Source organism: Lathyrus oleraceus, chromosome 7 (assembly GCF_024323335.1).
Source record: "Lathyrus oleraceus cultivar Zhongwan6 chromosome 7, CAAS_Psat_ZW6_1.0, whole genome shotgun sequence".
Lineage (NCBI taxonomy): Eukaryota > Viridiplantae > Streptophyta > Magnoliopsida > Fabales > Fabaceae > Lathyrus > Lathyrus oleraceus.
Window position 1 is genome coordinate 405,267,623 of NC_066585.1, and position 144,179 is coordinate 405,411,801.

The 144,179-nt window shown below is 38.4% G+C and overlaps 1 protein-coding gene across 2 annotated transcripts; it reads right to left on the reverse strand.

The window, feature by feature from the left end:
* Positions 1-39,003: 39,003 nt before the first annotated feature.
* On the reverse strand, positions 39,004-41,849 carry LOC127106745 (equilibrative nucleotide transporter 3). 2 transcript variants are annotated; one of them, XM_051044051.1, is made up of 10 exons: positions 41,739-41,849; positions 41,379-41,454; positions 41,193-41,297; positions 40,653-40,808; positions 40,420-40,563; positions 40,237-40,342; positions 39,939-40,111; positions 39,699-39,859; positions 39,344-39,602; positions 39,004-39,258 (listed from the first exon to the last, which is right to left on the reverse strand). In XM_051044051.1, the coding sequence occupies exons 2-10, from the start codon at positions 41,412-41,414 to the stop codon at positions 39,151-39,153; spliced, it is 1,248 nt and encodes a 415-aa protein (XP_050900008.1). In that variant the 5' UTR covers positions 41,415-41,454; positions 41,739-41,849; the 3' UTR covers positions 39,004-39,150. The 2 variants fall into 2 exon arrangements, with proteins under 2 accessions (XP_050900008.1, XP_050900007.1); XM_051044050.1 differs by having other exon boundaries at positions 41,651-41,806.
* Between the last annotated feature and the right edge of the window lie 102,330 nt (positions 41,850-144,179).

Genomic DNA, 144,179 nt, shown 5'->3' on the forward strand with positions numbered 1-144,179 from the left:
CAACCATTGGGTTAAGTGACCGGGTGAGGGTCATCAAACTTAGAAGGTGCATTCCTTTATTTTTTTCTCTTTTTTTTTCGGAACACTCACTTATATTCATCGGCTTCCCTGCGTAGAGTGTGGGTGAGATGGTGCTGACTGCTGAAATAAACTACTCAAGAGTTGTCAGAGGATGAGAATGTAAGGCTAAAACATAATAAAAATTCAACTCAATTTCCATATGCAGGAGACTTACGGTGTTAAAACAATACCGATCTTGTGAATTTTTCCCAAGTCTCCGCAAACTCGACTCAAAGTAACCTATAGCCTAAAACTTTCAAGAAGATGCATTTTTTTATTTTTTTAATGACTAAAAACAAACAAAACACTAACAAAAACAAAGAAAACACACGATTCCCTCCCCCATACTTAAACTAAGCATTGCCCTCAATGAAAGGACTTTACTAATAAAGTAGAGAGAAGGAAAGAAAGACTCCCTGATCAAGTTGCAGTGTAGTCGGGCGCTTCCAAAGAAAGCTCCTCTATGCTGAAATCTTCAGGCACCGAACTTGCATGGAATAACTTTAGACGCTGCCCGTTAACCTTGAAGACTTTGTCAGTACCTGCACTTTTTATTTCTACTGCACCATGAGGGAAAACATTAGTAACAACAAAGGGGCCAATCCATTTGGATCGAAGTTTCCCAGCCATAAGCTTAAGGCGGGAGTTAAACAATAAAACTTGTTGGCCCACGGAAAATTCCTTCCTAGAAATCATCTTATCATGGAAGTGCTTAGTTTTCTCTTTATAAATCCTATAGCTTTCATAAGCCTCTAATCTAAGCTCTTCCAACTATTGTAATTGGAGTTTTCTTTCAATACCTTCTTGTTGCATCTCCAAATTACAACTTTTCACCGCCCAATAAGCACGGTGTTCTATCTCAACAGGAAGATGACATGCCTTACCAAAAACAAGTCGATAAGGAGACATCCCAATGGGTGTCTTGAAAGCGGTTCTTTGAGCCCAAAGTGCGTCTTCTAGACGACGGCTCCAGTTCTTCCTGTTTGGCTGCACCATTTTCTCTAAAACCTGTTTGATCTCCCTGTTTGAGATGTCAGCTTGCCCATTAGTTTGTGGGTGATAAGCAGTAGAGACTCTGTGCACAACTCCATACTTCCGGAGTAAAGCTTCCATGGTGCGGTTACAGAAATGAGTGTCTTGGTCATTGATGATAGCTCGCGGTATTCCAAACCTGCAAAAAATATTAGACCTGACAAAATCTGTAACAACTCTAGAATCATTAGTCCTAGTGGGGATAGCTTCCACCCACTTTGAAACATAATCAACAACAAGCAAAATGTAAAGAAAACCAAATGATACAGGAAATGGACCCATGAAGTCAATTCCCCATACATCAAATGCCTCACAGAAAAGCATAGGCTGCTGAGGCATTTCACTCTTGCGAGTGATGTTTGTACCTGTTATCTGACATTCTTTACAAGTGCGGTAAGTCTCATAAGCATCCTTAAAAACAGTTGGCCAATAGAAACCTGAATCAAGGACCTTTCTTGTTGTCCTTTGAGGACCAAAGTGTCCGCCGACTTGAGATGCATGAGAAAAATTCAAAATAGATTCAATCTCATTGTCGGGGACACATCTCCTGATTACCTGATCACTACCAAACTTCCATAGATATGGATCATCCCAAACATAATATTTGGCATCACTCTTGAGTTTATGAACCTGTGATCTCGATGCACCTGTAGGAAAAACACCAAAAACAAGAAAATTAACAATGTCAACAAACCAAGGTGTAATCCCATGCAAAAGAAACAACTGTTCATCAGGAAAGTCATCCTGAATAGGAAAAGAATCTTCATTTCTCTCTATCCTGCTCAAGTGATCAGTCACTAAGTTCTCAACTCCACTTTTGTCTTTAATCTCAACATTAAACTCTTGGAGCAACAACATCCCCCGAATCAATCTCAGTTTTGCATCCGGCTTCTTCAGCAAGTACTTTAAAGCTGCATGGTCAGTAAAAACAACAACCTTGGAACCTAGCAAATAAGATCTGAATTTATCAAGAGAAAAAACAATAGCTAGCAGTACTTTTTCAGTGGTAGTGTAATTTGACTGTGCAAAATCTAAAGTCCTAGAAGCATAGTAAATAACATGGGCAGCCTTGTCAACTCTTTGTGCAAGGACAGCCCCAACAGCATAATTAGAAGCATCACACATAAGCTCAAACGGGAGGGTCCAGTCAGAGGGCTGGATTATGGGAGCGAAAGTCAATGCTTTCTTCAAGAAGTCAAACGCTTGTTTGCACTTGTCATCGAAGCTGAAAGTGACGTCATTCTTCAACAAGTTTGACAGCAGAAGAGTTGTCTTGCTGAAATCCTTGATGAAACGCCTGTAAAAACCTGCATGACCAAGAAAAGAACGAATCTCGCGAACGCAAGAAGGGTAAGGCAGTGTAGAAATTACATCAATCTTAGCAGGGTCAACAGAAATTCCTTTTTCATAAATAATGTGACCAAGAACAATTCCCTGCTCAACCATAAAATGACATTTTTCATAATTCAAAACAAGGTTAGTCTCGATGCATCTTTCTAAAATCAAGGTTAAACTGTTCAAGCATGCATCAAAAGAGGAACCATAGACAGTGAAATCATCAATAAAAACCTCCATGTAATTTTCGATAAAATCAGAAAAAATGTTAATCATGCATCGCTGGAAAGTGCCAGGAGCATTGCAAAGACCAAAAGGCATCCTCCTGTAAGCAAAAGTACCGAAAGGACAAGTAAAAGTCGTCTTCTCTTGATCCTCCGGTGCAATATGAATCTGAAAATAACCTGAAAAACCATCAAGAAAACAATAGTGTGATTTACCAGCTAACCGTTCAAGCATTTGGTCAATGAACGGTAAAGGAAAATGATCCTTTCTCGTAGCCTGGTTCAATCTCCTGTAATCAATACAAACTCTCAAGTTGTTCTGAACTCTAGTGGGAACAAGTTCATTCTTTTCATTTTTCACCACTGTAAGTCTAGATTTCTTAGGTACAACCTGCACTGGGCTTACCCACTTACTGTCAGAGATAGGATAAATTATACCTGCTTGCAAGAGTTTGGTTACCTCTTTCTTCACAACATCAAGAATCAAAGGATTAAGCCTCCTTTGGGGCTGCCTTACTGTTTTGGATCCATCCTCAAGTAGAATCTTGTGCATGCACATCGATGGACTAATACCTGGAAGGTCGGCTAATGTCCACCCGATTGCCTTCTTATGCTTCTTCAAAACCTGCAAAAGTTTGTGTTCTTGATCATAATCAAGGTTAGAAGAGATAATAACAAGGAGTTTCTCATTACTCTCCAAGTAAGCATATTTCAGGTTCTCAGGGAGCTCTTTTAGCTCTAAGGACGGGGGTTGCTCGGTGGATGGAATGCTTGGGGCAGCCGGGATGTCAAGAGCATCAATTGCAAAAACAGGTTTATTGGTAACAACTTCACCTGTAGGAAATGTATCAGCCTGCAAGGCAGCATCAATCTCAGCACAGACAACACAAACGTTAGTGTCAGTATAATCAGAACATGAATAAATATCATCAAAACGAGAGAGAGATGGAAAATCAAGCGCAAATAGTTCAGAACTAGCGTCATCAACTAATTCAGAAATCAGCTCAATATGAAAAACAGAATGCTCCTCCACAAGGTGTTTCATGGCATCAAAAATGTTAAATTTTGCGACAATGTCATCAAATTCCATGGACATGGTTCCATCGTCAACATCAATTTTTGTCTTCGCCATTTTCATGAACGGTCTGCCTAAAATGATGGGAGCTCTGTTTGTCTTGGTTTCTCCTTCCATGTCTAGAATATAGAAATCTGCAGGAAAAATCAAATCGTTAACTTGAACAAGAACATCTTCGACTACCCCGGCGGGTCGAGCGTTGCTCCTGTTTGCCAATTGAATGATTAAACTTGTATGCTGCAAAGGACCAAGACAAAGGTTATTATAAACAGAAGTAGGCATAACATTAATGCCCGCTCCCAAATCAAGCATGCAATTCTCAAATTTACTATCCCCGATGGTACAAGGAATAGCAAATGTTCCCGGATCCTTCTGCTTTTGTGGCAGAACTTGAGTAGTGAGGGCTGAAACATTTTGCTCGCCTACAATCTATTTGGATGATTGTTTAGGCTGAATAAAGGCAAAAATATTTCGTCCTAAGTTTACTCTTTCACTTCCCTTAATCCTCCTCTTGTTGGTACACAAATCTTTCAGAAACTTTGCATACTTAGGAACCTGCTTAATAATATCAAGTAGCGGAATGTTTACCGCAACCTTTTAGAAAACATCCAGTATCTCTCTTTCTTTGTCTCCCTCCTCAATTCTTTTATTTTTCAGAACTCTATGTGGGAAGGGGACTGGTGGCCCATACTCCTTTTCTATAATTTTTTCAGTTTCGACCACAACAGAAGAAGGAGAAGAAAGTTCAGCTGGGTGAGGCTCAGAAGGAAAAAGTTCAGAAGTTACCTCAATAATTTTTTTATTTTTTTCAGGGGTTGGTTCTGTAACTTTTCCGGATCTCAAAGAAATTGCGCTCACATTAGCATTAGGACCATTCGGATTGACAACTGTCTGGGCTGGAAGTTGGTTTGAACCTTGAGCTTGCATGTTATTTATTTGAGTAGCAAGTTGTCCCATCTGTGTGTTCAAGGTCTGAATGCTAGCATCGGTCCTTTTTTGGAACTGGAGGTTGTTCACGGCCATTTGCTTAACAAGATCCTCCAAGGATGGTCCGGAAGGTGCAGGGGCAGCCACTTGAGGTGAGTTCTGTTGTTGGATGGTTTGCGGGTTTCCATATCGAAGGTTGGGATGGTTCCTCCAATTGGGATGGTATTTGTTGGTGGACAGGTCAGGAGTGTTGTTGTACCTGTTTTGATTGTAAAGGTTGGCTGCATAAACTTGTGGCAGCTTAGTAATGGACTCGTCTCTCAGAATAGGACAAGTATTGGTCGGGTGCTCAGGAGAAGTACAAATGCCACACAAAGTTGTTGTTTGAGGTTTTGCTACTGCCAGCTATTTGACTAAGGCAGTGAGTTCGTCAATTCTGGTCTCTAAAGCTTTGTTGGAAGAAACTTGAATTTGACTCACGCCTTTGCTTTGCACAGAATTGTCTCTAGTGGTGAACTGTTGAGAATTAAGAGACATATTTTCAATAAGGGCTTTGGTAGCAGCTGGAGTTTTATCGACTAATGCTCCACCACTAGCAGCATCAAGAATGTTCTTGTCCATCAGGTAACAACCCCTCATAAAAGTATTGGACGAGGAGTTACTCAGTGATCTGGTGTTGAGGGCAGCTAGATACCAAGTGCTTGAATCTCTCCCAATACTCGGTCAGCGACTCATTTCCTTGTCTAATACCACAAATCTCCTTTCTTATTGAGGCAGCTCTGGAGGCAGGAAAATATCTTTCCAAGAACACTTTTTTCAGGGTTGTCCAACTTGCAATTGAGTTTGGCTCGAGATAATAAATTCAATCCTTTGCTGCACCCTGCAATGAAAAAGGAAAAGCTCGAAGTTTGATGTGATCTTCGGTGATCCCTTCAGACTTCAATGGTGTAGAACACACCACCTGGAACTCTTTGAAATGCTTGTGTGGATCTTCACCTGCAAGACCACTAAACTTTGGCAACAAGTGTATTAAACCCGATTTTAATTCAAAAGGAACAGCAGCAGCATCATATTCAATACACAAACCATTGTAATTCACATCAGGAGCAGCTAACTGCCTTAAGGTTCTATTATCAGCCATTGCAAAATCAAGTTCAGAATCCGAAGTAAACAAGTTATGCAAATAGTCAGACTCAGAATCAGACTCAATTGTGGGTGGTGAACTATTGGTAGCCTGGACTGTTCTACGTTGTGTGTGCAAAGTTCTCTTAATTTTAGGATCAAAAGCAACAATTTCAGAACAGCGAGACCTAGTAGCCAGGACTAACGGAACAGCAATGCAGCAACAGCAACAATAGTGAAAATTCCAACAATGTCCTAAAAGTCATAAAACCAAACACAAAGAAAGAAATCGATCAAAAATAATTTAAAAAAATAAATTGACACTGAAATTAATCTAATGACTTACAAATATAATTTTGAGATTTTTTTTGATTTTTTTCGAGACGGTGAAAACAGTAAATAATTGCTTAAAAATAGAAAAATGATGAATTTTGGATTTTTAAAAATTTCCACAAAACTACTTTGTAGTATGGGATAAATGACCATATAATTATTTCCCTTCGGATACACGGAGCAGATTTCGAAACAGACACAATTTCTCAAAAACCGACTTTTTTACGATTTGGACTCTAAAACGCGAGTTGGACGAAACTGCGAGGAAACTAGGACCTATACGCTTAGACACTAAACCTATGACTCTAAAAAAGATTAAAAGAAACAAGAATCCCTGGCAACTGCGAGGAAACTAGGACCTATACGCTTAGACACTAAACCTATGACTCTAAAATGTAGTTGAACGACAAATTGACTCAAATATCGTTCTCAAGGATTCTTGTTTAATTAATCTACCGATAGAACAAAAGGGGGGGGGGGGGGGTTGGTTGGTTTAGATTCGAAAAAGTGATTTTTAAAAGTGATTATAAAATAAGCTGACACGAACCAACCTACTGTATCATCTTCCGACTTATCATTGATTCTTATAAAATTCCAAATCCCTAATGGGTCTGCTCCTATTAGATTACAATTACCATTAACAAGCGTAAAGGAAATTATGCGAGTAATATTCCCAAATTCCGAATTAAGCAAACGGATTAAAAACTATTGTGAATTAAGCAGACGCAACTTGATCGTTCGTGATAAAATAAAAGCTATGTTAACACGAAATTGATTCGGGATCATCATTCATCAATCGAATTTAAGGATTCTATCCTATAGCAACAATTAGATTAAGCAAATAATTGGAATTATAAGAAGAATTCAAAGGAAACAAATTGGAATTAATAAAAACCTCAAAGCGGATTCTGAATTACAGCAGGTTGATTCAAAAGGGATTAGTTCTCCATAGTCATCTTGCTAGCTCTCAAAAAATCGTACCTCAACCGAAAAACGTCACACTGTTTTTGGCTGCCTAACCTAGGTAAAAACACTCAAACCCGTTTCACAACTCAACCGGGTCAAATGTACGATCCAGGCCCAATACAACTAACCCAAACAAAATATAAAAATAATGCAGCATCTTCAACGAAATTTCTGGCCCTGCTACAGTCTGATTCAGCTCTCGACTTCTGAACAAAAGTTGTAGATCTTTTTCTTAGCTTTCCATCGACTGGTAGCACGTCTCAATCAGATACTCCTAGCTCAAGATATGATTTTTCTCGCGAAAGCTGCTAATGCTGAAAATTAAATACGAAAATTAAATAAGTGCAAAAATAAAATAAACTACGAAAACACATTAAAACATAAAAATAATCAAAGCAAACTGAAGAAATGCTTAAGTACAAACATGGAAGAACGTGCATCAAAATGCACTGATCAGCAGTCATGTGGGAAATGAATCTGGAAATATAATTCAAGCGGCCGAGAAAACCTCTGACTTGCTTCTCAGTTTTGGGCGCAAGCATCTCTTTTATTGCTTTGACCTTGGCAGGATCAACTTCAATACCTTTCTCGCTGACAATAAAGCCCAACAATTTACCAGAACGAACATCAAAAGTACATTTATTGGGATTCAAGCGGAGTTTATACTTCCTCAAATGCTAGAATAGCTTCAACAAATGCTCAAAATGTTCCTCTTCATCAATTGATTTAGAAATCATGTGATCGACATATACTTTAATCTCTTTATGCATCATATCATGAAAAAGAGTAGTCATTGCTCTCTGGTAAGTCGCACCAGCATTCTTTAAACCGAAAGGCATCACTCTATAACAGAATATTCCCTAGGGTGTAATGAATGTGGTCTTCTCCATATCTTCGGGTGCCATCTTAATCTGGTTATATCCGGAAAATCCATCCATAAACGAAAAGACTTTGAATTTAGCAGTATTGTCTACCAACATATCAATGTGTGGCAGAGGGAAATCATCTTTCGGACTAGCTTTATTCAAATCTCTATAATCGACACACATGCGGACTTTTCCATCCTTCTTTGGCACATGCACAATATTGGCCATCCATTGTGGATATTCAGCAGTTACAAGGAAACCGACATCAATCTGCTTCTGAACTTCCTCTTTGATCTTCACGGCCATATCAGGATGCGTTCTTCTCAATTTCTGCTTGACTGGCGGGCATTATGGCTTCAACGGTAATCTATGCTCCACAATATCAGAATCCAACCCAGGCCTGTCTTGGTAGGACCAAGCAAACACATCTGAATACTCTCGCAGAAGATCAATCAACCCCTTTTTAGCATCTGGACACAATCGAGACCCAATATTGACTTCCTTCACATCATCTTCGGAACCCAAGTTGACAAGCTCAATCTGCTCTTTAAATGGATGAATAATTTTCTCATCTTGCTCAAGAAGACGAGACAATTCATCACTCACTTCTTCATCACTTTCCTCCTCGGCCTCAAACACAGGAAATTCAAAATTTGGAGAAGGAGAAGGATCATTGTATTCAATGAGGTTAGGAACCAACCTGCATAATGATTTGATATTTTGATTTTAGAGAAGTGAATTTGTGACCAAATATTATGCAGATGGACAATTATATTGTTTATTTATGTTTCTTTTGTGATTACCATTTTCAAAAATAAGCAAAAAGTAAAAATAAAACATCAAAGATGTGGATGAATAGAATTAATTTTATCGATGATCAATTTAAAATGCCCAACAATGTTCACTTCTCCCTTAGGCATAGGAGAAGGATTTTAAAATATAAAAAGAAAATTACTTAGATTGATGCAAAATAACAGGAACATCAACAGCAATCCAATTGTTGCATGTTTGTCCATGCGTCACAAAGTTGGTGCAGTCTTCCTCTTCATTGTCCTCTAGCACAGCAGCTAAGTGTTGTTCATCCCCATGAATGAACCCTCCGCTACGGAAGCTGAGTTGCATCTCTTCTGATCTAACGATCGACGAGCCCTTCTGGAACCCCAAACCAGTTCTTCCCTTCTTCTCGGCGACCTCTACCACGCGCCCCTACTGATCAACAGGACCTTCTTCAACAATCTTCTGCGCATCTTTCAGATAGGACATAGGTGCCCCAATTCTCTTCTCAGCAGCAATAGATAAGGCTTGGAACGGCGTCCCAACCTCATCCTCAACTTCCACGTATGAAAAAGATGACAGATGGCTGACCAACAGTGCTTTCTCACCTCCCATAATCACCAACTTGCCATTCTTGACAAATTTGAGCTTCTGGTGCAAAGTGGAAGTAACAGCCTCTGCTTCATGAATCCATGGCCTTCCCAATAAACAGCTATAGGTCGGGTGAATATCCATTACCTGGAAAGTAATTTGAAAATCACTCGGACCTATCTTGACTGGAAGGTCCACTTCTCCAATGACAGTCTTGCGCGAGCCATCAAAGGCTTTGACAATTACCCCACTGTATCTCATGGGAGCTCCTTGGTACGATAACTTTGACAATGTTGATTTTGGAAGCACGTTGAGTGACAACCCAGTATCAACTAGCACGTTTGACAAAGCATCTTCCTTGCAACTCATCAAAATATGCAAAGCCAGATTGTGATTTCTTCCCTCTTCAGGGAGTTCTTCATCACAAAAACTCAAATTGTCGCATGAAGTGATGTTAGCTACAATGTGTTCAAATTGAGCCACAATAACATCTTGCTCCACGTATGCTTGTTCGAGAACTCGCTGGAGTGCTTCTCTGTGCGCTTCAGAATTTAATAGCAGAGACATCACGGAAATCTTAGAGGGAGTCTGAAGCAACTACTCAACCAATTTGAATTCACTCCTCTTGATCAGTCGGAGTACCTCATCATGATCACTATTGGCTTTCAAATTGCTGGATTCACCAGACTTATCTCTTGAACAACCAACAGGATCTACCATAGGCACCTCCGCCTTCTTACCAACAATCAAATCTTCCTTATTCTCTGGGACAACTGGCCCAAAAACTCGACCACTGTGGGTCACCTTCGTAACATCTGCAATGCTTACTACTGAACTGGTCGTAGGCAACGGGACCTCTTGACCTTTCTCTATCATCGTAGCATTGTATTGATACGGTACAGCCTTATCAGATGCATACGGGACTGGGCCCGCCAACCGTATTACCAACGGCGAAACTGATCTATTGTTGACGTTCTTGCTGTTATCATACTGCATCACCAACCGCTTTAGTTGCTTGAAACGGGAACAATGACATTAACATCGTCATCTTCATGACGGGATTGACAAATCTGGATCATGCCTTCATCCATCAGACGCTGGATGTCCCTTTTCACAACAATGCACCCCCTTAGGTTCACACTACAAATATCACAACCTTTGTGATCATGTTCACATTCACTCACCATACAGATGTCCTTGTGTATCTGCACCAAGGATCCACAAATGAAACGCACATCAAAAACTTTATATTCACCTGGACAGTCGTCCACCATATTCAATGAGGTATTCCCATGAGTGGGTAAGGGATTAGCTCTCACATTAGGCGCGCGGTCTTCAAAAGCCACCATGCCACTCTTCATAAGCTTTTGCACCTCATATTTCAACGGATAGCAGTTCTCAATATCATGCCCAGGTGCACCCTGGTGAAGAGCACAGCGAAGTTCAGGTTTATACTACCATGGAAGTGGTTCTGGTATCTGCGGCGGATTCCTCGGTTGTATCAAATTCTTGAGGACTAAAGATGGGTAAAACTCCGGGTATGACATAGGAATTGGGTCGAAAGAGACCTTCTTCCTCTCAAAGTTCTGTTGTTGGTGATGATTGTTGTTGGAATTGTTGTTGTTGTAGGTGTTTGTTCTTTGTTGCGGTTGTTATTGTTGACGTTGATTTTGATACTGATGTTGTTGTTGTTGTTGAATTGGTATCGTTGACTGATTTGAAAACACTAGAATAATAGAAGGTACTTGATGATGATGATGTTGACGGGGTGGTAAATTCCTTCTTGCTTGACGCCTCCTCTGCCTCCCACTGCTTACTGCATTTGTTTCATTTTCCTTCCTCTTGCTAAAATTGCTCCCATACTTCTTGCTAGTTGACTCCTCTTCTTTCGACAATCGTCCTTCACGGACCCCTTCTTCAAGTCTCATCCCCATGTTTACCATTTCGGTAAAATCACTGGGGGCACTAGCAATCATACGTTCATAATAAATTGAACTCAGGGTTTTGAGAAAAATTTTGTCATCTCCTTCTCCTCTAAAGGAGGAGTAATCTGGGCAGCAACTCCCTCCAACGCTGGGCGTACTCTTTAAATGTCTCCTTATCTTTCTGAGACATGGACCTCAGCTGGTCCCTATCTGGCGCCATATCCACGTTGTATTTATACTGCTTCGCAAAAGCCTCTCCTAGATCATTGAAAGTGAGGATGCTTGCACTATCTAGCCCCATATACCAATGGAGTGCAGCACCTGTCAGGCTATCCTGGAAATAGTGAATCAATAGTTGATCATTATCTGTCTGGGTTGACATCTTGCGGACATACATCACAAGATGACTGAGTGGACATGAGTTTCCCTTATACTTCTCAAAGTCAGGCACTTTGAATTTGACTGGGATTTTCACGTTGGGCACTAAGCACAGCTCAGCAGCACTCTTCCCAAATAGATGTTTGCCTCTCAGCATTTTCAGTTCCTTGCGCAGCTCAAGGAATTGATCCTTCATCTCATCCATCTTCTCATAGACGTCCGGGCCCTAAGATGGCTCGAAATGATAGATGGTGTCTTCTAGTCGTGGCAAAGTATGCACAATGGGAGATGGCACAGACATGACCGGGCTAGATGCCGGCATGGAAGCAGAAGTGGGAGCGAAACCCTCTGGCACAAAATTGGGTGGCATTCCCCAAGGGAATCCAGCAGGCAGATTCAGAGCGAAGTGGGCGGTGTCAGCAGGCACTGTAGAGGTAACCACTTCAGAAATGACATTCCTCGCGGGAGGAGTTGTATGAGTTGGAGAAGCTTGGCTCTGGGCAGTAAGAACTGACTCCATCATGGCAGTCAGTCGGGCAATCTCCTCTTTCAAGTATCGGTTCTCTTGCTCAAGGTGTTCCATGATCTTTGAATGATTGGCTCGAGTGTTGTACCGGTGAGTCAGCTTGGCTAAAGCACAGAAGAACACTGATCAGACACCTGGCAAAACCCTGCTTATGCAAATGATGCATGAAATGCAATGCTTATTTTTATTTTCCAAGGAACTTACTATATCATTTGCAAATATATAAAAATTGAAATGGCAATTGCAATAATTTTGATATGACCAAAAATCTCTTTTCATTCATATAAATTGGAAGGATTACACTGAGTACAATTTTCAGAAACCAAAATAAAAGATACAAGAGAAAAGGAGACTAGTCATCCTAAGGATCCCTAACAACAGTGTCAGAAGATCTGGCTGAAGGCGCATACTTCCTTCGAATGCGACGAATCTCGGTCTCAAAAGAAGCCTTCATCTGAGTCTTCTCGAGGACAAGCTGGTCAACAATCTTCTTCCAAGCAACAGAAGGCTGAGGCATGCTAGAAGATGAAACCTCTGGCTCTCTCTGTCTCTTTGTCACTCGGTCTTCAAGTAGCTCAATCAGTGCATCTTTGTCCTTAGACTCCAATAGCAACTCTTCATGCTTCTTGCTCAAAGCATGGAAACGCTCTTCCCACACATCCTTCTCTTGCTTCATCTTGATGAGCGTGTCTTCCAACTCCTCTACATCTTGGTTAGGGAGAGTTAATGGCTCAACCACAACCATAGACATAGGTCTCTCACAAGGATAAGGCATCTTTAATTCCATAGCTCTCTTCTTCACCCAAAGAGTGTAAGCTTCCAGAGCTACACAATTGCACGGACCAAGCTCGGATCTTCCTTTCCTATGCACATTATGCCAAGCGTGTACAATCTTCTGCTTCAAATGTTGGGGATCTTTACCCTCTTGATAGAAAAGACCTTCTAACGACATGTTATTAGGTTTGTCTCTCAAGGGGATCCCGAGTTGACGACGAGCCAAAGCAGGGTTGTAGTTAATTCCTCCTTGTGTACCAATGAGAGGCACATTAGAGAATTCACCACAACTGTCAATGATCTACAAACTGCTTAAGGATGGATCATACCAAACTATATCATCATTAGTGAGAGACATAGGTCTCTGAGACCACCTTAGACATTGTTTGTTCTCTATAAAAGCAAGTGTCTGAGGCAAGTGCGAAATAAACCACTTGTACAGAAGAGGAATACAACAGACAATAGTTCCACCACCCTTATAATTCCTTAGATGCAAAGAGAAATACATATCACCCAACAAAGTAAGCACAGGATTCTCAATCAAGAAAAGTCTAATGGCGCTAACATCAACAAAACCGTCAATGTTAGGGAACAGAGCTAATCCATAAATGAGCAACACAAAGATAGCTTCAAAAGCGTCCACACTACCAGCTTGAGCAAAAGTGGTAGCTTCCTTGATGAGGAAAACAGATGGGAATCCAAATAACCCTCCTTTCTTCATCCAATGAGCCTCTATCTCATACTTCTTCAAGTGAAGAGCTTCAGCAATAATACTAGATTGGGGAATCTCCTCCAATCCACTAAAAGGCACTCTACTAGAAACAGGTATCCCAAAAGATGAGAATACTCTTACAAGGTAGGCACAAGATGAAAATTCGGGAAAGTGAAACAATGGTAGAGAGGATCATAGAACTGCACCAATACACTCAATAATCCTTCAACTACATCAGTAGACAAGATGTTCAGAAGCTTCCCATGACGTTGTTTGAAGTCCAAGGGATCTAATACAAAAGATGTTAGCTTCCTTAACTCTTTCAAGTCGGGACATCTGAAACTGTACTTCTTAGTGTTCCTTCGTCCATAATCCATGGTCTGAAAATATTTGCAAATGATACCTTAGTTCCTTTAAATTTTGTGTGATGAATGTTATGATGCGCATGAAATGCATGAATGCAACAATCACAAGTAAGGGATCACACACAAGGCAAACAAAAGTCAAGGGATGAATCAAGTCATTGTCAAGATCAATCATCCATTTTGGTGGATTATGGTTTACACCTTATCAACACCTAAGTTCCATTGATATTGACAAGACTTGATTGGATCAACCAAGAATCAAGGGTTTGTTGCAAGTCACGAGCATGGAGTCTGGGTAAGAACCATCCCAAAGGAGTGAACTCATTGACCCATAATATTCTCAAGAGAAACTCGTCTGAGTGTAGTATCGCGTAACAACTGTTATCAAGTCTACACTTGAACAGTTTCCACACTACGTCCTAAATAGGCCAAGATGGGTTAGGTGTTCTAAGGTCCTCAGCTTCTCAAACCCAATTAGAAATAGCCATGCCTAACCACAAACATTGTGTGACATTTCCAAATACAAAGGAGTCTCCACTGAGCAGATGGATCTCAAGCCAACTTGTTAAGGACTACTCCACACAAGTCGAACATGACTATACCGTCCTCCTATCTTAATTGCACTCAAGTTCGGGTTAGAACTTATCTCACCACTTAGAGATCACCTAAGCACAACAAGCAGATTATATCACACATACATATATACAAACATCACATATATACAAATATATTCACAACAAGCAGATTATCTCACCACTTCGATCTCGTGCCTACGTACCAACATATAAATGAGGGATCAAAACCTCGTAGTTCGTGCTATAAATTTCAAAGTGAGTTGGTTGGTTTTAACAAAAATTAAGCTAGAAAGGCACAAAGGCCTAAAATGGTTTGAATGAGTTAGTTCTTTTTGGCTTTTTGAAAGATTAAGTCAAGTATAGTTAACTTCATTTACAAGTTTGATTTAAGAAAATAAGTTTGAAAATGCAATGGCATAAGGCCAAAGTTTCTACCTTTTTTGCAAAAGTGGTGTAAGTTTAGAACAAAAATAGTTCACCCAAAGAAGGTTTTGAAAATGGAGGGAGAGATTTTGAAATTAAAGAAATGGGGAGAAGATGAAGAGACTACCCTAGATACAAGAAATTTAAAAGTTTAAAGTTGAAAAGATCTGACCAAATAGGAGCAATCCAATAGACAAGTATGTCAATAGAAACCCAGAATTCCCTTGGACTTTTTTTAATCAAGCAACACACAAATGCACAATTATATCAATCTTGAAGAGCAAAGGTATCAAATAAAGATGGCCTCATCCAAGCTTATCCACTTCAATGATCTTCTTCAAAATAGCCTATGTAGCATATGAATCCCACAAGTCACAGGTTCAACATGACAGCTTAGCAAGGATCAATGTTGCAGATGAATCTGGAGAGATCTGGAATGATGTATCAGATGAATTCAAACTTGCAAGTTCTTGGTCTCTCAACAAATTGGCATTGGCCAAGTCCATTAGCAAAGGAATGTTGCCTAAATTCTAAGTCCAATTGGGGAGATCAAAACAACAGTCCACTCAAATTGTCTTTTAGGATTTTTGTTATTATTATGTGCATTAATGGTCAAAGACCAATCAAACAAACAAAGCAACAAAGTATATCACACAATATGGTCCAAGTGGACAAAATGAAAATTGCATAAACATAAACAATTAGAATGATATGTACAATGACAAATGGTAATAGAACAATAAAAATAAATTGCAATAAAAGTAAAAGCTGGAAAGTAAAAGTTAATGGTTAGTAAGATAATAGTTAGTTTTGTTTTGCTTTTTGATGTCAAGACATTCTTTGGAGAACACTCAACCCACTTGCCACAAGCATGGATCCTTGAACCAAAACATCTTCCAAAGGAAGGAAAGAAGGCCAAGTTTCCACACAATACCATGGAAGATGAGAGACTTACAATCTCACTAACTAGATTGCTTATGCCTTTTGTGTCACAAATTTAGCGCTATGTTAAGCAATCGTAATTGGACTTATGTAGAAGTCACAACTATTTGAGGTCGGGCAATAAACTTTTGGTGTTAATGCATGTTGGAGACATAGTATTAAGAACTATGCTCATTAAACATACCACACACAAAAAATATGCAAAGGTGCGGCCTAATCTCATCCGTACTCATGTTAATCTTTCAATCAACTAGCATTAGGACTTTGAGATGTCATTGGCCAATTGAAATGAATGGATGAAGAAGGGGAATTAGATAAAGAGGGAAAGGGATGAATGAGATCACAAATTAGTCAAAGGAGGACTTTTAACAAATTAATATTATTCATTCATTTTGGGATATGGAATGTACATTCCATCAATCCCCTAAATCCAATAATATTAACTTGACAAATTCAAATCAACCTTGATCAAGGCCCAACAACAAATGAGAAACTCAACTAAGTCAATCCAAATGGCCAACACAATTAAAATGGCATTTATTCAATTAAAAATATTAAAATAATGCATTAAATTCAAATATGTTTTGTCCAAATCCTAAAATCACATCAAAACACCAAATAAATGGCCATGTGATTTATCATAGGTCAAACAAGGTCAAAGAACCTTGGATAAAAAAATTCATAATTTTTGGACACTTAAAAATATTTTTAAACAATTAAAAACAAGTGAAAAATCAATCAATTCATGAAAAATATTAATAATGATCCAAAAAATAATTTTAATTCAGAATATGAAAGAGAAAAAAATTTGAAATTTTTTGGTGAAAGTCCCATATTTTTTGGATCAATATTAAATTTAATATGAATTATTGAAGAAAATGAAATAAAAAGAAAAATCAGAAATTGCAAAAATATGTGGACCATCAGATCTCCCTCATTAGTTGAGGTGGCAGATCTGATGATCCACAGCGCGCGTTCCACCAACACGTGAGTCAACTGCGCTACAAACTTGTTAATAAAAAGGAACGGCTGAGATTATAACGTGGAGCAAGGATCACACGGTCTAAACCTGAGACAACTCATCACCGGAGCCAGAGCTCCAGTTATCTTCTCCGGCGAGCCTCGTCGGACTGGTCATCATCAACCATCACCAAAATTTCAAACAGGGACATGATTTTAAAGAGAAAGCATCACTGAGCACGAATATCACCTCCATTTCTTCCAATTCTAACTATATTGAGAGATATGTGGAATTGGAAAATGAGGTTCATGATCTAAGTTGCTTCGATTCATCATCAAAACAACTCAAACACCTTGCCTACATTGGTAGGACTTCAGCCAACACAATAACCAAGAGAATTGAGCAAGAAACAAGGAGAATCAAAGAGATCAAATTTTCTGCAAAATACCTTCAATGGAGGTCTGAGCTTGCTAGATCTTGATCTGAATCTTGCTTTGCTTCACTCCAATTGCTTGCAGAAGAGGAATGGAATGGCTTAGAATCAATGGACTCCTGGAGAATTGAATTCCAAAATAGTGGAGATTCAAGCTCAAATTCAACAGAATTTTTCAGGTTTATCCTCTCAATGTGAAGGGTTTTCTGTGGGGGAATCAAAGTTGGCGCAGTGTGTGTGTTGATTCTGAGCAATTGAGCTTCAATTTATAGAGAATTCAAGTGATAATTGCACACTCCTTTCAAGTTTCTAATTTTGGCAAAGTGAGGTAAGCAGCTGCATGGGCGCGCATAGGCCCATCAAATGATTGTTCAAAAGTCCATAATGAAGTTCAGATGCATTGGAGGTGGATTGAATTGTAAGGCAATCGAGCATTGTTGTTTCAAGTTTGATCCATGACACATGATACCAGCCTGTTTAAGCCATGTGCAGCCTATGCATTTCTTATCCAAAATGCATGAATTTTAGCTCTTTGGAAAGGTGTGATCAAGAGGAACAAGTTTGATGTTGAACACGTTTTCATTTGGAGCTTGTAACTTGGAGATATTTGAGGTAGAAGTTTGGAAAAATTTGACATATCAAAAATTTTCTAAGTGTCAAACCATATGTCTCAATATTCCACCTTGCTTAACTTTTAATGGGAGCTTCAAATGAGAAAAGTGTATTCATGAAAGTTGTATCTCTATTAAAGACCTTCAAAATGGTCACCAATTTCATGTCATTTGGATTTAAAATGATAGAGTTATGCATTTTTGAAGTTTGGCAAAATCACTTGATCAATGGTATAGGTCAAAAGTGACCTATAATGTAGCCTCATATCACATGTGCAAAGAAGTTGAATTTGCTCCCACTCCAAATATAAAAGTTGAAGTAGACACATTGAAGTTGATTGTGCAACTTGGAAATATTTCATCTCATAAAAATTGAGAAATTTATGGCCTTGGGAAGTTGACTTTTAAATTAGGGTTTAGACAAGATGACCTATAATGTTTCAACATAGAAAATGATTTTCCAAGCAAAACTAGATCTAGGTATCAACATGAAAGTTGTTTATAATATCATTTAGAGTGAGTTTTCTATTGGAATAATTTTCATATGATGAAAATTGTAGGAGATAGGGTCTAGGGAGACCCGGTTTTGATTAGATGAATTCATTTGGCCAACCACCATCAACCAACTTGCTAATTTCCAATTATCTTAACTTTATTGGCTCATGGTAGATCATATGTGCATAAGATGATGAAATTTGAAGTGTCCCTTGAGAAATTTGGTCAATTTGTGAGATAGCTTGTTGGAGAAGTTACTCAAGATACCCAGTCAAACTAGGGTTTCCAAGGCAAATCACCCTCAAACTCTTGAAGCAAACTTGATCAATATAATATGTAGAAGCAATTGGGACTCACAAATGATGCTCATAACCATTCTTGAATCAATTTTTGATGGTGCTATTTGTTCATGAGGGTCTCAAACCCTAGATGTGATCAATAAATCAAGGATATCATGTCCCTACCTACAAAAAGAGTTAGATAGATACAAAGACATTTTTTTGGTATTTTGGTTAGTGAAAAATGGTAAAATACAAGTATGATATAATCACAAAGTGCTTGATGATCTCTCCCCAAAACAAACCCAATGAAGGAGGGGTAAGGAGAGTACCAAGGTATGATCCCAATGCTAATGCTTATGATGGAATTGCATGAGGGATCTTAGGGTCAAAATTAGGGTCTTACATGTGTTAGCAGGGTAGCTCGCTCACCAACCAGTTGAAGATTATCAGCCATTGAAGTTTGATTTCCCCGATAAGAATATAATGCTAATAAAAGATTGTGAGATCCAAGGCCCAGATGAAGGACCAAAACCAGGATCTCGATGGAAGCTCGCGTTAGATGGTTCCTCCAATTATAGTGGTCATGGTGTGGGAGTTGTTTTGATGAATCCAAATGGTGGATTTACTCCTTTCACAACAAGGTTGTGCTTTAATTTTACTAATAATGTCGCAGAGTATGAAGCTTGTATCATTGGTATTGAAGCCGCAGTCGATCTCCGAATCAAGATCCTTGAGGTGTATGGAGACTCGACCTTGGTGGTCTATCAGGTTAAAGGTGAACGGGAGACTCGTGATGCAAAGTTGATCTCGTATTGTGCTCATGTTGTAAAATTGATTGAATACTTTGACGATATCACTTTCCATCACATCCCAAGAGTAGAAAATCAAGTGGCTAATGCTTTGGCAACATTAGCATCAATGTACCAAGTCAGGTTCCGTAATGAAGCTCTGATTATTCGAATAGAGCGAAGAGATGAGTCTGCCTACTGTCAATTGATTAAAGAAGAAACTGATGGTAAACCATGGTTTCATGACATCAAGCGTTATCTACTAAGTCAAGAGTATCCAAAAGATGCTACATTGTTGGATAAGAAAACTCTAAGGAGGTTATCGTCCAAATTCTTTTTGAGCAATGATGTGCTTTATAAGAGAAACCATGACATGGTTCTGCTCAGATGCATGGATAGACACGAAGCAGACCTGTTAATCAAGGAGATTCATAAAGGACTCTTTAGAACCCATACTAATAGGCATGCCATGGCCAAGAAAATTTTGAGAGCTGGCTATTACTGGTTGACCATGGAGTCCGATTATTTCAGCTATGCTAGGAAATGTCATAAATGTCATATTTATGCTGACAAAATGCATGTACCGCCAACACTGTTGAATGTTTTGACATCACCTTGGCCTTTCTCAATGTGGGGCATCGACATGATTGGTGCTATAGAGCTTAAGGCTTCCAATGGTCATCGCTTCATCCTGGTTGCCATCGATTACTTTACTAAATGGGTGGAGGCTGCTTCCTACACCAAGTGATGAGACATGTGGTCGCTCGCTTTATCAAGAAGAAGATCATCTGCCGCTATGGAATCCCAAGCAAGATCATTACCGACAACGGTTCAAACTTGAACAACAAGACAATGACAAAATTATGTTAGAGTTTCAAGATTGACCACCATAATTGTTTTCCATATCGTCCAAAGATGAACGGTGTTGTTGAAGCTGGAAACAAAAACATCAAGAAGATCCTGCAAAAGATGGTGAAAACTTACAAGGATTGACACGAGATGATACCATTTTCTTTGCATGGATACCGCACCTCAGTCCACACTTCAACAGGGGAAACTCCATTCTCTTTGGTCTATGGGATGGAAGCAGTTCTCCCAGTCGAAGTAGAGATACCTTTAATGAGAATATTGATGGAGGCTAAGATAGATGAAGATGAATGGATCCAGAACAGTTATGATCAACTTAACCTCATTGATGAGAAACGTATGACCGCTCTGTGCCATGGACAATTGTACCAGCAACAGCTCAAGAAAGCGTTTGACAAGAAGGTCCGCCCTCGAGAGTTCAAGGAAGGGGATCTCGTGCTCAATAAGATCTTTCCAGTACACAAAGATTCGTGTGGGAAGTGGACTCCCAAATATGAAGGCTCAGACGTTGTAAAGAGAGCATACTCTAGAGGTGCTCTATTTCTCACAACTATGGATGGCGAAGAGCTCATTCACCCTGTGAACTCTGATGCAGTCAATAGATATTATGCCTAACAAAAACCCTCTAAGTCAAAAACTTGAAAGGGCGACTTAGGCAAAAATGGGTATCCCGGTGGACTGAAACCCCGAAAGGGCGGTCCAGACAAAAGTTAGGGATAATAAAAAAAATGGTAGCTTGCTAAGTTGAAAACCTGAAAGGGAGACTTAGGCAAAAAAAAAGAGTCTTGGTGGATTGAAAACCCGAAAGGGAGATCCAGGCAAAAATTAGGGACAAAAGGCATAGACTGCATCAGTTTTCACTGATCAACACAAAAGAGCTAAAGGTGGAAGATCAATCCAGCGATTCCCTTTGGAAGCGAGTTTATGTGGAGTTATTGTTATTAGGGATAGTAGTAGTCATTGTGATTCAATGTAAACCTTTTCCCGTTGCCATTTTCTAAATTTGTAACATTCCATGGAGCTACACCATTTGTGTGTTACCATTCTTGAATAAATATAAGTTTGCCTATCAATTTCTATCATTTGCTGATTTTCTCTGATTTCCTTTGTTATCCAAAATGCCATTTATTTGTTAATAATGAAATTTTGAACTTAAAAAGAATTTTTCAACATATTGAGAAAAACAATTTTTGCTTTGACCTGTGGAAATGTTAAAAGGAAATCTTTTGTCTTTCCCTACAAGTCTCAAGTTGCAAGACTTTTCCTGGAATAATCAACATGTATCTCCAGAGAGCACAATTCACCATTCTCCGAAAGGATTGTTGCGTCAGTTGTAATTGTTCAGCTTAATAGATCCCCGTTTGATGCATTTATCATCACTCCTTTGGTTGAGTTTGCTGGTGTTGAGGATTCAGTACCTCCATAAAGCCTTCTCTAAATTTCCAGTCTGCATATTGTTAGCATTTGCATATCATGATCATGCATATAAGGAAAATCCAAATCATGCATAGCCCAAAGTATGCTCCGTGCTCATTGGCATAATCGCATGTCTTGTTGTTGATTTTTATCCCTTGACCTCTAAGACCAGTTGTTACTGACGTCGTTTGTTAATTTTGGTTGTCACCAGCGTCTTAGATCAAATCCAGTTGTAACTGGTATCTCTTTAAATCTGGTTGTCACCAACGTCTTTTGTCAAGTCCAGTTGTAACTGGCGTCTTATTTCCAAAATCCAGTTGTAACTGGTACTTTTTTAAAGTCCGGTTGTAACCAGCATTGTTTACAAGTCCAATTGTTATTAGCATTACCTCTCAAGTCCAGTTGTAACTGGCATCTTGCTTTCAAAATCCAATTGTAATTGGTATCTTAAGTCTGGTTAGCGCCAACATCTGTCAAATCCAATCGTAATTGGTATCTTAAGTCTGGTTCTCACCAGCACCATTGAAGTACAGTTGTAACTAGTACCAATCCTTTTGAAGCCATCTGTAACCTTTTCTTACTCTATAAGCCCAACTATCATTGGCACCTATAGAGAGTTTTCTATCTTGTTGGCCCTAGTGCTTCCTAGAAAGTTGTTGTTTGGACTCTTTCATTGATAGGAATTCCCAGAATTTTTAATCGGATGATTTTCTTGTGAGAAATATCCGGATTTGTCAAGAATGTTCAAGTTATCATCAGGTCATGTATGAACCTGTTGATATACTCTCTTCGAATTTTTCTAATGTTTCCACGTCATGTCTGAACTTGCTATCAGGACTTTTTGATATTCCCCAGCATTGTCAGGTCATCTATGAACCTGTTGTTGAACTTTTTATTCCAGTATTATCAGGTCATGTATGAACCTGTTGAAGAACCTTTTTCTTTGATTATTCTAGTGTCGTCAGGTCATCTACGAACCTGTTTTGGAAAATTTACTAAAGCATTCGAGTTGTTAGTAAGTCATGTGTGAACTTATTGACGAAATATTTTGTATTCTAAGTGTCGCTTGTCAACCTTCATTTTGAGTACTCCCCAGTGTGTGTCTGATTCTCCAGCAGGATTGTTATCCCCAGCGAGTTGTCTTACCCTATTTTGTCTGTTTCCCTGTGGGCCATTAGTATTCCCCCCAAATTGGTCTGTCTGGCATAACCTCTCATGTTAAGGGTTCACCATGTCCCTAAAAGATAAATTCATAAAAATATATAGAGTCCTTCACCCATGCATATCATATCATATCATTTGCATTTTTCAGGATCAAAATCTGTGTCTTCATGGTATTTAACCATCCCCCACTGCGATCCAATGAAGAGGTGTCGCTTCATATCCTCTGGTTGAAGATGTTTAAATAGGGGCAAATGTCATACCCTGATTTTGGTCCTGAAAACTTTCCCAATCGATCATTCATTTGCATTCTTTTTCTCATGACCATTTCATCTGGTCATGAGGCTATCCACCAACATTATTTGTTAGACTTGATATCACTGGTCGTTCCATGTTTTTTTGGGATTTGCCTTTTGTTTTGGTACAGGATAGTTAATTTCCATAGTCAAGCAAGATTTGGAACCTCTTTTCATTTGATGGAATCAAGTGAACCTCATGATTTTCATTCTTGTGTCCAATTTCAATCCACGTTTTGTCTCCCTCATAAAACATTATTCATCTTTTGTTCCAATTACTCATCCATGTGACCATTAACTTTTCGTTGTCATATCCTTAGTTCTCACTCACCCTTTTAATGAATTTCTATGTCAAGTACAAAACATTACATTTGGTCATCATCCATATTCACCTCCCATTCATTCATGATAAAAAAAATCCACATGTCTCCCTACCTACATTCATATTCTCCATTCCATATTCAAATTCTTCACTTTATATTGAAAAGCTCTCTATTCATTCACATTTAAGAACTCACACATACTCATTCGTATTCCAACTATTTCGTTCATGTCCAGAATTTTCTCACACTCATTTAATCATAGTCGTTCATTTACATAGCATGTGACTAGCTCATAATCCTAAAGTGTCATCACATGAATACATGAAAGTTCTAAAGTACAAAGAAATAACTTGGTTTTATTACAAAAAGCACCATTTTCTTTTCTCATTCACAACAAATGTCATGTTCATTACAAGTCCTAAGAGGTTCTAAACTTGCAACCTTCTACACACACTTCAGCGTGTCTGCTGTTGGGAAGATCATGTTCAAGTTGTTCAAAGAAGTAAAAGGGATTATCAGAAAGCAAATTTATATGGCGGTTCCTTCCAGTTTTCCAGCCATTCCAAGCGACAGCATATTCACTTGACCCAGCGTTTGCTCCGGAAATTAACCGCGAATATGCTGCACACCGCTCTATTATCTCATTTCTCTCTTGCACCATTTAGTCCACTCGTTTCTATCAAGCAGGAAGGAGGCTATGAAACGCTAAGGACTGGATATGCGAGTCAGCAACTTTGGAAATCACCCTTTGTCACAGTCAATGGTTTGTTTTTTATATGCACAACAACAAGAATATGAAGGTATTCTTCTTTGCTTGAAGTCCAAATGACGGTACCCAATGGAGATAACATATTCAAGTTGAAGTAGAGCATTTCTTGGATGTACCTGCCATGACAGTAGATACGATAGCATAATTGATCAACAAGAATAAGGTTCAAATCCTTATCAATCTTAATGTCTATACAAAGAGTGCTAAAATGAGATATTCACCGCAAAACCTGTTGGTGTAAGCCCTAGAGGCCAATACTTTTGGTACTTGTATCGAATTATATATTAATAATAAAAGGCATTTTCTTTATTATGGTTGATTAATAAAGTCCCTAGAATAGATAGTCCGTTTAATGTATTAAGTGTGACTTAATCATGAGAACCCATTAAACATAAGGGCACTATTCTTAAAGTATCCGTAGTCGAGCTTTAATGTGAAGTGGGATAACGTTAAAGCATTAAGACTATTATGTTTGTAGACTGATGATCACATCTCATGGATCATGGATAAAGAGTTATCAAGTCTTAAACATAGGTATGAATATTAGGAGTAATATTTGTACCGGATTGACCCGCTATGAGAATACTATATAGAAAGTTATGCAAAGTGTCATAAGTTATTCTCATGGTGATAATAGTGTATACCACTCTTCGACCTGAAACCACTATGGATCCTAGATGTAGAGTTGAGTGCCTTATTACTGATCCAACGTTATCCGTAACTGGATGACCATAAAGACAGTTGATGAGTACTCCACAAAGCATGCTGAGGGACATGAGTGTCCTAGATGGAATTTGCCAATCCTGCGTAACAGGATAAATGTCTATGGGCCCAATATTGAACTGGACAAGGGTGACACGGTCTATACCTTGTGTTCAATATAGACATAAGGGAAAAGGGGTAATTATACACATAATTATTATCACAGGAGGTTTTGTCAGATCACATGACATTTTCGTGACTTGGGTAGCAGTGATGTGTTGCTAGATACCGCTCACTGTTTATTATGTTAAATGCGTGATTTAATATAATTGCCAACGTCGCGAAAACCTATAGGGTCACACACAAAGGACGGATTGATGAGAGATAGAATAATTAAGGAACATCGTAAGGTACGGTGTACTTAAGCAGAATACGAAATATGGTAAGGTACCAAATACTTAAGTGATTTTGGCATATTATGATATATAGGCCAAAATGCACTTAAGTGGCCTTTTTGGCTTGAAGCCCACACAAGTGGTTCTATAAATAGAGCTCTTGTGCAGAAGCTTTGTATGGGAATACAACACAACTGAAGAGTTGGAATTTCGTATCTCTCTCTCACTCAAAGCCTTCATTCATAACAGCTAACACTGCGATTGAAGGAATCCGTTCGTGTGGACTGAGTAGAGACGTTGTCATCGTTCAACGTTCGTGATCGCCCCGTGGATCTGTATCAAAGGTTTTGATCATTATCAGAGATCTGCACCAAAGGTTTGAATCGCCACAAGAGGTAACGATTCTATCACTGATCATGCCCATTCGTAAGGATCACTAAATGGAGAAAATTTTAAATTCCGCTGCGCCTTGGATGGCAATTCTCCAACAGTGGTATCAGAGCCACTTACGAAACCATGAATCTGATGTCTATTTTTGTTATGTAATAATATGATTAAGACAGAATGAATCAAAGGTTAAATTGAGATTGATCAAGTTACATATATGTGATATATGTAACCCTGATGCAAAATACATTATATATGATATAGTGTTCTTGTTTCGTTCATTCAAACCCTCGATGATTGTTTTCCTTTGAGCGATCAATGGTCGTTTGCTTCTTGATCCGACATTAGTATGGTGAAGCAATGACGTGTTGATCAATCATACTGAATTAACGATCGAGATGTGTTTGACGGTCTGAAATTGGTGCATCAGGGTTAGTGACGACACAAGGGTTGTGTTGTCAGAGAGTTACGCGATTGGGGTATGACTGCACAAGAGTTGTGCGTTCTAAACACTTTTCCGAACAGTGTTAACCGGTTAACGCGTATGGTTAACCGGTTAACGCAATGCGAAATAAAATTTTTTGAGTTTTCAAACAGTGTTAACCGGTTAACGCTTTTGGTTAACCGGTTAACACAAGACGAAATTCAGTTTTCTGAGTTTTTCAAACAGTGTTAACCGGTTAACGCATATGGTTAACCGGTTAACCCAAGGCAGAAAAGAATTTTCTAAAAGTTTTCAAACAGTGTTAACCGGTTAACGCATATGGTTAACCGGTTAACGCAAGGAAAAATTCACCGGTTCGGCTAGAAAAAGTACTTTGAAGTATCAAGTGTTGATACGAAAGATGACGTCAATTTTAAATGAATTGTTCATTAAAATTTTCGAGCAAGGGCGCTGCCCCTTAGACCCCGCAAGGGGCGCTGCCCCCTTGACCCCTATCCGCTGAACGGTCAGCGGAACCACCGTCCGCTGACCGGGCAGCGGAACACCCGTTCCCGCTGTCCGGGCAGCGGACCCCCGGCTAACTCTGCATAGTGTGATCGGTCGTCGAAATTTAATTTGATTTTAATTAATTAAAGGAATTAATAATAATAATAATAATAATAATAAAGTGTTTATTATTGTCTTGTGGTGATCGGTTATGGCCTTAGTTTTCCTTTGTTTTGTTTTGGGTTTTTTAAAATACGACCTGCGTGTCGTGCCTCTCTCTTAATCTCCCAAATGTAACTTCTTTTCTCATCTCACTCCCTCGTATGTAAAACGAGTTTCTTTCATGTAATGTTTTGATATGAAGAAAGCAAAGAAGTCAATGCCAAAGGAGGACAACCTTGAAGATCTTGCTTGGAGAAGCTTAGATCGTTGTAGGTTAGCTTAGGTTCTCTCATTGGCTTTGGAGAACAATTGCGCTAGGGGCCATAACTGTTTCATTTTGTTTGTATGTATGTTGATGCATGTGAATGTATGTTGATGCATGTGAGAGACGGTTTATATGATAAACAAGCCGGTGAGATCAGAAAAATTGCAATTCCCTCAAAACTAAATATTAAGTTTATGCTTTCCAAGTTTTAACACTCATCAAGACTAGTAATGGATAATGTAGGTTTCGCCTACGCGAGGTGCATGATCTATATATTAGTAAGGTGCGATGGGATAATTGTAATATCCAACTGTTAAAACAATGGGTCAAACTTAAGTAAACAAATTATAATAAGATTATATATATGTTTAGAAGCAAGAGTTGGGAATAATCCATATGATGGATTGGAATAAGGAGTTATTCACCCAACTGAAATTTTTGAGAGTTGTATGAGATACAATTGGAAGGAGTTCCTACCTAAAATAACCTAGTTTTGTGTAATCCGCCTACGCGGACTTAGAACGAAGTGAAATATGGATCTCGACCCACTAGAAAATCTTCCAACGGGATTTTCCGAATCAAATGATGAGGGTCATTTGTTTTGAATAAATAGTGGGAGCATATTTAATTAAAGGCCTAATTAAATATGTCAATGATACTTATATTTTCATTAATCCTTGTGTAGATTACCATGACAACAAACACCTCTAACAACATATTGCGATCAAACCTTGACAAGGAAAAATTGTCTGGGACAAATTTTCTGGATTGGTACCGAGACATGAGGATTGTCCTCAAACATGATAAAGGGAAAGGCAAGGAAGTTGCCAAACCCAAACCCACTAGTGCTGCATTGAAGCCTAGTGGAAGCATAGAAAAGGAAGGCACCTGCTTCCATTGCGGTAAGACCGCACACTGGAAGAGGAACTGCCCAAAGTACCTGGAAGATAGGAAGAATGGAGTAGAGACTCCAACTTCAGGTATTTTTGTTATTGAAATTAATTTATCTACTTCTGCATCATGGGTATTAGATACTGGATGCGGTTCTCACATTTGTACAAATGTGCAAGAACTAAAAAGGAGTAGAAAATTGGCAAAAGGTGAAGTCGATCTACGAGTTGGTAATGGAGCAAAGGTTGCTGCCTTAGCCGTAGGAAATTATGAATTGACTTTACCTAGTGGTTTGATAATTCAGTTAGAGAACTGTTATTATGTACCAACAATTAGCAGGAATATTATTTCCGTTTCTTGTTTGGACAAGTTCGGTTTTTCATTCATAATAAAGAACAATTGTTGTTCAATTTATTTGAATGATATATTCTATGCAACTGCACAAATGAACAATGGACTATATGTCATTGATCTTGAAATGCCTATTTATAACATTAATACTAAAAGGATGAGACCTAATGAGTTAAATCCAACTTACCTTTGGCATTGTCGATTAGGCCACATAAATGAGAAACGCATTTCCAAACTCCATAAAGATGGACTATTGGACTCTTTTGATTATGAATCATATGAGACATGCAGATCTTGTTTAATTGGAAAGATGACAAAGTCTCCATTCACAGGAAAAGGTGAAAGAGCTAATGATCTTTTGGCCCTCATACATACTGATGTATGTGGTCCACTGAACATATCAGCCAGAGGAGGTTTTAAGTACTTCATCACATTCACTGATGATTTCAGTAGATATGGTTATGTGTATTTAATGAAACACAAATAAGAGTCCTTTGAAAAGTTCAAAGAATTAAAGAATGAAGTACAAAACCAACTAGGTAAGAATATTAAAGCTCTTCGATCAAATCGAGGTGGTGAATATTTAAGCCTAGAGTTTGATGACCATCTGAAAGAGTGTGGGATCCTATCCCAACTCACTCCTCCTGGAACACCCCAATGGAATGGTGTGTCTGAGAGAAGAAATCGAACCCTGTTGGACATGGTCCGATCCATGATGAGTCAAGCCGATCTTCCAAACTCCTTTTGGGGACATGCGCTGTTGACCGCAGCTTACACACTTAACCGTGTTCCATCCAAAAAGGTTGATAAGACACCATATGAGATATGGAGTGGTAAGAGACCACATATGTCTTACATGAAGATTTGGGGTTGCGAAGTTTATGTGAAACGAAAAATTTCAACTAAGCTTGAGCCCAAATCTGACCAATGCTTATTTGTGGGGTATCCTAAAGAAACAAGAGGATATTACTTCTACAATCCTTCTGAGGGCAAAGTGTTTGTCTCTCGAACTGGAGTTTTCCTAGAAAAGGATTTTATTTCCAAAGGAACCAGTGGGAGGAAAGTAGAGCTTGAAGAAATTCAAGAATCACAAAGCATCGATACACCTATGGAGGAATTAGAGCAGGAAACACAAATGGTTGTGGAAGAGCAACCTGCTCAAGTAGAACAAGACCAGCGTAGGTCAGGTAGGATACGTCACCTACCTGAGAGATATGGATATCTCATAACAGATCAAGGTGATGTATTACTCATGGATCAAGATGAGCCTGTGACCTACCAAGAGGCCATAACTGGTCCGAGTCTGAGAAGTGGCTAGAGGCCATGAAATCCGAAATAGATTCCATGTACACTAACCAAGTTTGGAACTTGGTAGAGCCTCCTGTAGGAGTTAATCCTATAGGATGCAAGTGGGTCTTCAAAAAGAAGACTGACATGGATGGTAAGGTACATACCTATAAAGCAAGACTGGTTGCAAAAGGATATAAACAAATTCATGGGGTTGACTATGATGAAACCTTTTCACCAGTTGCAATGCTTAAATCTGTTCGGATTTTACTTGCTATTGCTGCATATCATGATTATGAAATATGGCAAATGGATGTCAAAACTGCTTTCCTTAACGGGAATCTTCTTGAGGATGTGTACATGACACAGCCTGAAGGATTTGACATACCAGAAGAAGCCCATAAGATATGTAAGCTACAAAGATCAATCTATGGATTGAAGCAAGCTTCCAGAAGCTGGAATCTTCGTTTTGATGAAACGGTAAAACAATATGGATTCATCAAGAACGAAGATGAGCCTTGTGTCTACAAGAAGGTTAGTGGGAGCATGATCGTGTTCCTGGTGTTATATGTAGATGACATATTACTCATTGGAAACGATATCCCTACCCTGCAACAAGTAAAGACTTGGTTGGGGAAATGCTTTTCTATGAAGGACCTAGGTGAAGCAGCCTATATATTAGGAATCAGAATCTATAGAGATAGATCACAAAAACTGCTTGGCCTAAGTCAGAGTACATACATAGACAAAGTGTTGAGACGCTTTCATATGCATGATTCCAAGAAAGGATTCATACCTATGCAACATGGCATGTGTCTGTCAAAAACACAATCCCCTTCAACTAAGGAAGAAAGGGAACACATGAATGAGACTCCATATGCATCTGCAATAGGATCTATCATGTATGCCATGTTATGTACTCGACCAGATGTCTCGTATGCTTTAAGTGCAACAAGTAGGTACCAATCTGATCCTGGTGATGCCCATTGGGTAGCTGTTAAGAATATTCTTAAGTACTTGAGAAGGACTAAGGAATCATTCTTGATATATGGAGGTCAGGAAGAGTTGGCTGTAATTGGTTACACTGATGCTAGCTTCCAGACAGATAAGGATGACTTTAGATCGCAATCTGGTTATGTGTTTTGCTTGAACGGTGGCGCTGTGAGCTGAAAAAGTTCAAAGCAAGATACAGTTGCTGATTCTACGACCGAGGCCGAGTATATTGTTGCCTCAAGTGCAGCAAAGGAAGCTGTTTGGATCAGGAAGTTCATTAGTGAACTTGGCATAGTCCCTAGCATTGTGGATCCCATTGGTCTCTATTGTGATAACAATGGTGCTATCGCACAAGCTAAGGAGCCTAGATCTCACCAATGATCCAAACACATACTTAGGCGTTATCATCTCATTCGAGAGATAATAGATAGAGGAGATGTGAAAATATGTAAAGTACCTACATTAGACAATATAGCTGACCCACTGACAAAGCCTCTTGCGCAGCAGAAGCATAATGGCCATACTAGATCAATGGGCATACGGGGTATGTCTGATTGGCTCTAGTGCTAGTGGGAGATTGTTGGTGTAAGCCCTAGAGGCCAATAATTTTGGTACTTGTATCGAATTATATATTAATAATAAAAGGCATTTTCTTTATTATGGTTGATTAATAAAGTCCCTAGAATAGATAGTCCGTTTAATGTATTAAGTGTGACTTAATCATGAGAACCCATTAAACATAAGGGCACTATTCTTAAAGTATCCGTAGTCGAGCTTTAATGTGAAGTGGGATAACGTTAAAGCATTAAGACTATTATGTTTGTAGACTGATGATCACATCTCATGGATCATGGATAAAGAGTTATCAAGTCTTAAACATAGGTATGAATATTAGGAGTAATATTTGTACCGGATTGACCCGCTATGAGAATACTATATAGAAAGTTATGCAAAGTGTCATAAGTTATTCTCATGGTGATAATAGTGTATACCACTCTTCGACCTGAAACCACTATGGATCCTAGATGTAGAGTTGAGTGCCTTATTACTGATCCAACGTTATCCGTAACTGGATGACCATAAAGACAGTTGATGAGTACTCCACAAAGCATGTTGAGGGACATGAGTGTCCTAGATGGAATTTTTCAATCCTGCGTAACAGGATAAATGTCTATGGGCCCAATATTGAACTGGACAAGGGTGACACGGTCTATACCTTGTGTTCAATATAGACATAAGGGCAAAGGGGTAATTATACACATAATTATTATCACAGGAGGTTTTGTCAGATCACATGACATTTTCGTGACTTGGGTAGCAGTGATGTGTTGCTAGATACCGCTCACTATTTATTATGTTAAATGCGTGATTTAATATAATTGCCAACATCGCGAAAACCTATAGGGTCACACACAAAGGACGGATTGATGAGAGATAGAATAATTAAGGAACATCGTAAGGTACGGTGTACTTAAGCAGAATACGAAATATGGTAAGGTACCAAATACTTAAGTGATTTTGGCATATTATGAGATATAGGCCAAAATGCACTTAAGTGGGCTTTTTGGCTTGAAGCCCACACAAGTGGTTCTATAAATAGAGCTCTTGTGCAGAAGCTTTGTATGGGAATACAACACAACTGAAGAGTTGGAATTTCGTATCTCTCTCTCACTCAAAGCCTTCATTCATAACAGCTAGCACTGCGATTGAAGGAATCCGTTCGTGTGGACTGAGTAGAGACGTTGTCATTGTTCAACGTTCGTGATCGCCCCGTGGATCTGTATCAAAGGTTTTGATCATTATCAGAGATCTGCACCAAAGGTTTGAATCGCCACAAGAGGTAACGATTCTATCACTGATCATGCCCATTCGTAAGGATCACTAAATGGAGAAAATTTTAAATTCCGCTGCGCCTTGGATGGCAATTCTCCAACAAAACCTGCACCAATCTAAGCTTAGTAAATGAGAGTTCCTAGCACGATTAAGGCCACTTACACAAGTTACTTGGTCGTTGATGAATTTGGTTCACTTCTTCAGTATGCATAACTTTTATCTTGAGAAAATTGCCCATCCCCCTCATTGTTACCATCCCGCACCAAAGCTAGCTTAGTCCATAAAAAAACCATATTGCTTGCAAGCGTCGTCCTAAACTCAGCACGGCATAATGTATTTCCCTGCAAAAATGGTTCATTTCAAGTCAGCAAAAGCAACACAATACATAAATCAGTATGATCCCATAAAGTGCATATTCTAATCTGTTTGGGTTCATGAAGCAAATTCACATAGGTAACTCACTTATTACCAACAGTAAAAGGTTTGGGATAAGAAGAAAAGAAGGGACCATAAGGAGATACGGACAAAATATCCCCAGGGCATTTTCCGGTACGAACTCACGCCACCACTCATAAAAGGTCTTTGAAAAGGAATCCCTCAAAAGGTTTTGGAAGAAGGATTTTTTTTGGAAGAACATTTTCTTTTGAGGTCAAGCCTCCTCCTTCATACAAAGAGAGGAGATTTTCAAAACGCCAAAAAACCCTATTTTTTCTCAGAATAGCAGAAGTCGAAACGGCGCATAACCCGCGAATGATTCAGAGAATAAACAAGAGAGAACAAAGGAAAAATTTGGGAAAGATTCAGGCAACGTTACCTTTCGAATCGGCGTCGATCTCGTCGTAACTAGTGAGTTTCTCTTCTCAATTTCTGCTTGTGTTTCTCGTTTGATCGCGACCGGTATTGATTATTGACCATAGGTTGAGTGAGGAACAAATTCTTGTTTATTTTGGGTTCGTTTGCTTTTCGATTTGAACGTCGCTTGCCGTCATCTCCGTAAGTTTTTTTTGGTTGTAGTCTTTGTTGTTCATTTTTTTTTTGTTGAGTTTTTGCCTTACTGTTCAAAGAAGATGGAAATCGATTTTGTGGAAAAGGTTGGTTTTGAAGGAGGGACACGAATACCATGCGTTACTTTTATTTCTCTAGTTTTCCCTTATATTAATTTTAATGATTATTGAAAGAAGAAGCCCCTTTGTTGGAAAGGTGGATACCGTGCCATTAAAAGTTGTTATGGCTTTTCATTTCCGCAGCCTTTTTTTTACATAAATGCTGCCAGCTAGTGCTAGCAGTAACCCCCTTCGATATCCGCGCCCGACAGCCATGCGGCTAGGGTTTCCCTTTTGGATTCCTTCACTTACCTTCCATGTTTGGGCCAGTACTTGAAACGGATCTTCACTAACCCGGGCCCAAACGGTCCAAGATCTCATTTTGGGCTTTATTTAATCCAGGTCCAACGGCCCATGTTTGGCTTTTCGTTGGTTTTTCTTTGAAGGGTTTCGATTCCCGTTTATGTACGTTTGGTGGTCTTAGCTTAGAAATTGATAGCTCATGGTCGGGTGGGTGTGAAGCTAATTCGTTTCCTCCCTGGTTGTGGGTTCGATACTTGCGTGTGACATATCCAGGTTTTCGTGCATGTTTATTTTTCATTCTTTCTATTGTTTCTTCTTTGATGTAAAGGGATGAAAGTTATTCTTGGAATTTAGCTCTTTGACTTATTACTAGGTCATGGGTTCGACCCTAGTGCAACTCTTTTTCTATTTATTTTATTTCTTTTAATCTCTTTTTATACTTTATTCTCATTTCTTCGACATATATTAATTTCAATATTTATTTCATTGTTTAAACATCGATTTTTTTCAATTTATGGATTTGGCAATTCCCGTGCTATTTATCCATGACTATTTTTATCGATATATTAATAATATTTCGCCGCGTTTTGATTAATCACATATGTCATTTCGATTATTGTCAATATGCGCAAACCGACTTTGAGCACATTATCTAGGATTTTTGTTTGTTCTTCAATTTCCATCCATTTTGCAGATCTTTGCGTTATGTGACTTTGTTTGCATCCTCGCATCCCGATTTTAATCCGCGCATTGTCCCGATTTTACTCTTTTCAATTTACTTTCTGAATGACTTGTAAATATAACTTATTGTGTTATTTATGTTCTTCACATGGCTTCCTCTTGGGCCTTCTAACAATGAGACGGTTCTCTTACACCTACACTCATACATTGCATTGCTTGTTGGTTGGACCCGATTTAATTATTTCATTACTTTGAATCCCCATTCGACAAAATGTACCCCCACTCCCATGGTGTGTAATAATTTTGCTGTCTTATTTCTTTATTTGCTTGACTATTTTAGCTAGTTACTAACACAAGAATAAAATCAATCTCTTTTCAAAAAGATCAAAAATAATGACTCGATCCAACGTCGAGTATTTTCTCAATAAACAAATCCATCCATTTTTATCCATCTACTTCTACCTATTCCACTTCTTTCGAACCATGTTATTCAAATCTTTCTCAATCGCTCATCAAATGCTTGATCCAACGTCAAGCCATTTTCACAATAAAAACTCAAAATACGTAATGCTTATCAAATACTTTTCAATAAAGATGGAAATGGAACATGGTGGATACTATGCACTCCTGAGACTAGGATTGGAGATGGATATCTCTCCTATCTTAGCTCTCGCCATCATCCCAAAATTGTCAACACGGTTTCGTTAACCCTTTTTCAATCAAATTCAAAAACACTAAAATCTTATTAAATACTTTCGCAAATAAAATGGAAATGGAACGTGGTGGATACCACGCACTCCTGAGACTAGGATTCGAGATGGATAGCTCGCCCATCGAAGTTCTCACCATTACTCAAGACATATCAAACCAATCAAATCATTTTCTCACTGCCGTGCGATTGACCCTTAAACCTTTTTTTCTCAAACGAAAGGTACTTTGTTTCAAGACGATGCAAAGCAATGTTTCTCCACTTGTTTTGGGTAGTCCAACAATGTTTTCGTCGATTGACACAAAGTAGCTTTCGCTAAAATCGACCAACAAAGAAACATTTTTCTACCCAGAACTACGTAAACCTTGAGTTCTCTATGTCACCCGGAGATACGTAGGAGCAGGATTTGTAAATCTTGTCAGACCCATTAATAAAAAACTTAGGTTTAGTCCCATTCGTTGCAAAAATCCAAAAACTTTCTTCTCTTTTCTATTCTTTCTTTCCCACCTAATAACTTGAGAAGCCTAACATTTCAAACTAACACTAACGCGCACAACTAACCTAACGGTTCCCGTTGAGTACAACGGACGTAATGGATGCTAATACCTTCCCCTTGCGTAATCAAATCCCGAACCCTGATTTGGTTGCGACGACCATAATCATTGTCATTCTATCTTGGGTTTTATCGATATTTCCCCTTTCCTTTTAGGAATAAATAAAGTTCGGTGGCGACTCTGTTTAGTCCATCATTACGAGCGTACGATTGCGCTTCGCTATGTCGTGTTCTCATTTTTTCGAGGTACGACACCAATCCAAATACATACTTCAAATGTCCTAAAACTAAATCCAACATTCGAATCGCAATCGAAATCTCAAGAACCCTAAGCTATAACATCCTAAATTAAATCCGCTGGTAGAGGAATCAGAGTCCCTAGGCTTAGGGCTTTGATTCCCCAAGTGCTAATATGCATCCTGGTAACTTATTCGATACAGGATGAGGCAGAGATCAAACCTACCTCCTGATGACCAGTGTGATGACATTCACCTTGAATGTTCTATTCCTTCCATGTTCTGAGTCTGCAGTTTTAACATTCACCTTGAATGTTCTTTCCTTCCCTGTTCTAACTCCACAATTAGCTTCTAATTATAATCATATAACTTCAAAAGATTGTTCTTCATGGTAACTGAGAATCCTTTTTTAATTAATTAACTTACACTCATCAAATTGCTTTTCATGCCAGGAACATACCAGCCGTTATGAATTAACGCAAATTTTCCATTATTCAGAATCACTCTAACATTCTATATTCCTTTAGCATTCAGATACTTATCATCAGCACATCTGATCTTGGTCCTCTTCTCAGAGTCAAAATCAACCAGCCTTTTCTTATTTCCAGTAAGATGGTTTGCACAACTAGTGTTCATATACCACCAGACTTCTAAAGACACGCTATCAGAATCATATGCCATTAATAACACATGTTCTTCATTAGAACTTCTAGCTATATTCACTTATTTTGATTTCTTCTCTTTGTTTGACCAACAATCTGCAGCGAAGTGGCCAAATTTCTTACAACAGTAACATTGAACTTTTCTCTTGTCATACTTCTCTTTTCCTTTCTGACTCCTAGAAGTTGAGGTTTCTGACTTCTGAGACTTACCATATCTTTTCTTGGCTTCTGACCAAGACTACTTCTGGTATTTCTTGACAAAAGAAGCTTTCAGAGCATGCTCTACCTCTTTTCAGAGGTTCTTTCAGTCCGATGCAACTCTTGCGTCTCTAGACTGCTTTGCAGCTCTTGTATTCTCATGGTTCTCAGATCCTTAGAATGTTCAATTGCTAGACAATGTAATCAAAATGAGGAATAAGAGATCTAACTATCTTTTCAATGATACTTTCTTTAGAGAGAGTTTCTCCACACGACTTTATCTCATTTGTGATCGGAATCACTTTATAGATGTAGTCAGGTACCTTCTCATTGTTCTTCATAATAAGATTCTCATATTGCTTATGTATAGACTGAAGCTTCACCTTCTTCACTAATGTATCACCGCAGTAGCACCGCACCAGTGTGTCCCACGCAGCTTTCACCATCGTCGAATCAGCGATTTTCTCAAACACGTTCGCATCCATACATTGATGGATGTAGAATAGAGCCTTCTGATATTTCTTCCTCAGATCACACTGAGCATTTCTCTGCGCATCTGTTGCATTTTCCTGAAAGTGCAACCTGGACGTAATAGTCGTTGATGAGATTAAAAACATCTTAATCTTCAAACAACACACGCAGCTGGATCATCCAATGATTTTAGTTCTTGCCATCGAACACTAGAAGCTTGGTGCTCAAATTGTTTCCGTTCATCTTCAACCTTGTGTTATACACTCAGATCTCACTTAAACACAGTGTTTCCCAATCTCGCAGAATCAAGATATGTGATTCTGTTACAATTCTGATCAGAAATTAAACATGAATTCTACGAACAGAAATTAATCACACAACGTCTCACCGTTTCACTCGTATTTCTCGTGGTGTTTTCCTAAGGATCTGAACCGGATTTCTAGATACCAATTGTTGGTGCACAAGGTCATAAAGATGAACAAAACAAACAAGAGAGAGAAGAAAGAATAATAATAAACTTTCCCTACTCTTAAAATGGTTACAAAAAATGGTTGCACACACACACTGCAAAAGGAATAATAATGCTCACATCACTCACTTGCTTAAATACAATTGGGTCTATAAAGGAAATAGTAAAATACCCTCTAACAAGCTTTGTCAACAAGTTTGTGAAAATAAATTAATTCTAAAAGGGGAATCAACTAGACTTAAGCATTTTGATTGAATTAAAAGTTTCATCATATTTTACACTATGAAAAGCATCTATAATCAATTGCACCTTAAAGATATTCAAAATTTCATCAATATATGTACTCCCTCCGTCCCACAAGTGATTCAATTGACTATTTTTTAAAAAAGATAAATAAAAGAGATAAAATGATATTTTTAGAAAGTAAAACTGAAAAAAGTGAATTAAAAATTGAAATGGTTCATTCATTTTAAAACACTATTTTATTCTAATTGAATCGCTTATCGTGAAACGCAGAAAATATTTTATATGAATACTCAATTCCTTCTTTTAGGTATTATCCAATCGGGTGATACAACCAATTCCACCGCATTCAGCTACTTGTCATAATCTAAACTATTTTTTACCTTCTAGTAAGTCATTTGCCCATTTTTCTTTATGATTATGATATCATATAGGTCTTATGCTACAAAAACCAATGGTTCAACAACTCTTCATGGAATCGATTAATGTTCATTTCTCAAAAAAATATGTATTCTATGTTACTTGCATTTCTTTAAGTTTTACGTCACTCGGTTTTTAGTGAAAAAACAATTTTGTCCATGAATACACATTTAGATAGATTGGGATAAATTTATATAATAACTTTTACAATTTCTATTATTTTCACTCAATTCTTCTTCTTTTTTTCAAAGCCATCCTCACCCTTCCCTTTCAAAACAAAGTCCTACGGTTCTTTAAATGAATAATGTTATCACACAACAAATTGCAAAATGTATTCTTCTGTATCAATGAAATTTTAAATGAATGATGTTTTCACACAACAAATTGCAAAATGTATTCAATAACAATGAAATTTGAATGCAATCGCTTCATCCATGAAATAAACTAAACAATTCCATGAAAAAAATATGGATTTTTCTTGGAGACGAACAATACACCAACATTGACCAAGGCTTTATTAAATATTCACGGTTCAGGAGAAGTATATATATATAAGTGTTAAAAGAAACACATTTCCACCATTTGTTTGAGAACAATGACTGTACTAATAAAAATCTCTGTTTTAGCTTGGTTTAAATCTCACCATCCTTTACCTATTAACCACAACCAGTCAAGTGTTACCCCTGCAAAAAGGCCTCCAAGAAGACTCAACACCAACATATTTCCCAAAGCATTTTGTTCAGGTCCCTACAATATTAAAAACATCCAAGTCTTAACAAATTTCTATATTTCAACAATTCTAAATCTTATATAGTTAAAACACACAACCCACCTTGTAACCTTTAGGTGCAGAAGTGAAAACACAGATAGTGAGGTAACCATTGGTTAACCCCAGGAAAGATGTCAAGAATATCATCCAGCCCTGAGTACCATACTTTGCAGTGAAATAAAACCCCGGTATAAGTAAAAAACGAGAAATAACTGCTATAGTGATCAACTTTCTCGACTCCAAATTTAAGAATTTCACAAGCGGAATGTATCTTCCGATAAGATCACACACATTAAACATGGCAATTAAAACAAGAGCATACCTGAAACATATTGAAATATCAATCAGCTCTTAAATCAGCACATACACACAACATAGAAGAGGGGAAGTAAGAAAAGCAATGCTCTTATGAGCGTACCAGGTGCCTAAACTGTGTGATCCGGTATCTTCTGATAAGAAGCCAGGGAAAATAGACAGTGTTAGCACATAAATTAGGAACAAATCAAGTGCATAATCGATGTTTTCCGTAAACAATTGTTTTAGTCCTTTGCGTTCATGCTGTTTTGAATCTTCCCCGGCCTGAAAAGAAAAAGGACATTAGTCTGGCAAACTGAATCTCAACACAGCAAATAGGAATGTCCAAGAAAAGAATATGTACTTCGCCCGGTGAGGTCTGTATGCCTGCGGCAGCAAGGTCAGCTGAAACCGTTTTGGATCCTTCGGATGCTGTTTTTGAGCGGTAATGCTTTACGATTGCTAATTTAGGAAAGACATATGCGTAGAGAATAACACATAGAAGCTCAAAAAATGATGATAAGGCAAAGAACAGAACTGCAACCATTATAATTACAAATGATCAGTATGATGACAAACCACTAAAAGTTTAAAATCAATAGTCTAGCAAAACTCTGAATCATGAAATGCTTTCAAGCTAAGCAATGGTAAGTTAAACTTACTAGCTCCTTTGCGAAGACCGTTTGGAGAATTCTCAAATACTGCTTTTGTAACTAACCTCAAAACCGATATTAGAGCCCCGGACGCTGCAGAACCAGCAAGGAAAGACTGCAGAAATAAAACCATTAAAAGAATTCTCAAATATTGTTTGAATCTCAAGTAGCAATTTCATTGGCGATGTTGACCTGAATGAATTCTGGAAGCATGTAGGACAAGTCTCCAACCATTCCGCCTTGTACATGAGCATCTGCTATTCCAAATACACCACTAACTATGCAAATGCCAATGAAAGTTCCAATCCCTCCTTTACCAGATGTTGCTAAATCCAACTAGGGAAAATAAATAGGAAGAGTAAAATAAAACGCAAATCCATATTCTAGAGAAATCGAAATTTTAGAAACAAATGACCAGGATTTACAATTAACAATGACAAAATGCCAAAGAAATAGACAGTATATCCAAACAAGTTCCGCAGTCTTGTATTGATTTTAGCCTCATTGTAAGCCAGAATTGCTATTGTTCCAAATGCAAATGGCTGATATACAATGGTGAGCACCCTAGAAGGGTGGTATTTCTGCACAAGGAATAAAGGAAATTTAAAAAGTTATATTTAAATACAATCCTGTGATATATGTTTTAACAAAATGGTAAGTAAACAAGTAACAGCATATCTGATATTAAGCATGGACACTAAAAACACGACACAGATACTGTCACGTCGACACCGATAATAATTTGAAAAATTAAATAAATTAAACGTAATTACAAGTTTTAGGGTCGGTTTTAGCACATTTTTTCAGAGGTAGGTATCGGTGCTACTGAGTCTAGAAGCATAAAATGAAACATGCAAATGCATTGAAGAAAACAAACTACCACCATTCAAGATACTAGCTTGTAAACCACGCTGCTACACCAAAAAAATTAGCACGAAGATGAATTGAGAAAGTAGAGAAATTACCGGAAACAAGTAAATATAGTAGTCTACTATAGTCAGCATACTGTTCCAAGCAAAAAGACCCCCAATGCCAAGAAACCAGCAAATCACAATTGCAGCATATTTACCCTGCCAGTGCCAAAGAATTTAAAGAACAAAATTGAATGTTTAATAACTAAAGTAATAACTGAAATTAGTACTATAGATCACCTCAAGACGCGGTGGAGGCTCAGTGCTGTTGACCATGGCTATCTTAGAAGCTGAATTGTCTTCAATCAAACAAGCACTGAAGTGAATGCAAAGTTAGGATTTTATACATATGGCTAAAAAATGAGGTCTATAGTTAGGATTTGGCTTTATTGATTTATTTTATGCAATTCAATGAGATGGTAGTTAAACATGAATTTGTCTTTATGATAATCATAATAGCTGAAACATCATTCTGAATAGATGCAATGTGTGTAGAATCTGCACGTATATACCTTATCAAGTGAGATAATGACAGCACAAAAAGATTAACTTCTCCTAAGTAATGATATTTAAATGTAAACAAACAAAATGAGACTGTACTTTGGTGATGGATACGTTTGTGTGACTTGATGAGAAGGAGAGTTTGTTTTTTAGTGTAGCTAGAACGTAGTGTGGGCGTGATATAGGTCAATTTTCTGATGAAATCTTGGGGAATTAATAGTAGATGGGAAAGTGTAAGATAAGATTTGGATGGGGACGAGGTTAGTTGAGTATTTTTAAAGTTAAAATAATGTAGTGTTTAAATAAATTTTGACTTTAATAAATATTACGATCAAAAATAGTTAAAAAATTATTATTTTATTATATCATATAGTATTTTTAAAATGTATGTTTGATTTGGAAAAATATAATTAATAATTTAAAATTATTTTACATTATAAAATTTTGATAAAATATATATTGTTTCAAAAAAAATTAATATTGTAATTATTTAGTTTTAGTCAACTTAGAGTATCTCTAAAGTAATTGTTTTATTTAACAAGGACCAACTTTATTAGGTAGATGATGAAAAATATGGAAAGTTAATTAGGAGTGTGAAAATAAATTGATTATTTTTAATTAAATTAATATTTAAATTATTCGACTTTTAAAATCCAATTTAAATGTTAAAATATAAATATGAATCTATTTTATTATCCAAATATACACTATTATAATAATAATAATAATAATAATAATAATATTATAATTTAATTATTAGGAATCCAAATTTCATTATATGATACATTTATATGAGCGTCTATTTTCCATGTTTCATCCTATACACATTATAAACGAATTATATCTTTTTAATTCTTTGAAAGTTAGTCTTTTATAATTTCATACAAAAAAAAAATCAGAATTTAATTTTTAAATTAAAAAAATTGTTGATTTTGTTTTAAAAAGTTATTTTATTTTTTGAATAAAAGAATATTTTTTTTTAAAAATGTTTTATTTTTATTTTGGAATAATTCCTTTTGAAAAAAAAAATAGACCTTTTTTTTTGAAATTTTTTATTTTTTATTTTTGTTCAAAATTTGTTTTATTTTCGGAAAAATTATTTTTTTTCCAAATTTTCAGAATAAAAAAATTATTATTTTCAATTTTTTTTTTAATTTCTGATTAAAATTTGTTTTGTATTTTCAGATTTAGTTTTTCGATTTCTTGTTTGTTTTTTAGAAAAAAAACAATTTTCACTTCATTTTTATTTTCAGGATTGTTTTTTTTATATTTTTGGAATAAATTTTTGTTTTCAGTTTTTTTACTAATTTTGGAATTTTTTTTATTTTTGAAATAATTTTTATTTTCCGATCTTTTTTTAATATTTTCAAAATAAAACTGTTTTTTGAAAAAAAAAATATTTAAAAATTATTACTTTAAAGACCCGTAAGAATTGTTTTAAATACTTAAAGTTAAAAATTGATATTAATTTAAAATGAATAAAATTTAAATTTAATTAGATTCTTTGAATTAAACTCAAAACCGATTTTAAATTGATTCGAAATCGGTTGTGAATTTCAAATTAATTTTTGTGCAATTGATTTGGTTTATAAATTATAACCATAAAAATGGGTTGGTCATATTAAATTGGTATCCATGTACACCCCTAATAAAAACTAACCTTTGAATAGTTACTCTTTTGATTTTCTATTATATATGAGTTTGTTTAAAAAAATATTATAAATATAATTATTATTATCATTTAATTAAATTGGAGAATATTTTAATTTCAAAATGAAATAAAATTAGTTTTTTATTTATTAAAAAATAAATTGGGATAACTTAATCACTTTTTTTTTTAAGTTAATATTATATTATAAAAATTAAAAAAATTACGAAAGTGAAGGTTAGGCTTTACCATTCAAGAAATTTTTACTCAAATATCCCAGTTTTTCAAAAAAAATCCTAAAATAACTCAGTTTTCAAAATAATTCTCAAACTATCTCAGTTTCAAAAAAAATATGTAGGGCATAAGCGCTAGACCAATTGACGCTTACCCTTAAAAATTAAGTGGAGGCGCCAATTGGATTGGCTACAGCACATGGTGTTGTCAATCCAATTGGCGCTCATGTGTTATTTGGAAGAGGAGACGCCAATTGGTATGGCGCCTTAGTATAATGTGCAATTTTTTGTGTTATAAATAGAGGTGTTATGTGAATCATTTTTCCACATCTCATTTCATCATATTGCAAACATGTTTGGTGTTCGTCGCCGCTATGGAAAAGTGATTTATTCGAGAGATAAATCTCCGATGTTGATGTTCTTCTGGAACATCTGTAATTTCGATCAATTGAAGAGGGAGTTGGTTCGTTGGTTAGATGGAAAAATACCAGAAGGGAAAAAATTAGAAGTATTGAGAGACTCGATAGTATATTTGGTTGGGTGCGAGTCAAAACTGATAAGGATGCTAGGGAAATGATGTTTGGACGAGATGAAATCAGTTTGATTGTTGTAATCAGTTATAAATGTTTTGTTTTAACTTTGCTTATGTTGTAGTGATGTTTGTTGTTAACCTTGTTGTAACAAAAAGATAATGATACATAAAAATCCAAGGTTACAAAAATTAAAAGGAGATACTATCTTATGATGCAGATGTTGCTCCTAGTTTGGGACAATTGTTCTTATTGTGTCATGGTTGACGACATATACTACATAGTCTTATCATTTTATCATTTGTATCCATTTCTGTTCTAATATGTGTGTTGTTTGGCCTTCATTTTTTCTTTCTTCGCATCTCATCGTTGTGCCAAACTATGTCACCTTCATATGGAGGTCAGTATTCCTCCATTGGTAGCACTGAGAAGCTTTTGTTATAAACATTCATGATGGTAATAACCTTGTAAACATCAGATAGATGGTTGTAAGTGTCCTGGCGAGTATGTGCGCATGCCGCAATGACATGGGAGCAAGGAATACGGAAGGCCTGGAACTTTCCACAATCGCACCAACTTCTGTTTAGTTTGACAACATAGAGGATAAATTTGGCCTCCCCTCATTGTGGTCCATTGTTTCTTGTACACTGAAATTTTGTCTATGACGGTCAAAGACTGTAACCGCGTGTGTGCTAGCTTTGATACTTTCCTCTTTCATCACTTTCATACAACATTCACTGAATATTTGACCCGACATTAACACTGCACTCCATCTTTCACCTTTGGTTGCGAAGGTAGAAGCCAACCTATAATAGGTTGTTCTGACCAAAGCGGTTATTGGTAGATTTCTAATGTCTTTGAATACGTCGTCCATGCATTCCACAAGGTTTGTTGTCATGTGGCCCCATCGACAACCTCCATCAAATGCCCTTGTCCACTTCTCTACTAGTATGTTATCCATCCATCTTCCTGCATCTGCATTAGACAATCTAATTTCACCACGGTAATATTGAAATGACGGCTGAGTTAGAGCATACCCAGCATTCACCACTTTTTTACGAAGGTTCTTATCTTTGATTGCAGGCATGAAGTTTTGTGCGATATGTCTAATGAAATAGACATGAGTAGAAGAAGGATCATGTCATCCGTTATCATGGTTATTGTAAGCACTCTCAATGGAAGCATGTCTATCTGAAATCAAACAGAGATTGGCTTGTGGAGCGACATGTGTTCTGAGATGTCGAAGAAAGAAACCCAAACCACCAGCGGTTCCACCTTCAACCAGAGCAAAGGCAATGAGAAAGACGTCGTTGTTGTCGTCTTGTGCGATAGCCATAAGCAAAGTACCCTTGTATTTGCCGTATAACCATGTTCCATAATGCAAAACCTTTGATGCACGGTTCAAACGCCCAAAAGAGGCGGTGAAAGATTCTATTTCCAGCAACATAGGTTCCGTCTGGCATAAATGCTGACAATGTCTCCATAATTGCAATAGTTCCTGGTACGTATGTTTTTAGGGCCCATAAAAACCGTGACAGTTCTTTGTATGAATCCTCCCAGTTGTCGAATACCTGTTCAACAACCTTTGTCCTTGCAATCCAAGTTTTCTTGTAAGATGGAGTATAATTATATCTTGTGATGATATAAGATATTATTATACTCACCTTCATTGATGGGTCTTTGTTAACAAACGGCAAAATGTTTTGACATATCAATGCAGTGCTTAATTTACGGTGATCTTGTTCAACATTACTTGCAATGCAACTGTGAGGTGGGTCTATAGAAGCTATCTCCCAATAGTCGCTTCTCTTTTTGTGAGACGCAGCCAACCGAAACTTGCAAAGGATGTTATGACATCCAATGACAAACCTTCTCGAATCAGTAAGTTTCACAATGAAATCAGCAGAGTTATTCATGTGAAATTTTTTGATAGCTCGCACACATTCTTCTTTAGTGCGGAACATGTCTCCCACTTTTAACTCACCCTCTGATCGTGGATACGGGTTACAAAAAACATTGTTGGATGTTTCATCGTCATGTAGATCCATGTTTGTCATATGTTGAGGCGGATTATATACATGACTTGGAGGTAATGGCGTTGGTTGATCATCATCTTCAATGTTATTGTTCAACATATGATCGACCTGTGTCTCGGTCTCTTCTTCTTCTTCATCAACGACGTTGACTTCTTCTTCTGCTTCTGGTCGGCGTCATCTGAGTTTTCTGAATCAAATTTATCAGATTCAACTTGATTAGTTATCTGAGATTGTATACTTAGTTGAAGAGTAATATACAACTCAATAGAGTTGCAAACAGAATGTTCGTGACTAACAAACATATATTCAACATCTTCATCATCTCGTACCTTCAGGGGGAAAAATTTGCATTGACTATTCTAAAAAAATGGATTTTGATATGTGATATGTGACACAAAACCAGATCCTATGTAGGATTCAATTCGTTTTTTCAAATGTAAGAAATTTGAATTTCTCTTGATCGTAAGTCGGATAGTATCGGTGTTTCGAAACAAAACCCGTATAACTCAGACTCATATGTCTCACCATTGCAGTGAGTATTGATAGTATGTTTTGGTGCAGATGGCATTGTAATATTTCTTGTGCAGACGAAAAAGTAATTTTTTGGTGCAGATGAATTTGTGTTGATTGTTGGATGTAGATAGTAAGACACTTAAATAGGTAAGTGATGTGTCAAACATGCAAAGCTAGAGGGAAGTCATGTGTCAAACATGCAAGCAAGATGGAAGTGATGTGTCAAACATGCAAGCTAGAGGGAAACCATGTGTCAATCATGCAAGCCCTAGTTTTAGTCCAATTGGCGCTAGCTAGTAATGCTTGTACATGGGTGCCAGTCTAATTGGAACCACCTTATTTTCCATGCAGACCTCGTAACTAAGCATGCAGAGCCATGCATGCTTCGGACTATGTTAGGATGTAAAATGCATGCAAGCCTAGGGGAGGCGCCACTTTGATTGGCGCTAGCATGTGACAATTGCACATGGGCACCAAACCATTTGGCATGCACATGTAATCACCATTGTCCATGCATTCATACTTTTGCATGTCACACCTTATAAATAGCCAAGAAAGTCTCACGTTTTTTCACACCAACACTCACTTCTTCCTCAATAACAACAACTCTTTCATCTGCAACAAACACTTTTTCAGCATTTACTCCGACAAGATGTCTCTCCTTGCAATGGGTGAATCGCACAGAGGCACAGTTTCAAACATAGTAACTTATGTAAGCGTTTAATTCTTCTAGTATTTGTCTAGAATACTTTTTAATAATGATACTTAATTTGTTGTTTATCTTTTATAAAGTAACATATTTTGTTGTTTCTTTTATACGATGTTTCTAGGTTTCGAACTCGGGTCCATGAATATGTACACATGGACCCGATGATTCAACTGTATGTCAAACTCGTCGGTTTTGGACATATAAGCAAAATAATGTCTTGGTCGGTGGATAATAAATTCATTCTTGTGTTATGTGAAAGATGGTGTCCCGAGACACACACATTCTGGTTTCCAACCGATGAATGTATCGTGACGTTAGAAGATGTCTACATGTTATTGGGACTGCCTATCGAAGGTAAGGCGGTAAATAGTAAAACCAACTATCCAAATTCAATTTGCATGGACCTCTGTGATGCTGATTTTTTAGATGATAACTTGAGAGGTCAAGGTATACTCCTTTCACGCCTTAAGGCATATTATAACAGCTTATAGTTAGATGAGTATTCTACCGAAGAGGCTTGAATAATAAAAACTAGGTGTTACAGTATGCTTTTAATTGGTTCATTTTTATTTCCCGAAGATAGTGGTTCTAGTATGCATGTTATGTATTTACCTTTACTAAGACATGTAGATAGAATAGGAAGTTACAGTTGGGGGTCCGCTTGTTTGGCTTATCTTTATAGCTATTTGTGTAAAAATTCACACAAAGACACATCTACCTTTTCTGGATGTGTTGTTTTACTCTAAGCATGGGGTTAGTCCAGACTACCGTCCCTTGCGCCCGTCAACAACAACCCTTTCACATTTCCGTATGCACAAAAGTAAGTTCTTAAAAATGGACTATATTTACTTACTTTACTGATTATTATCTCTAAATAATATTTTTATCTTTATGGTGCAGATGGTCGGCACATGGTATGAGTTATAACAGATGTCTTAGACACTATATTACCCAGTATCGCAATCTCTTGGATCACCTTCGACCGATAGATGTATGGCCATTAACCTAATTATTTCGTCATAACCTAACATATGTTCACATTTCAGTTCATTTGGCGTCCATATCTAAATTTGGATCATGACCATGAAATCAACGAACAAGACGCAGTCGTTTGGACTGCATGCGCACCGATCATAAGATTCGCCACTGTGGAGATGCACAATAGTGATCGTGTTAAATTGCAGTTCGGCATGCTTCAACACATCCCAGATCCCCCGACAAACCTAGGAGAATGGAATCTACGCAAAGTTAACGACCAATGGAACTTTAACCCATGGAAAAGCTTCACTATATCTGAGTGTCGCAAATGGAAGCACTGTCATGACCATGTCTTAACTGACGTTGTGATTCCAATTGAAGAAAAACCAAGTCGTAATTATATGGCTTGGTACAGATCGGTTGGATTTGAGTTCATCGCTGAGGATATGTACCTGTACGACCCACGCCAGGCAACTTACACACTAGAAGGCTCAACATCTAACCCCCAATAACATTGTCAGCCCGTCTACTCACAACCCCCTATCCATCAAACTTTTCAATCCACAAACACAAAAACATACAACCCTAACATGCCATAGACCTAGCCACAATACCAAGAACATACCCCGTACCACCACCAACAACTAGATCATCATCAAGAGACCCTACATCGATATGCATCCAACACATCACCTTACCATAGCCTCCTTAGCCAAAACACTCAACGATCATTTAACATCAATCGTCCCTCCTCCTACCATAGCCAAGAAGTCCAGACATCTCAAAACCAAAACCTTCAACAACCATATGTCTACTAAACACCACAACAATCATTTCAACCTTTCCTCAACGCATCACTCACACCAATGTCTGCCTTCAATCGTCCCGGTCACCCTCTAACAACTCAAACACAGCCAACTACTCTAGCATGGGTCATGAACTTAGTTATGGTGGTACCCCTTTGATACATACACAAGACTATGGTGATTTGTCTGACTATCTGAGGCTATCTCCTGCAGTTGGTGGTGATGCTCCTAGGCCCTTAGATACTCAAACACCTGGGGTGAATCATCAACGTGGGTTGGGGCCACGAGTTCGGTAGCTAGGGGATGTGGGACCGGAGGTCGGTTAGGTGATCTCGGTCATCGATATTAGTCTTTTTTTGTGTAAATGGGTATTAATATTAATATGAATTGGTCTGATTTCGACTTCATCTATCATGTAGAATGTTTTTCAAAAAAAAATTACAAAACACACACAGGTACCAGATCAATTGGTGCCTCCTTTAAAGCTTAACACATAGGCGCAAATTGGATTGGTAACACAAGGAGCACTAGTCAATCCAATTGGCGCCTCCTCTCTAAGTTTAAGAGTATGCGCCTATTGGTATGACGCCTCCTCTTCAAAGTGGGGTAGATTGGGTTTTTTTTTAAACAGGGTTATTTTGGGATTCTTTTTTTAAAAACAGGGGTATTTGGGTATAAAATTTACCATTCAAAGAGAAAAGGCAAAAGAAAAAATATGATACAAATATACAACCATGAAAATAAAGTATCAACAAGAAAAAAAACAAAATAAGACAAGAAAAAATCAAAAAGACCAGAAAAAAATAAAAGTTGGGAGTGGAATTTGAGCAACTAAGCAAATCTACTGCTAGGCAAATTAAAATTAAAACAGTCTTTGAAAAAATTTCCCTAACGAACAATGGAAAATTTTTCCACTATAAGAAATTTGCTATATTATGGCCATAATTTGCTAGTTTGTCTGTGCAATTGTTTCCTTCTCTGAAGATATGTGAGTAAATCAAATTCATATGTAATTTTTTTGCAAAATATATTTCTGAGATCCCAAGAAATTAACTCCTTATGTGAAGAGTTTCGATAGCCATTTGTGAATCGTTCTCGATCCACATATTATGTCAACATTGTCAATTGCTAGTATAATAGTCATAAGCTCAACTCTCGACACGTTTATCTCTCCCACATTCATTGAGAAACCACATTGTCGTACCCTAAATTTTACCCTAGGTTTTTCACTCACATCAGCATAGCATAATCAATCCATGTTATCGTGTATTTCATCAGTTAAGAGCATTCATCATGGTTTATATGGAAATTCAGGAGTTCTGGGAGTTTGTCTAGACTTGATGACATTTATTCAGTCATCGGTTGATTAAGAAGTCAAAAGACTTGATTTCTCAATCTTAGTGCATCGTATTTTCCTATTCATCATGTTTCAGAGGTGTAGAGGGTGACAATCGAGAGTATTGTCGTCATTTGAATCTCTGTAGGGTTTAATTGTTATTGAGAATCATATGTAAATGGTCCAAGAGCGACTCATTTGCATTTGATAGTTTATTCACGATTTATTTAGTCAACAATTCAGTACATCCCCAAGACATCTGCATTTTTTACTCATCACAACATGTATTTCATTCTGCATAATGCTTAAAGTATCAACTGGAATAATTTTTCGGATCTACAAACAAACCGATCAAACTGTTTCTCAACTGTACGTTGAATTAGCAGGCAAAATATTTCAAAATTAAGTTTGCTGACATTAGTTTTCTTAATTTGTGTTTTGCGTAGTTTAACTTGACGTGCTCATTTTAATTTTTCGACTACTATTTCGGTCCCATTCGGATTATCCCGAGCCTTTTTAACCGATCATTTTTATTTTAAAATTTGATCAAAACCTATATGTTTCTGGGAAGTTTATTTTGCACTGATATTTTAATGCATTCAGTTTCTTTTTTCGAACACTTTTATATTCAATTTTTATTCATTTCGAGTCCTTTGATTTTTTTTTATCTTTTTATCAAAATGTTCATATTATTTAATTATAAATTTCCATGTTTTTATTCTAATCTTTTTTTTATTCTTTAGGATAATTTAATTTTTATTTGATTTAAATTGTTTCCAAATTTTATTTTACACTATGAAACTCATTAAGAACATTTTGGTTTTGTTTAAATTAGAAAATCCTAATTACTTTCCATTTATTGAGTTGGGAAAATGAAGGAGACTAGCAAATGAACATCCGCGACACCTTTTTTGGTTGGAGGAAAAGACAAGATGTGATGCTCTTTTGATTAGTAGAGAAAGGAAACTTTGTAAACGAAAAAAAGGGTCTCAGATTTTGGAAAAAAACGCGTTCGTCTTTCAGTTGGTCCGCTTCCTGTTTTTTTATATTTTAAATATCACTTTCTCACCAAATCATTAAATCACTCTTTTTTGCTCTCTTTCAATAGCAGAAAAAAGATGAAACCAACTCAAACCATTATCATCTTCTTCATAACTCATCATCATCAACCATCATCATCATCCATCTTTCTTCATCACCAAACATACACAACACAACATAAAACAACCATCTCAAAACCTCTTCCCTTTGTCTCGCCGGAAAACCACCAAACACCCATTCATCATACACACTCTGCCTCACACCCTCCTTTGATCTAATTCTTTCTCACCGCCCTTGTTCTTCTATTTCATTTACCATTTTGTTTGACGATAAAATCATAAAAATTCCCTTATCTCCACACTTCAACCACCATAACCCCACAAAATAACCCATCCACGCAAATTAAAGTACCACCATATACCTCCCTTCAATGTTCCTTCACCGCGAGAACATCCATTGACCGTCGCAAAAAGCAACTTCCAAACCACTCAAATTCGTCCGACTTACCCTCACCGTCCACCTCCCTTAAACGATATACCCACCACTGCGTATGTTTTTCCATCTTATCAAACCTTCACTCTAACAAAGATCATCATCATGTCGCCAACAACAAAAACCAACTCATCGTAACATTCATTCACCGGCACAATACTCTCCTTATACACCTCTAAAACATACTCCTCCGCCTTACTATTTCGGCCATTATCATGGTAAAATAACACAATCGAAACATCTTAAAACATCCACTTTGATTCAACAACCATGACCACCGTATAATCTCTATTTCTGTTTAACTCAACTAAACACCACCACACACTCGTTTTTGCCACCAAATCGACCACCATACAACACCATGAGCTCTCCTTCTGTCGTGCTCAATATCATCGTCACGCATCCACTTCATCCAAACATGATTCCGATATCACCACTTCCGCGCCGCTTAACTGAAACATACAACACCGGTATGTATCCGCCGCGTTTCCTCCATAGCCAACACCAAAGGTTCTATTTTTGTTCTCTCCATTCCGTTTTCTTTTCTTTGATTCTTTCTTCAATTGTTTTGATTTATGCTGAAAATGGAAAGGGAGTGTTGATTTTGGTATTAAAGATTTATTATTGTTTGAAGTTTTCGATTGACTGAGAATAAGAGATAGTTGAGTTTGAGAGAAGGAAGGAACATATTTTTTGGTTTGATCAAGTTGTGATCTGGTTTGTTTCTTTAAATTTTAATTATGTGTATTAACTTTTCTTTATTTTCAGTTAATAATTCTTATACCACATGTGACATAATGAGTGGTTGTGTTTAAATTTTGAAAAAATCTTTTTCCTTCCTACTTGTCTACGTGACCTTTCATTTTTGTGTTTTTTTTACTTTATTTTTATTTATTTCATTTCTTTTTTTTTTGTTTCATATTTATTTATTTTTGTTATTATTATTATTATTATTATTATTATTATTATTATTATTATTATTATTATTATTATTATTACTTATTAACTACTATCACTATCACTAATTATCATCATTATTATTATTATATTTTTTAATTATCATTGTTAATTATTATTATTATTGTCCATCATTATTAATTATTATTATTATTTGTTGATTGTTATTATTTATTATTATTATTATTATTATTAATTATCATTATTAATTAACTATTGTTACTAATTATTATTATTATTGTTAATTATTATTATTTGTTTATTATTTATTTATTGATTAATTATTTTATTTTTTAAATTCTTAAAGAAAAAATTTGATTTAAATTGTCCCATAGATTTTTCACAGATGCGTTCAATTTCAGAATTAAAATTTTATTTAACTTCAGAAATTGCTTAAATGCATAGAGTTTTGTTTATCGATCTCAGATAGGATGATTCCTACATGAATCTCCTTACGATTGTTTAACATGGCGCTAAATTATGTAGTTTAATTTAATTATTTTTTAACTTTTTAAAATATCGCTTAAATCATAATTCTTCACAGATGCGTTGTAGTTTCGGAGTTAAAAATTCAATTTAACTTCAGAAACTGCTTGAACGCATAAAGTCTTGTTGATGGGCCTCAAATTTCTTATTTATATTTTGGGTTTCTTGGCTTTCTCTTGGGCCTTCTTACAGCGAGATTTTCTCGTAATGTGTAAATAAGTTTACCGTTTTTATTTATTTTATTGTGTTAGGTTATTGTTAATTCAAAGATTAAAATCAAAACTTTCAAAAAAGAACAAAAACAAATATTCATCATGTTTCAGTTTAGACGCAAATAATAAAAACTTTCACAAAAATAGAACTATTTCCAATATACACTTCTCCATCATTTTTAAAACCTGCATTTTGTTCCATCATGTTTCAGTTTAGACGCAAATAATAAAAACCTCGATTAAACATCGAGTGTCTTTCCTCTAATCAAATCCAAAATACTTAATCATACTTGAACACTATTTTGAAAAGGGTGAAAAGGAAGATGGTCTAGAGCATTCGATTTCTCTCCTCGAATGTATGGATGCGAGTTTCCTTACTCGACCATTCAAGCAATTGTCATCCATTAAAAACTTCTAATATGATTCATCTCAAATCTCTTTCATAATTAAACCTTAAGTCAAACTCATTTTCAAAATAAACTTAGACGAAAAAGGAGGTGATCTAGAGCCTTCTATTCCCTTCCCAGAGTACTTCCATGCGAGTAACCTTACTCAGACATTCGAGTATTCAACATCTGTACAAAATAAATTAATCTTATCTAAATCCTTTTGCAATTAAGCATGCAAATGGAGATGGTCTATAGCCTTCTATTCCTCTTTGCAATTACTTGGATACGAGTAGTCTTACTCGACCATTCGAGTAATCGTCATCCAACAAAATACTCAACAAATCAAACTTGTTTTCTGCCCTTGTGCGACTCTAAAAACTTTTTTCATAAATGAATATGCTTTATCCATATCCGACGTGAAACAAACAAAGACTTCAGCCTTCAAGAGCGAGCAACAAGTAAACGTTTAATCACTAGATATGTCTAAAGGATCACTCCTTAAAATCAATCAACCCAGTAGTTCTTTCTAAGCAAAACTATGTAGCCTTGAGTTCTCCATAGCACCCGGAGAAACATAGGAGCAGGATTGAGAAATCTTGTTAGGCACCCCTTTAATAAAAAATATCTTCCTTTTTTTTCTCGCTCAGTAAGTAGAAGAAAATAAATAACATTAGCTAACATTCTATCACAAATCTAAATAAGAGGTTCTTATTGAGTACAACGGATGTGGGTGGTGCTAATACCTTCCCCTAGCGTAACTGACTCCCGAACCCGAATTTGGTTGCGACGACCATTTTATTTTTATTTTTAAGGGTTTTATCAATATTTTCCCTTTCCTCCTTTGGAATAAATAAAGTTTGATGGTGACTCTGTTCAAACATCTTTTCCACGAGCGTGCAAGCGCCTCGTGAAGGATCACATTTTTTGAGATGCAACAACTGACGACTCTGGCAAGGATTACAAGAGCTCCATGCTAGAGAGAGTCAAGCCTAGCTTACTTTAGTTTGTGTTTAGTGTTAGCTTTATTTATTTATTTTTCTATATTCTTTTGTTGTTGTTTCATTGTATTGATATTTGTGATCTGTTAATTTATTACTCATTGGCATTTGTAGGTATCTCTAATTATTGATACTCTGTGAGATAGGCTCTCTACCCGAGTATGAGAAAATATTAGGATTAAGATGGTGGTTTTGTAGTATTGAAACACGAGTAGCCTTCTTCGTTGGGACAATACGAAGACCCCGCCTAAAGTAGATATTCTTAGAGATGTTATTGTCCGACGAGCCTTCATCATGTCGATAATGTTTTCATGTTAGATCCGTGACTTTAGGGACCTTTTGGAACCTGCTCAATTTTTTGTGGTTGTGTAGTGTTGATCTGTGAGACATTAGATTCATTGGGTTTATGCGAAAAACCCACTCAGATGAGATCCCTTTAAAGTATTATTGTCTTATGATTAGTCATTATGGTGGTAATGTTTTCAACCTCGATCCATGATTATGAGAATCTTTTAGAATATGTTTCATGTTTGGTGGTTGTGTAGTACTGGATTTTTACATATCAAAAATAATTTTTTTGCATTTTACATCTAATATGCCTCACGCATGTCATTTACCAAATAAAAAAGACGCATGATGTTGAGATTCTTAAAATATATCGTATGTCATTTTGCATCTAATATGGTGGTAATGCATTTTTACATATCAAAAATAATTTTTTTGCATTTTGCATCTAATATGCCTCACGCATGTCATTTACCAAATAAAAAAGACGCATCCATCCTTTGTCCATAACCCACAGTTGATTTCTTAACACCAGTATCAGACTTGAAGCAGTTCCCAAGGATCGTGGACCCAAGGGATCAAAGCTAGTTTATGTTAAGAGAAGATATTGGCATGATGGAGAACCAACCTAACCAACTCAAAAAGACTATGTCAGCTTTGGCACAAAGACATGAAAACATTCAATGGACTTCAGTCACTGAGAATGTCATTTTAACTAAAGCAAGTGGTTTTGCTCAACCTCGGCCAATACGAATCCCACTTATGAATCCTGTTATACAAGAGCACCACACTGTCCGAGATGGGCTTACCCCACCTCATGATGGTATTGAGTATCATAGGTTTGCATTCTAGATGCCGGAAGAGAAGCAAAAGTGGGTGCAGGACCCTCAAGCATGAAATTGGGAGGCATCCCCCATGGAAGCCCGGCTGGCATGGCTGTCGGAGCAAAGTGTGCACTGGCCACAGGCACAGTTGAAGAGACAATCTCAGAGATGACTGTCCTCTGGGGAGGAGTTGAAGGTGTCGGAGAAGACTGGCTCTGGGCAGCCATAAATGACTCCATCAGGGCAGTCAATCTGGCTACTTCCTCCTTCAGCTCGTGGTTCTCTTGTTCCAGATGATCCATCAGTCTTGAAATGTTGGCTCTGGTGTAGTACCGGTGAGTCAGCTTGTCTTCAAAATAAATGAAGAACATAAAGTTAGACCATAGAACAAGAAGCCTGGAGCAAAACCTGCTTATGCACATGATGCATGCAATGCTTGTGCATATGATTTGTTTTTATTTATCAGAGGAACTTTTAGAGTTCTATTTGCAAATATTGGAAATATTAAACATTTATCACATATGGAAATATCTCATCAAATAATATCTGGAAATATTTTTACACCAAAGAAGTACAGTCTTGGTAACCAAATACAATACAAGAGAGAAGGAAAATGAACATCCTATGGAACCCTATAAGCAATCATCTAAAGCTCTGGACACAGGAAGATAAGATGCACGAAGCCTCTTCACCTCCCTCTCATAGGCTGCCTCCATGTCCGCCTTCTCCTTGGCGAGTCGATCGTACTTCCTCTTCCAAAACTTGGAAGACTGAGGAAGTAGATAAGTCCATGCATCATCAGGATCATCTATAACCTGGTGCTCGAGGAACTCTATCAAAGCATCCTTCTCCTTGATCTGTTGAAGCAAATCCTCTCGTTCACGGATCCAAGCACGTGAACAGTCTTCGTCTCTCAACTCCTCAACTCCTTGGTCAGGGAGGGTTGAAGGCCCAGCCATAGCCAAAGGTGTAGGTCTTGGATACTCGTAAGGCATGAGGTACTCGGAAGCTCTCCTCCTAACCCAAGAAGTATAAGGCTCCAAAGCGACACAGTTCTTCGGACCTAGCTCCTTCCTTCCTTTCCTATGGATCTTGCGCCAAGCACGGACCATCCTGCCCTTCAAGCCTTGGGGATCTTTACCCTCCTGAAAGAACACACCCTCTACCAGAATGTTATTGGGTTTATCCTTTAGGGGGAACCCAAGCTGACGACGTGCTAAAATAGGGTTGTAGTTAATCCCACCACATGTACCAAGAAGAGGCACATTGGAGAATTCACCATAAGAGTCGATAATCTGCACACCATCGTACACACGGTTGTACCAAAAGATATCATCATTGGTGAGAGACATAAGTCTCGTGGACCACCGTAGACATCCTTTGTTCTCCTTGAAGGCGATCGTCTGCGGCAAGTGTGAAATAAACCACTTGTACAACAGAGGCAAACAACACACAATGGTACCACCACCCTTTGCATTCCTCATATGCAAAGAAAAGTGAGTGTCACCCAACAGAGTCAGAACATGATTAAGAGTAGAGAAGATCCTAATAGCGTTCACATCCACAAACTTGTCGATGTTGGGGAATAACACTAGCCTATAGATGAGAAGTACAAATATGGCCTCAAAGGCGTCCTCACTCATGGCCTTCCCATACATAGTAGCTTGAGCAATGAGGAACTCAGAAGGGAGACCTTGAATTCCACCTTTGGTAGTCATATGAGCACCAACCAGAGATTCATCTATATGCAACATATCAGCTATCTCTTGAGAAGTAGGAACACTCTCTAAGCCACTGAATGGCAACTGGTCTAGAATAGGTATACCCACAAGGTAAGCATACTCCTCAAGCATGGGCAAAAGCTGAAAATCTGGGAATTTGAAGCAACGGTACAAGGGATCATAAAATTGCACCAATACACTCATCAATCCTTCATCCACTTGAGTAGTCAGAACAGATAGAAGCTTCCCAAAACGAGCCTTGAAACCCAAGCGATCTAATATATAGGATGCCAAATTCCTTAGCTCTTTCAAGTCGGGTTGTCTAAAACTGTACTTCTTTGTATTCCTTCTTTGTCTTTCCATGTCTGAAAATTTGCAAATAGACCTCTTAAGTTCCTTGAAAATTTTCTTATTATTGATGATATGGATGCAAATGGGTGCATGAATGCATGAATGCAACAATCACACTCAAGGATCAAGCAAAGCACACCAAACAAAGGTCATGGGATGGATTGTAACACCCCAACTAAAAATAAGCTAATTATTTAATTTAAATTAATATTTTATTTATTAATTTAATTGAATAATTGGAAGTTTGGATTAATATTATTATTTTTGGGAATAATAATTATTGGGATTATTATTATTGGATTATTATTTTATAATTGGAATAAAAGTGGAAATCAGTAAAAAGGTCCCATTGGGTAAAAAGGTTTATTGTTTTCACGTGGAAAGGAAAAAGAGGCAGAACGTGGAAAAGGGCAAAAAAAAGAGAACCAGAGAACAAGGGATTGAAGGGAGGAAAAGCTTGAAGCTGCAGAATTTGCCGGATTAACTCAGGTAAGGGGGGTTTATCGTTGATTAACGGGTATTGTATGATAATATGTCATGGGTAGTGATAGACCTTTAATTTACCTTTGAATTGGATGATTATGATGAATTTGTGGAAATAATTGATGAACGAAATTGGGTGATAATCGAAAGAAATTCGTAGGAATTGTATGTGATAATGTCAGGAGTTGTGAAATCGAATATGGAATGATTCGGGTTAGATGATATGAGTGATTTCTGTGTGAATTTGGACTGTGGAAGGTGAGATCGAATAGAACTCGTAGCAGGAAAAACCATAGCAGATCTGGAAATCTGGTTTCTGGTCATACGCGTATGGCACTAGGCAATACGCGTATGGGATGGCTGGTACGCGTATGGCGCTAGGCAATACGCGTATGGATGAGGAAGATGAAATTTTGAACGTAAAATGGTCTCTGGTGGTACGCGTATGGGGAAGTGATACGCGTAGCATACGCGTATGGAATTGGGCAATACGCGTATGGCTTGGTCAGGATTTAGGCAATACGCGTATGAGCATAGGCAATACGCGTATGGGCAGGATTGTGATTTCCTGTGCTGTTGTCGTGCAGTTTTTGACTGTTCAGGCTGAGTAGTGAGACTTAGCTGAGGTATGATGTAATAGGGATCGTTTCTCGTTGTTTTGAGTAGTATAGGTATTAGTAGAATGTGCTAATACTGTGTTTGATTTTATGGCATGTTGTGATAGGCTTTTGTGATAAATGTGTTGACAATATGTGTTGGTTGGTATGCTTTATACTGTAAATGTATCAGTTATGTATGCATTAGCGAATAGACTGTTTTATGGCTTAGAGTGTGAGCATATGTCTATTCTTGAGTTGATGTTGTTGTTGCATTGCTAGGTGATTAGCATGCATAGTTTAGCCTTTGGGGCTGTAGCTAATTCCCATTGTGAGGAATTAGTGAGTTGTGGATTGTTGTTGATGTTTGCATACTAGATGAGTAGCGTGCATAGTCTAGCCTTCGGGGCTGTAGCTAATTCCCATGGTGAGGAATTAGTGAGTGAGTCACTAGATCTCAATGAGTGGGACTAGTGAGCTCAGTAGCCGTATCCAGAGGGATCGGTGAGCTTGAACTATATGTTCGAGAATAGTCGGTACCGCATGTGTAGAGTCTCATTGCATAATGAATGCATGGCATAGCCGGTGGGGCTGTAGCTAATTCCCATTGTGAGGAATTAGTGAGTAAATCGTTGTGTTGTGTTGTTGGTATGGAGTATGGGTTGAGATTATATATAGATATATATGCTATATGTTATTGCTGAGTATGATGTTGCGTTGATACTACCGTTATGGAGTGTGTAGTCTGGTTGGGGTGATTTGATGCGTCATTTACTTAACATTACATAATGTCGTATAATGCCTGTTATATTGATTGAGGAACTCACCCTTACAACTCTTTTTCAGGTAACGAGCAGTGAGTCGAGTAGAAGCTAATGATTGGAGTCTAGTGTAGTCTCCTAGTGGGTCATGCTCTGATAGATGTAACATCGGGGTGGGATGTTTGAATATTTTATCGATTGGTTGTGAACCATTTTGCATGTAATATGTTACATGTTTGGAATAATTGAATTGATTTCTATCCGCTGCGTATTATGCAGATACTTTATGTTTTGAATTAAATAAATGAGCATGACAGGACCTATTTGATGGTTATTGTTTGATAATCGTGTGACACCCTTCGGGGCATAATTACTCTGATTATTATATGTTATTATTTTAAATTAATATTTTGGGGTATTTAGAAGGGTGTTACATTAGTGGTATCAGAGCATAGTCGGTCGTGTCGAGTCGTAGTTATTCTGTTTCCCCTGTACGGGATAGGTGTTGTGTAACCCTATCAGTACTTACTATTTTAGCTTGTTGGGTTTTCAGAATAGAGATGGCTGGAAGAGGTAGAGATGATGCTGCAATTGCTGAGGCTCTGGGTATGCTAGCTGGAGTACTTGGAGGAAATCCGAATGTGGTGGGAATGGGAGCTGCTCGTCAGTTGAGTGAGTTCCAAAAGAACAATCCTCCAATGTTCAAGGGAGCATACGATCCAGATGGTGCTCAGAAGTGGTTGAAGGAGATTGAGAGAATCTTCAGAGTAACTGAGTGTGCTGATAACCAGAAGGTCAGGTTCGGTACGCATATGCTGTCAGAAGAAGCTGACGATTGGTGGGTTGCTACCCGCACTGAGTTGGAAACTGCTGGAGATGCTGAGATTTCTTGGGCTGTGTTCAGAGAGAGATTTCTGAGGAAGTACTTTCCCGAGGATGTCAGAGGAAAGAAAGAAATTGAGTTCTTGGAATTGAAGCAGGGTAACAGGTCCGTTACGGAGTATGCTGCCAAGTTCACAGAGCTGTCGAAGTATTACACTCCCTATGCTGAGGCTGCTGGGGAATTTTCCAAGTGTGTGAAGTTTGAGAACGGGTTGCGTCCCGAGATCAAGCAAGCGATTGGATATCAGAGGATTAGAGTGTTTTCTGATCTGGTTGACTGTTGCAGGATTTTTGAACAGGATTCCAAGGCCAGAGCTGAGAGCTATCAGCAGAGGGTTGATAGGAAAGGCAAGAATCAGATTGATCGTGGAAAACCGTATACAGCTGGCAAAGGTTTTCAGAGGCAAAGTGGGATGAAAAGGCCTAGTGGGGGAGACTCTAGTGCTCCTGTTAAGTGTTACCGATGTGGTCGGGCTGGACATCGTGTTCATGAGTGTACCAGTGCTGAGATGAAGTGTTTCAAGTGTGGAAAAGGTGGTCATTTGGCTGCAGAGTGCCGGTTGAAGACTGTGACTTGTTTCAACTGTGGAGAGTTGGGTCATATCAGTCCACAGTGTCCAAAGCCAAAGAAAGAGAATCAGTCAGGAGGCAAGGTTTTTGCTTTATCGGGTTCTGAGACTTCTGCAGATGATCGTTTGATCCGAGGTACGTGTTATATTAATGGCTTTCCTCTTGTAGCTATTATTGACACAGGTGCGACTCATTCTTTTATATCTTTGGATTGTGCTGTGAAACTTAAGTTAGAGATATCTGAGATGCGTGGTAGTATGGTGATTGATACTCCTGCGAAGGGTTCAGTGACTACTACTTCTGTTTGTTTAAGTTGTCCCTTGAGTATTTTTGGTAGAGCCTTTGGGATAGATCTTGTGTGTCTTCCATTAGTGCAGATTGACGTTATTCTGGGTATGAACTGGTTGGTGTTCAACCGAGTTTCTATCAACTGTTTTGATAAGACTGTGATATTTCCTGAGATTGAAGAAGGAAAGAGTTTGTTTCTATCAGCCAGGCAGGTGAATGAGGAAGTGGCAGATGGGGCAGAGTTGTTTATGCTGTTAGCGACTTTGGAAGCTAAAGATAAACTGGTGATTGGCGATCTAGCTGTAGTGTGTGATTTTCCTGAGGTGTTTCCGGAAGAAGTGAATGAATTGCCACCAGAACGTGAAGTTGAGTTCTCGATTGATTTGGTACCTGGTACTAGACCAATATCGATGGCTCCGTACCGTATGTCTGCTGTTGAGTTAGCTGAATTGAAGAGTCAATTGGAAGATCTGTTGGATAAGAAATTTATTCGTCCGAGTGTGTCACCGTGGGGTGCACCAGTGTTGTTGGTTAAGAAGAAAGAAGGTACTATGAGGTTGTGTGTGGACTACAGGCAATTGAATAAAGTGACGATCAAGAATCGGTATCCTTTACCGAGGATTGATGATTTGATGGATCAATTGGTTGGTGCTAGTGTGTTCAGCAAGATAGACTTGAGATCTGGGTATCATCAGATACGTGTGAAAACTGAAGATATTCAGAAGACTGCTTTCAGAACGAGGTATGGACATTATGAGTATTCTGTAATGCCTTTTGGTGTGACTAATGCGCCTGGAGTATTCATGGAGTATATGAACAGGATCTTTCATCCGTACCTAGACAAGTTTGTAGTAGTGTTTATTGATGACATTTTGGTGTATTCGAAATCTGAAGAAGAGCATGCTGAGCATTTGAGAGTGGTTTTGGGAGTTCTACGAGAAAAGAAGTTATTTGCTAAACTGTCGAAGTGTGAATTTTGGTTAGAAGAAGTTAGTTTTCTTGGCCATGTGATTTCCAGAGGTGGTGTTGCCGTTGATCCTTCTAAGATAGAAGCGGTATCTAAGTGGGAAGCTCCGAAGTCAGTTTCTGAAATAAGAAGTTTTCTTGGACTGGCAGGTTACTATAGGAGGTTTATTGAGGGATTCTCTAAGTTGGCGTTACCGTTGACAATGTTGACTAGAAAGGGACAAGCGTTTGTTTGGGACTCAAAATGTGAAGAAGGGTTCCAAGAGTTAAAGAGAAGGCTAACTACTGCTCCTATTCTGATATTACCGAGTTCGTCGGAATTATTTGAGGTTTATTGTGATGCTTCATTGTTGGGTTTAGGTGGTGTGTTGATGCAGAATAAGCAGGTGATAGCTTATGCTTCGAGACAACTAAGGGTTCATGAGAGGAACTATCCGACACATGATTTAGAGTTGGCAGCTGTGGTATTTGTTCTGAAGTTGTGGAGGCATTATTTGTATGGGTCAAGATTTGAAGTTTTCAGTGACCATAAGAGTTTAAAGTATTTGTTCGATCAGAAAGAGCTGAATATGAGACAGAGAAGATGGTTAGAGTTTCTGAAGGATTATGACTTTGGTTTGAATTACCATCCGGGTAAAGCAAATGTAGTGGCTGATGCATTGAGTCGGAAATCATTGCATATGTCTATGTTAATGGTTAAAGAGTTGGACTTAATTGAGCAGTTTCGAGATTTGAGTTTGGTGTGTGAGAGTACTCACAATAGTGTTAAATTGGGAATGCTGAAGTTAACAAGTGGTATTCTGGATGAGATCAGAGAGGGTCAGAAATCCGATATGCTTTTGGTTGATAAGTTGACTTTAGTGAATCAAGGTCAAGGTGGTAAATTCAGAGTTGATGAGAATGGTGTTTTGAGATTTGGCGATCGGGTGTGTATTCCGGATGTTACTGAGCTTAAGAAGAGTATCCTGGAGGAAGGACATCGTAGTGGCTTGAGTATCCATCCTGGAGCTACGAAGATGTATCATGATTTGAAAAGGTTATTTTGGTGGCCGGGAATGAAAAGAGAAATTGCGAGTTTTGTTTATTCCTGTTTGACTTGTCAGAAGTCAAAGATTGAGCATCAGAAGCCGTCTGGGCTAATGCAACCGTTGGCTATTCCAGAGTGGAAGTGGGATAGTATCAGTATGGATTTTGTTGCTGGTTTGCCGAGGACAAATAAGAATTTTGAGGCTATTTGGGTGATTGTTGATAGATTGACGAAGTCAGCTCATTTCATTCCGATCAGAATGGATTATCCGTTAGAGAGGTTGGCTGAGTTGTATATTGAGAAGATTGTAAGTTTGCATGGTATTCCGTCGAGTATTGTTTCGGACAGAGATCCTAGATTTACATCAAAGTTTTGGGATGGGTTGCAGAGAGCTTTGGGAACTAAGCTGAGATTGAGTTCTGCATATCACCCGCAGACTGATGGTCAGACTGAGAGGACGATTCAGTCATTAGAAGATCTTTTGAGAGCTTGTGTTTTGGAAAAAGGAGGTGCTTGGGATTGTTATTTGCCTTTGATTGAATTTACCTACAACAATAGTTTTCATTCGAGCATTGGTATGGCACCGTTTGAAGCTTTGTACGGTAGGAGATGTCGGACGCCTTTATGTTGGTATGAGTCCGGTGAGAGTGCTGTGGTTGGACCGGAGATTGTTCAACAAACTACGGAAAAGATTAAGATGATTCAGGAGAAGATGAGAATTGCTCAGAGTCGTCAGAAGAGTTATCATGATAAGAGGAGGAAGTCACTTGAATTCCAAGAGGGAGATCACGTGTTTCTTCGTGTTACTCCGATAACTGGTGTTGGTCGAGCTTTGAAGTCGAAGAAGTTGACACCTCGATTTATTGGTCCTTATCAGATTTTGGAGAGGATAGGAGAGGTAGCCTATCGTATCGCCTTACCACCGTCGCTTGCGAATTTGCATGATGTTTTTCATGTGTCTCAGTTGAGGAGATACATTCATGATCCGTCGCATGTTCTCCAAGTAGATGATGTACAGGTGAGAGATAACCTGACTGTTGAAACATCACCTATGAGGATCGAGGATCGAGAGTTGAAGCAGTTGCGGGGTAAAGAGATTGCCTTGGTGAAGGTAGCTTGGGGAGGACCAGCAGGTGGCAATGTGACTTGGGAACTTGAGAGTCAGATGAAGGAGTCTTATCCTGAGTTGTTCGCTTGAGGTATGTTTTCGAGGACGAAAACTCTTTTAGTGGGGGAGAGTTGTAACACCCCAACTAAAAATAAGCTAATTATTTAATTTAAATTAATATTTTATTTATTAATTTAATTGAATAATTGGAAGTTTGGATTAATATTATTATTTTTGGGAATAATAATTATTGGGATTATTATTATTGGATTATTATTTTATAATTGGAATAAAAGTGGAAATCAGTAAAAAGGTCCCATTGGGTAAAAAGGTTTATTGTTTTCACGTGGAAAGGAAAAAGAGGCAGAACGTGGAAAAGGGCAAAAAAAGAGAACCAGAGAACAAGGGATTGAAGGGAGGAAAAGCTTGAAGCTGCAGAATTTGCCGGATTAACTCAGGTAAGGGGGGTTTATCGTTGATTAACGGGTATTGTATGATAATATGTCATGGGTAGTGATAGACCTTTAATTTACCTTTGAATTGGATGATTATGATGAATTTGTGGAAATAATTGATGAACGAAATTGGGTGATAATCGAAAGAAATTCGTAGGAATTGTATGTGATAATGTCAGGAGTTGTGAAATCGAATAGGGAATGATTCGGGTTAGATGATATGAGTGATTTCTGTGTGAATTTGGACTGTGGAAGGTGAGATCGAATAGAACTCGTAGCAGGAAAAACCATAGCAGATCTGGAAATCTGGTTTCTGGTCATACGCGTATGGCACTAGGCAATACGCGTATGGGATGGCTGGTACGCGTATGGCGCTAGGCAATACGCGTATGGATGAGGAAGATGAAATTTTGAACGTAAAATGGTCTCTGGTGGTACGCGTATGGGGAAGTGATACGCGTAGCATACGCGTATGGAATTGGGCAATACGCGTATGGCTTGGTCAGGATTTAGGCAATACGCGTATGAGCATAGGCAATACGCGTATGGGCAGGATTGTGATTTCCTGTGCTGTTGTCGTGCAGTTTTTGACTGTTCAGGCTGAGTAGTGAGACTTAGCTGAGGTATGATGTAATAGGGATCGTTTCTCGTTGTTTTGAGTAGTATAGGTATTAGTAGAATGTGCTAATACTGTGTTTGATTTTATGGCATGTTGTGATAGGCTTTTGTGATAAATGTGTTGACAATATGTGTTGGTTGGTATGCTTTATACTGTAAATGTATCAGTTATGTATGCATTAGCGAATAGACTGTTTTATGGCTTAGAGTGTGAGCATATGTCTATTCTTGAGTTGATGTTGTTGTTGCATTGCTAGGTGATTAGCATGCATAGTTTAGCCTTTGGGGCTGTAGCTAATTCCCATTGTGAGGAATTAGTGAGTTGTGGATTGTTGTTGATGTTTGCATACTAGATGAGTAGCGTGCATAGTCTAGCCTTCGGGGCTGTAGCTAATTCCCATGGTGAGGAATTAGTGAGTGAGTCACTAGATCTCAATGAGTGGGACTAGTGAGCTCAGTAGCCGTATCCAGAGGGATCGGTGAGCTTGAACTATATGTTCGAGAATAGTCGGTACCGCATGTGTAGAGTCTCATTGCATAATGAATGCATGGCATAGCCGGTGGGGCTGTAGCTAATTCCCATTGTGAGGAATTAGTGAGTAAATCGTTGTGTTGTGTTGTTGGTATGGAGTATGGGTTGAGATTATATATAGATATATATGCTATATGTTATTGCTGAGTATGATGTTGCGTTGATACTGCCGTTATGGAGTGTGTAGTCTGGTTGGGGTGATTTGATGCGTCATTTACTTAACATTACATAATGTCGTATAATGCCTGTTATATTGATTGAGGAACTCACCCTTACAACTCTTTTTCAGGTAACGAGCAGTGAGTCGAGTAGAAGCTAATGATTGGAGTCTAGTGTAGTCTCCTAGTGGGTCATGCTCTGATAGATGTAACATCGGGGTGGGATGTTTGAATATTTTATCGATTGGTTGTGAACCATTTTGCATGTAATATGTTACATGTTTGGAATAATTGAATTGATTTCTATCCGCTGCGTATTATGCAGATACTTTATGTTTTGAATTAAATAAATGAGCATGACAGGACCTATTTGATGGTTATTGTTTGATAATCGTGTGACACCCTTCGGGGCATAATTACTCTGATTATTATATGTTATTATTTTAAATTAATATTTTGGGGTATTTAGAAGGGTGTTACATTAGTGGTATCAGAGCATAGTCGGTCGTGTCGAGTCGTAGTTATTCTGTTTCCCCTGTACGGGATAGGTGTTGTGTAACCCTATCAGTACTTACTATTTTAGCTTGTTGGGTTTTCAGAATAGAGATGGCTGGAAGAGGTAGAGATGATGCTGCAATTGCTGAGGCTCTGGGTATGCTAGCTGGAGTACTTGGAGGAAATCCGAATGTGGTGGGAATGGGAGCTGCTCGTCAGTTGAGTGAGTTCCAAAAGAACAATCCTCCAATGTTCAAGGGAGCATACGATCCAGATGGTGCTCAGAAGTGGTTGAAGGAGATTGAGAGAATCTTCAGAGTAACTGAGTGTGCTGATAACCAGAAGGTCAGGTTCGGTACGCATATGCTGTCAGAAGAAGCTGACGATTGGTGGGTTGCTACCCGCACTGAGTTGGAAACTGCTGGAGATGCTGAGATTTCTTGGGCTGTGTTCAGAGAGAGATTTCTGAGGAAGTACTTTCCCGAGGATGTCAGAGGAAAGAAAGAAATTGAGTTCTTGGAATTGAAGCAGGGTAACAGGTCCGTTACGGAGTATGCTGCCAAGTTCACAGAGCTGTCAAAGTATTACACTCCCTATGCTGAGGCTGCTGGGGAATTTTCCAAGTGTGTGAAGTTTGAGAACGGGTTGCGTCCCGAGATCAAGCAAGCGATTGGATATCAGAGGATTAGAGTGTTTTCTGATCTGGTTGACTGTTGCAGGATTTTTGAACAGGATTCCAAGGCCAGAGCTGAGAGCTATCAGCAGAGGGTTGATAGGAAAGGCAAGAATCAGATTGATCGTGGAAAACCGTATACAGCTGGCAAAGGTTTTCAGAGGCAAAGTGGGATGAAAAGGCCTAGTGGGGGAGACTCTAGTGCTCCTGTTAAGTGTTACCGATGTGGTCGGGCTGGACATCGTGTTCATGAGTGTACCAGTGCTGAGATGAAGTGTTTCAAGTGTGGAAAAGGTGGTCATTTGGCTGCAGAGTGCCGGTTGAAGACTGTGACTTGTTTCAACTGTGGAGAGTTGGGTCATATCAGTCCACAGTGTCCAAAGCCAAAGAAAGAGAATCAGTCAGGAGGCAAGGTTTTTGCTTTATCGGGTTCTGAGACTTCTGCAGATGATCGTTTGATCCGAGGTACGTGTTATATTAATGGCTTTCCTCTTGTAGCTATTATTGACACAGGTGCGACTCATTCTTTTATATCTTTGGATTGTGCTGTGAAACTTAAGTTAGAGATATCTGAGATGCGTGGTAGTATGGTGATTGATACTCCTGCGAAGGGTTCAGTGACTACTACTTCTGTTTGTTTAAGTTGTCCCTTGAGTATTTTTGGTAGAGCCTTTGGGATAGATCTTGTGTGTCTTCCATTAGTGCAGATTGACGTTATTCTGGGTATGAACTGGTTGGTGTTCAACCGAGTTTCTATCAACTGTTTTGATAAGACTGTGATATTTCCTGAGATTGAAGAAGGAAAGAGTTTGTTTCTATCAGCCAGGCAGGTGAATGAGGAAGTGGCAGATGGGGCAGAGTTGTTTATGCTGTTAGCGACTTTGGAAGCTAAAGATAAACTGGTGATTGGCGATCTAGCTGTAGTGTGTGATTTTCCTGAGGTGTTTCCGGAAGAAGTGAATGAATTGCCACCAGAACGTGAAGTTGAGTTCTCGATTGATTTGGTACCTGGTACTAGACCAATATCGATGGCTCCGTACCGTATGTCTGCTGTTGAGTTAGCTGAATTGAAGAGTCAATTGGAAGATCTGTTGGATAAGAAATTTATTCGTCCGAGTGTGTCACCGTGGGGTGCACCAGTGTTGTTGGTTAAGAAGAAAGAAGGTACTATGAGGTTGTGTGTGGACTACAGGCAATTGAATAAAGTGACGATCAAGAATCGGTATCCTTTACCGAGGATTGATGATTTGATGGATCAATTGGTTGGTGCTAGTGTGTTCAGCAAGATAGACTTGAGATCTGGGTATCATCAGATACGTGTGAAAACTGAAGATATTCAGAAGACTGCTTTCAGAACGAGGTATGGACATTATGAGTATTCTGTAATGCCTTTTGGTGTGACTAATGCGCCTGGAGTATTCATGGAGTATATGAACAGGATCTTTCATCCGTACCTAGACAAGTTTGTAGTAGTGTTTATTGATGACATTTTGGTGTATTCGAAATCTGAAGAAGAGCATGCTGAGCATTTGAGAGTGGTTTTGGGAGTTCTACGAGAAAAGAAGTTATTTGCTAAACTGTCGAAGTGTGAATTTTGGTTAGAAGAAGTTAGTTTTCTTGGCCATGTGATTTCCAGAGGTGGTGTTGCCGTTGATCCTTCTAAGATAGAAGCGGTATCTAAGTGGGAAGCTCCGAAGTCAGTTTCTGAAATAAGAAGTTTTCTTGGACTGGCAGGTTACTATAGGAGGTTTATTGAGGGATTCTCTAAGTTGGCGTTACCGTTGACAATGTTGACTAGAAAGGGACAAGCGTTTGTTTGGGACTCAAAATGTGAAGAAGGGTTCCAAGAGTTAAAGAGAAGGCTAACTACTGCTCCTATTCTGATATTACCGAGTTCGTCGGAATTATTTGAGGTTTATTGTGATGCTTCATTGTTGGGTTTAGGTGGTGTGTTGATGCAGAATAAGCAGGTGATAGCTTATGCTTCGAGACAACTAAGGGTTCATGAGAGGAACTATCCGACACATGATTTAGAGTTGGCAGCTGTGGTATTTGTTCTGAAGTTGTGGAGGCATTATTTGTATGGGTCAAGATTTGAAGTTTTCAGTGACCATAAGAGTTTAAAGTATTTGTTCGATCAGAAAGAGCTGAATATGAGACAGAGAAGATGGTTAGAGTTTCTGAAGGATTATGACTTTGGTTTGAATTACCATCCGGGTAAAGCAAATGTAGTGGCTGATGCATTGAGTCGGAAATCATTGCATATGTCTATGTTAATGGTTAAAGAGTTGGACTTAATTGAGCAGTTTCGAGATTTGAGTTTGGTGTGTGAGAGTACTCACAATAGTGTTAAATTGGGAATGCTGAAGTTAACAAGTGGTATTCTGGATGAGATCAGAGAGGGTCAGAAATCCGATATGCTTTTGGTTGATAAGTTGACTTTAGTGAATCAAGGTCAAGGTGGTAAATTCAGAGTTGATGAGAATGGTGTTTTGAGATTTGGCGATCGGGTGTGTATTGCGGATGTTACTGAGCTTAAGAAGAGTATCCTGGAGGAAGGACATCGTAGTGGCTTGAGTATCCATCCTGGAGCTACGAAGATGTATCATGATTTGAAAAGGTTATTTTGGTGGCCGGGAATGAAAAGAGAAATTGCGAGTTTTGTTTATTCCTGTTTGACTTGTCAGAAGTCAAAGATTGAGCATCAGAAGCCGTCTGGGCTAATGCAACCGTTGGCTATTCCAGAGTGGAAGTGGGATAGTATCAGTATGGATTTTGTTGCTGGTTTGCCGAGGACAAATAAGAATTTTGAGGCTATTTGGGTGATTGTTGATAGATTGACGAAGTCAGCTCATTTCATTCCGATCAGAATGGATTATCCGTTAGAGAGGTTGGCTGAGTTGTATATTGAGAAGATTGTAAGTTTGCATGGTATTCCGTCGAGTATTGTTTCGGACAGAGATCCTAGATTTACATCAAAGTTTTGGGATGGGTTGCAGAGAGCTTTGGGAACTAAGCTGAGATTGAGTTCTGCATATCACCCGCAGACTGATGGTCAGACTGAGAGGACGATTCAGTCATTAGAAGATCTTTTGAGAGCTTGTGTTTTGGAAAAAGGAGGTGCTTGGGATTGTTATTTGCCTTTGATTGAATTTACCTACAACAATAGTTTTCATTCGAGCATTGGTATGGCACCGTTTGAAGCTTTGTACGGTAGGAGATGTCGGACGCCTTTATGTTGGTATGAGTCCGGTGAGAGTGCTGTGGTTGGACCGGAGATTGTTCAACAAACTACGGAAAAGATTAAGATGATTCAGGAGAAGATGAGAATTGCTCAGAGTCGTCAGAAGAGTTATCATGATAAGAGGAGGAAGTCACTTGAATTCCAAGAGGGAGATCACGTGTTTCTTCGTGTTACTCCGATAACTGGTGTTGGTCGAGCTTTGAAGTCGAAGAAGTTGACACCTCGATTTATTGGTCCTTATCAGATTTTGGAGAGGATAGGAGAGGTAGCCTATCGTATCGCCTTACCACCGTCGCTTGCGAATTTGCATGATGTTTTTCATGTGTCTCAGTTGAGGAGATACATTCATGATCCGTCGCATGTTCTCCAAGTAGATGATGTACAGGTGAGAGATAACCTGACTGTTGAAACATCACCTATGAGGATCGAGGATCGAGAGTTGAAGCAGTTGCGGGGTAAAGAGATTGCCTTGGTGAAGGTAGCTTGGGGAGGACCAGCAGGTGGCAATGTGACTTGGGAACTTGAGAGTCAGATGAAGGAGTCTTATCCTGAGTTGTTCGCTTGAGGTATGTTTTCGAGGACGAAAACTCTTTTAGTGGGGGAGAGTTGTAACACCCCAACTAAAAATAAGCTAATTATTTAATTTAAATTAATATTTTATTTATTAATTTAATTGAATAATTGGAAGTTTGGATTAATATTATTATTTTTGGGAATAATAATTATTGGGATTATTATTATTGGATTATTATTTTATAATTGGAATAAAAGTGGAAATCAGTAAAAAGGTCCCATTGGGTAAAAAGGTTTATTGTTTTCACGTGGAAAGGAAAAAGAGGCAGAACGTGGAAAAGGGCAAAAAAAAGAGAACCAGAGAACAAGGGATTGAAGGGAGGAAAAGCTTGAAGCTGCAGAATTTGCCGGATTAACTCAGGTAAGGGGGGTTTATCGTTGATTAACGGGTATTGTATGATAATATGTCATGGGTAGTGATAGACCTTTAATTTACCTTTGAATTGGATGATTATGATGAATTTGTGGAAATAATTGATGAACGAAATTGGGTGATAATCGAAAGAAATTCGTAGGAATTGTATGTGATAATGTCAGGAGTTGTGAAATCGAATAGGGAATGATTCGGGTTAGATGATATGAGTGATTTCTGTGTGAATTTGGACTGTGGAAGGTGAGATCGAATAGAACTCGTAGCAGGAAAAACCATAGCAGATCTGGAAATCTGGTTTCTGGTCATACGCGTATGGCACTAGGCAATACGCGTATGGGATGGCTGGTACGCGTATGGCGCTAGGCAATACGCGTATGGATGAGGAAGATGAAATTTTGAACGTAAAATGGTCTCTGGTGGTACGCGTATGGGGAAGTGATACGCGTAGCATACGCGTATGGAATTGGGCAATACGCGTATGGCTTGGTCAGGATTTAGGCAATACGCGTATGAGCATAGGCAATACGCGTATGGGCAGGATTGTGATTTCCTGTGCTGTTGTCGTGCAGTTTTTGACTGTTCAGGCTGAGTAGTGAGACTTAGCTGAGGTATGATGTAATAGGGATCGTTTCTCGTTGTTTTGAGTAGTATAGGTATTAGTAGAATGTGCTAATACTGTGTTTGATTTTATGGCATGTTGTGATAGGCTTTTGTGATAAATGTGTTGACAATATGTGTTGGTTGGTATGCTTTATACTGTAAATGTATCAGTTATGTATGCATTAGCGAATAGACTGTTTTATGGCTTAGAGTGTGAGCATATGTCTATTCTTGAGTTGATGTTGTTGTTGCATTGCTAGGTGATTAGCATGCATAGTTTAGCCTTTGGGGCTGTAGCTAATTCCCATTGTGAGGAATTAGTGAGTTGTGGATTGTTGTTGATGTTTGCATACTAGATGAGTAGCGTGCATAGTCTAGCCTTCGGGGCTGTAGCTAATTCCCATGGTGAGGAATTAGTGAGTGAGTCACTAGATCTCAATGAGTGGGACTAGTGAGCTCAGTAGCCGTATCCAGAGGGATCGGTGAGCTTGAACTATATGTTCGAGAATAGTCGGTACCGCATGTGTAGAGTCTCATTGCATAATGAATGCATGGCATAGCCGGTGGGGCTGTAGCTAATTCCCATTGTGAGGAATTAGTGAGTAAATCGTTGTGTTGTGTTGTTGGTATGGAGTATGGGTTGAGATTATATATAGATATATATGCTATATGTTATTGCTGAGTATGATGTTGCGTTGATACTGCCGTTATGGAGTGTGTAGTCTGGTTGGGGTGATTTGATGCGTCATTTACTTAACATTACATAATGTCGTATAATGCCTGTTATATTGATTGAGGAACTCACCCTTACAACTCTTTTTCAGGTAACGAGCAGTGAGTCGAGTAGAAGCTAATGATTGGAGTCTAGTGTAGTCTCCTAGTGGGTCATGCTCTGATAGATGTAACATCGGGGTGGGATGTTTGAATATTTTATCGATTGGTTGTGAACCATTTTGCATGTAATATGTTACATGTTTGGAATAATTGAATTGATTTCTATCCGCTGCGTATTATGCAGATACTTTATGTTTTGAATTAAATAAATGAGCATGACAGGACCTATTTGATGGTTATTGTTTGATAATCGTGTGACACCCTTCGGGGCATAATTACTCTGATTATTATATGTTATTATTTTAAATTAATATTTTGGGGTATTTAGAAGGGTGTTACATGGATCATGTCATCCTTAATATCAATCATCCATTTTGGTGGATTATGGTTTACACCTTATCAACACCCAAGTTCCATTGATATTAAGGACACATGAACGGATCAACCATGAAACAAGGGTTTGTTGTTAGTCACGAGCATGGAGTCTCGGTTGAGAACCACCCAAAGGGAGTGTACTAGGGTTTAAACCTGCCAAACATGTTCTACAAGAGGTTCCCATTGTCATCATCCCATCTTTCGGATATTATCGGATAAACGACTACTCGTATTCCAAAAATATTCTCAAAAGAGACTCGTATGAGTGTAGTATCGCGTAACAATCGTATCAAATCTTACACTTGAACGACTTTCGCACTACGTCCTAAGAATAGGCCAAGATGGGCTTGGTAAACTAAGGTCCTTGGCTTCTAAGGTCTATATTGGAAAGAGTAATGTCTAACCACAACTACTTGTGTGACATTATTGATCCCAACATGACCTCAACCAAGTGAATGGGCTTGCAAGTCAACTTGCTAAGGAATAACTCCACACAAGTCAACAAGACTATGCCATTCTCCTATCCTAAGTGCACTCGAGTTCGGGTATAGAACTCATCTCACAAAGATCACCAAGCATGCAATGAATTAATATTCAAGCAATTCAATCATTACATACAATACAATAATCCCAAATTGCACAAAAATATGTCACAAAACAATATACAATACAATACAACAAATATGAAAAGTAGGCAAAACTCACTAGGCAAATGTATTCCCCAGCAGAGTCGCCACTTTTCGGTAGCGGGGTATTCGTTACCATTAGATATATTGACTAAATCTAAGGTAAATCATACAAGTCGAGTCGCCACCGCACTTCTATTTATCCAAAGGAGTGGTTAGAAAGCGAACAAAAACCTAAAAGTTTTATCGAATCAAAAACTAGTAAAAATGTCAGAGATTTGGGTAAGGGGGTTGGTTATGCAATGGGAAGGTTTTAAGCACCCGAAACATCCTAGGTACTCCTAGGGAGCCCTTTCCATATTTGTTGTAAGGTTGGTATTTTGTGAAAATTTATTTGTGCAAACATGATTGAAGAGATGAGAAGAGAATATACAAGTTATTTACATTTTGTGTTTGGATGGATTAACCCATTGCCTACGTACCATCTTAAAAAAGATTAGGATCAAAACCTCGTAGTTCGGGGTAAAAATCTCAAAACAAGTTGGTGAATTGATTGGTCCAAAAGCCTTAAGGTCTTTTGTTATCCAAGGGAGAAAACTCAACCTAAAACCACAAATCCACCATGTGAGGATAGCTTCAACATGCTAGTGAGGGGTTAACCCTACAATAAGCATGGAAGACTCATTGTCCATCACTAAGGATATAGATGAGTATTACATCTACCTCAAGGATAACTCAAACCTAATAGCTAAAGGTTATGAAATTTTTTGATTAAGAGAGTGGCCATTGAAACCACAAAAAAACATTTGAATGAGTGGTATTTACCAATGAAAAGTATGTACAAAATATGGTCAAAGTTGACTTAGAAGTTCAATTCAAAATAAGTGTTATGAAAAGAAAGTTTGAAAATCAAAAGCATAAGGCTTAGGTTTCTAATGTTTGAAAAGAAGTGTTAAATGTTTGCACAAAAGTTTTTGCTTGGGTTAGAGTGGACGGAAGAAGAAGAATGGCTAAAGTCCTAATCATACAAGAGATAAGGGATAAGAAACAAGACCACAAATGGAGTTCCTCTCTTGAGATCATATTGATGATCCAAGTAGCTCCCATCCTTTGGAGTATGCAAGCAAAATAATAGTAAGCTCAAGCAATCAACACAATCAAACAAGCTTCTTAGAAGATCCTCAAAGTATCTTGTATCTTTCACTTTGGATGAACATGGCAATGGTTCTTCAATTTGAGCTCTCATAGGATTCCCTAGCACAAGAGCACACACATCAAAGATTTTTATGAAGCAAATCAAGAATGGACAAGAGTGAGTTTAGAGGTTGGTCCTTCCAAAGTTCTCCTTAGCATTTATAGCATTCTAAAGGCTCAATGCCTAGTTGCTCTTTGACTTTTATAGCACTCTAAAGGCCCAATGTCTAGTTGCTCTTTGACTTCAAATTTGCATAGGGGAAGTCCTAAAGTCTAAGTCTACTTGTCCATTTCTTTGCATTTGGTCCACAACAATCAAACAAAACACAAGCACAGTGATATATACACAATTATGTGCTCAAGTGAGCAAAAGGAAAATTGCATTGACATAAACATGTGCTCAAATGAGCAAAGGGGGAAAAGCAAATGAATAATATGTACAAGAATAGTAAATTGCATAAATGTAAAGAGCAAGAAGTAAATGTTAATGGTTAATGGTTAGTGTTAGTAGTTAGTGTGCCATAAGGCAAATTTAGCGCTATGTTAAGCAATCGTAATTGGACTTATGTAGAAGTCACAACTATCTGAGACCGGTCAATAATAATGTAGGCAACAACACAAGTTAGAGGTCTTGATTAGTGAATCAAACTCCAACAACTTGCCATGCCAAAAGAAGATGAGAAATGATCTTGTATTGATTTAGGTCCTTTGCATGATTTAGAAAGCAATCTATCCTTAATGCAAAGCCATTCACTTGATCCATGATCAAGATGAATTAGATTTGAATCAAGGAAGATTAAACCTCCCTAATCAATGCTAACCACCAATCTTTAACTCATTGATCAAAAAAGAAAAAGAAGAAGGAGAAGAAGAAGAAAGAAATGAAGAATTAAAGTGTATTAAATGAAATGGAATGTACTAATCAACAAATGTTGACCAAAGATAGGGAAGATCAAGGTCAAACAATAGAAAACAGAAGCAAAATGAATATTAGAAGTCAAGAAATAAACAAAATATTTTTGACATTTTTAATATTTAAAATAAAAACTTGAATTAAAAATAAAAAGAAAGGTCAAACTTCAAACTCACTTCAAATCAATTTTGAAAAGTCCAAGTGAATTATCCCACGTTCAACAAGGTCAAACAAAGTTTGACAAAAAATTTCAGTATTTTTAAAAGTTTGAAACTATTTTAAATCAATTAAAAATGCATAAAAATAACCTAATTGAACTAAAATCTCAAATAAATCTCAAATCAATTAATAAATTGATGAGAATATTTTTCATAGATCTATCATCATTCAAAGAGGTTGAGAAAATATTTTTGTATTTTTTGGATCTCAAAAACTATTTAAAATAAATTAAAAATAATCAGAAAAGAGAAAATTACTAAAAAATAGCAAATGATGAAATAAAAAATATTAAAAATCATTTTTAGAAAGTAGAAAATAAAAGAGAAATAATGCAATTGGTCCCACAATTTTTGGACCAATAATGAAAGAGATATGGATTTTAGAAATAAAATGGAATTAAAAAATAGAATGGAATAAAAAATAAGAATTTAAAAATGATGAAAAAGCGTGGACCATTGGATCTGAGCTCATTAATTGAGCTGGCAGATCCAAGAGCCCACACGCGCGCGCTCACCGAACACCACAGTCAATGAGTCACATGGAGCATTAAAAAAAGTCATAAAGTTGGACAGCTTAGATCAAATCTGGAAATGAACATGGACGGCCACGATTGGATCTGGAGACCAGACGGTGGCTAGCACCACCGTCTTCTCCGGCTAGCTCCGGTGTGAGCTCAAATTTGCAGAAGAATAAATGTGCACCAAAATGCATGATCCAGGTACCAAATGAAAGGTGGAGTGATGTACATCACTCCTATGCCACTCAATTCCACTCTAGATCCCTATTGAGAGAGAAACCAGAGATGGAACTTTGGTGGTGTTCAACTGAACTTGCTTGATTTCAAAAATTAAGAACACAATAATGATGCCTCTATGCAGAGGACTTCAGATCACACAAAATCAAGGCAAATGGAATCATATATGAGGTGTTTCGAAGCAAAATGCAGTTGAGTGAAACCTTTGAATTGTGAAGAATTGAGTCATAATCTTTGATTCCTTTTGCAAACAGAAGCTTCTATGGATCAAAGTGAAGAGGTCTAGGAACTTTAGATCTGAAATTTCAATCGAGGAAATCAAAATTCAGATCTGAAATTTTTAGAGAAAAATGAGATTTTTTCCTTTGGTAGGGGTGTGGATTCAATTCAGCAGAGGTTTAGGCGCCATTAGGTTGAAGAATTGTGAAGCTATGGCATGGTATTTGTAGATGGAGATGGTTGAATGCATGAGCTAACTCGTGTGCATGGGAGAAGAGGGCCTCCATGCATGTGCCTGTACAGGCGCATGGAGGTCCCAATTCTGAATGGAATTGCAAGATATACATCACCCATTAAGAATTGGACGTGCAGATTGGATGTTAATGGATCATGCATGGCAATTGGAATGATTTTCATAAAATGCACTATTTCATTGAAGCTTTCGAAAATGCCATGTCCAAAATCCAAATGCAACCTTATGAGTAATGGTTGGAAAGCTTATTGCATAAGGAACGAATGTCATGTTGATCAAAACTTCATTTGGGCCTTGGAAATTAATGAAATTTGAGCTTGAAGTGTAGGGTGCAAAACATGCCTATGTGAAATTTCCAAATTTGGTCAATGTTCAAGCCCTTCTGTTTCAATGATGCAAGCTCCAAATGACAAAATCTTCAACATAAAAGTTGTAGATATTTTCAAGAAAATCAATTTGGACTCAAAGTTTGCATCATTTGGATTTTTGATAAAGACGTTATGGGCACTTGAAGTTGGACTTTTTCACATTTCAATACATTTGGTCCAAAGTGACCTATAATGTTTTGCATTATCACATGTATTTCTTTTGAGATTTTGCAATTTTTCTAATCATAAAATTTGAAGTAGACAAATTAAGATTTCCAATTCATTAAGTCTCACCTCAAGATCATGAAAAATGAATAAGTTATGTTCTTGGGAAGTTGACCCAAAATTAGGGTTTCAGTCAAAATGACCTATAATGTCTTAGAATGGATGATGACCTTCCAAGCTTCAAATCAATTTTTGATGAACATTAAATTTATTAATATTGTCCTTAAGAACATGTTTTCTCTTGGGGTCATCTCCATTTGAAAAACACATAAAAAGTTAGGTCTCAGTGTATTTCAAAATAGTCAGATGAATTGACTGATCAACTTCTCAAGTCCAAATCTCATATCTTGATGAATGGATGATTGAGGACACTCAAATAAGTTAAAATATGCATGAAATGATGAATTAAAGAACTTCCCTTGATTGTATTTGACCATGGGCTGAGGTTGCTTCATGAGCAAGGCACAGTTGATGAACAGATGAATTAGGGTTTCCTTGAGAAACAAGCCTCAAACCCCTTGACTTTCTTTGATAAAAATGATGAATTGAGATACTTGGGAGGAATATTTTATGGATGGGAGATTTGGGAACCATTACCATGCTTGCTTTCATCGTCTCTTGACCATGTCATTGCACATAGGATCTCCTAGAAGCTTTGGATCTTGTGACTGCTCAAGCTACAAACAAGAAATGTTAGTGACATATTTTTGTGCTTTTGGTTAGTAAATAAAATGAGAAAAGCAATAATATACAATTCAAGCATGCTTGGTGATCTCAAACCACTCACAAGAGAGATCCCACCCAAAGGTAAGGAGCCAAGACGCTTATGATCCTTGAGGCTATGCAAATGCCATGTTATGATGCCATGAGGGATCTTAGGGTCAAATGGGGTCTTACACTCACCAGTAGGATATTCTTACCCAGTAACCGGTAATGAATATTCCTTATTTCTTCCCTTAGTGAGTCATCCTTGATATGTTTTCCCTAACTGGTAACAGTTATCCCTTTGTCCGAGTATATTATCTTCCGACCCAGTAACCGGTGGTAGATAATATATCTCTTTTACTCCTCTATTGAAGCTTTTTCTTCCCTAGTTGAGTTTGGATTCATATTTCTTTGTGAAATCGAATTTCCTTTTGGTGTTAAGGGTATTTCAGCTTTCTTCTGATTTGAGCATTTCCCCAGCGGGTGTCTCTTGCTGTATTGGTGTTATCCCAATACATGCAGATTCCTTTTCCCCTAATGCGAGTCTTTCCATTAATTTATTTTCATGAAAATTCCGTCGTGTCTCCAACAGTTTTTAAGTTGTAGCCTGGCCTACGCACAAATTTTTATCCCATAGAGTCTATGTCTCCTCAGTGAGTTTTCCTTATGGAATGCATTATGCTCCTGTGGATTTTCGGTGTCTCCCGGATTCTTTTCCTTTGTTGCAATGTATTCCCCATAAATATTATTTTTTGCATTTATATCATATGTATCATGAGGTCTCTTAGGGACCAAAATTTGTTTCTTGCTGTTGTTATTTAAATCCATTATACCAAGTTGATACGAAGATTTTAACCTTCACATCCTCAGATAGAATGTCCTTAAATAGGGCCAGCTGTAAGACCTAAATTTTGACCCTAAGATTCCTCATGCCATCTCATCATTTGCATTGGCTTTGGGATCACACCTTGGTATCCTCCTTACCCCTCCTTCATTGGGTTTGCATTGGGAGAGATCACCAATCACATTTGATTGTATCATACTTTATTTTCATTTGTTTACTAACCAAAATACCAAAAAATATGTCTAGTATAGTTTCATTTCTTTTGTAGGTAGTGTGTGCATCCATCTGTGCCCTATCAAACTCATATCTAGGGTTTGAGACCCTCAATGCAAGAGATCAATCAAGGAAAGGTTCAAAATGGTTCTAAGCATCATATGTGGATCCACATGTTCTTCATTTGTCATTTTGATCAAGAATTCATCAAAACTTTGAAGCTTGTTTGCCTTGGAAGCCCTAATTCATCTAGGTATCTTATGTGACTTCCTCAACAAGTTTCTTCATCAATTGGTCAAAGATATTATGGGATACTTCATTATACATCATCTAAATCATATATGATCCTCCATTATCCCGAAAGATCAAAATAACTTCAAGTTTGCAAGTTGGTTCAAAGAGGTTGACTAGAGAAAGTCAACTGGTCAAATCTAGGGTTCCCTAGACCTTATCTTCTACATTATTTTGTAAGTTAGGAATGAGCTTAAGAGGGGGGGGGGGGGGGTGAATTAGGACTTTAGAAATCTATTCGGATTTGGTGGATAAAAGTTCTTTTCTTTTCTGGATTGGTATGATATTGAAAGCGGTAAAGAGCGGAAAGTAAAGAACACCAGGAATTATACTGGTTCCCCTCACAACTTGAGAGTACTCCAGTCCCCTTACAATGTGTAAGAGATTTTATTATTTTTATATATACTAAAGTAATCCTCTAACTAAGTGTCGCAACCTAAAAAATGGAATGCGAAAAAAACAATCGGCGAAGAAAGACAGGAGAGTCGCCACCGTGCGTTATTTATCCCAAAGGAGGGAAAGGAAACGCTCGAAGTAAACCTGGAAAAAGGAAAGGACAAGACGGGGTCTCGCAACCAAATCTTGGGTTCGGGAGTCGATTATGCGAGGGGAAGGTATTAGAACCCCTACGCATCCGTAGTACTCTACGGGATCCCCTTTTGTAGTTCTTGTCTAAAGGGTGTGGGTTTATCTAATGTGTTATTTACTAAAAAAAAGGGGTCAAAAGAAAATGACTCGCACGGATGTCACATCCACTGCATACGTATCTCATATGAATATGAGAATCAGAGTCTTCGTAGCTCGGCTACCTAGGAGTTAAGGGTAATTGTGCTCGCTAAGACATCGTGTCTTATGCCTACGTATCTCATATGGAATGAGAATCAGAGCAAGCCGTAGTTCGGCTAACTACGGGGTTATGGATTGGGTTTTGGACGAACGACGTTACTATGCAATCTACCGGATGCTCGACCTTTGGAGACTTACTCGCCTGTAGTAGAAGGAGTTAACGTGTTGCTTTGGGTTTTAGGGTTTGGGGGATGCTCAAGGGCAAAAGGGTAGTCCTCGACGAAGGAACCGCGCTACCTGTGGGGATACGAACACATACAAAACAAACATGCATAAAGTAAATGAGCCAACAAGGCAATCAGAATAAATCTCCCAAATGGTATCCCACGAGCAAAGTGGAATATCCAGCGACCTATCCCTGCAAAAGTCATGTGAGCCTTCACAAAAACTCAACAAAAGGGTTAGTGAAACACGATAAGGATTAAGCATTCAAGGCATTATTTATATATTCATATACATTTAAAACCCGTGGGCAAAAACCTAATGAAATTCATCCATCATACCTCATACATTCAGATGATCCAAATTAAGAGCATAAAGGTAATGGGAATAAAGGCAAACCTGATTGGAGAGCTTGATTGAAATTGAGTTGCACCCGTGAGGTTTACAAAAAAATCTTTAGGGTTTATGTGAGGCAGAGGTGATTCTGTGCAGTTGAGTTCCCTTTAGGGTTTGGAGGCTGCTCTGAGTTCTCTGTTAGGTTTCTCTCCAGGTTTTGTCCAGGGTTTTGTTTCAAGGAAACCTCATAGTATTTTGCTTCTCTTCCTTCTTCTGTCTGTTTTGTTTCAATGAAAGTCTAGTATTTATAGCCTAATATTGGCAGCTTAGTGGGCTTTTGAGAGAGGTCCATGTTCAAGATTTTTCTATTTTATTTATTTATTTATTAATTTAATTTAATTTAATTTTTTTTTTCATTTTTTTTTGTGTTTTTTTTTCGTTTTTCGTTTTTTTTTCTAAAGAAAATAACTTCTTGGATCTGATTCTGATTGACATGATGAAATGCAATATGAAATGTTAAATGACCTAAAAATGAATGCATGAATGAGGAGGGCAAATTTTGGGGTGTTACAGCTGCCCCTTATCAGTCATCAGCTAACCCGAGCAGGATGAAAGCGAACAACTTATCAGACAAATAGGGTGAGCTGTGATTGAATACCAAAGACAGACCGAAAATTTGCACTCTGAGAACACCACAAAAATGCTGAAATACACCGCGCTGTTTATTTCTCTTCCGATCCTCTGGCTGAATCTGAATCAATCTTCTGACTTAATCTGGAGTTTCGATCCTCTGGTTGAATCTATACTCAATTTAGTCCTCTGGTTATATGTTAATTTTGATCCTCGGGCTGGATACAGTTTCAATCTTCTGGCTAGATCTTCTTCGATCTTCTGGCTAGATCTTCTTCGATCTTCTGGCTAGATCTTCTTCGATCTTCTGGCTAGATCTCCTTTGTTTCGATCCTCTGGCTGAATCTATTTCCTTTGATTCTCTGGCTGAATCTACATCGATCTTCTGGCTAGATCTGAATTGTTTCGATTCTCTGGCTGAATCTATTTCCGGTCTTCGGGCTAGACCTGACTTCGATCTTCTGGCTAGATCTTCTTGCTAGATCTCCTTTGTTTCGATTCTCTTGCTGAATCTATTTTCTTTGATTCTCTGGCTGAATCTATCTATTTTTTGGTCTTCGGACTAGACCTGACTTTGATCTTCTGGCTAGATCTGGATTGTTTTGATGATAAATTCCCATCATCAGGATCTCGCATCTGGGGCATGCGCTGGTTGACCCTCTTTCGAAATCTACAGTCTTCATATTAGATATGTAGCTTCGAGAATATCCATCTTTTGGGCTTCATACATATTCTTCAGGCTAGAACATGTTATAACGACTCTTCGATTAGACTTTGTTTTTTTAATGCGATCCGCGGGCTGGATCCTCTTGTAGGTTGATTTTCTTTTGAGCTGTGAATCTATTCCTCCAGCTGGCTTGTTGGGGAAATAACGCTCGTAGTCGACTCTCTGGCTGAATCTTCGAAATGACCCTCAGGCTGGATCTCTGGAAAACGATTCTCAGGCTGAATCTTCGAAATGACCCTCATGCTGGATCTCTGGAAAACGATTCTCAGGCTGAATCTTTGAAATGACCCTCATGCTGGGTCACACACACACTTGATCCTCTGGCCGAATCTCATGACTTTGGTTGTAAAGTAATTTTTCAGTCGGCTTTGAAGAACCTGTTTATCAGCTTATGTGTATGTTTGATATGCATGCAAATGCAAATGCAAATGTTATGCATGGTGCAAAAGAAAAAAGAAATCTGCTTGGGAAAGCAACTCTGGCAGGGAGCGGATCGCTGTATCAATCCTTGAATACTCTGTGGGGAACGATCCGTTTGCCGGGACCGGGGAGCCACCGAAAATAAATCGGCCTTTTTTGAAAAGTTGACCTTGCTGGGGAAGTATCAACTATGGAAACTTTGCTTGGCGAGGCTCTGCGAGGAGAGTCTGTGGGGAAAGCACTTCCTGGGGAAATGTCGTAGGAATCGATCTTTGCTGGGGATATGAACTTGCTAATCGTCCTCAGGCTGGGGATTAAAACAAATCTGTTAAAAATAATCTGCAGGGGACGAGATGAACACTAGGAACACCACCCTCTTGTCTGTTGGGTATGCGACTACTCCGCTGTCGCTGGGAAGATACAGTCTGGCACTGTCGACTCCCCTGGGGATATACAGTCTGGATACTGTCAACTCTGCTGGGGATATACAGTCTGGATACTGTCAACTCTACTGGGGAACCTGCTCTGCAGAGGAGAGGCTTTGTCAACCGCTTGGGGGTGAGGATTCATGACTTGGCATCCGGTTCCTGTGACCTGTAACCAAAAAATACACGTGTGCCCCGGGGAATTACTCGGTTTGAATTCACCGTCCGGGATTAAGCACATTCAAAGCAATTTTGACTCTTTTCCTACGCAAGTCATCTGCAAAAGCCACCATTACATTCAGATGCAATATGTTTCCTCAAGAATTCAGACATCTTTTGCAAACAAACTGATAAATGAAAAGTAAAGAGGCTTTTTAACTGAGTTATTCGACTTTTGTTGGTTGAAAAATTTGTGCCAGGAATAGGCGAGTACATCAGGAAGCTGATCCCTGGAAAGAGGCAATCGCTATAAATTGAACAAGAGAAACTATCCTAATGGCAATGTGGAAACAGGGTCCCACCGAGTTTCGACTCTGCTATGGCTCGTATGTCCTTAAGACGCTCTGCTCATCTTGCTTTCCGAAGTGGATGATTAGTCGATCTTTTACCTTCGAAGATTGCCAAATTGAATGAAATAGTGATATAACACGGATGAACTCAGATCGTAGTTATTCGCTTATTCCCTAACTTTTGCGTGGACCGCCCTTTTGGGTTTTCAATCCACCGGGGGATACCCTTTTTTGCCTGAGCCGCCCTTTCGGGTTTTCGACTCACCGGGTGTACATTTTTTTGATTTTTATATCCCTAATTTTTGCCCGAACCTCTTCATTCTTTTTTTTGGTTCTTTGGGACGCCCCTTTTTTGCCTGGACTATTCTTTTTACTGTCCAACGGGTCTATTTTATGCGAAGTATTTTTTAACTGCGTCTGATTTGACAGGGGACGGGAAGTCTTCGCCATCCATGGTTGTTAGCATCAGAGCTTCGCTAGAGAAAACTCTTTTAACCACGTATGGACCCTCGTTGTTCGGTGTCCATTTGCCCCTGTGATCTGTGTTGGGAGGAAGAATTCTTTTGAGTACCAATTCACCGACTCGATACTCCCGAGGACGCACTTTCTGATCAAACGCTCTCTTCGTCCGTCCCTGATATAGCTGGCCATGGCATATAGCTGCAAGTCTCTTTTCCTCAACTAGGCTTAGCTGATTGTATCGAGAACGGACCCATTCTGCTTCGTCCGGCTTCATTGTTGGTGCAGGGAAAAGTTATTCTGGCACAAAATGGCATATGAACCCCCTCCGGTGTGATCAACACTGCACCAACTCCGCGACCATTGATGTTGACCACCCCATCAAACATCATAATCCATTTGGATTCAGGGTCAGACCCCTCCTCCGGGAGTGGTTCCTCGCAATCTTTCGATTTGAGAAACATGATGTCCTCATCAGGAAAGTCGAACCTCATAGGTTGGTAATCATCAATCGGTTGCGCGGCAAGATAGTCTGACAAGACACTTCCTTTGATGGCTTTTTGTGAAGTGTATTGGATGTCATACTCTGTCAGCATCATTTGCCATCTAGCAACCCTGCTGGCTTTTCAAAAATATACTTGACTTGATCCATCTTTGATATCAATAGAGTCGTGTGAGTCAACATATACTGTCTTAGTCGGCGAGCAGCCCATGCCAAAGCGCGGCAAGTTTTCTCGAGCAGTGAGTATCTTTGTTCACAGTCGGTAAACTTTTTGCTAAGGTAGTATATTGCATGCTCTTTTCGACCTGACTCGTCATGCTGACCGAGCACACAACCCATTGACCTTTCTAACACAGTCAAGTACATGATCAACGGTCTTTTCCTCTCGGCCTGTAGACCGGCCCCGATCTTGATCTCTTTCTTGTCGTCTTCGGTACCAATGTTGATGGTCTCAATCACTTCCTGATAAGGTGTAATAGCTCGGTCCTCCTGTTTCAACAACCTGGCTAACTCCTCAGGCAATTCACAATCTTCCTCAGCCCCTTCTTCGGCTTGATAGATAGGATTGTCGAAGTCATACTTGGCCATAGCAGTGTCGTTAGCAGTGAGATCCGGGTGATCAGTTTTACGAGGTGTTTTTTGGAAAGAAAAACGAAAAAGAAACATGAAAAAGAAACATTGCCGTTTTTGTAAAAGTAAAAATAATTGAAAGAAAGAGAACACAAAATTGTTTGCAAAAGCTGTCCTTTATTGATGATGAAAATAATTGCGAAATGTAACTAAATGGATGGCCCTACAGATGAGTCATTACACCTTGGTCAAAGTGTAAGACTTTGTTATGCATGTGATAAAAGGAAAACAATAAAAATTACTCCTTTAGTAGAGTAAACCGGACGACTTTTTCAGACGACCAATTGTCGAGCTTTTCTCCTGGGACACACGGGCGAATCCAGCTATCTAAGTCACAGTCGTTGTCAGCCTTGTCTTCATCTGCAACATTGACGGTGTAGGGAGAAACCAAACCCCCACTGAGAAAGTACCGGTTTCATTCTTCTGAGACCCCAGAGTATACCCCAATCCAAACTTGTCTTGTTTTATGATTGGCTCCACAAATTTGCCCCAGCCTTGGGCATTACCAGCCTTAACCACTTCAACAACTTGCTTGTATGAAGTGATAGAAGTCCCGACCTTCTCAGACTCAGGTGAAAAGACAGTTTCGGGCGCGACCTCACTGATGTTTATGGCTTCGAAGCCCTGACACAGCATCTCATGCATCTCACCATCCATCTCCACATACTTAAATGTAGACAGGTGGCTAACAAAAATATCCTCTTCCCCACAGACGGTGACGATCTGACCTTCTAGTCCATATTTGAGCTTCTGGTGGAGAGTAGAAGTAACAGCACCGGCAGCATGAATCTAGAGTCGACCTAGCAGACAACTATAGGTAGGCTGGATATCCATCACATAAAAGGTACTCTTGAATACCTGAGGTCCAATCTTAATTGGCAACTCAACTTCACCACAAAGAGCTCGCTTAGAGCCATCAAAAGCCCTTACAACTAAATTACTCGGCCTCAGGGTGGCGTCATCGCAATCCATCTTCGTTAAGGCTTTCTTTGGGAGAACATTCAGAGAAGAACCTGTATCAACCAAAACATGGGAAAGCACCGTCCCTTTGCATTCCATTGTGATATGCAAGGCTTTGTTGTGATTCATGCCCTCAAATGTTAGGTCATAATCGATGAAACCTAGCGCATGGCTAGTGTGTACATTCGAAACTACCGACTCCAGCTGGTCAACAGTTATCTCTGGGGGAACATAAGCCATATTCAGTACTTTCAACAAGGCTGCTCTGTGTGCCTCAGAGCACATCAATAGTGAGAGAATGGAGATCTTTGAGGGTGTCTGATTTAGCTGGTCGACTACCTTGTAGTCACTTTTCTTGATAATCCTCATAAACTCATCCACTTCCTTCTCGAATGCGGTCTTAGGAGGAGCTTCCTCGGTAGTAACCTCTTTGGTGGATACCTGTTTTCCTTTAGCCTTGGCAGCTGCCTCAGCTTCAGCATTCGTGCGCAATGTTGATGGTGCAAATAGGCGTCCACTGCGAGTGAAGCCACCAACTCCTCCAACATTGTCTACAACGGAGCTACCAATGTCAATGTCTTCTTTGTTAACTTTCTGCCCCTGGCAGTAGATATCAGCCCCATAGTGCCACGGGATAGCACTGTCTTTCTCATACGGAACAGGTCCTGGTACCGTGATGGTGACCGGACCAATCAAAGTCGGTTGAGGGTTGTCAGAGTAAATTGGTGCTGGACTTTCTGGGAAATATATTGTTGTCGGAGCGGGTCTCTCGGGAACATATATTTCTTCAGGAGTGAAATAAAACGTTATTGTCGACACATCATTCTTCACTGGACGAGTCTGATCGAACTGAAGACAACCTTCATCTATCAGTTGCTGAATACCCCTTCTCAAACTATCACATCCGTTCTCGGCGTCTTGACAATTTCTGCACTCTTCCCCACAGCCCGGGAAAATCTGTCCTTTCAAGAGTCGGTCTTTGACCACCGATAGCGAAGTCTTCACTTTAGTCACATCAGAAACCAAATTCAAAGTTTCCCCACTATCAACAACATTAATCCTCTGCCCGCCGTGAGCTGGCATCGGGTTTTGGATAACATTAGGCACTAGAGAAAAATTGATGGCCTGGGCATCTCTCAAATCTTGTACCTTTAGCTGGAGAGCCTGGCAATTATCTGTAGTATGGCCAGGTGCGTTGGAGTGAAAAGCACATATGGCGTTGACATCATAACCTCTAGGCAGATTGTTGGGATCGACCGGTGGGGCCAGAGTTCTCAACGTAACCAGATTCATGTCAATCAGCTTGGGAAGTAATACAGAATAAGGCATTGGGATTGGCTCAATGACCCGGTCCGCCTGCCTTGGACGTTGTTGATAGGGTCTCTGCTGACCCGGATTACCTCCTTGTTGTTGATTGTTGTACCTGGGTTGCTGTTGCGGATGATACTGCGGTTGAGGAACAGGTGTTGGAATAGTAACTGCGGCCACTTGATCTTGAAAATAATTAGGGCGTCCTCTGCCCCTGCCTCTGCCGGCATATACAACGCTCGTCTCACCTTCTCTTCTTTGCTGACCGTTACCAGCAAACGGTTTCTTGGGAACTGATGAGTTGGAAGCACTGTTGTCTTGAATTCGGCCCATCTTCAACAGACTCTCGATCCTTTCTCCAACAATCACTATCTTTGCAAAGCTGATTGACGGGCAAGCAGCCAATCTCTCGATACAATTGCCTTGAAGAGTGTTCATGAACATGTCCGCCATATCCCTTTCAGACATAGGGGGTTGGACGGATGCAGCAATCTGTCTCCAACGCTGAGCATATTCTCTAAAGGTTTCCTTGGCAGTCTGAGACATTCCTTGCAACAAGGTCCGATTTGGAGCCATGTCCAAGTTGTATTGATATTGCTTGACAAAAGCCTCTACCAAGTCTTTCCAGCTCTTGATGGTAGTACGAGACAAATGAGAATACCATTCACGAGAAGCTCCAGTTAAACTGTCTTCAAAATAGTACATCCACAGCTTTTCATCTTCAGTGTGAGCTCCCAACCTTCCCAGATAAGATTGGAGATGAGTGTGTGGGCAAGAAACCCCGTTGTATTTCTCAAAAGTAGGGGGTTTGAACTTGTGAGGGATCCTTACTCCCTGAACCAGACCAAGATTGGTGACATCAAAACCTAAGGAATTTTGAGACTCCAAAGATTTGAGCTTCTCAGCAAGCTCATCCATACGGCGAGTGGTCTCGAGGGCCTCGTCGTGCAAAGAAAATTGATCATACTGACAATCTTCAGTAACGGGGCACCCATTAACCCGAATCCCTTGATTCACATTGTACCTTCCGCCAATACCATTCCCAACATTTCCCGTGTTGCCAACATTACCCGGGTTTCCATCAACATTTGCGTTACCCGCGTTTCCAGTGTTCACAGGGTTATCAGCGTTCCCAGGGTTACCAGGGTTCCCAGGGTTACCAGGGTTCCCCTCAGCACTTGGTATTTCCACCTCTGGATCGGGCCTCGGTTGCTCAACCAATTCCTTCAGCTTCGCCTGGCCTTCTGCCATACCAGGCATCAATGTCATGAATTGATCTATCCTTTCACGCATATCATCTAGTTCTTTCTGTATCTGGTCCATTGCTAGTCGTGGACGGTTTTCCTTTGTCGGGCACCTGTGAACTCGCTTGGGACCAATAACTGCCCGCAACAGGGAACAAACATTAGACACTGCGGTGACACCTGCAAAACAAACAAGGGTTAGTATGTATGGTATGCGATGCACTGCTTATTCGATTTTAAGGCCCCCCCTTAAAAAGGGAATACCCTGCAAATGAATAAGCATGAGATGTTAGATGCAAATATGCAGATGATGTTATGCAATGCAATGGCATGTCAATCAGAATTGCTGGATCCGCTTGAACATCTGTCAGGTTGCACTGCCTGGAGAGAAATTAAGAGGATCAAGCAAAGCACACTAAACAAAGGTCATGGGATGGATCATGTTATCCTTAATATCAACCATCCGTTTTTTGTGGATTATGGTTTACACCTTATCAACACCCAAGTTTCATTGATATTAAGGATACCTGAACGGATCAACCATGAATCAAGGGTTTGTTGCAAGTCACGAGCATGGAGTTTAGGTTAAGAACCACCCAAAGGGAGTGTACTAAAGTTTAAACCTGCCAAACATGTTCTACAAAAGGTTCCCATAATCATAATCCCATCTTTTGGATATTATCGGAGGAACGACTACTCGTATTCCAAAAATATTCTCAAGAGAGACGCTTATGAGTGTAGTATCGCATAACAATCGTATCAAATCTTACACTTGAATGACTTTCGCACTACATCCTACAAATAGGCCAAGATGGGTTTGGTAAACTAAGGTCCTTGGCTTCTAAGGTCTATATTGGAAAAAGTAATGTCTAACCACAACTTACTTGTGTGACATTAATGATCCCAACATGACCTCCACCAAGTGAATGGGCTTGCAAGTAAACTTGCTAAGGAATAACTCCACACAAGTCAACAAGACTATGCCATTCTCCTATCCTAAGTGCACTCGAGTTCGGGTATAGAACTCATCTCACAAACGGAACCAGCAGATACGGCAGTCATATGTACACAATGCAATAAAGCAGGTAAATGCTGAAAGATAAATAACTGTACAAAAGAATAAACACCCAATAAACAAACAACCTACAAAAGCTAGGAGGGACTCGCTTAGGGAAACCGGGTCCCCAGCAGAGTCGCCAGCTGTCGCAACCTGAAAAATGGAATGCGAAAAAAACAACCGACGAAGAAAGACAGGAGAGTCGCCACCGTGCGTTATTTATCCCAAAGGAGGGAAAGGAAACGCTCGAAGTAAACCTGGGAAAAGGAAAGGACAAGACGGGGTCTCGCAACCAAATCTTGGTTTCGGGAGTCGATTATGCGAGGGGAAGGTAATAACACCCCTACGCATCCGTAGTACTCTACGGGATCCACTTTTGTAGTTCTCGTCTAAAGGGTGTGGGTTTATCTAATGTGTTATTTACTAAAAAAAAGGGGTCAAAAGAAAATGACTCGCACGGATGTCGCATCCACTGCATACGTATCTCATATGAATATGAGAATTAGAGTCTTCGTAGCTCGGCTACCTAAGGGTTAAGGGTAATTGTGCTCGCTAAGACATCGCGTCTTATGCCTACGTATCTCATATGGAATGAGAATCAGAGCAAGCCGTAGTTCGGCTAACTACGGGGTTATGGATTGTGTTTTGGACGAACGACGTTACTACACAATCTATCGGATGCTCGACCTTTGGAGACTTACTCGCCTGTAGTAGAAGGAGTTAACGTGTTGCTTTGGGTTTTAGGGTTTGGGGGATGCTCAAGGGCAAAAGGGCAGTCCTCGACGAAGGAACCACGCTACCTGTGGGGATACGAACACATAAAAAACAAACATGCATAAAGTAAATGAGCCAACAAGGAAATCAGAATAAATCTCCCAAATGGTATCCCACGAGCAAAGTGGAATATCCAGCGAGCTATCCCTGCAAAAGTCATGTGAGCCTTCACAAAAACTCAACAAAAGGGTTAGTGAAACACGATAAGGATTAAGCATTCAAGGCATTATTTATATATTCATATACATTTAAAACCCGTGGGCAAAAACCTAATGAAATTCATCCATCATACCTCATACATTCAGATGATCCAAATTAAGAGCATAAAGGTAATGGGAATAAGGGCAAACCTGATTGGAGAGCCTGATTGAAATTGAGTTGCACCCGTGAGGTTTACAAAACAATCTTTAGGGTTTATGTGAGGCAGAGGTGATTCTGTGCAGTTGAGTTCCCTTCAGGGTTTGGAGGCTGCTCTGAGTTCTTTGTCAGGTTTCTCTCCAGGTTTTGTCCAGGGTTTTGTTTCAAGGAAACCTCAGAGTATTTTGCTTCTCTTCCTTCTTCTGTCTGTTTTGTTTCAATGAAACTCTAGTATTTATAGCCTAATATTGGTAGCTTAGTGGGCTTTTGAGAGAGGTCCAAGTTTAAGATTTTTCTATTTTATTTATTTATTATTATTATTTTTTAATTTATTTATTTAATTTTTTTTTTCGTTTTTCGTTTTTTTTCGTTTTTCATTTTTTTTTTGTTTTTTTTTCTAAAAAAAAAACTTCTTGGATCTGATTCTGATTGACATGATGAAATGCAATATGAAATGTTAAATGACCTAAAAATGAACGCATGAATGAGGAGGGCAAATTTTGGGGTGTTACACTAAGTAATCAAGAACAATCCTCTTGAAAACTTAACTTACAAGAAAAGAAACCAATCCTTCCTTTTCTTGACACTTATATCCAACAATCCTGAATAATAAGCAATACACCTAAAACCAAACAATCCTTGGTACTTAGGATTTTATAAAGTAATTGTGAATGAATATGAATATTTATATTGGATAAGACTTTAATCAATTGATTAGAATCTTCTTCTCTTTCAATATGAAAGTTCAAAACAAAATAATCTCTAAGTGCTCAAGAGTACTTTTGAAGAAAAGGATATGAAAATTCTTTTTCAAAAGTATCTCAATATGAAAAATAGATGAAAATGAATGTATAGATATTTTGCAAATTGATTTGAAAGAGGTGAATTTTGTAATGAAAATATAAGGATTATTTATAGTATGAATGCATCCCTTTAATCATAACATGACAATGGTTAGAAAAGAAATCAGAGATTTGTTGATGAAAAGATGTAAGCTTCTGCCATGAAGAGTTATGATGAATTGGTGCAAAGAATGGTGAAATAACATTTCAGTTTTTTCAAAACTTTTCTAGCATCAATCGATTGACCCTCATAACCAATCGATTAACATAAGAAAAATATTGAAAAAATACACTAAGATCAATCGATTGACATACATCACCAATCGATTGGTCCAACTTTAAAAACGAAAATTTCTAAAACAGAAAGTTTGATCAATCGATTGTAATATGGCATCAATCGATTGACACAGCCAAAACATTGAAAAAAATTCTAAGTTAAAAAACTTTTGAATATGCAATTTTTAAACATCATTTTAAAATAAATAATCATGATAGAAAAAGTTTAGAGTGATCATATTAATGTATGATAAAAACTTTTGAGCACTAGGAGTATATTGTCAAGAATTCCATATACCTTTACTAGATCCATGAAAAACTTGAGCAATGTTGAAATGATCTTCTTTTTCCATTCTTTTGATATGGAGAGCTTGATATGTTGTCTTCATCAAAATCTTGTAGGAAGCTTGTCTTCACATTCTCCCCCTTTTTGCTGATGACAACCAATTTGAAGCTTGAACTCATACTCCCCCTATCTCTTATAAATAATCACATGAAAAACTCCCCCTGCATTAAGCAACACAAGCGGAACACATACGCATACATCTTCTCCCCCTTTGTCATAATCAAAAAGAAGGGAAAAGAAAACACAATAAAATCTAAGAGAAAACTAAACATTAAACCATGCAAAAAGATGTCTAAATATTACAACACAAAGAACCAAATAAGTCATGCAGAACATAAAACAAGGATGATAAAAAAACATAATTAAAACATAACAAAGTCATAAAACACCACTAGATATCCAATCACTGATTATTATTCCCATCATTAGACCCACCACCTTGATAGCCACCACCTTGATAACCAGCTTGAGACAACTCCCAACGATCCATTCTCGACGATAAACGACCAATCTCGGTCATAACATCCATTCGAAATCCTTGTAGATAGTCCATTATAATTTGGTTGGAAGGTTGATCTGGTTGAGCTTCTGAAGACGGGTTAAACTCATCATCACTGTGCGCTTCTAGTTGAGGTTCTTCATCTTCATTGTCCAGGTATTTTATCTCATGAGTCCGATGATTGTAAATGACTCCCATCTTCCTATTTACATGCTTGATACTAATCATGAAAGAAGGTTTTTCCATTGAGAAGCACAACTCATTTTCCAGGTTAATATTGAAATGACGCAAAATCTTGGTCAAGAAATGAGCATATGGTAGACCCTCGGCATATTCGTCATGGGACATCATACGTGACAGGATGGTATGTCCCCAATCAACACGGAAATGAGTTTTGATGGCATATAGGAGCATCATTTCCGGATCTGTTATAGTGAAGTGATTGGAAAATCTAGGCACAATAACATATACCATAAAATAGTGCAACATTCTATCATCAATAGAAAACTTTGTTGGGGACCAGTAGACACGCTCCGAGTTATCTCCTCCAAAACTCTTCTTCCTCTTGTTGTAAAGCTGATGTTCAGACAAACGACTCAAACTATAGTAAAAAGCATGTTTGCTATAGTCTTCCCATGGAGCCTTTGTCCCAAAAAACTTGTGACCACCAGTAGGAATTTCAAAAATATCACTTATATCAGAAGCAGTTAAGGAGATTGGAACTCCTTTCACCACATATGTTAATTTCCCTTTCTTCTTCACCATGTTGGAGTAGAACACCTTAAACAATTCAGGGTAAAAATTTGTATTGTAACCAATGAGGTCACTCAAACCCAATTCCTCAAAAACAGTAGGAAAGGTAAACACATCATCAGGAAAAAAAACGAAAGAACCATACTTAGGCTTCATGATTTTGTTTTGGAAGAAATAAGTCTCATACCTTTCCTGTTGACTCTTTGTAGTGAAAAGTCTTGATAAATCTAGGGGGCCTCTAAAACTAGTAGCTTTGCCTTTGCCTTTGCCTTTGGATGAAAGTTGAGAAGCCATGAAGGATGCTTGGAGAAAAGCAAAGATTTGAAGGAGAAAGCAAAACTCTTGAGGAAATATGATAAGTCGTGTAGAATGCTGAATTTGCTTGAGGAGAGATGTGGTTTTATGGTGGTGGAGTGTAGTAATGAGAAGAATCAAGTGGTTGGACCAAGAAAATAAAAAGTAATGAAAGGAAATAAAGTGACATAAAGAGCTCTTAAGAAATCTTGGTAAATGGCATTTATTTGAAAATAGGAAAAGGAGAAGGAATAGGAGAAAAAATAGGTAAAGGACAAAACAAGAGTAAATGCAATATGAGGAGTGCATCAGTAAATGAAATCAGAAATCACATGTGAACAATTAAAGTAAGAATGAAATTGGAAAGGAATCATGCCCATGCTGAACATATAAAACAAAAAAAATTAAAGGACCAATCGATTGACATGCAAGGACCAATCGATTGGCATGGTGAAAAAGTTGAAAAAATAAAGGGGACCAATCGATTGATGTTAGAGATACAACCGATTGGTTGGTAATTTTTTTAATAAAAATTAAAAAAAAATAGGGAACCAATCGATTGATATAAAGATGTAATCGATTGAAAGAACTTTCTGTAAAATAAAAATTGAGAAATTAAGAGGGACCAATCGATTAACACCCTACCATCAATTGATTAACACCAAACAAATTTTGAAAAATACTTAAATTAACACATAAACAAACATACTTATTAAAATAAAAACATTTTTAATAACATTAAACAATTAATTACTAAATATTATGAGAAAGAGTGCACCTTTTAAATTTTGATGTGATTTTGATGAGTTATATATCACACTTATCTAGAATCCCAAGTTCCCTTCGAATTTTGTAAAACGGTTCTCGTGCCAAAGGTTTTATGAAGATGTCGGCAAGTTGATTATGAGTATTCATAAATATGACTTCGACATCTCCTTGAAGCACATGATCACGAAGAAAATGATGTCGAATATCAATATGTTTGGTTCTTGAGTGCATGATCGGATTCTTTGTAATGTTTATCGCACTAGTGTTGTCACAAAGAAGAGGAATGCTTCCAAGATCGAGTCCGTAGTCACGAAGTTGTTGCTTAAGCCACAATATTTGAGCGTAACAGCTACCTATTGCTATGTATTCCGCTTTGGCAGTGCTTAGAGCAACACATTCTTGTTTCTTGCAAGCCCACGATACTAATGCATTTCCAAGGATGTGACATGTACCACTAGTACTTTTTCGATCAGTTTTACTTCCTGCATAATCAACGTCAGAATAACCAACTAATTTGCAAATACTACCTTTAGGATACCATAGGCCGACATTTGTTGTTCCCTTGAGATACTTCATGATCCTCTTAACAACGGTAATATGTGATTCTTTTGGATTTGCTTGAAAACGAGCATAAAGACACACACTGATCATAATATCAGGACGACTTGCCGTCGAATAAAGTAAGGAACCAATCATACCTCGTTACTTTGTTATATCAATTGAAACACCTGATTCATCTTGATTAACATAAGATCCGAATCCCATCAGAGTAGACATTGCCTTGCAACTATCCATGTCAAATCTTTTTAACAGCTCTTTGCAGTACTTTGATTGGTTGATGAAGATGCCATCCTTCAGTTGCTTAATTTGAAGTCCAAAAAAATAGTTCATCTTACCCATCATGGACATCTCGAATTCTCCTTGCATCATTGATGAAAATTCTTCACACATTTCTTTGTTTGTTGAGCCGAATATGATATCGTCAACGTAGACTTTAACCAATAAAGTGTTACCTTTAATTTTCTTAATAAACAGGGTTTTGTCAATTTTACCTTTTTCAAATCCCTTTTCACAAAGAAAGTTGCTGAAACGATCATACCATGCTCTAGGTGCTTGCTTTAGGCCATAAAGAGCTTTCCTCAACTTGAAAACATGTGAAAGGTTTTTGAAGTCTTCAAAGCCCGGGGGTTGTTTGACATAGACCTCTTCATTGATATAGCCATTCAAGAATGCGCTCTTGAAATCCATTTGAAATAATTGAAAATTTAATGAACATGCATAAGCAAGTAATAAACAGATAGCTTCTAACCTTGCAACTGGAGAGAATGTTTCTTCAAAATCAATGCCTTCCTCTTGACTGTATCCTTGGGCCACCAACCTTGCTTTGTTCCGAACAATTATACCATTCTCATCAAGCTTGTTCTTAAACACTCATCTAGTACCTATGATGTGCTTATCACTTGGCCTAGGGACAAGTTCCCAAACTTGATTCCTTTTGAATTGGTTTAACTCTTCTTCCATAGAAATTATCCATTGGTCGTCACCTAAAGCTTCATCAACCTTAGAGGGCCTCGTCGTGCAAAGAAAATTGATCATACTGACAATCTTTAGTAACGGGGCGCCCGTTAACCTGAATCCCTTGATTCACATTGTACCTTCCGCCAATACCATTCCCAACATTTCCCATGTTGCCAACATTACCCGGGTTTCCACCAACATTTGTGTTACCCGCGTTTCCAGTGTTCACAGTGTTATCAGCGTTCCGAGGGTTACCAGGGTTCCCCTCAGCACTTGGTATTTCCACCTCTGGATCGGGCCTCGGTTGCTCAACCAATTCCTTCGGTTTCGTCTGGCCTTCTGCCATACCAGGCATCAATTTCATGAATTGATCTATCCTTTCACGCATATCAGTGTAACACCTCAAAATTTACCCTCCTCTCTTGGGACTAGTTTAACATATTGCATATCATTTTAGGTCATTAGGCATTGCATATTGCATATCATGTGGTTACATTGTGCAAGTCATCCTCCTAAGTCTTGGTCAAAAGATAAGAGGTGGAGATGCAAGCCTAGGGTTTTATTGACTGATCATTAGCCATCTGAGGATTGGGCTATGAGTTAGGGTTTTTGATTCTCAAGGAGGTGGAGTTACATCTTGGTTGCAATGATACATCATCATCATCATGGTCTTGTTATCATCAAGTGTTGGAGCATATTCCTTGAGATTAGGGTTTTGACCACTGGTCAACCCTAATCAGTTGCATTGGGCCAATCAGGGCATGGCTAGGAGATGGGGTCTATGATGGATATGAGGATTATCATATGATTTTATGGAGCTAATTGAGGCTATGGTTTCACCCTTGAGCCATTTCATCACAAGATTGGAGCTCAGTTTGATCTATGCATTGCCAAATTCATCCATCAGTTGAAAAAGTCAACTGTGGTCAACTGTGCATGATTTAATGGATTTGGAGGAGGGATTAAGTTGGATACACTTCACTCATGTTGGAACAAGTGTTATTTGACATGTCAAAGCTCAAGAATGGAGAAAATAAAGTCAGAACAAAAATTGCCAAAAATAGAAAGTGACTTGTAATGGAAGTTTCCAAAAATGGAAAGTTTTTCACCTCAAAATTACATGTCCAAGGAAGCTTCAAATGAAAATTTGTTCAACATGAAAGTTGTAGATCTTGGTCTCACCTTTCCAAAAAGTCCAAGAACATGAAAATCCCATGTATGGTTGGCAAGTTATGGTTCATTCAATTTCAAAAAAGACCTATAATCAGGGGGGCATAACTTCCACATGGAGTGTCCAAAGTGAGTGATCTTTTTATGTGCAAACTCCATTTGACATGTACTTTCATGGTGCATAATTGGAATTCATCAAAAATGGTCAATGCAAAAGGTCATTTTTCAAGTGCACAATTAAAAAGTCAAGGGCAAAATGGTCCAAGTTGAGAAATAATGGGAATTTTGGCATGGGAGTTTTTGCAACACCTCACATATGCCAATTGGAGATGGTTTGAACTGTCATAAGCTTGCAAAGTGCAATATTTGACTAAGTCATTTTGGAATTGCACTTGAAATTGCATATTTTGGCATAGCATGTTGAAAATGAAAATTACAAAGCCAATTGCCATGAGACAAGTGCCAACACATCACAACTGGTATTTGGAGAGTGTGTGAGCTGTCATACAGCTGTCACAGAGCCCTATGTGAAATACCAATTTTGCCCTTGCCTTAAGAAAATTGCATTAAGCTAATCACTTTCATTTTTGGTTAATGGATGATTAAGAATATGATTAAGTGGAAGTATAAGAGCTTAATCATAACTGAATGTTGATTACAATCACAATTCACAAAGTTTTCTAACTGATTTTCCCTCCAATTCTCCAAATTCATCAAGAAGCTTCAAGAACCAAATTCAACCAAACTCCTTCAATTCTTCATCAATTCGAGTGATTCTTTTTGCTTTGTGCTCTATGAACATGGATCTTCAACTGTTTTGAGGAAGCATCACCATAACCTCACGAATCGGGACTGTTCATCTTTGGTTCAACAATGGCAATTTGCAATTTCTTCCAATAGAAGCATCCTCGAGCTAACCTAACATCTCCAGTCAACTTCCTGAAGCTTCTCTTGCATCTGTTTTGGATCATTGGGCGCCAAGGCTTCAAGAATCATCACTGCCATTATAAGGTACATAAAATTTGAATCTCTTCATTTCCTTAACTATGCTAGGGCTTGTGTAGTGCGTTCAACATAGAGTAGCATGATGCTCTTGGTTTTGATTATGATTAGCTGATGAATGAGATATTGTGATTTTAAGATTTGAATGCCAAACCTAAATCGCTCGATCCGGATTATACAGTTAGAATTAGGTGAAATTAGTTATGTATTCGTGATCCTCTTGTTTAGACCTTTCCAATGGTTACCTGCTTGTAAATTTTCATGGAGGTTTGATGTTCATGTGTTCTTGAGATTTTCTGGAAAGTTGATGAGGAACGATAATGATTTCTGGAAAAAAAGCCATGTTTGATCTTTCAATTTGCCTTGGCCGTTTGAATGTTTGTTTGCCGCGCTCAGGAGCCAATCAGATGGCTCCGTTTTCATTTAGCGAAGTGACGTCGTTTTGGCGTTTTGGCTGATAATTACAAGAATGCCATTCCAGATTTAATTAATATTCATTTTATTTCTTTTTCTTTTGGTTATTTTTATTTTGTGCCATGATCTTCAAAAATGCATATCTCATTCAAAAATCATCCAAATTGAGTGCAATTTTTTGCATTATTCTCATGAGAATGTGTAGAATTTAATGGATATTTTTTTGGAATTTTTTGCATGTGTAGAAAAATAAAATGCTTAGGGATTGTAGAATGTGTCACATTTTTGTACGCTTTGCCAAATTCATCATGAAATGCTCATACTTCCAAAGAAATGATTGAAAATTTTTGTGCTTATTCTGGACATGTTGGTGGTGATTTTCATGTAGAGTTTGTGAATTTTGGATACTTGGTTGATTAGATATAATTTTTTGAAGTAAGGTGTGACAATTTGTTTCACACCAAGCTAGGTCAACTTTCTGATTTTATTTGCATGGCCTAGGAATGTTTGATTGCTCCAATTTTTTTGCATTTTCAAATTGATTGATAATTTTCTTCTCTGTATGCTCATTTGGTAACCTTGTGTGACACATGTTGGTATTTTGTTTGTGAAATTCTCATATGGTACTGGATGAAGATGAAATTTGATATGTTGATTGTAGACACATTGTGGGACATCATGCTTTTGGTCCCATTCATTTCTAATATGTTGTCACTGTTTTATGAATTATTGAAATGGATGCTTGCTTGGATGTCTTGAATTGGCTTACATAATTGTGTCTGGACTTCTTGATTTTCATTGACCTACTTTCTTTTGTCCAATTGAGCTGAAAATTGACATGCTACTTGTTGATTGTGTCCTGTTTAGGTGTGAATTATTTGAGGATTTTTGGAATTGTTTTGGTATGCTTTTGATTGAAATCATTCTGTTTGGACTTTTGGTGTTGCATTTGACTTAGTTTGTACCAAATTGTGCATGAAATGATAATGGTGAATGATATGAGTATGGGACCAATTGCATTTGCTTTTGAATTGTTTTAATGTGATTTTGGATTGGTTTTGCTTGCTGTTTAGATTTTTTTTTATCCCTTTGGACCCTAGGCTTGGCCTAGTGGTCCTGTTTCTCACATTTGGTGTGGATTTTCAGGTTGAAAGGCAAAAGGCTTAAGGGAAAAAGTGCAAGTTGATTAAATTGAGTTTTGTTTGATGTTGTGAACTAACATTGGCTTTGTTTTGTAGGGATTGATGCTTGAACTTGAGCTTATAGCTTGCACTTGTGTGCATTAACTTGTGTTGCTTTGTACAGATTAACTGATTAACAATTTGCTGTTTACTGTTGGTTTGTCTGAGTACTGATGATACTTGATTGATTTCAGGTACATTTAGTCGCTTACAGTTCTTTAAGAACTTGCTTGCTGCTGCTTGGTTTTTAAACCACTTGAGGTAGGACTTCTATTCTCCATGTAGTCTGGAAGACCTGGCCTGTTACCTGGCCAGGCAACTGTCTGAAGTCCTCCTTAAGAGGCGATGTTTGTGGTTGTTTACATTTGTGCCAAGCAGGTGAAGACCTCTATGAGGAAATTGGTGGAACCCAAGGGATATGCAATCTATCCCCCGCTATTCTGTTGAGTCGTCCCTCTGCTCACACGGCTGTGTGTTGATGCATTGGGACACAAACCCAAGATCTTGTGCTGTTGCACAATCGAGTCAGAGTCTTGAGCGTAGAAGGGTCCCTCCATTCTGGACCCACGCTCCTTTGTCTGAAGCTCTCCCTGGTCAGGGATAAGAGCTGTGAAGTCTAATCTTCACTCACCTTTCATCTGCTTCACCTTAGCCTCGCAATGGCAAGGTTAAGAGCGAACACTACCCATGTACAGATGACTTGCTTCGGCAGTCAAACCCATTGTTTGAGCCTCACTTGACTGGTTATAGTGTGTGCTTTGTGAATATTTGTTTGCTCTGTTTGCTTGTTTGCTTGTATGCGCAAGTAGGTAGAAACCTCAACGTAGGGCAATGATGCATGACAACACTAGGCTCGAGTACAGCTCCCTGGTAGTGTGTCTTCCCTTGGTTTCTGGCTAGACTTTCTTTCCCTTTCAGGGGAACTACATCGCCCTGATCCTCGTTCCAGACGAGGTATGTAGGCAGGAGACCGTGCGAGGTCTCTCCGGGCACTTTTTTTCTTTTTTGCGTGTGTTTGCTTGTTATCTTCTTGTTTTGGTTCGGATGCCGACGTAAGTCCAGTGTTTGGCGGTCGGGCTCCCCGTTTGCCTTCTGGTGTGTGTTTTGGTTCAGATGCTGATGTAAGTCCAGTGATTGGCATTCAGGCTCCATGTTTGCTTGTGTTTGTATTTGTTTGTTTGGCGTGCGTGAGCCGAACTACGGCAGCTCTGATTCTCGTTCCAGACGAGATACGTAGGCATAGGATGCGACGTCCTATCGAGCTCTCTTCCTCTAACCCCATCTGTGTTGTCTTCGGTGCGTGTGTGTGTGGTGTTTAGCAACCTTTTCTTTTCTTAGAGCGTGGATCCCGTCGAGTACGACGGACGTGAGGGGTGCTAATACCTTCCCCTTGCGTAACCGACTCCCTTACCCTTTCTCTTTGGTCGCGAGACCATGCTTTTTCCAGGTTTCTCTGAGCGTTTCCTTTCCCTATCTTGGGATAAATAACGCGCAGTGGCGGCTCTGTGTTGTTTTTGTTTCAGCCCGCCGGTTGTTTTTTCGCGGATGCGACAGCTGGCGACTCTGCTGGGGACTACGGATGTTGACCTGTGCTGGTCCATCTTCCCTAAGCGAGCCCTTCCTAGCGTTCTAGGATAGTTTAGGTTGCTTGTTTTGCTTTATTTATTGCATTTATTATTCTAACAGTGTATATATTTGCATAAATACTTGCATGCATCATACTATCATGTTGCCGTCCTCTGTGCAGGTGTTTCCTCTGTTTGGGGTGGGTGTTCTGAGTGGGGCTAAAACCCAGGCCCGAGTATACACCTAGGATTAGCGTGGTCTCACGTCGCTCACATTCCGGTTGGGCACATTGTTGCGACGTGACATACCACAAGCCGGACGAGGTTCATCTGAGAAGTGCTCTTCCAGTGGGGTTTTCCACTTTGGTTGGGTTATCTCTTTTGGGCTGTTGACTCTGGTGACCGATCATTTCCCAGATCTTTGGTTTAGACGATCTTAAGGGAGCTACAATGGCACACCCGAAAGGGCAAACCCATTGAGTATCTTTGCCCGATTGTCGAGACTATTATCCGCCTTAGGATGACCTGATTAGAATTTACCTGTGAGGGGAGGGTGGTTCTTACAGATGCATGTTCAGATGGTGATTCAGATGGTGACTTTTGGTTCCGTTGATCAGAGTCGTATTTATAAGTCGGATTTATGGCCATGTATTGCGGAGACGCCGAAATGCTGTCTGTGGTATTTATCAGTGGGGATCCGTTTATTTCAGGATTCTCCGGGCCGATTTAATCAGTGGGGATCCGTTTATTTCAGGATTCCCCGGGCCGATTAAGAGGATTATGGGTATCTGCTCAGAGATTGTCTGATGATGATGGTGATGTATCTTCCGTTTATTTCGGAACTCCCAAGTCGGATTTGTGGTTACATATTCCCTCAGATGGTTGTGATCGATTCAGAGATCAGGGTTGTGATTCAGAGCAACAAATGATCAGATGACTTGGAGGATGGCCTAGTGCATTGCATACATCAGCATCATTCCCCATTTTGCATTCATCTGCACCAAACCTACGTCTAGCCATATGGGGAGTATTATGGATTGAGAATCTGGTTGAGAGACATCTGGATGTCAAAATGTTATTGGTGAAATATTATCTGTCTCGATGAAACCAGAATCAAAGGACGGAAGCTTCCTCGTATGGATAGACGTTGCATTCATGCATATTAACCTGTTTGCTGTTTTGCAGGAATCATTGCTCGTGCTCGCAGAACTGTACCTTTGCACTCAACCCGTCCTCACAGATACTTCACCAGACGCAATACTCCCAGACTAATGGATCTCCCAAACACAGATATCCTCGAGCTGAAGGACAAGATGACTGAGCTGATCAACATCATGCAAGGCTTTGCGGTTGGTCAGAAGGCTCTGGCTGATAAGGTCGAAAAGCTTGAGCGGGCTTCAGCAGCAAACAGTGGGGTTAACCTGGATGGTGTCTCCAACCAGGGGCTGGGTGGATCCAGAGACGGTGAAAAAAGAGCAACCGTAGGTATGGTGAACAACAATGCTGATGGATTTGGTGCTGCTACTGGTGGTGGGCCCGGTCTGGGGCATAATCTGAAGGATAATCTGTTCCCGCCTTTCTTTGGGGTCGATGATGACAGGGAGGAGGACAGAGAAGCTGATCAGTTCTCTATGCTGAATGAGCCATTCGGTCAGTATGGTGCCCAACCACAGAGCAAAGAAATTCAGTTGCTGGCAGAGAAGGTAAGGGCTCTGGAAAGCCATGCTACTCCGGGGTTTGTCAACATGTCCAACATGGGGCTGGTCGAGGGGATTGTGATCCCGCAGAAGTTTAAAGCACCCTCATTTGACAAATATAATGGGAGTTCCTGCCCGGAGACTCACCTTCAAGCGTTTGTCCGCAAGATTTCTGCGTACACATCGGATCAGAAGCTCTGGATGTACTTTCTTCCAAGACAGTCTGTCCGGAGGATCCCTGGAGTGGTACGCCAAGCTTAAGTCGTCTGACATCAAGAGCTGGCAGGATCTGGGAGATGCATTCTTTAAACAGTATCAGTTCAATGCTGATATGGCTCCGAGTCGTACCCAGCTGCAGGGTATGTCTCAGAAGAATAGTGAAGGGTTTAAAGAGTATGCTCAGAGACGGAGGGAGTTGGCTGCCAGAGTTCAACCTCCGCTGGTGGATCGGGAGATGTCTGATCTATTCATGGGTACCCTGCAAGGGGTTTTTGCTGAAAGGATGGTGGGTTGTCCGGTAACCAACTTTGCTGACATTGTGGTGGCCGGAGAGAGAATTGAAAGTTGGCTGAAAATGGGGAAGATTCAAGGTAATGCTCCGTCATCAGGATCAAAGAAGCCATTCGGGAACGGTCAGCGCAAGAATGAGGGCGAATCGAGTGCTGTGTATGCCCAGAGAGGATACAGTAGGGATCGTTACTACCAGCACACTGCTGCGGTAACCATCCCTGCTGGTAATCAGTCAGTCCGACAGCAACATCAGCCAATCTCACAGAGAGCACAGGGAGCCGGGTACCAGGTGAAAGGAAAAGGGATTGATCGCCATTTCGACAGGCCACCCGTGACATATGCTGTTCTGTTCAAAAAGCTGATGGATCTTGGGTTGGTTCAGCCGAGGGCGATGGTTCCGATGAGATCAGATCAGAGGCCACCCAGTTATGATGAGAACACCCAGTGTGAATTTCATTCTGGAACACCGGGGCATAACATTGAGGGTTGTAGAGCATTCAAGAATGTTGTCCAGGACCTGGTGGACTCCAAGGCTATTAACTTTGCACCATCTCCGAATGTGAATGCTAATCCCATGCCGGCACATGGTCAGGCGATAGTGAGTGCAATTACTGAAGATTCGGATTACGCCTGTGCGGTGGGTGAAGAGAACGACAGTGACTGCAAGTTTGATGGTTGGATAAAGCCGTGCGTACCAGGGAACTGGAAGGCTTAAAAAGATCAGCACTGTCACTCATCCGGAAGAGTAATATTTCTTGTTGTTAGTCTTTATTTGCATGAAAGCCATACGTGTTGCCCGACACGTAATGGTTCATTGTAAGGGCCACCTCATGTTTACATTTGCAACATTTCTGCATCATCAATAAATGGATGTTTTTCAGTCAAAAAGCGGTGTTCCCTGTTTTTCATTTATTTTTGCAGTTTAAAAACAAACAAAAATGGCAATGTTTATTTTCATTTTTCTCTTTTTTTGATTTGTCTCGTTCCGAATTCAAAAATAATTCTCCGGATCTCGTTGATAACAATTTGGTTACACCTCATATGACTTCGACAAACCGAGCTATCATGCTAAAGAAGAAGGCGAAGAAGATTGTGATCTGCTGGAATTAACCAGGTTGTTAAAACAAGAGGAGAAGGTGATTCAGTCGCACGGGAGCGAGTTGAGATTGTTATTCCGAGCACCGCCGAGGTCTGGAAAGAAGTGAAAGTTGGAGCCGCTTCAGAGGCAAGTCAAGAGCAGAATGGTAGCCATGTTAAAAGAGCATGTGGATACCTTCGCCTGGTCATGTCAGGATATGCCAGGGTCGGATACCGATGTCATTATGCACAAGCTGCCATAGAGAGAAGATTGTCCTCTAAAGAAGCAGAACGCCAGTGCCTGTATCAGAGAGCCATGGTGACTTTGTTTCATGATATGATTCATCATGAAGTTGAATGCTATGCTATGACATGATAGCAAAGTCCCAAACAGGAGAGGGGCATCTGGCAGACCGGGGCAAGTCGTTTGACCGGTTGAGGCAATTCAAACTGAGGTTGAATTCAAGTAAGTGCACTTTCAGAGTGCGAGCCGGTAAGCTGCTGGGGGTTTATTGTAAATAAGAAAGGAATCGAGGTTCATCCTGCAAAAAAAAAAAAAAAAAAAAAAAAAAAAAAAAACGCCTGAATCGAGAAAGAAAAAGAGGGGTTCGTGGTTTCTTAGAAAGATTGAACTACCTGTCATGGTTCACATCTCATCTAATAGCCACGTGTGAACCTATATTCAAGTTGCTGAAAAGAAAAGATCAAACGGTCAGGTGAAATAATGATTGCCAAGGGGCATTGAAAAATAAAAGAATAAATTGCAGGAACCTCTGATTCTGATGCCTCCCTATGGAGAGAGATTGTTAATCTGGTATTTGACGGCCTTCGAGGGGTATACGAGGTGTATTGGGTTAGCATGACGAGTCTTGTCGAAAAGAGCATGCAATTTACCTTGGCAAAAAGTTTACCGACTGTGAAACAATACATTCACTGTTCGAGAAAACTTGTTGTACTTTGGCATAGGCTGCTCGCCGACTGAGACAGTATATGTTGGTTCATACCACTTTGTGGGTTTCCAAGATGGATCCGATCAAGTATGGGTTTGAGAATCCAGCAATGACCGGACGGGTTGCGAAAGAGCAGAAGAATGTTGACTGATTTGGGATACTCTCAGAAAGTAATCGAGGGGAGTGTATTGTCTGATTACATCGCTTCACAACCCATTGGGGGTCACCAACCGATGAAGTTTGAGTTCCCTGATGAGGACATCTCGAGGTACTCTAATCGAAAGATTGAGAGTAACCGATCCCGGAGGAGGGGCCGGACCCCGAATCCGAACGGATTCTGATGTCTGATGGGGTTAATGTGAAGGAGTTAGTACTGCTTTGGTTACGCCAACAGGATCTCACATTCCTTTTGTTGCCTAGATAACATTTGGATGCGCCCACAGTGGTGACTGAGTACGAAGCTTGTAGCCCGGGTACCAAATCTCGAGGCGCACATCTACTGGGGCAACGCCTTTCTCATTGGTATAGGGGATGGAAGCTGTATTACCGGTTGAAGTTCAGATTCCCTCTTTGAGAGTCCTGATGGACGTGAAGTTGCAAGAGGCTGAATGGGTAAGGACCCGGTATGAAGAGTTGAGCCTAATTGAAGAAAAGAGGCTAGCGGCCATCTGTCATGGGCAGTTGTACCCACAAAGGATGAAGCGTGCTTTTGACAAGAAGGTGCGACCTCGGGTATATCACGTAGGTGATATGGTGTTGAAAAGGATCCTTCCTCCTCAAAACGATCGAAGGGGCAAATGGACACTCAGTCATGAAGGTCCATTCGTGGTCAAGAAGGTTTTCTCTGGCGGAGCATTGTTGTTAACGACCATGGATGGCGAGGATTTTCCATCCCCTGTGAATGCGGACGCAGTTAAAAAATACTTCGTATAAAGAGACCCGCTGGACGAAAAGAATAAAATAGTCCAGGCAAAAATGGGCATCCCGGCGAACCAAAAAACAGAAAGAAAGGTTCGGGCAAAAATTAGGGATAAAATGAAAAAACTGTACACCCGGCAAGTCGAAAACCTGAAAAGGCGACTTGGGCAAAAAAGGGTATCCCGGTGGACTGAAAACCCGAAAGGGCGGTCCAGGCAAAAGAGGGATTGAAACGAACAACTGCGTCCAGCATGATCGTTTGCGCTTTGGTTAAAGCATCATAGATAATACCCGGTGGGGATCAGTTGGAAACGTCTTGTTCAGAAGGCAGAAAGCATGGAGAGTCTGAGGACATATGGGGTGTAACCGAGTTGGAACTCGATGAGATCACGGGTTTCACATTGCCATTAGGATAGATTTTTCCTTTTGTGCGCAATTACCTCTTTTCAGGAATTGCTTCCTTTGTATTGCTCATTTGAGCCACACTTTTCCAATCAATAAAATGCATATTCAGTCAAATAATTTTGGTTTTTGTTTTTCATTACCGCTTTGATTGCAAAAACATCCAGATATTTTTGATAAAGAATCTTGCATTTTAAGACATACAGGTCCCTTCCAATGCATGTTTATAAGATTGAAAGCTTGAAATCTTATTCGGAAGGTTGGGTGACCCAAGTGTTGAAATCTTGACACGCCTGGGGCACGGTTTTATTCTAACGATCTGTTTTGCAGGAACTGTTAGTTATTTTCACTCACTTGCAGGTTGTGATGTGGAAGCTTGTCGACAAAAAACAAATCCCCATGGAGTCCAATCAGGGACGAATGAATATGAATGGGTAAAGAAGCGATGAGAAGACGTCGAGACGTGCGACGATCCTTGAATGATAATCAAGAAGACTCTTCAAAATCGGAAGATTGGAAAGTCTGTAGAAATTCCCCGCAGGGTCCGGTCAGGGACGAATGAATGTGAAGGGATGACAGAGAGACGTTGAGACGTGCGACGACCTTTGGAATTAATCAAGAAGACTCTTCAAAGTCGGAAAATTGAAGTTATGTATAAATCCCAGGAGTACGTTTCCGTCGAGCGCAGAGCGATTGGGAATACAAGATGATGGAGCAGAAAAGGTCCAGACAAGTCTGGGAGTTCTTAAAAGTGGAAAGCCGATACGAGATTGGGAGGCGGATACCATGGTTCGACGAGTCGATGGGTGTTCTGTACCAACTTTTCTCATTTCCCCAGCGAGGTCCCCAAGCAGAGCTGAGAGGACCAATTCCCAGCAGATCCAAGGTCTATGGATCCCTAGCCGAGTCGGGATGGCTTTCCCCGGCAGGTTTAAAGTGATGTTTCCTCAGCAGCCAGGCCTGAAGGTTGCTATTCCCCGAGTGGAGCGGGTTTCAATGAAATATATCTCCAGCAGTGTTCATCCTACCAGTGGATTGGACAAGTTTCCGTAGCAGGCCGATATCTGCATCCCCAGCTGGGTGTATCCTACGTGTGGATTGCATGGGTTGTCCCCAGCGGAGTAGCATTCGTTTTCCCTAGCAGGGTTTGGATGGTTATCTCCAGCAGGTTTCAGATCGATGCTTCCCCAGGCGCTAGGCCTGGAGGTTGCTGTTTCCCAGCAGGGCTATATGTGAGCATTTCCCCAGTGAAGTTGCCAGGTATCTGTGGGGTTTCCCCAAGCAGAGTCGGGATTGATATCCCCAGCAAGTCAAAGACAGTTGTATCCCCACAGAGTATTGGTGGTTCTTATCCCCAGCATTCCCTGGGTGGATTGGGTGCAAAGGAGGTTCTTCCCCAGCAAGGGTGGCCTTTTCCCAGCAGCAGTATTATTCCCCCAGCAGGGTGGAGATCGGAGTATTGAGGAGTTCCTCAGCAGAGTGTCTCGTGCTCCTCAGCAGAATCCCTTGAGGGGGATATTTTTATGCATTCATCATGTAAATAAGCATAGCATATTGCATAGAAAAAATAATAAATCGCGTAGCATTTCCATAATTATGGAGCATTACGCAGAAAAAGATCATGCATCATTGTTGCAAGCATAGAGCTAGTCTCAAGCCGTGGTTACCGTTTGAGAGGTGGTTGTGCCAGAAAGCGAAGATGTTACTCTGTGGAGTTTAGCATCCTGACGTCAGATCAGCAATGTTCCCCAGTAGTGCGATATTGGAGGAAATGTTTCCGTCGGACAGAGATGGAAATAAAATCAGAGGACGTTACGCGATCAGCGCGATTCAAGCCGTGGTTACCGCTTGAGGATTGGTTTTGCCGGACAGTGAAGACGATACTCCGAGGAGTTCAGCAGCGGGATTTTGGAGCAGCAGTATTTCCCAGTCATTGTTTAGTGTCTGGTCGAGCTTTCTTTGGTGTCAGTAAACATCATCATTCGATGTCCAGTCAACGTCAAGTTATTTCCCAGTCATTGTTTAATGTCTGGTCGATCATTGTTTGATGCCTGTAAACATCATTGTTGGATGTCCTGTCAACATCATTGTTCGATGTCCTGTCAACATCATTGTTCGATGTCCTGTAAACATCATTGTTTGATGTCCTGTCAACATCATTATTCGATGTCCAGTAAACGTCGAGTTATTTCCCAGTCATTGTTTAGTGTCTGGTCGATCATTGTTTGATGTCCTGTCAACATCATTGTTCGATGTCCTGTCAACATCATTGTTCGATGTCCTGTCAACATCATTGTTCGATGTCTTGTAAACATCAGTTTTCCGGTGTTCAGACCGAGGCGGTATTCAGACCGAAGTGGCGTTCAGGCCAATTTTCCGGTGTTCAGACCGAAGAAGTTTCCGACGATCAGGTCGATGTACTTATGGCATTCAGTCCAATTTCCGATTTTCAGATCGAAGAAGTTTCCGACGATCAGGTCGATGTACTTATGGCATTCAGGCCAATTTTCCGGTGTTCAGACCGAGGCGGTATTCAGACCGAAGTGGCGTTCAGGCCAATTTTCCGGTATCCAGACCGAAGTGGTGTTCAGGCCAAGAAAGGCATAAAAAGAAAAGAGAATATTAATCCCGAGTGGATGTGGTGTTTAGACCATGGGTTATCCCTGCGTTACCATTTATTTTGGTATCCAGGTTGACGTTGTTGTTTCGGTGATCAGGCCGACTTTCTCCGTTCTAGACGGATTTTTGTTTTAAGATTGTTTCTTTGCCGATTCTGACAGGCATTGATTAATTATTTTCCCATCAGAGTGCAAATTGTTCGTCTGTTCTTGGTATTCAATCACTCTTCATCCTGATCATCTGAAAGCCGAGGCTGTTCATATCGACAGGTTCACAGTGGATTGAATAGGGGCAGCTGTAACACCTCAAAATTTGCCCTCCTCTCTTGGGACTAGTTTAACATATTGCATATCATTTTAGGTCATTAGGCATTGCATATTGCATATCATGTGGTTACATTATGCAAGTCATCCTCCTAAGTCTTGGTCAGAAGATAAGAGGTGGAGATGCAAGCCTAGGGTTTTATTGACTGATCATTAGCCATCTGAGGATTGGGCTATGAGTTAGGGTTTTTGATTCTCAAGGAGGTGGAGTTACATCTTGGTTGCAATGATACATCATCATCATCATGGTCTTGTTATCATCAAGTGTTGGAGCATATTCCTTGAGATTAGGGTTTTGACCACTGGTCAACCCTAATCAGTTGCATTGGGCCAATCAGGGCATGGCTAGGAGATGGGGTCTATGATGGATATGAGGATTATCATATGATTTTATGGAGCTAATTGAGGCTAGGGTTTCACCCTTGAGCCATTTCATCACAAGATTGGAGCTCAGTTTGATCTATGCATTGCCAAATTCATCTATCAGTTGAAAAAGTCAACTGTGGTCAACTGTGCATGATTTAATGGATTTGGAGGAGGGATTGAGTTGGATACACTTCACTCATGTTGGAACAAGTTTTATTTGACATGTCAAAGCTCAAGAATGGAGAAAATAAAGTCAGAACAAAAATTGCCAAAAATAGAAAGTGACTTGTAATGGAAGTTTCCAAAAATGGAAAGTTTTTCACCTCAAAATTACATGTCCAAGGAAGATTCAAATGAAAATTTGTTCAACATGAAAGTTGTAGATCTTGGTCTCACCTTTCCTAAAAGTCCAAGAACATGAAAATCCCATGTATGGTTGGCAAGTTATGGTCCATTCAATTTCAAAAAAGACCTATAATCAGGGGGGCATAACTTCCACATGGAGTGTCCAAAGTGAGTGATCTATTTATGTGCAAACTCCATTTGACATGTACTTTCATGGTGCATAATTGGAATTCATCAAAAATGGTCAATGCAAAAGGTCATTTTTCAAGTGCACAATTAAAAAGTCAAGGGCAAAATGGTCCAAGTTGAGAAATGATGGGAATTTTGGCATGAGAGTTTTTGCAACACCTCACATATGCCAATTGGAGATGGTTTGAACTGTCATAAGCTTGCAAAGTGCAATATTTGACTAAGTCATTTTGGAATTGCACTTGAAATTGCATATTTTGGCATAGCATGTTGAAAATGAAAATTACAAAGCCAATTGCCATGAGACAAGTGCCAACACATCACAACTGGTATTTGGAGAGTGTGTGAGCTGTCATACAGCTGTCACAGAGCCCTATGTGAAATACCAATTTTGCCCTTGCCTTAAGAAAATTGCATTAAGCTAATCACTTTCATTTTTGGTTAATGGATGATTAAGAATATGATTAAGTGGAAGTATAAGAGCTTAATCATAACTGAATGTTGATTACAATCACAATTCACAAAGTTTTCTAACTGATTTTCCCTCCAATTCTCCAAATTCATCAAGAAGCTTCAAGAACCAAATTCAACCAAACTCCTTCAATTCTTCATCAATTCGAGTGATTCTTTTTGCTTTGTGCTCTATGAACATGGATCTTCAACTGTTTTGAGGAAGCATCACCATAACCTCACGAATCGGGACTGTTCATCTTTGGTTCAACAATGGCAATTTGCAATTTCTTCCAATAGAAGCATCCTCGAGCTAACCTAACATCTCCAGTCAACTTCCTGAAGCTTCTCTTGCATCTGTTTTGGATCATTGCGCGCCAAGGCTTCAAGAATCATCACTGCCATTGTAAGGTACATAAAATTTGAATCTCTTCATTTCCTTAACTATGCTAGGGCTTGTGTAGTGCGTTCAACATAGAGTAGCATGATGCTCTTGGTTTTGATTATGATTAGCTGATGAATGAGATATTGTGATTTTAAGATTTGAATGCCAAACCTAAATCGCTCGATCCGGATTATACAGTTAGAATTAGGTGAAATTAGTTATGTATTCGTGATCCTCTTGTTTAGACCTTTCCAATGGTTACCTGCTTGTAAATTTTCATGGAGGTTTGATGTTCATGTGTTCTTGAGATTTTCTGGAAAGTTGATGAGGAACGATAATGATTTCTGGAAAAAAAGCCATGTTTGATCTTTCAATTTGCCTTGGCCGTTTGAATGTTTGTTTGCCGCGCTCAGGAGCCAATCAGATGGCTCCGTTTTCATTTAGCGAAGTGACGTCGTTTTGGCGTTTTGGCTGATAATTACAAGAATGCCATTCCAGATTTAATTAATATTCATTTTATTTCTTTTTCTTTTGGTTATTTTTATTTTGTGCCATGATCTTCAAAAATGCATATCTCATTCAAAAATCATCCAAATTGAGTGCAATTTTTTGCATTATTCTCATGAGAATGTGTAGAATTTAATGGATATTTTTTTGGAATTTTTTGCATGTGTAGAAAAATAAAATGCTTAGGGATTGTAGAATGTGTCACATTTTTGTACGCTTTGCCAAATTCATCATGAAATGCTCATACTTCCAAAGAAATGATTGAAAATTTTTGTGCTTATTCTGGACATGTTTGTGGTGATTTTCATGTAGAGTTTGTGAATTTTGGATACTTGGTTGATTAGATATAATTTTTTGAAGTAAGGTGTAACAATTTGTGTCACACCAAGCTAGGTCAACTTTCTGATTTTATTTGCATGGCCTAGGAATGTTTGATTGCTCCAATTTTTTGCATGAATGATCATTGATATGTCAAGATAACATGTGAATTTTGCTGGATTTTTTGGTTGCATTTTCTAATTGATTGATAATTTTCTTCTCTGTATGCTCATTTGGTAACCTTGTGTGACACATGTTGGTATTTTGTTTGTGAAATTCTCATATGGTACTGGATGAAGATGAAATTTGATATGTTGATTGTAGACACATTGTGGGACATCATGCTTTTGGTCCCATTCATTTCTAATATGTTGTCACTGTTTTATGAATTATTGAAATGGATGCTTGCTTGGATGTCTTGAATTGGCTTACATAATTGTGTCTGGACTTCTTGATTTTCATTGACCTACTTTCTTTTGTCCAATTGAGCTGAAAATTGACATGCTACTTGTTGATTGTGTCCTGTTTAGGTGTGAATTATTTGAGGATTTTTGGAATTGTTTTGGTATGCTTTTGATTGAAATCATTCTGTTTGGACTTTTGGTGTTGCATTTGACTTAGTTTGTACCAAATTGTGCATGAAATGATAATGGTGAATGATATGAGTATGGGACCAATTGCATTTGCTTTTGAATTGTTTTAATGTGATTTTGGATTGGTTTTGCTTGCTGTTTAGATTTTTTTTTATCCCTTTGGACCCTAGGCTTGGCCTAGTGGTCCTGTTTCTCACATTTGGTGTGGATTTTCAGGTTGAAAGGCAAAAGGCTTAAGGGAAAAAGTGCAAGTTGATTAAATTGAGTTTTATTTGATGTTGTGAACTAACATTGGCTTTGTTTTGTAGGGATTGATGCTTGAACTTGAGCTTATAGCTTGCACTTGTGTGCATTAACTTGTGTTGCTTTGTACAGATTAACTGATTAACAATTTGCTGTTTACTGTTGGTTTGTCTGAGTACTGATGATACTTGATTGATTTTAGGTACATTTAGTCGCTTACAGTTCTTTAAGAACTTGCTTGCTGCTGCTTGGTTTTTAAACCACTTGAGGTAGGACTTCTATTCTCCATGTAGTCTGGAAGACCTGGCCTGTTACCTGGCCAGGCAACTGTCTGAAGTCCTCCTTAAGAGGCGATGTTTGTGGTTGTTTACATTTGTGCCAAGCAGGTGAAGACCTCTATGAGGCAATTGGCGGAACCCAAGAGATATGCAATCTATCCCCCGCTATTCTGTTGAGTCGTCCCTCTGCTCACACGGCTGTGTGTTGATGCATTGGGACACAAACCCAAGATCTTGTGCTGTTGCACAATCGAGTCAGAGTCTTGAGCGTAGAAGGGTCCCTCCATTCTGGACCCACGCTCCTTTGTCTGAAGCTCTCCCTGGTCAGGGATAAGAGCTGTGAAGTCTAATCTTCACTCACATTTCATCTGCTTCACCTTAGCCTCGCAATGGCAAGGTTAAGAGCGAACACTACCCATGTACAGATGACTTGCTTCGGCAGTCAAACCCATTGTTTGAGCCTCACTTGACTGGTTATAGTGTGTGCTTTGTGAATATTTGTTTGCTCTGTTTGCTTGTTTGCTTGTATGCGCAAGTAGGTAGAAACCTCAACGTAGGGCAATGATGCATGACAACACTAGGCTCGAGTACAGCTCCCTGGTAGTGTGTCTTCCCTTGGTTTCTGGCTAGACATTCTTTCCCTTTCAGGGGAACTACATCGCCATGATCCTCGTTCCAGACGAGGTATGTAGGCAGGAGACCGTGCGAGGTCTCTCCGGGCACTTTTTTTCTTTTTTGCGTGTGTTTGCTTGTTATCTTCTTGCGTGTGTTTTGGTTCGGATGCCGACGTAAGTCCAGTGATTGGCGGTCGGGCTCCCCGTTTGCCTTCTGGTGTGTGTTTTGGTTCGGATGCTGATGTAAGTCCAGTGATTGGCATTCAGGCTCCATGTTTGCTTGTGTTTGTATTTGTTTGTTTGGCGTGCGTGAGCCGAACTACGGCAGCTCTGATTCTCGTTCCAGACGAGATACGTAGGCATAGGATGCGACGTCCTATCGAGCTCTCTTCCTCTAACCCCATCTGTGTTGTCTTCGGTGCGTGTGTGTGTGGTGTTTAGCAACCTTTGCTTTTCTTAGAGCGTGGATCCCGTCGAGTACGACGGACGTGAGGGGTGCTAATACCTTCCCCTTGCGTAACCGACTCCCTTACCCTTTCTCTTTGGTCGCGAGACCATGCTTTTTCCAGGTTTCTCTGAGCGTTTCCTTTCCCTATCTTGGGATAAATAACGCGCAGTGGCGGCTCTGTGTTGTTTTTGTTTCAGCCCGCCGGTTGTTTTTTCGCGGATGCGACAATCAGCCAGTTCTTTCTGTATCTGGTCCATTGCTAGTCGTGGAAGGTTTTCCTTTGTCGGGCACCTGTGAACTCGCTTGGGACCAATAACTGCCCGCAACAGGGAACAAACATTAGACACTGCGGTGACACCTGCAAAACAAACAAGGGTTAGTATGTATGGTATGCGATGCACTGCTTATTCGATTTTAAGGCCCCCCTTAAAAAGGGAATACCCTGCAAATGAATAAGCATGAGATGTTAGATGCAAATATGCAGATGATGTTATGCAATGCAATGGCATGTCAATCAGAATTGCTGGATCCGCTTGAACATCTGTCAGGTTGCACTGCATGGAGAGAAATTAAGAGGATCAAGCAAAGCACACTAAACAAAGGTCATGGGATGGATCATGTTATCCTTAATATCAACCATCCGTTTTTTGTGGATTATGGTTTACACCTTATCAACACCCAAGTTTCATTGATATTAAGGATACCTGAACGGATCAACCATGAATCAAGGGTTTGTTGCAAGTCACGAGCATGGAGTTTAGGTTAAGAACCACCCAAAGGGAGTGTACTAAAGTTTAAACCTGCCAAACATGTTCTACAAAAGGTTCCCATAGTCATAATCCCATCTTTCGGATATTATCGGAGGAACGACTACTCGTATTCCAAAAATATTCTCAAGAGAGACTCTTATGAGTGTAGTATCGCGTAACAATCGTATCAAATCTTACACTTGAATGACTTTCACACTACATCCTACAAATAGGCCAAGATGGGTTTGGTAAACTAAGGTCCTTGGCTTCTAAGGTCTATATTGGAAAAAGTAATGTCTAACCACAACTTACTTGTGTGACATTATTGATCCCAACATGACCTCCACCAAGTGAATGGGCTTGCAAGTAAACTTGCTAAGGAATAACTCCACACAAGTCAACAAGACTATGCCATTCTCCTATCCTAAGTGCACTCGAGTTCGGGTATAGAACTCATCTCACAAACGGAACCAGCAGATACGGCAGTCATATGTACACAATGCAATAAAGCAGGTAAATGCTGAAAGATAAATAATTGTACAAAAGAATAAACACCCAATAAACAAACAACCTACAAAAGCTAGGAGGGACTCGCTTAGGGAAACCGGGTCCCCAACAGAGTCACCAGCTGTCGCAACCTGAAAAATGGAATGCGAAAAAAACAACCGGCGAAGAAAGACAGGAGAGTCGCCACCGTGCGTTATTTATCCCAAAGGAGGGAAAGGAAACGTTCGAAGTAAACCTGGGAAAAGGAAAGGACAAGACGGGGTCTCGCAACCAAATCTTGGGTTCGGGAGTCGATTATGCGAGGGGAAGGTATTAGCACCCCTACGCATCCGTAGTACTCTACGGGATCCACTTTTGTAGTTCTTGTCTAAAGGGTGTGGGTTTATCTAATGTGTTATTTACTAAAAAAAAGGGGTCAAAATAAAATGACTCGCACGGATGTCGCATCCACTGCATACGTATCTCATATGAATATGAGAATCAGAGTCTTCGTAGCTCGGCTACCTAGGGGTTAAGGGTAATTGTGCTCGCTAAGACATCGCGTCTTATGCCTACGTATCTCATCTGGAATGAGAATCAGAGCAAGCCGTAGTTCGGCTAACTACGGGGTTATGGATTGAGTTTTGGACGAACGACGTTACTATGCAATCTATCGGATGCTCGACCTTTGGAGACTTACTCGCCTGTAGTAGAAGGAGTTAACATGTTGCTTTGGGTTTTAGGGTTTGGGGGATGCTCAAGGGCAAAAGGGCAGTCCTCGACGAAGGAACCGCGCTACCTGTGGGGATACGAACACATACAAAACAAACATGCAAAAAGTAAATGAGCCAACAAGGAAATCAGAATAAATCTCCCAAATGGTATCCCACGAGCAAAGTGGAATATCCAGCGAGCTACCCCTGCAAAAGTCATGTGAGCCTTCACAAAAACTCAACAAAAGGGTTAGTGAAACACGATAAGGATTAAGCATTCAAGGCATTATTTATATATACATATACATTTAAAATCCGTGGGCAAAAACCTAATGAAATTCATCCATCATACCTCATACATTCAGATGATCCAAATTAAGAGCATAAAGGTAATGGGAATAAGGGAAAACCTGATTGGAGAGCTTGATTGAAATTGAGTTGCACCCGTGAGGTTTACAAAACAATCTTTAGGGTTTATGTGAGGCAGAGGTGATTCTGTGCAGTTGAGTTCCCTTTAGCGTTTGGAGGCTGCTCTGAGTTCTCTGTCAGGTTTCTCTCCAGGTTTTGTCCAGGGTTTTGATTCAAGGAAACCTCAGAGTATTTTGCTTCTCTTCCTTCTTCTGTCTGTTTTGTTTCAATGAAACTCTAGTATTTATAGCCTAATATTGGGAGCTTTGTGGGCTTTTGAGAGAGGTCCAAGTTTAAGATTTTTCTATTTTATTTATTTATTATTATTATTTTTTTATTTAATTTTTTTTTTCGTTTTTCGTTTTTCGTTTTTCGTTTTTTTTTTCGTTTTTTTTTTCTAAAAAAGAAACTTCTTGGATCTGATTCTGATTGACATGATGAAATGCAATATGAAATGTTAAATGACCTAAAAATGAACGCATGAATGAGGAGGGCAAATTTTGGGGTGTTACACTAAGTAATCAAGAACAATCCTCTTGAAAACTTAACTTACAAGAAAAGAAACCAATCCTTCCTTTTCTTGACACTTATATCCAACAATCCTGAATAATAAGCAATACACCTAAAACCAAACAATCCTTGGTACTTAGGATTTTATAAAGTAATTGTGAATGAATATGAATATTTATATTGGATAAGACTTTAATCAATTGATTAGAATCTTCTTCTCTTTCAATATGAAAGTTCAAAACAAAATAATCTCTAAGTGCTCAAGAGTACTTTTGAAGAAAAGGATATGAAAATTCTTTTTCAAAAGTATCTCAATATGAAAAATAGATGAAAATGAATGTATAGATATTTTGCAAATTGATTTGAAAGAGGTGAATTTTGTAATGAAAATATAAGGATTATTTATAGTATGAATGCATCCCTTTAATCATAACATGGCAATGGTTAGAAAAGAAATCAGAGATTTGTTGATGAAAAGATGTAAGCTTCTGCCATGAAGAGTTATGATGAATTGGTGCAAAGAATGGTGAAATAACATTTCAGTTTTTTCAAAAAATTTCTAGCATCAATCGATTGACCCTCATAACCAATCGATTAACATAAGAAAAATATTGAAAAAATACACTAAGATCAATCGATTGACATACATCACCAATCGATTGGTCCAACTTTAAAAACGAAAATTTCTAAAACAGAAAGTTTGATCAATCGATTGTAATATGGCATCAATCGATTGACACAGCCAAAACTTTGAAAAAATTTCTAAGTTAAAAAACTTTTGAATATGCAATTTTTAAACATCATTTTAAAATAAATAATCATGATAGAAAAAGTTTAGAGTGATCATATTAATGTATGATAAAAACTTTTGAGCACTAGGAGTATATTGTCAAGAATTCCATATACCTTTACTAGATCCATGAAAAACTTGAGCAATGTTGAAATGATCTTCTTTTTCCATTCTTTTGATATGGAGAGCTTGATATGTTGTCTTCATCAAAATCTTGTAGGAAGCTTGTCTTCACATTCTCCCCCTTTTTGCTGATGACAACCAATTTGAAGCTTGAACTCATACTCCCCCTATCTCTTATAAATAATCACATGAAAAACTCCCCCTGCATTAAGCAACACAAGCGGAACACATATGCATACATCTTCTCCCCCTTTGTCATAATCAAAAAGAAGGGAAAAGAAAACACAATAAAATCTAAGAGAAAACTAAACATTAAACCATGCAAAAAGATGTCTAAATATTACAACACAAAGAACCAAATAAGTCATGCAGAACATAAAACAAGGATGATAAAAAAACATAATTAAAACATAACAAAGTCATAAAACACCACTAGATATCCAATCATTGATTATTATTCCCATCATTAGACCCACCACCTTGATAGCCACCACCTTGATAACCAGCTTGAGACAACTCCCAACGATCCATTCTCGACGATAAACGACCAATCTCGGTCATAACATCCATTCAAAATCCTTGTAGATAGTCCATTATAATTTGGTTGGAAGGTTGATCTGGTTGAGCTTCTGAAGACGGGTTAAACTCATCATCACTGTGCGCTTCTAGTTGAGGTTCTTCATTTTCATTGTCCAGGTATTTTATCTCATGAGTCCGATGATTGTAAATGACTCCCATCCTTGGAAATGCAATAGTATCGTGGGCTTGCAAGAAACAAGAATGTGTTGCTCTAAGCACTGCCAAAGCGGAATACATAGCAATAGGTAGCTGTTACGCTCAAATATTGTGGCTTAAGCAACAACTTCGTGACTACGGACTCGATCTTGGAAGCATTCCTCTTCTTTGTGACAACACTAGTGCGATAAACATTACAAAGAATCCGATCATGCACTCAATAAGGAGATGTCGAAGTCATATTTGTGAATACTCATAATCAACTTGCCGACATCTTCACAAAACCTTTGGCACGAGAACCGTTTTACAAAATTCGAAGGGAACTTGGGATTCTAGATAAGTGTGATATATAACTCATCAAAATCACATCAAAATTTAAAAGGTGCACTCTTTCTCATAATATTTAGTAATTAATTGTTTAATGTTATTAAAAATGTTTTTATTTTAATAAGTATGTTTGTTTATGTGTTAATTTAAGTATTTTTCAAAATTTGTTTGGTGTCAATCAATTGATGGTAGGGTGTTAATCGATTGGTCCCTCTTAATTTCTCAATTTTTATTTTACAGAAAGTTCTTTCAATCGATTACATCTTTATATCAATCGATTGGTTCCCTATTTTTTTTTTTAATTTTTATTAAAAAAATTACCAACCAATCGGTTGTATCTCTAACATCAATCGATTGGTCCCCTTTATTTTTTCAACTTTTTCACCATGCCAATCGATTGGTCCTTGCATGTCAATCGATTGGTCCTTTAATTTTGTTTGTTTTATATGTTCAGCATGGGCATGATTCCTTTCCAATTTCATTCTTACTTTAATTGTTCACATGTGATTTCTGATTTCATTTACTGATGCACTCCTCATATTGCATTTACTCTTGTTTTGTCCTTTACCTATTTTTTCTCCTATTCCTTCTCCTTTTCCTATTTTCAAGTAAATGCCATTTACCAAGATTTCTTAAGAGCTCTTTATGTCACTTTATTTCCTTTCATTACTTTTTATTTTCTTGGTCCAACCACTTGATTCTTCTCATTACTACACTCCACCACCATAAAACCACATCTCTCCTCAAGCAAATTCAGCATTCTACACGACTTATCATATTTCCTCAAGAGTTTTGCTTTCTCCTTCAAATCTTTGCTTTTCTCCAAGCATCCTTCATGGCTTCTCAACTTTCATCCAAAGGCAAAGGCAAAGGCAAAGCTACTAGTTTTAGAGGCCCCCTAGATTTATCAAGACTTTTCACTACAAAGAGTCAACAGGAAAGGTATGAGACTTATTTCTTCCAAAACAAAATCATGAAGCCTAAGTATGGTTCTTTCGTTTCTTTTCCTGATGATGTGTTTACCTTTCCTACTATTTTTGAGGAATTGGGTTTGAGTGACCTCATTGGTTACAATACAAATTTTTACCCTGAATTGTTTAAGGTGTTCTACTCCAACATGGTGAAGAAGAAAGGGAAATTAACATATGTGGTGAAAGGAGTTCCAATCTCCTTAACTGCTTCTGATATAAGTGATATTTTTGAAATTCCTACTGGTGGTCACAAATTTGTTGGGACAAAGGCTCCATGGGAAGACTATAGCAAACATGCTTTTTACTATAGTTTGAGTCGTTTGTCTGAACATCAACTTTACAACAAGAGGAAGAAGAGTTTTGGAGGAGATAACTCGGAGCGTGTCTACTGGTCCCCAACAAAGTTTTCTATTGATGATAGAATGTTGCACTATTTTATGGTATATGTTATTGTGCCTAGATTTTCCAATCACTGCACTATAACAGATCCGGAAATGATGCTCCTATATGCCATCAAAACTCATTTCCGTGTTGATCGGGGACATACCATCTTGTCACGTATGATGTCCCATGACGAATATGCCGAGGGTCTACCATATGCTCATTTCTTGACCAAGATTTTCTGTCATTTCAATATTAACCTGGAAAATGAGTTGTGCTTCTCAATGGAAAAACCTTCTTTCATGATTAGTATCAAGCATGTAAATAGGAAGACTAGGACACTTTGGGTGCTAATACCTTCCCTCTGTGTAACCAACCCCCTTACCTATAATCTCTGGCATTTTATTAGTTTTGATTTGGAAACTTCTTATCTTTGGGTTTTGTTCGTACTTTTCCCTTTTCCTTTGAAAAAAAATAAGGCGCGGTGGCGACTCTGATTTTTCAATTGACGTCGGGTTTATCCATAGCTCGATGGTCATGAATGCACCGCTACATTATGCACAACTTTTTATCCCCCAGAGTCTCTGTCTCCTCAGTGAGTTTTCCTCATGGAATACATTATGCACCTGCGGACTTTCGATCTCTCCTGGATTCTTTTCCTTTGTCGCAATGTATTCCCCACAAAGGTTATTTTTTGCATTCATATCATATGCATCATGAGGTCTCTTAGGGACCAAAATTTGTTTCTTGATGTTGTTATTTAAGTCCATTCTACCGAGTTGATACGAAGATTTTAACCTTCACATCCTCAGACAGAATGTCCTTAAATAAGGGAAGCTGTAAGACCCCAATTTTGACCCTATGATCCCTCATGTCATCTCATCATTTGCACTGGCTTTGGGATCACACCTTGGTATTCTCCTTACACCTCATTCATTGTATTTTCATTAGGAGAGATCACCAAAAACATTTGATTGTATCATACTTTATTTTCCTTTGTTTACTAACCAAAATACCAAAAAAATATGCGATCGGTCACCATTTTCACTATGTTTTCGTTGCTTATCCGACAAAAAACCAAGGATTTTGAGAAACTGTACGCATTATGGTGCCTTTAAAGTTAATTTTAATTTTCTGTAAGTTATTTAAGCAATTTTATTAATTGTCAGTTTTATTTTGTGTTTTCATGATTTTACGCTTTGGTTGTCGTGTTTATGCCTCCATGTCCACGAAGAAGATCCAACGGAATCAATGCGAGAAAGTGGAAAGTTCCGGAGGTCAAAAAAAGAAGATTTCACAGTTCAGGAGGCCTGACACGGCCACCTGTGTCACCTGGCACGGGCCGTGTCAAGAGGAAGTCCAAGAAAGAAAAAGTAATGCCCAGACTGTGGCCTGACACGACCGTTTGTATCAGCCTGACACGGCCAGTGTCAGCCCGAAACGCCAATTTTCTAGTTTTCGGACTTTTTCACCGGGCTTAAGCTGCAGAGACGTTTTGGAGATTTCCACATTCTTCCAAGGGATTTTCACTATATTAGGAGATTTTTTACAAGAGAAAAGATCATCTTGGAACGAGGCAAACACAGAATTGTCAGACGATCAAGGATTACAAAGATCAAGGAATTTGGAGAGCGGAAGATTTTCATGAGCGGAAGCGATTAAAGATCCAAGTCATCCAATTACTTGTAATGTGTACTTTTATTCTTGAATTTGTTTTGAACAATATGAGTAGCTAAACCCCCCCCCCCAATGCTAGGGGGTCCCTGATTTAGAGTTGTAATGACTATGAGTCTACGATTGCATTTATAATATTGTTTTTACGGTAATCTTTTGATATGTTTAATGCTTTCTCTTTCTGACCAATTGAGATTGTTTTATGGTTATCAATTAGGATGGACCTCCATTGGTAAGGTTTTCATAAGATTACTCTACAGTAGATACCACCTAGGACTAGGGATACCATGTATGAATCAGAGCATTCTTAATATAATAAAGCTTAACTTCATCCGAATTTCCTATGGACATATAAATTAGGGTAGAATGATTAAAGATTTTCTCACCAAGGACTTGGGAGAAAATACCCTTGAGAACTGGTAGTAATTGATATTTGTTGATGCAATAGTGACTCAGAGTTGTTACAGGGATAAATCATACACCTTCCCTGACATTGTTCCTCTTACCTTGTAAACCCTTATTTTTTATTACTGTTTTTCTTTGCCTTTGTTTTTATAATTTTGAATTTGAAAACCCCAATTATAATTTTTGTTTAATTGAACGATGAATTGAACTTAATATTAACTTGCAGTCCTTGAGATCGACATTCGGGGAATTTCCCCTTTATTACTATAATAGGCAAAATAGTACACTTGCTATTTTTTCGATCAAGTTTTTGGCGCCTTTGTCGGGGACTGCCAAAATATAGAGTTTAATTTTAAGTTCAATTAAAACTTTGTTTCTCTACAATAAATTTATTTTTTTGTCATTTATATATTTTCATTCACTAATTTGTGTATGTGAGGAAAGTCCTCTGCAGAATTTCTTTTTGACGCAGAAATTGAGAGAACCCTTCACCGGAGACGTAGAAACGCTAAATTGGATTCCAAAGAAGAAGTTCCCTTTGATCACTCAGATTCAGAGAAAGAAACTATGGTTGAAATTCCTCCAGTTCCACCGCCTCCACCTCAAGAAAGACTCCTAGGTGACTATGGAGGGGAAAATGCACCGGGTGGTAGATTGACCATTGTCAACAAACCGATGAATGTGACAAACTTTCAACTGCATCCTAGCATAATCAATCAACTTGAGAGAAAATATTTCACTGGAAAGGTTAATGAAGATGCCAATAAGCACCTGCAAAGATTCCTGGCCATAAGTACTACTTTGAAAATTGATGGTCATACTGATGAAGCAAAGAAGTTAAGAATGTTCTCGTTCACTTTATCTGAAGAGGCGGAAGAATGGTTCTACTCTCTTCCAGTTGGAAGTATTACATCATTGGAAGAGATGGAAACAACTTTCTTAAATGAGTATTTTCCAACATCAGTGTTTTTGAGAAAAAGGTATGAAAGCTTGAACTTCAAACAGAAAGATGATTAGTCTTTCGGAGATACCTATAAAAGATTCAAAAGGGTCATGGTAGCATGGCCAACTCATAATATGGATCAGACTGAACAAATGCAGATGTTTGTCAATGGGCTAAAAATAAAGACAAAACAGTTAATTGATACAGCAGCCAGTGACTCAACAAATTTCTCAACAACCACCGGTATTAAAAGGATCATTGAAGCGATAGCCGCAAATGAGCATATGGAATTATATGATAGGTGTACAAGAAAACCTGAAGGAGTCATTGACCTGAAAGTAGAAGCAAATAAAATACGTTTGGAAGATACAGTCGCTGCTGAAGTAGAGAAGAAATTGAAAGCGATGAATATAGGTACTCAACAGGTAGCTCAAATTCAACCTGCTCAGACCATCACATGTGAAATCTGTAATGGACCTCACCATACTGTGTATTGCTTTGCAACTCCTCAACAAATTGAAGAGATAAAATTCTTAAATCAGAATAAACCCTACTATAACACTTATAATACAAGTTGGAAGACTCATCCAAACTTCTCATGGAAAGATCAGAAAGGGAATGTTCCACAACAGGGTCAAGGTCAATATCAGACTCAATATCAGCAATAACAACAACAACATCAAGCTCCAAGGAAAGCAGACTGGGAGATTTCCATAGAAAACATGGCCGCTCAAAATAGGAAATTCAAAGAAGAGACTAGAAACAATAAAAAAAACACCACCGCCTCTCTAAAGAATCTTGAATTTCAACTGGGTCAGATAGCACAACAACTAGCAAGTTCTCGAACACCAGGTTCCTTACCATGTGAAATAGTTCAAAATCTGAGAAGTCAAGAGAATATTAGTACTATCACGATGAAAAATAAAAAGGCCTCTAAAAAGAAAAAAGTTATATCACCGGGCGAGCCGACTGAAGAGGAAATTAGAAAGGAGACTAAACCGATGATTAAGTTGCCATACCCTCAGAGAGTGAAAAAGAAGGCACCAAGCGAGTCAGACTTGGAGAAATTCATGACAATGTTTAAAAAGATCGAGGGTCATATGTCTTTGTTTGAAGCACTCGAAAGAATGCCCATGTACAAGAAATTCATGGAAGAGGTAATGGCCGAAAAGAAACCAACAACATAAGAACGGGTAGCCTGGAAGGAAAATTATAATGCAAACTCACTGGGGAAAAAAATTCCTAACAAACAAAAGGATCCGAGAACGGTAACAATGTCATGCATAATTAAAGAAAGAACCTTCAAAAAGGTACTGATAGATTCTGGAGCTAGTGTGAGTCTGATGCCATTATCAATCTATCACAGGTTGGGTATTAAAACTGTCAGTGATACAAAGACCGATATGAACTTTGCGGATCACTCAAGAAAGGATGCATATGGTATAGCAGAAGATGTACTGGTAACAATAGAGGACTTGAGTTTTTCTGTTGATTTTGTAATCCTAGACATACCTGAAGATGATGAGGCACCCATCATTCTGGGTCGACCTTTCATGCAGACAAGTCAACGCAATCTCGACATGGATCCGGGCACGTTAACCTTGAAAGTTCACGACAAAGAGATAACATTGAATGCTATTGAAGACCATGAGCTAGAGGAAGATACAAAATCTCACTATCAAGTAGGCTTAATCAGGATAGAGATGAGAAGGCAAAGTAACATACCAACATCAAAGAAAGATACAGGAAGGCCCTCTCGACTCTCACCACTGCCATTAGCCACCCTGAATGGAAAGACTCCCATCTCCATTCCAAAAACCAAGAGAAAGAAAAGAAAACAAAAACAAGGTAAGGTGATGAAGGTTAAAAAGGACTTGTGGCACAAAGGAATCCATATTGATGAAAGAGACAACTTCCTAGTTTTGGACAAGAGGTGTAACAAGGTTTGGAGGCTGAAGTACCCCCCATAACAAGAGGAATAAACCGTCGAGCCATGCGATGTTAAACGAAGTGCTTCATGGGAGGCAACCCACGCGTTACTAGTTCTAGTTATTGTTTGTGTTTGTTTGTTATTTTAGGTTTGCACAGTGCCTTGCATAAAAAGTTGAAAAAATGAGCATAACAGGAGCCTGACACGGCCGCCTGTGTTAGCTGACACGGCCCGTGTCAGGAATACTGAAGGCCACGCCCAACCAAGAGAATAGACAATGGTCTGACACAACCCGTGTCAGGTCTGTAGATTTGAAATTTGTTTGAAAAAATTGAATTTCGTGTGGGCATGTCGCACTTTCCGTCCCATCCCCCTCAGTGGGGCACTGTGAGTCACCCTCCTTCTATCATATTCTAAAACATTGAGGTCAGTGTTTAGTTCAAGTGTGGGGGAGGTTTTCCTATGCTTTTTTATTTTATTTTTGTTTTGTTTTATGTTTTATTTGATTAGTTCCCAAATTTTTACCGTTCACATTTGGTTTATTTTTACTATCGGGTATCATGTGCTGCATGCATTTCTGGTTCTTGGTATTATTGTTGGATGAGGTGATGATCAATAGCGGTAGTGGATGAAATGATCACTCCACCTACTATTGCTTGTTATTAAGGATCTTCCCATAAAGTTGATACTGTTGAAGAAAAGATCGGACGCAACTTCTAAAGCTCAACTAACGTAGGTTCCTTGTGCATTCCGAGTTGAGTAAGAAGTTGCACCATACTCGAAGTACTGTGGATGTTATCAAGATTTACCTAACATGGTGAGTGCATAAAAAGCCAAACACATTTGTCATCACGAGCGATATTCAGGTATGTCTTTATCACTCTGACTTTGCATAGGTTCTTTGGGAATTTCGCTGCATGTATACATACACTAAGGCACGTTGTTTGATTATAGCCCTGAGCCTTTCTAGCCATCCCGTTAATGTTATCCTTTATTAACCCCATTTGAGCCTGTGCATTTTGTTTGTCTAACCACATAAATGTAACTCGCGGCCCAAAACACTTCCTTACCCTGTTCGGAGTCAATGTGATGTCATTAAGCTGTGTTAAATTCTAAGTTTGGGGTAAACCCCATAAGTATCAAAAACCAAGGTGAGTATGGAAAAAAATAATAATAAGAAAAACGACCATAAAAATTTGAGAAAACGAAATGTAGTTGATGCTTCAAAAGAAGCACTCACCGAAGGAAGAACACTCAGTTGAAAAAATAAAAAGAGAGAATATCAAAGAAAAACTGAGCAATTGTAAAGAAAAGAATAAAACACAGTGAAAAGAATATTAACATTGGCTCTGAATCCAAAACCACTTGTTTCCCCTTTTGTTTGTATTTACCACACCATAACCCAAGCCCTGTTACAACCCGAAAGACCTCAAAAAATGTATGTTGTGCGTAGTTGATATGTAATGAGACAATATTCAAACTTATGAGTTGATATTGCATATTCTGAATTAGGAGTGAGAACACTTTAACCCCGAGAGACTTTGTGAGAGTGTGATATAAGATGACACGTGAAGCGGTACCTCGATGAAGAAGTGTGGCAGAAAATTCATTAGAAAAAGCAGGAACTATAAAAGAGAGAGTGAAGGCATTGGCGAAAGATCTCACCGGTATCATGGTAAGAATAAAAATTGTGGGAAGTGACACACTGTGTCGTATAGGACATTACTTGAGGACAAGCAATGAGCTAAGTTTGGGGTTGTGATCGGTCACCATTTTCATTATGTTTTCGTTGCTTATCCGACAAGAAACCAAGGATTTTGAGACACTGTGTACGCATTATGGTACCTTTAAAGTTAATTTTCATTCCCGTAAGTTATTTAAGAAATTTTATTAGTTGTTAGTTTTATTTTATATTTTCGTGATTTTACATTTTGGTTGTCGAGTTTATGCCCTCCAGGTCCATGGAGAAGATCCAACAGACTCAATACGAGAAAATCGAAAGTTCTGGAGGTCGAAAAAAGAAGATTTCACAGTTCATGAGGCATGACACAACCATCCGTGTTACCTGACACGGGCCGTTTCAGGAGGAAGGCCAATAAAGAAAAAGTAATGCCCAGACAGTGGCCTGACACGGCTGCCCGTGTTAGCTGACACAACCTAAGTCAGCCTGACACGGCCAGTGTTAGCCTGACACGGCCCAGGTCAGCTTGACACGGCTAGTGTCAGCCCAAAACGCTAATTTTCCAGTTTTTGGGCTTTTTCACCGGGCTTAAGCTGCATGGATGTTTTGGAGATTTCCACCTTCTGCCAAGGGATTTTCACTATATTAGGAGAGTTTCTACAAGAGGAAAGATCATCTTGGAACGACGCAAACACATAATTGTCAGACGATCAAGGATTACAGAGATCAAGGAATTTGGAGAGCGAAAGATTTTCATGAGCGAAAGCGATTGAAGATCCAAGTCATCCAATTACTTGTAATGTGTATTTTTATTCTTGAATTTGTTTTGAATAATATGAGTAGCTAAACCCCCCAATGTTATGGGGTGTCCCTAATTTAGAGTTGTCATGAGTATGAGTTTACAATTGCATTTATAATATTGTTTTTACAGTAATCTTTTGATGTGTTTAATGCTTTCTCTTTCAGACCAATCGAGATTGTTTTATGGTTATCAATTAGGCTGGACCGCCATTGGTAAGGTTTTCATAAGGTTACTATGCAGTAGATACCACCTAGGACTAGGGATACCCTGTATGGATCAGAGCATTCTTGATATAATAAAGCTTAACTTCACCCTAATTGCCTATGGACATATAAATTAGGGTAGAATGATTAAAGATTTTCTCACCAAGGACTTGGGAGAAAATACCCTTGAGAACTGGTAGTAATTGATATTTGTTGATGCAATAGTGACACAGAGTTATTACAGGGGTAAATCATACACCTTCCCTGGCATTGTTCCTCTTACCTTGCAAACCCTTATTTTTCATTATTATATTCCTTTGCCTTTATTTTTATAATTTTGAATTTAAAAACCCCAATTATAATTTTTGTTTAATTGAATGATGAATTGAACTCAATATTAACTTGAAGTCCTTGAGATCAACATTCAGGGAATTTCCCCTTTATTACTATAACAGGCAAAATAGTACACTTGCTATTTTTTCGATCAATATGTCTAGTATAGTTTCATTTCTTTTGTAGGTAGTGTATGCAACCATCTGTTCCCTATCAAGCTCATATTTAGGGTTTGAGACCCTCAATGCAAGAGATCAATCAAGAAAAGGTTCACAATGGTTCTAAGCATCATATATGGATACCCATGTTCTTTATTTGTCATTTTGATCAAGAATTCATCAAAAGTTTGAAGCTTGTTTGCCTTGGAAGCCCTAATTCATCTAGGTATCTTGTGTGACTTCCTCAACAAGTTTCTTCATCAATTGGTCAAATATACTATGGTATACTTCATTATACATCATTTAAAGCATATATGATCATCCATGATCCCCATAAATCAAAAGAACTTCAAGTTTGCAAGTTGGTTCAAAGAGGTTGACCAGAGAAAGTCAACTAGTCAAATCTAGGGTTCCTTAGACCCTATCTCCTACAATTTTTGTCATATGAAAATGATTCCAAGAGAAAATTTACTCTTTATGAAATTCCAAACAACTTTCATGTTGGCATAAAGAGATAAGTGTGCTTTGAATGTCATATTTTATAGTGAAAGATTATAGGTTATTTTGTCTGTGCCCTAGTTAGAAGGTCATCTTCCAAGAACCATAACTTGCTCAATGTTTATGATATGAAGGTCATCCAAGTTTCATGATCAACTTCAATATATATTATTCAAAGTTTCTTCTTTGAAAAAGGTCAAAATTAACTTGCAAGGGCATGTACCAAGAGGAAACATTATAGGTCATTTTGGGCCATCACCATTGAACAAGCAATTTTCCTCAACCTCTAAAATAGATAACTCCCTCATGCAAGATTCAAATGGTGCCACATTTGTGACCAAATTGAAGAGTAATGAAATCTCTACAACTTTTGATAAAGGAACCATTCTTATTTGAAGCTCATAACAAAAGTTGTTCAAGGTGGAAAAAGTGGTCATTTGACTTTTAACTTAGAATTTTTTTAACTATGTTTGATTCCTCCAACTTCCACCTCAAAATTCATCATGATCAAAGCTCCAAATGGAAAAGTTTTCAACAGCAAAGTTCCTTCCCTTCATGTTAGCTTTCTAAAGAGTCCAAGATCATGGCATTTGGAGCATTTTTGAGTGGCTTGCGCATGGGTGTAATGCATGGCTCCATTTGGTAAGTTCCATGATCAATTTCCATTTCACTAATGCATGACTTCAGCTATTGTTTCAGGTTGGTTTGCATATTATATTGTACCTTTATACATCATTTTATGGGCTTTGTACACGCCCATGCAAGCATGCATGAGAGCATTGCTATTTTTGGCTTTCTGATGGAGGTGTGTGAAAAGTAATCCTCATGCTATAAGTTCAAGTGCCTTGAGCTCAGAAATGGATCCCTCTTGCCCAAGCTTTGCATTGCTTCTTCCCTAACCTCCATTAAAGGATAAACTTGAAGATTTCAATTGAAATCGAGTTTCAATTTAATTTATGTTTTTAAATTGAAACTCTAAGAATCCAAGCCCTTTGATCATTCATTTCATATCCTGCAAGTGCACAGAAGCAAGCCCAAGAAAATTGAGATCAAGATCGAGCTTCCTCACTGCAAACAGAAGGTGAATTTTGTGAAACTTTTCCTCTTCGATTCTACCTCAATTATCCATCATTTCAGTTGATTTTTGATTGGATGAAGTCCTACCAATGTAGGCAACACGATTGAGTTGCATTGAGGTCAAATCGAAGCAACTCGGTTCATACTCCTCAATTTTCAATTCCACGTATCTTTCAATATAGTGAGAATTGGAGAGTTTTGAGGGCAGATTTGGATTCCTGACACTTTTCTCTTCAAATTAGTGTCTACACTTTTTTTTTGGTGAAGATTTATGGCGGACCAGTCCGGTGAGGTCCACCATAGAAGATGACTGTAGCCCTAACTTCGGTGGTGTGTTGGCACCCTCCCATCCCTTTGATCACGTTTAAATGTTTTAATTATGGCCCTTGGTTTGCATGACCATGTTTGCACCGTGTTTGACTAGTGTGTTTGGTGGACATCACACGCATGGCCATCAGATTTGCCACCTCAACTAATGAGGGAGATCTGATGGCCCTTATTTTTTCTCATTTATTTTAATTTCTTATTTTATATTTTAATTAGCTTATTTTGTTTAATTCATAATAAATTCATTTTTAATCCAAAAAATATGGGACTTTCACCAAAAATATTTAAATATTTTACTCTTCCATATTTTGAATTAAAAACTTTTTTTGGATTAATTTTTATATTTTTTGTGAATTAAATGATTTTTGACTTGTTTTTAAATATTTTTAAATACTTCTGACTTTTCAAAAATTCTATTTTTTTTTGTCTAAGGTCCTTTGACCTTGTTTGACCTAGGATAAATCCTTTGGCCATTTATTTGGTGATTTGAAGGGATTTGAGATTTTGTCCATTTAAAAATTCATTTTAATTTATTTTAAAATTGATTTCTATTTGTTTAATTGTTTAAAAATATTGTTGAGCCATTTGGTTGACTTTGTGATGTTTGACTTTCTATTTGGCCTTGGTCGTAGTTGATTTGAGCTTTTATTTGATAAATATTATTGGATTTAGGGTGTTGATGAAATGTACATTTAATCCTCCAAAATTAATGAATAGTATTGATCAGATGAAATTCCTCATATGATCAATTTGGGCTTCTATTTCCCCTTTCCCATTCATCTTTATCCATATTCTTCCCCAATCCATTATTGACCAATGCATTCTCTTCAAGTCAAATGCTAGTTGATTCATTAATGACCTTGTGTCAGATGAATCAACATGAGCCAGACTGAGATAGGTCCCTCCCACTTTATTTTTATGTGTGGTATGTTTTAGGAGCTTGGTTCTTTGTACCAAGTCTTTAACATGCATTAACACTAATATCTTTAATTCCCGACCTCAGATAGTTGTGACTTCTACATAAGACCAATTATGATTGATTAACATAGAGCTAAATTTGTCCCGCAAGGCATAATATTCTAGTAAGTGAGATTGTAAGTCTCTCATTCTTCATGGTATTGTGTGAAGACTTGACCTTTTTTCCGTTCATGAGAGCTAGTGGCATACTTGTTGATTTATCCAAGTTGGAGCCCTTTTGATGGATGATGTCTTGGTTCAGGTCTTCATACTTGTGAATGAATGGTTGAGTGTTCTCCAAAGAATGACTTAAATAATTAAACTCTCTACTAACATTTGACTAACATTTCATTAACATTGCCTTACTTTCAAGTCATTTAGTTAATGCAATTTAAATTTCAGTACCTTTATCATTCATTGCCATTTACACTTCATGCAAGTTGTTTATGTTTCAGTCATCCTTACTTTGCTCACTTAAGCCATATCTTGTGATTGTCTATATTGTGTGCTTGTGATTTTGTTTATGGTCTTATGACCTTAAAATACTTAATAACAATAGATAACCCTAAAAAATATGTTGATGGACTGTTGGACCTCTGCCCTCGACTTGATCTAAACTCTTGGACTTAAAATTAGGAAACATTCCCTTTGCTTTGAAGGACTTGGCCAATGCCATTATTTTGAGATTGAACCGTCCTTGATAGTACATTTCATTTGATGCAAGCCTTGGGATTTCCACTTGGGGTTTATGTGTCACTTTTTATCTGGGCTTAATTGTTAAGCTGTTACTATTGTTTATGCCTGATGATTGTTTCTGTGAGTTTGCCAAGGAATATTTTCATTAGATACATTTGAAGACATTAAAGATTGCTTGCTATTGGAATGCTTGCTTGGATATTATGGATATCTTTATTTGATGTCTCGGCCTTCATATAATTTATTGGATATTGCTTATGCTTATTGCCTGCTCAAATATCCAAAGGGAATGGGTTTCTATATGAAATTCTTGTCTTGTGGATTGCACCCCATTGGTCAGATCTTTTCAACTCTTAACTTTTTATTTTGTTTAGGGTAGTCCCTTCTGTCGCGGTGAGAATCAGAGACCAAGCTATTGGATTAACTTGACTCGCAAAACATTGATATCACCACCGAACTTTTATTTTTCCAAAGGAAGGGGAAAAGATTAAAAATAAACCCAAAATAAACATGCATAGCAAATAGTAAAACTAGGAGCAAAGCAAGTAGAGATCGAAGGTACGAGGGTTGGTTATGCAAAGGGAAGGTATTAGGACCCTAGAAATCTATAGTACTCTACAGGAACCTTTTCATTTTATTTATGTTTTTAAGAGTTGTTTGCATTTTTTTGATGGGATAATAAAAGGGGTAAAAAATGTTTTGGAAAGTGTTACTTGACTAAAGGTAAGTCAAAGTTTGAGTTGATATGCTTCATGTGAACTAAAGCATTTGTAATTGAAAGATCCATTGACTAAAAGTAAGTCGAAGGTTGTGTTTGAAATGCTTCATGTGTACTAAAGCATTTTCAAGTGTAGTTGAAATATCCATTGACTAAAGGTAAGTCAAGGTTTGAATGGGTGTTTTAGTTTGAAAAGGGGGTAGGGTTAATGCATGAATGGACAAATAAAGTCAACAAACAAACAGACAATATATGACTAAGAAGTCAACATAAGATCCTTTCCCTTGGATTTAGGTAAATAAAGATACATAAATTGGTAAACCATGAACAAGCTACTTACATGTTTTTAAAGTATGATGATCATAAATAAGACATGACAAAGGTTTACATAACACCACAAGAGATAGCACATGAACAGGTATGAGATACGTGTTTAATAATCATGGGAGTTTATAAAGGAAATACTTGGATGAAGTGATAAATAATTACAAGATATGGATATAACATCACAAATTGGGATAGAATTACAAGTTATGATTTAAACAAGTGTACATTACTCAACACAAGGGTATCAAACCACATAAGACAAGTATCATAATCAAGATATTTGTTGTCAAGTCAAGTTGTGACAGGAGAAGGATATTCAAAACATGGGTCATATGAACATGGTATGGACAAAGTAAAATCTTAAGTGGATCACTATGCATACAAGTTAAACAAGAGGCAAGAGCGTGTTAGGGACAAGTTTAGACCTAAACCCTAATCATGGCATGAATAATAAACAAGCAAGTGGGAACCATAATCATCTCCTAACCATTCATTCAAACATGTTTTAAAGGTGAATCAATTTAGACATGATATGAAAATAATCAAGTTGAAACATGTTAAGTGCAATAATCAACACTTGAAAGAGTGTGCTATGATCATACAAACATTCAACAACAAGAAAAAACAAGAGATGAACCAAAGAGATTGATTAGGATCTCTAAAAACACCTAAAAAGCACATGTTTTCAATCCAATAAAAAGTGGTAAAATAAATAATATTTTTTGTATTTTTTTGGTATCGTCATAAAATAGACATTCTTATGAACACATGGCAAAAAGAATGGGTCAAAAAGGTTAAGGGATCATGAAGTTATAGGTTTTTGAAGTCATGAAGAAAAATGAACATTTAAAAAGTGAAAAAAAAACAAACATTACGTTGGCCAGGTTCGAACCCACGTCCTTGGGGTTCCATGTACTTTTTTTAATGCCAACTCAGCATCATCTTCAACCTCTCTCTCTCATTTTTGTTTTTTTTCTTCCACTATTTTTCCAATCTTCCCTCAATCATATCTCTATCATTTATCAACCATTTTTCATGAAATAAAGATAAAAATCGCATAGAAAAATGCAAGGAACACAATGGTACCATAGGTTTTGGCTAATACTCAAAGATAGAGATGCACGAAGGAAAAAACCAGAACTGAAACTTTAGGTTTCATGCAACATAATTTCACATAAACAACAATATAAATGACATGTAAGCTAATGATCCTTCATAACACAATAAATTCTACATATGTGCTTCAGAAATCAAAATGAAATAACGTATGTATGATGAGTTTCAAAGTGCAAGAATATACCTATTGGATCAAGGTCCAATGCCTCTTGATCACTACTTCCAGCTACTGTTTGATGCCTCTCCTAATGCTTATGAGTTTCCAGAAGATGATTGGAACCTTTGGTTTGTAGAATGCACGAGCCAAATGAGAGAATGGAGGTTAAGGATGAAAAGCTCTCAAGAATGGATTTTTTCTTAGAAAGCTTGGTGTATGGATGGATGAGGCTTTATCCTCTATTTATTGGGATCCTTGAGGGTTCAAGAAGCCTTAAATATCATAAAATAATTGTGCCTTGTACTGGTTTGCTTGCTTGGTTGGTTCTTGCACAAAACACCAAGTGGGAAGCATGGCAAAAGTATGAGGGGCTTGGAGTGTTTTATTGAGCTTTGTCTGAAGTGTAGGAGTAGACTTGATGTTTAGAGTTGGTATGTATCAGATCCAAAGCCATTTGGGAGCTCAATGGTACTTAATGTTGGGTTAAAGTCACTTTACACAAATGGAAGTGTAACCTTTATGCCAAAAATTGAATGATTCATTGTGTAATGGCTTGGTTGCTTGGATAATGGCTCAAAAGTGTGTGTGATCTTATGAATAAAGTGAGATTTAGAAGCAATAAGTACATGTACTTGTGGATTTGTTTGGATTTGTAGTGTACTTTGGCTTGGAATTTGACTTATGAACCATTCCATGAGGTTGTCTTCCAAATTCGATTCTCTTAGCTCGAGCATGGGAAATTCTTGATCTTGGACATTTTGGAAAGATGGAATCATGATCTACAAATTTCATGTTCATCACTTTGCTTGAATCAGTCGAGATCTTGGTGAAAAATTGGCATAAAGTTGGTCATTTAACTAGGTCAGCATGCTGCAAATTTCACTAAGTGTTTTACCACTTGACAAACAAATGAATGATCCATTTAATTGCCCCATATCTCCTTATTCGTGCATTTTTTTAGGTTTTATCACCTAGGACAAAGTTGAAGTATGAAGTGAGGTCTTCAATTTGATCGTTGGAGTATATAAAATGGTGGTTTGAATCATAAGTTATGGTCTTGGAAAGTTGGGTACTTGGACATGATTTTATCAAATTCTCCATCTTTGCCCTTTTTGCAAGTAACCTTGATTTTATTGACTAAACTTGACCAAATGACTTCAATGATCATATTTTCATAATCCTTGACTTGAAAAGTCCATAGTTGACCAAAAATCTTAAAAGTCAAACTTTGACTTTAAGCGTCTGTTGACTTTTTCATCAATTGTGTTCAAACTTTCATCTGTTTATGAACCTAACCTCTTGAGCCATCTGAATTGTATGAGTGGGTTATAAGGACACATTTGAATACCTTGGATCATGCCTCAAGCCATAGAATCATGCTTTGGTCAAAGAGCCAAACATTAAGCTGACTTTGACCCAAACCCTAATTTTGAGTGTCAGATGAATTGTGGCTTGATGAACTTGAATTGAGGTGAGTACAAACTTTGATTATTGATGGAGGGAGACTCTTGATAACCTTGATATATCTATGATCCCACTAAGCCTTTATTGATCCATCCCTTGCACTTCTTGATGTCAAAACCCTAACTGGCAAACAAAGCAAACCAAGACATATATATTTTTTGTATTTTTGTGGGGTTAGCAAAGCATAAGGATATACACAAAAGTATTTGATGGCCTTGATGTTATGCAAATAATACAAATGATAAGGGATCTTAGGGGTGAAAATTAGGGTATTACAGCTGCCACTATTTAAGTTTCCTCCATCTGAAGATATGAAGGTTGAAATCTTCGTCTCGACGAGATTGGAGGGACTTGAATATTAAAATGCACAATTTTTTACCCTAAGATACTGTAATGATGCTTATGATATGATGTGAATGCAAGACTCTAAATTCCATGGGTTATGATGCCATAAGAGACACACTACTGCTGGAGAAACCAAGCAGAGAAGAGGGACAAACACTAGGGAATAACACCAAAGGCTACCAAACTAGGGAAAGTGTTAAAATTACTGGGGGGTAAAATTAACACTCCACCGGGGAACGAGAATGTAAGTTCTGATAATTGAATGAGAACCAACTTCCAATATGTTAAAAAAGATCCAGTTTCTTCTTTAATAGACTTTCATTTGAGAAAAGGGTGATCACTAAATGGGAGATGAGAATCAATGACTCCACGAAGGATCTTCAAAACAAATTTCTCCAGTAAAGAGAAGATAACATCATCTGAAAGGAATCTCATCAAACTTCTCTAGCGGGAATTTTCTAGAGGGATATCCATTTGAATGAGGATGTTTTTTGATAATGGGCTTACTGGGGGAATTGTTGTTAGCTATTTTTGATTTCACTCTAGGGAAGAAAAAGTAATAATGTCGACAAACTTCTCTGACGGGATTCTTCCAGAGAGATAGCCATTTGATGAAAGAGTAATTGATATGTTGATAAACTTCAACTGGGGAACGGGCAAACTTCTCGGAGAAGAGACTGCCATTTGTCGCTGGATAATAAATTTCAACCATGATTTGGGTTGTATGCCACAAAATGGGTTTCCATTTCTTCTTTAATCAAGTATTTCACTTGAAAAGGATAAATAAACTTCAACAAACTATTCGGGTTGTATGCCTCGAATGAGTCTCGGTTTCTTCTTTAATCAAGACTTCCTCTTGAAAAGGGTGAAAGAGCTCCAACAAAATTCTCTGACAGGAATTTTTCGGAGAGATAACCATTTGGTAAAAGGACCTCACTGGGGATAGACAAACTTATCGAAAAAGACTTCTATTTGTCGTCCAAAACGAAACAAGCTTCTCAAATAAAGAGACCGCCATTTGTTGTCGAATAAATTTCCACATGATTCGGGTTATATGCCACGAATGGGTTTCAATTTCTTCTTTAATCAAGTATTCCACTTGAAAAAGGTGAAAGAGTTCCAACAAATTTCTCTAACAAGAATGTTTCGCGGAGATAACCATTTGATGGAAGAATAAGGAAGTTGATACGTATGCTAACTTCACTGGAGAATGGAAAGACATCTAGAAAAAGAGACTACCATTTGTCATTCGAAACAAAAATCCGGGAACAAAACAAGCTTCTCAAATAAAGAGACTGCCACTTGTTGTTAGGTAGGGATTTCAAAGAAAGTGTTACAAGAACACTGATAGGGAACAAAATTCGTCTTTGATGGGAAACCATAAACAACTTTTCTTCACGAGGGATCGTAGTATTTGAAGGTACAAAATAAATGTACCACCAATCTAGGTTTTTACATCCTAGAGAGATTCAAAATCAGACCTGTTAGATTTTAGGTTCAATCCAGGAATAAACTGGAGAGGAATAGTCAAACAAACTCTTCTCAGTGAGGAACGATCTCAAACTAAGGATTTATTCTATCCAAGTATGGAAAGGAGAGCTAAAGCAATATCTTCCACGAGGAATAAACTCAATGGGGGTTTAGAAAGGGTATACTTTCTGCTTAAGGTCGATGACTCTACTGAAAAGAGGAAATATATATCACTTGGGGGATAAACGCAACCAAGTAAAATAAAGCAACACAGGGGATGAAATATGAAATATGAAAATGAGATATGAATTTAATTACGTATGACGTATATGCATGCGTGAATGCGTGTCATGTTTATGCTGACAAAATAGGCAATAGTAGAGGAACTGGAGATAAAATAAACATCTCAGTACAAATGAACACTCAGCTAATCTTAACAGGACGGAAGCCTTACTGGAGATAAAACAAGAAGTCGTCAATGAAGTAAAGTTGCCTTCAAGCCCAATCTTCTATGGGGATACCAACATAATGGTGCCAAATAGAGGTAAGATCTCATAAAGAATCAAGAATCATCCAATACTGCAATTCCATTGGGGATAATGAAGACATTATTTTAAGAAAGCATTGAGCTCCGCACATTAGGATCTAACCTTTTATGGGATTACTGTAGACATTCCTTATTGTATTCATAAATTAAAAGAAACACACACACACTTCTTAAAAGCAAGAATGAAATATTTTAAGCTTTTGTTTCAAGAATTTTCTCATCAAAAGTAAAATGTCATTTTGCGAGAAGGAAGTAAAATAAGAGTTGCAAACAAATGGGTAAAGTCTCGAATTTTATTGAAGGAATGGTAGTCCGCAAATGGCGGGACCTCATAGATCATTTACAAATATGAAAAAAAATGGTAAATACAAGGAAAGGCTACATTAAATTGCAATGACCATTATTCCCCCTATCAACTTTGAAATCCATTGTGTTCGAGTTTCTGGAGAGAGTAATTTGATTGAGAATACTTTAATGGGCGAGGTCGCTTTAAGTTGATCAAGTCTGGCTTGATGCAGTTACTTGTTATAATCCCTAACTTTTGCCTAGATTGTCCCTTGCGAGTGTCAAACTACCGGGATAAGCATTTTCTATTTATGTCTCTAACTTTTGCCTGGACCGCCCTTTCGGGTTTTCAACCTGTAGCGGGGTATTCGTTACCATTAGAGATATTGACTAAATCCAAGGTAAATCATACAAGTCGAGTCGCCACCGCACTTCTATTTATCCAAAGGAATGGTTAGAAAGCGAACAAAAACCTAAAAGTTTTATCGAATCAAAAACTAGTAAAAATGTCAGAGATCTGGGTAAGGGGGTTGGTTATGCAATGGGAAGGTTTTAAGCACCCAAAACATCCTAGGTACTCCTAGGGAGCCCTTTTCATACTTGTTGTAAGGTTGGTATTTTGTGAAAATTTATTTGTGCAAACATGATTGAAGAGATGAGAAGAGAATATACAAGTTTATTTACATATTTTGTTTGGATGGATAAACCCATTGCCTACGTACCATCTTAAAAAATATTAGGATCAAAACCTCGTAGTTCGGGGTAAAAGTCTCGAAAATGAGTTGGTGAATTGATTGGTCCAAAAGCCTTAAGGTCTTTTGTTATCCAAGGGAGAAAACTCAACCTAAAACCACAAATCCACCATGTGAGGAAAGCTTCAACATGCTAGTGAGGGGTTAACGCTATAATAAGCATGGAAGACTCACTGTCCATCACTAAGGATATAGGTGAGTATTACATCTACCTCAAGGATAACTCAAACCTAATAACTAAAGGTTACGAAAAGTTTGATTAAGAAGGTGGCTATTGAAACCACAAAAAGTATTTTGAATGGGTTATATTTACCAATGAAAAGTATTTACAAAATATAGTTAAAGTGGATTTAAAGATTCAGTTCCAAATAAGTATTAAGAAAAGAAAGTTTGAAAATCAAAAGCATAAGGCTTAGGTTTCTAATGTTGAAAACAAGTGTTAAATGTTTGCACAAAGGTTTTGGCTTGGGTTAGAGTGGAGAGAAGAAGAAGAATGGCTAAAGTCCTAAACATACAAGAGATAAGGGACAAGAAGCAAAACCACAAATGGAGTTCCTCTCTTGAGATCATATTGATGATCCAAGTAGCTCCCATCCTTTGGAATAAGCAATCACATAAGCATAAACTCAAGCAATCATCAATCAAAAGAACTCTTGAAAAGCTCCCAAATGTATCTTGGATCTCTCTCTCTTAGAATCTCATGGCAATGGTTCCTCAATTTGAATCAAAGTGGAATCCCTAGCACAAGAACACACACATTAAAATATTATAGCAAACAAAACAAGGAATGGACAAGAAGAGTTTAGAAGTTGGTTCTTTCAAGGTCATCTTCAAGCTTTAAGCATTCTAAAGGCATGAGGCCTAGTTGCTCTTTGACATTTTAAGCATTCTAAAGGCATGAGGCCTAGTTGCTCTTTGACTCCAAATTAGCATAGGGAAAGTCCTAAAGTCTAAGTCCATTTTTGTCCAATTCTTTGTATTGTGGTCAACAACAACCAAAACAAAACACAAGCACAAATGATATATACACAATTATATGTGCTCAAGTGAGCAAAAGGCAAATTGTATTAACATAAACATGTGCTCAAGTGAGCAAAGGAAAAAGCAAATGCATAATATGTACAAGAATAGTAAATTGCATAAAAGTAAAGTGCAAAAAGTAAATGTTAATGGTTAATGGTTATGTTAGTAATTTGTGTGCCATAAGGCAAATTTAGCGTTATGTTAAGCAATCGTAATTGGACTAATGTAGAAGTCACAACTATCTGAGGCCGGTCAATAATAATGTAGGCAACAACATAAGTTAGAAGTCTTGATTAGTGAACCAAGTTCCAACAACTTGCCATGCCAAAAAGAAGAAGGGAAATGATATTGTATTGGTTTAAGTCCTTTGCATGATTTAAGAAGCAATCTATCCTTAATGCAAAGCCATTCACTTGATCATTTGATCAAGATGAATTAGATTTGAATCAAGGAAGATTAAGCCACCCTAATCAATGCTAACTTATCAACCTTTAACTCATTGATCAAAAAGAAAAGAAGAAGAAGAAGAAGATGGATAATGAAAAGAAACAAGTGCATTAAATGAAATGGAATGTACCAATCAACAAGTGTTGACCAATGACATTGAGGATCATGGTCAAATAATCAAAAACATAAGTGAGATGAAGATTGGAAGTCAAGAAATGAATAAAATATTTTTGGCATTTTTAATATTTGAAAATAAACTTGAATTAAAAATATTAAAGAGAGGTCAAACTTCAAAATCACTTCAAATCAACTTTGAAAAGTCCAAGTGATTTATCCCAAGTTCAACAAGGTCAAACAAAGTTTGACAAAAAATTTCAGCATTTTTAAAAGTCAGAAACTATTTCTAACCAATTAAAAATGAATAAAAATAACCTAATTGAACTAAAATCTCAAATAAATCTCAAATCAATTAAAAAATTGATGAGAATATTTTTCATAGATCCATCATCATTCAAATAGGTTGAGAAAATATTTTTGTATTTTTTGAATATCAAAAACTATTTAAAATGAATTAAAAATAACCAGAAAAGAGAAAATTACTAAAAAATATCAAATGATGAAATAAAAAATATTAAAAATCATTTTTGGAAACTAGAATTAAAAAGAGAAATAATGCAATTGGTACCATATTTTTTGGATAAAAAATGAAAGAGTTATGAATTTTTGAAATAAAATGGAATTAAAGAAAATAAAATGGAAAATAAAAAAATCAGATAAAAGGAGAGGCGTCTGATCAAGCCTCATTAATTGACGTGGCTGATCAGACGCTCCACATGTGCGCGCTCATGGTAGGACTTAGTCAACTGAGTAACATGTGGAATTAAAAAAAGTCATAAGATCCAAGAGCCATAATTCAATCTGGAAATCATCATCAACGACTGGGATTCAAACTGACAAACGGACGGTGGTGTACACCACCGTCTTCTCCGGCGAGCATGGAGATTTCGGCCAGAGTTGCAGGTCATAAAAACTTGATGAAAACGAGCGATCCTCATATCATTGGAAAGCTGGGGTGATGTACATCACCCCTGTACCAATAGTTTCTCTTCTAGATCCCCATAGGAAGAGAAATCAGAAGGAGAAAAATATGGTGTTCATGCTGAACTTCATGGATTTCAAAAATTGAGCATATAGCAATGATGCCTCTATAGAGAGGACTTCAGACAACACAATATCAAGGCCAATAGATCAAGGAGTAAGGAGTTTCGAAGAAAAAACTAGTTGATGCACACCTTTGAACTGTGGAGCTTTGAGTCTCTTTCCTTGCTTCCTTTTGCCAAACAGAACTTCAATAGACTAGATGATGAAGGTTTAGGAACTTTAGATCTGAAGATTCAACCAAATTCAATTGAATTTCAGATCTGAAATTTTGAAGAAATGTGAACTTAGTTCCTTTGGTATGGTTGGGTTTTGATTTCTGCAGCATTTCAGATTGATTTAGGGTGTCCAAATGAATGAAGCAGTGCATCTATTTATAGCACAAGGAAATGCAAGGAGGTGGAAAACTCGTGTGTGCATGAGCTTGGGTCCTCCATGCATGGGCCTGTACAGGCGCATGTGAGGCCCAAACTCAATTGGTTTTGCATGTTGAACACAAATGAATGAGTTTTGGACGTGCAAATGGCAAGGCAAAGGCTTGTGCATGAAGTTTCATCATGAATTCCAAAATTATGCCCAAATGTTCACCTCTTCGAAAATGCCAATTAGAAAATCCAAACATAAGTATATGGGTAATGGTTGGAAAGGTCTTGACATAAGGAATAAAT

Bases quoted from the DNA above. Each gene is read 5' to 3' on its own strand.
- LOC127106745 (XM_051044051.1), bottom strand. From the start codon at position 41,414: ATGGTCAACAGCACTGAGCCTCCACCGCGTCTTGAG. The intron at 40,564-40,652 runs GTAAATCCTGGT...TATTTTCCCTAG, and splicing joins GCATTTTGTCATTGTTAATT to TTGGATTTAGCAACATCTGG. The intron at 39,603-39,698 runs GTACGCTCATAA...AATATGTTTCAG, and splicing joins TCACACAGTTTAGGCACCTG to GTATGCTCTTGTTTTAATTG.